Source organism: Bufo bufo, chromosome 4 (genome assembly GCF_905171765.1).
Source record: "Bufo bufo chromosome 4, aBufBuf1.1, whole genome shotgun sequence".
NCBI lineage: Eukaryota > Metazoa > Chordata > Amphibia > Anura > Bufonidae > Bufo > Bufo bufo.
The window spans coordinates 215,592,812-215,736,990 of NC_053392.1; positions in this window are offsets into that span (position 1 = coordinate 215,592,812).

A 144,179-nucleotide genomic window follows, 5' to 3' on the forward strand; every position below is an offset into this window, starting at 1 on the left:
GCTCCATTCAGACGTCCGCATGATTTTTACGGATCCACTGATAGATGGATCGGATCCGCAAAACGCATCCGGACGTCTGAATGAAGCCTTACAGGGGCATGATCAATGACTGTGGTGATCACCCCATATAGACTCCCTGATCACCCCCCTGTCATTGATTACCCCCCTGTCATTGATCACCCCCCTGTAAAGCTCCATTCAGACGTCCGCATGATTTTTACGGATCCACTGATAGATGGATCGGATCCGCAAAACGCATCCGGACGTCTGAATGAAGCCTTACACGGGCGTGATCAATGACTGTGGTTATCACCCCATATAGACTCCTTGATCACCCCCCTGTCATTGATCACCCCCCTGTCATTGATCACCCCCCTGTCATTGATCACCCCCCTGTCATTGATCACCCCCCTGTCATTGATCACCCCCCCTGTCATTGATCACCCCCCCTGTCATTGATCACCCCCCCTGTCATTGATCACCCCCCCGTCATTGATCACCCCCCCTGTCATTGATCACCCCCCTGTCATTGATCACCCCCCCTGTCATTGATCACCCCCCCTGTCATTGATCACCCCCCCTGTCATTGATCACCCCCCTGTCATTGATCACCCCCCTGTCATTGATCACCCCCCTGTAAGGCTCCATTCAGACATTTTTTTGGCCCAAGTTAGCAGAATTATTATTTTTTTTTCTTACAAAGTCTCATATTCCACTAACTTGTGACAAAAAATTAAATCTCACATGAACTCACCATAACCCTCACGGAATCCAAATGCGTAAAATTTTTTAGACATTTATATTCCAGACTTCTTCTCACGCTTTAGGGCCCCTAGAATGCCAGGGCAGTATAAATACCCCACATGTGACCCCATTTCGGAAAGAAGACACCCCCAGGTATTCCGTGAGGGGCATATTGAGTCCATGAAAGATTGAAATTTTTGTCCCAAGTTAGCGGAACGGGAGACTTTGTGAGAAAAAAATAAAAAATATCAATTTCCGCTAACTTGTGCCAAAAAAAAAAAATTTCTATGAACTCGCCATGCCCCTCATTGAATACCTTGGGGTGTCTTCTTTCCAAAATGGGGTCACATGTGGGGTATTTATACTGCCCTGGCATTCTAGGGGCCCCAAAGCGTGAGAAGAAGTCTGGTATCCAAATGTCTAAAAATGCCCTCCTAAAAGGAATTTGGGCCCCTTTGCGCATCTAGGCTGCAAAAAAGTGTCACACATCTGGTATCGCTGTACTCAGGAGAAGTTGGGGAATGTGTTTTGGGGTGTCATTTTACATATACCCATGCTGGGTGAGATAAATATCTTGGTCAAATGCCAACTTTGTATAAAAAAATGGGAAAAGTTGTCTTTTGCCAAGATATTTCTCTCACCCAGCATGGGTATATGTAAAAAGACACCCCAAAACACATTCCCCAACTTCTCCCGAGTACGGAGATACCAGATGTGTGACACTTTTTTGCAGCCTAGGTGGGCAAAGGGGCCCATATTCCAAAGAGCACCTTTCGGATTTCACTGGTCATTTACCTACTTACCACACATTAGGGCCCCTGGAAAATGCCAGGGCAGTATAACTACCCCACAAGTGACCCCATTTTGGAAAGAAGACACCCCAAGGTATTCCGTGAGGGGCATGGCGAGTTCCTAGAATTTTTTATTTTTTGTCACAAGTTAGTGGAAAATTATGATTTTTTTTTTTTTTTTTTCATACAAAGTCTCATATTCCACTAACTTGTGACAAAAAATAAAAACTTCCATGAACTCACTATGCCCATCAGCGAATACCTTGGGGTCTATTCTTTCCAAAATGGGGTCACTTGTGGGGTAGGTATAATGCCCTGGTATTTTAGGGGCCCAAATGTGTGGTAAGGAGTTTGAAATCAAATTCTGTAAAAAATGACGAGTGAAATCCGAAAGGTGCTCTTTGGAATATGGGCCCCTTTGCCCACCTAGGCTGCAAAAAAGTGTCACACATCTGGTATCTCCGTACTCAGGAGAAGGTGGGGAATGTGTTTTGGGGTGTCATTTTACATATACCCATGCTGGGTGAGATAAATATCTTGGTCAAATGCCAACTTTGTATAAAAAAATGGGAAAAGTTGTCTTTTGCCAAGATATTTCTCTCACCCAGCATGGGTATATGTAAAAAGACACCCCAAAACACATTCCCCAACTTCTCCTGAGTACGGAGATACCACATTTGTGGCACTTTTTTGCAGCCTAGGTGGGCAAAGGGGCCCATATTCCAAAGAGCACCTTTTGGATTTCACTGGTCATTTACCTACTTACCACACATTAGGGCCCCTGGAAAATGCCAGGGCAGTATAACTACCCCACAAGTGACCCCATTTTGGAAAGAAGACACCCCAAGGTATTCCGTGAGGGGCATGGCGAGTTCCTAGAATTTTTTATTTTTTGTCACAAGTTAGTGGAAAATGATGATTTTTATTTATTTATTTATTTTTTTTTTTCATACAAAGTCTCATATTCCACTAACTTGTGACAAAAAATAAAAACTTCCATGAACTCACTATGCCCATCAGCGAATACCTTTGGGTCTCTTCTTTCCAAAATGGGGTCACTTGTGGGGTAGTTATACTGCCCTGGCATTCTAGGGGCCCAAATGTGTGGTAAGGAGTTTGAAATCAAATTCTGTAAAAAATGACGAGTGAAATCCGAAAGGTGCTCTTTGGAATATGGGCCCCTTTGCCCACCTAGGCTGCAAAAAAGTGTCACACATCTGGTATCTCCGTATTCAGGAGAAGTTGGGGAATGTGTTTTGGGGTGTCTTTTTACATATACCCATGCTGGGTGAGAGAAATATCTTGGCAAAAGACAACTTTTCCCATTTTTTTATACAAAGTTGGCATTTGACCAAGATATTTATCTCACCCAGCATGGGTATATGTAAAATGACACCCCAAAACACATTCCCCAACTTCTACTGAATACGGAGATACCAGATGTGTGACACTTTTTTGCAGCCTAGGTGGGCAAAGGGGCCCATATTCCAAAGAGCACCTTTCGGATTTCACTGGTCAGTTTTTACAGAATTTGATTTCAAACTCCTTACCACACATTTGGGCCCCTAGAATGCCAGGGCAGTATAACTACCCCACAAGTGACCCCATTTTGGAAAGAAGAGACCCCAAGGTATTTCGTGATGGGCATAGTGAGTTCATGGAAGTTTTTATTTTTTGTCACAAGTTAGTGGAATATGAGACTTTGTAAGAAAAAAAAAAAAAAAAAAAATCATCATTTTCCGCTAACTTGTGACAAAAAATAAAAAGTTCTATGAACTCACTATGCCCATCAGCGAATACCTTAGGGTGTGTACTTTCCGAAATGGGGTCATTTGTGGGGTGTTTGTACTGTCTGGGCATTGTAGAACCTCAGGAAACATGACAGGTGCTCAGAAAGTCAGAGCTGCTTCAAAAAGCGGAAATTCACATTTTTGTACCATAGTTTGTAAACGCTATAACTTTTACCCAAACCATTTTTTTTTTACCCAAACATTTTTTTTTTATCAAAGACATGTAGAACAATAAATTTAGAGCAAAATTTATATATGGATGTCATTTTTTTTGCAAAATTTTACAACTGAAAGTGAAAAATGTCATTTTTTTGCAAAAAAATCGTTAAATTTCGATTAATAACAAAAAAAGTAAAAATGTCAGCAGCAATGAAATACCACCAAATGAAAGCTCTATTAGTGAGAAGAAAAGGAGGTAAAATTCATTTGGGTGGTAAGTTGCATGACCGAGCAATAAATGGTGAAAGTAGTGTAGGTCAGAAGTGTAAAAAGTGGTCTGGTCTTTCAGGGTGTTTAAGCACCGGGGGCTGAGGTGGTTAATTTTTCACCAAGATCTTGCATTGGTGATGGTAGAGTCTGACCGCTGCGCAAAGCCTTTTCCAGCACATCCCAAAGTTTCTCAGTGGGGTTAATGTCTGGACTCTATGGTGGCCAATCCATGTGTGAAAATTATGCCTTATGCTTCCTGAACCACTCTTTCACAATTTGAGCCCAATGAATCCTGGCATTGTCATCGTGGAATATGCCCGTGCCATCAGGGAAGAAAAAATCCCTTGATGGAATAACCTGGTCATTCAGTATGTTCAGGTAGTCAGCTGACCTCATTCTTGGAGCACATACTGTTGCTGAACCTAGACCTGACCAACTGCATCAACCCCAGATCATAGCACTGCCCCCACAGGCTTGTACAGTAGGCACTAGGCATGATGGGTGCATCACTTCATCTGCCTCTCTTCTTACCCTGATGCGACCATCTCTGGAACAGGGTAAATCTTGACTCATCAGACCACATGACCTTCTTCCATTGCTCCAGAATCCAATCTTTATGCTCCCTAGCAAATTGAAGCCTTTTTTTCTGGTTTGCCTTACTGATTAGTGGTTTTCTTACGGCTACACAGCTGTTCAGTCCCAATCCCTTGAGTTCCCTTCGCATTGTGTATGTGGAAATGCTCTTACTTTCACTATTAAAAATAGCCCTGAGTTCTACTGTTGTTTTTCTTCAATTTGATTTCACCAAACGTTTAAGTGATCGCCGATCATTCAGGATTTTTTTCCCGTCACATTTCTTCCTCGAATATGATGGGTCCCCACTATCCTTCCAGTTTTTAATAATGCTTTGGACAAATCTTAACCCAATTTTGGTAGTTTCTGCAATCTCCTTAGATGTTTTCTCAGATTGATGCATGCCAATGATTTGACCCTTCTCAAACAGACTAACATATTTTCCACAACCACGAGATATATCTTTCGACATGGTTGTTTAAGAAATAAGAAGCAACTCATTGCACCAGTTGGGATTAAATAACTTGTTGCCAGCTGAAACATAATTGATCATGCAGTAATTATCCAATAGGAGGCTCATAACTATTTGCTTAGTTAAATCCAGGTGGCGACTTTTTTTTTTGAAAAGGCAGTGTATGTCATTTGTCAATGGTCTATAGTTACAACTCATAAGTTTTCCCTCTAGATTAGTATACACTGCAAATACTTCACAGGCTTATTCACACGACCGTAGTGTTTTGCAGATCTGCAAATTGCGGATCCACTTAACACGAATGCTGGCCTGTGTGTGTTCCGCAATTTTGCAGACCGCACATGGCCGGCACTATCAAAGAAAATGACTATTCTTGTCCGCAATTGAGAAAAATAGGACATGCTCTATTATTTTTGAGGGGCCATGGAACGGAACTACGAATGCGGACACATGGTGAGCTGTCTGCATGTTTTGCGGCCCCTTTGAAATTAATGGGTCCACACCCGTTCCGCAAAAGTGCGGACCCGTTCATACGGATGTCTGAATGGGCCCTTAATTCGCCTCTCTTTCAACATTACATGCAGGATGTCTGTCTTCTAGCTCAGCCGAATGTAATGATACTCTACTTTACACTTAAAATATATATGCAAATGACACCAGGAACAGGCCCAAGCTACTCCGTGCACCCTTGCTCCTCCTTCTTACTCTGCCAGCTCCATCATCTTCTTGATTTGACATTGATATGTTCCTGAATATTCATGTCTCTTGGTACCGTCAATCAAGAAGGAGAGAGATGGAATGGCAAAGGAAGGAAGAGGAACAAGGGTGTACAGAGTGGCTTGGGCCAGTTCTCAGTGCACTTAACTGCTTATTTGCTTATGGATTAAAAGTGTCTGGCTTAATGGCGAACTTCCTGATGACAGATTCTTTTTATCTAGATTCTCTGTACTGTATAACCATGTAACTATTGTGGGGTTTCGCTCTGGTAGATAGGGTAAGCGGACGCAGTACAGAGGCAAAAGACAAGTTCTTAACGCAAAACTTCAGTTTTTATTCACACTTGAGGCAAATGCACAAAACAATGAGTTACTTTGCAGTCTTAGTGTTTTTTTCACACACAATAGAAAGTACATCTTGGTGTTACTTCACACAAATTGGAAAGTTCATATAAGACAAGTCACCTTGATGTCAGTTCTGCCTCCAGCTGTCCACGACAGGCTTTGGGGGGTCTGTTTCCTCGGCCCATGGATCTCAGCCCTCCATTCTGGCACCCAGCCTCAGATCCCAACACAGAGATCCTGCTGCTGAGCCCAGCTGCCTATTTAAGGACAGCCAAGTGCTGCCAAAAACCCGGACCGGCAATTAAAATCCAGTCCGGTATTTGACCCCATCTGGCTGCAAATCAGCCCAGCAGCACACTCTGGGAGGAAAATACCTGTTTTCCCAGCCCATTCCCCTCACTGTGTCACATACCCCCACCATCTCCTTTGTTCAACCCTGAGGGGGTGAACACTCGCCAGACAATGTATTCGGGACAGGGCATCCGCGTTTCCTTGCAACCGGCCTGCCCTGTGTTCCCCTGTAAATTTAGTTCTGTAGGGTAAAGAACCATCTGGTGACCCGGGCATCTCTGTCTTTGACCTGGCTCATTCACTTGAGAGGGGAGTGGTCGGTTAGCAGGCGGAATTTTCTCCCCAACAAATAATAACGGAGAGACTCGAGTGCCCACTAGATAGCTAGGCATGCTCTCTACACTATACTGTACCTGGTCTCGACTGGGGTGAGCTTATGGCTGGGGAAGACAACGGGATGCTCCTCCCTGTTGATTTCCTGAGACAGTACAGCACCGAGGCCTACTTCGGAGGCATCGGCCTGTACTATAAATTCCTTTTTAAAGTCGGGCGTCACCAAACCCGCGGAACCGCACAGTGCCAACTTCAAAAGCAGAGAGAGCCCCTTCTGCCTGATCATCCCAGCGAACCATCACTGACCTGTGTCCCTTCAAGAGCCCTGTCAATGGCATGGCCACCGTATCAAAGTGGGGGACAAACCTCATGTAATAGCCCACCATTCCCAAGAACAACTTTACTTGCCTAGTAGTGACAGGTCATGGCTAGAGTTAAGCGGGCACCTGGATGTTTGGGTTTGAAGGGTTCGGCCTAACTTCGCAAAAAAGTTCGCGTTCGGGACCCGAACTTTACCCCGAACCCAAACCCCATTGAAGTCAATGGGGACCCGAACTTTTGAGCACTAAAATGGCTCTAAAAATGTCATGGAAAGGGCTAGAGGGCTGCAAATGCCAGCAAAATGTGGTTAAGAGAATGGCAACTGCTCTGCAAACAAATGTGGATAGGGAAATTACTTTAAATAACATAAAATACGTAAACAAAAAAAAATATTATAATCTTATTTTAGGAGGATGATGTCCATATGGAGTAGGAGGTTGAGGAGGCAGTGGATGTCGCGTTGTAGGTGAAAGCGGCGGTGGAGGAGGTAGCCTACACTGCTTTTTGGTTTTAAATTTATTTTATTTTTGTAAATTAGGGTACACCCCAAAACCTTGGGAAATATAACCTTTGATAACCCCCTACAGTCGTTCTAAACACACGTTCAGACAATACACTGGCTGCAGGGCAGGCCAGCACCTCCAAGGCGTAAAGGGCAAGCTCAGGCCATGTGCCCAATTTGGAGACCCAGAAGTTGCAGGGGGCAGACCCAGTTCGTGTAGGCGTGTGCACACATACTGCTTGTTTTGGCCTCACCATTCATAAAGCCGCATTAGCCCCGACCAAATACCGCTGAAGGTTCTGTCGCCTACTTACACCTGAGGAAGGTGTTTCACTTGTGTGTGTAGCTGGCACAGATCAACCACATCCTCTCCCTGCAACATGAGCTCCACCAGCAGCACCACGACCGGGGCCACGTCCCTTATTTGATGCTCTCCTCATATTTCTCAAATTTAGCCCATCTTGCCCAAAATGCGTGGTTTTTTTTAATAACAGAATAATAACAGAATAGAACAACAGTATCTAAAGGGTGTATCTCAAGGGCTGTAAAAATTATAATTTTGCCCAAAAAGGGTGTTTTTTTAATAACAGAATATGACAGCGGTATATAACGCTTGAATTTCACACTGACAGATGCAGACAAGGCCGCAAATTAAGTATTTTGCCCAAAAAGGGTGTTTTTTTAATAACAGAATAGCACAGCAGTATCTAAAGCATGTATCTCGCACTGACAGATGCAGGCAAGGCCGCAAATTAAGTATTTTGCCCAAAACTGGTGTTTTTTTAATAAAAGAATAACACAGCAGTAGCTAAAGTGTGTATCTCACAATGACAGATTCTGCAAGTGCTGTAAAATTTATTATTTTGCCCAAAAAGGGTGTTTTTTTAATAATAGAATATGACAGCAGTTTTTAAAACCCAGAAAATTATTGAACTATTTCAAGCTTGTTTTTAACAATCACAGATGCAGCAAAGGCTGCAATATTAAGCACTTTGCCCAAAATGGGTGTTTTTTTTACTAACAGAATATGACAGCAGTATATAACGCTTGAATTTCACACTGACAGATGCAGCAAGAACTGTAAAATTGAGTATTTTGCCAAAAAAGGGTGTTTTTTTAAAACCCATAAAATTATTGCTGTATTTCTAGCTTAAAATTACACACTGAGTAATGCGGCAGATGCCCAAGATGGATTGTATTGCCAAAAATGGGTGTTTTTTAACCACTTCAGCCCCCCTAGCTAAAAAACACCCTTAATGACCAGGCCACTTTTTACACTTCTGACCTACCCTACTTTCACCGTTTATTGCTCGGTCATGCAACTTACCACCCAAATGAATTTTACCTCCTTTTCTTCTCACTAATAGAGCTTTCATTTGGTGGTATTTCATTGCTGCTGACATTTTTACTTTTTTTGTTATTAATCGAAATTTAACGATTTTTTGCAAAAAAATGACATTTTTCACTTTCAGTTGTAAAATTTTGCAAAAAAAACGAGATCCATATATAAATTTTTCTCTAAATTTATTGTTCTACATGTCTTTGATAAAAAAAAAATGTTTGGGTAGAAAAAATGGTTTGGGTAAAAGTTATAGCGTTTACAAACTATGGTACAAAAATGTGAATTTCCGCTTTTTGAAGCAGCTCTGACTTTCTGAGCACCTGTCATGTTTCCTGAGTTTCTACAATGGCCAGACAGTACAAACACCCCACAAATGACCCCATTTCGGAAAGTAGACACCCTAAGGTATTCGCTGATGGGCATAGTGAGTTCATAGAACTTTTTATTTTTTGTCACAAGTTAGCGGAAAATGATGATTTTTCTTCTTTTTTTTTCTTACAAAGTCTCATATTCCACTAACTAGTGACAAAAAATAAAAACTTCTATGAACTCACTATGCCCATCAGCGAATACCTTGGGGTGTCTTCTTTCCAAAATGGGGTCACTTGTGGGGTAGTTATACTGCCCTGGCATTCTAGGGGCCCTAATGTGTGGTAAGTAGCTTGAAATTAAAATCTGTAAAAAAAATGGCCGGTGAAATCCGAAAGGTGCTCTTTGGAATGTGGGCTCCTTTGCCCACCTTGGCTGCAAAAAAGTGTCACACATGTGGTATCTCCGTACTCAGGAGAAGTTGGGCAATGTGTTTTGGGGTGTCATTTTATATATACCCATGCTGGGTGAGATAAATATCTTGGTCAAATGCCAACTTTGTATAAAAAAATAGGAAAAGTTGTCTTTTGCCAAGATATTTCTCTCACCCAGCATGGGTATATGTAAAATGACACCCCAAAACACATTGCCCAACTTCTCCTGAGTACGGCGATACAATATGTGTGACACTTTTTGCAGCCTAGGTGGGCAAAGGGGCCCACATTCCAAAGAGCACCTTTCGGATTTCACCGGCCATTTTTTGCAGATTTTGATTTCAAACTACTTACCACACATTAGGGCCCCTAGAATGCCAGGGCAGTATAACTACCCCACAAGTGACCCCATTTTGGAAAGAAGACACCCCAAGGTATTCTGTGAGGGGCATGGCGAGTTCCTCAAATTTTTTATTTTTTGTCACAAGTTAGCGGAAAATGATATTTATAAAAACTTCCATGAACTCACTATGCCCATCACGAAATACCTGGGGGTGTCTTTCTTCCAAAATGAGGTCACTTGTGGGGTAGTTATACTGCCCTGGCATTTTAGGGGCCCGAATGCATGAGAAGTAGTTTGAAATCAAAATCTGTAAAAAATGGCCGGTGAAATCCGAAAGGTGCTCTTTGGAATGTGGGCCCCTTTGCCCACCTAGGCTGCAAAAAAGTGTCACACATGTGGTATCTCCGTACTCAGGAGAAGTTGGGCAATGTGTTTTGGGGTGTGATTTTACATATACCCATGCTGGGTGAGATAAATATCTCGGTCAAATGCCAACTTTGTATAAAAAAATGGGAAAAGTTGTCTTTTGCCAAGATATTTCTCTCACCCAGCATGGGTATATGTAAAAAGATACCCCAAAACACATTGCCCAACTTCTCTTGAGTACGGGGATACCAGATGTGTTACACTTTTTTGCAGCCTAGGTGGGCAAAGGGGCCCACATTCCAAAGAGCACCTTTCGGATTTCACCGGCCATTTTTTACAGATTTTGATTTCAAACCACTACTCACGCATTCGGCCCCTAAAATGCCAGGTCAGTATAACTACTTCACAAGTGACCCCATTTTGGAAAGAAGACACCCCAAGGTATTTCGTGATGGGCATAGTGAGTTCATGGAAGTTTTTATTTTTTGTCAAAAGTTAGTGGAATATGAGACTTTGTAAGGGAGAAAAAATAAATAAATCATCATTTTCCGCTAACTTGTGACAAAAAATAAAAAATTCTAGGAACTCGCCATGCCCCTCACGGAATACCTTGGGGTGTCTTCTTTCCAAAATGGGGTCACTTGTGGGGTAGTTATACTGCCCTGGCATTCTAGGGGCCCTAATGTGTGGTAAGTAGGTAAATGACCTGTGAAATCCGAAAGGTGCTCTTTGGAATGTGGGCCCCTTTGCCCACCTAGGCTGCAAAAAAGTGTCACACATGTGGTATCGCCGTATTCAGGAGAAGTTGGGAAATGTGTTTTGGGGTGTCTTTTTACATATACTCATGCTGGGTGAGAGAAATATCTCGGCAAAAGACAACTTTTCCCATTTTTTATGCAAAGTTGGCATTTGACCAAGATATTTATCTCACCCAGCATGGGTATATGTAAAATGACACCCCAAAACACATTGCCCAACTTCTCCTGAGTACGGCGATACCAGATGTGTGACACTTTTTTGCAGCCTAGGTGTGCAAAGGGGCCCACATTCCTTTTATGAGGGCATTTTTAGACATTTAGATCCCAGACTTCTTCTCACGCTTTAGGGCCCCTAAAAAGCCAGGGCAGTATAAATACCCCACATGTGACCCCATTTTGGAAAGAAGACACCCCAAGGTATTCAATGAGGGGCATGGCGAGTTCATAGAATTTTTTTTTTTTTGGCACAAGTTAGCGGAAATAGATTTTTAATTATTTTTTCTCACAAAGTCTCCCTTTCCGCTAACTTGGGACAAAAATTTCAATCTTTCATGGACTCAATATGCCCCTCAGCGAATACCTTGGGGTGTCTTATTTCCGAAATGGGGTCACATGTGGGGTATTTATACTGCCCTGGCATTCTAGGGGGGTGATCAATGACAGGGGGGTGATCAATGACAGGGGGGTGATCAGGGAGTCTATATGGGGTGATCACCCCCCTGTCATTGATCACCCCCCTGTAAGGCTCCATTCAGACGTCCGTATGTGTTTTGCGGATCCACTGATACATGGATCGGATCCGCAAAACACATACGGACGTCTGAATGGAGCCTTACAGGGGGGTGAAAATGACACGGGGGGGTTTTGCGGATCCGATCCATGTATCAGTGGATCCGTAAAAATCATACGGACGTCTGAATGGAGCCTTACAAGGGGGTGATCAATGACAGGGGGGTGATCAATGACAGGGGGGTGATCAGGGAGTCTGTATGGGGTGATCAGGGGTGATCAGGGGTTAATAAAGGGTTAATAAGTGACAGGGGGGGTGTAGTGTAGTGTGGTGCTTGGTGCTACTTATTACTGAGGTACCTGTGTCCTCTGGTGGTCGATCCAAACAAAAGGGACCACCAGAGGACCAGGTAGCAGGTATATTAGACGCTGTTATCATAACAGCGTCTAATATACCTGTTAGGGGTTAAAAAAAAATCACATCTCCAGCCTGCCAGCGAACGATAGCCGCCGGCAGGCTGGAGATCCACTCGCTTACCTTCCGATCCTGTGAACGCGCGCCTGTGTGCGCGCGTTCACAGGAAATCTTGCGTCTCGCGAGATGACACATATATGCGTGACTCTGCGCAGGGCTGCCGCCTCCGGAACGCGATCCTGCATTAGGCGGTCTGGAGGCGGTTATAACCCAGAAAATTATTGAACTATTTCAAGCTTGTTTTTAACAATCACAGATGCAGCAAATGCTGCAATATTAAGTACAGGGTGGGCCATTTATATGGATACACCTTAATAAAATGGGAATGGTTGGTGATATTAACTTCCTGTTTGTGGCACATTAGTATATGTGAGGGGGGAAACTTTTCAAGATGGGTGGTGACCATGGCGGCCATTTTGAAGTCGGCCATTTTGAATCCAACTTTTGTTTTTTCAATAGGAAGAGGGTCATGTGACACATCAAACTTATTGGGAATTTCACAAGAAAAACAACGGTGTGCTTGGTTTTAACGTAACTTTATTCTTTCATGAGTTATTTACAAGTTTCTGACCACTTATAAAATGTGTTCAATGTGTTGCCCATTGTGTTGGATTGTCAATGCAACCCTCTTCTCCCACTCTTCACACACTGATAGCAACACCGCAGGAGAAATGCTAGCACAGGCTTCCAGTATCTGTAGTTTCAGGTGCTGCACATCTCGTATCTTCACAGCATAGACGATTGCCTTCAGATGATACGAGATGTGCAGCACCTGAAACTACGGATACTGGAAGCCTGTGCTAGCATTTCTCCTGCGGTGTTGCTATCAGTGTGTGAAGAGTGGGAGAAGAGGGTTGCATTGACAATCCAACACAATGGGCAGCACATTGAACACATTTTATAAATGGTCAATAAGTCGTTGAAAAGTGGCAGGAGCGCCATGCAAACCAAAGGGTAACACCTTATATTGTTACAGCCCCTCAGGCGTGATAAAGGCAGTTTTCTCTTTGGCAGTCTCCGTTAAAGGCACCTGCCAGTATCCTTTTGTGAGGTCCAAAACAGAAAAATACCGGGCTCATCCTAACCTCTCAATGAGCTCATCCACCTGGGGCATGGATACGCATCGAATTTGGAAACCTTGCTAAGTTTTTGAAAGTCGTTACAAAACTGTAACGTCCCTTCCGGATTGGGTATCAATACTATAGGACTGGTCCACTCACTTTTTGACTCCTCAATGATGTCTAGCTGGGACATTAGCTGCACCTCCTCCAATATGGCTTGTCGCCAAGCCTCGGGTACCCATTATGGTTTTAATTGGATAATGTAATGTTGGATTATGGAAATGCGTCCAGGTAGGTCCGAGAACACATCCGTGTTCCGACTAACGAATTCCCTGGCCTCCTGAGTTTGTTTAGAGGAGAGGCTGTCTGCAATTTTTACTGTGGCAGCTGCCTCTCTTGCATCAGACAGAGGGGTCGGTACCTCTTCTCCTAGAAAACCCGGCCGCGGGCAGTCTTCTGTACAGGTTTCCCTATCTTTCCACGGTTTGAGTAAATTCACATGGTAAACATTCTCCGGCTTTCGCTGCCCTGGCTGGTGTACCTTGTAGTTTAGTTCTCCAATTTTCTCGAGTACCTCGTAGGGCCCCTGCCAACTACCCAGGAACTTACTGTCCACGGTCGGCACCAGAACCAAAACCCGATCACCCGGGTTAAAGATCCAGACCCGAGCCTGCCGATTATAGACCCGACTCTGGGCTCGCTGAGCTGCCTCCATATGCTCCCTAACAAGAGGGAACACTGTCTCTATCTGATCTTGCATCTGGGTAACGTACTGAATGACACTTTTATGTGGAGTGGTTTGTTGTTCCCACGCCTCTTTGGCCATGTCCAAGAGACTGCGAAGGTGTCTGCCATATAGCAGTTCGAAGGGCAAGAACCCAGTAGAGGCCTGGGATACCTCTCGCACTGCGAACATAAGATAAGGCAGAAGGAGGTCCCAGTCCTTCCCATCCTTAGACACCCCTCTTTTTAACATGTTTTTTAATGTTTGGTTAAACATTTCTACCAGGCCGTCAGTTTGCGGATAATAAATGGACTTCCGTAGCTGTTTGATGTGCAGCAATTTACAGAGTTCCTTGGACATAAAAGGGGTCCCCTGGTCAGTCAGAACCTCTAGGTAGCCCCACTCAGGAAAACCTATCCATTAACTCTTTAGCTAAAAGTTTGGCCGATGTATGTCGCAGTGGCACCGCCTCCGGATACCGAGTGGCGTAATCTAGGACGACCAAGATATGTTGGTGTCCCCTAGAGCACTTCGGTACTGGACCTATAAGGTCCATAGAGATTTTCTCAACTGGTACCTCGATGAGCAGGAGAGGTACTAGGGGACTGCGGAAAAGGTGCTGGGGGCTAGTTGTTTCGCAGGTCGCGCAAGACTTGCAAAACTTGTCCACCTCTCTAAACACACTGGGCCAGTAAAACCGTTGTAATATCTGGTCCTGTGTTTTCTGCATTCTCAGATGACCCCCGAAAACATTTTGGTGGGCTAACTCTAACACAAGTTTGCGATAAGCCTGGGGCACCACCAACTGTTCAATATGTTCACCCCGCAGCTGGTTTACCTGATACAGCATATTCTGATGAACCACAAAACGGGGAAACATCGACTCAGCCCCAGGTTGTTGTGGTTCACCATCAATTATTACCACATTCTCCCAGACTCGGGATAGCATTGGGTACCAGTGTTGTGCTGTACCAAAATTTTCCTGGAGACGTTGAAGTCTGCCAACTCAGTACCCGGTGGCAAGTCCTCCACGTCTCCCTCCATTACACTCAGCGGGGTTGGTGTTGTAACAGCAGCTGGTTTGTTTCTTGCTGCTGCCTGTTAGCCTCCCATTGTTGCAGGTTTGTTTCTAGCTGCTGCTGATTACCCTACACAAGAGCCTTCATTATGGCCTCCATTTTGTCGAGGGTCGCAGGTTGCAATTTAGCGGGTTTAATGCAAGACATACAACCGTGCCCGTTGCAAAAATGAAAAACAACAATACCTCGGAGATCACGCCTGCCTCACTGCGTTTCCCCGAGTCCACTACCAATAGTGGGGTTTCGCTCTGGTAGATAGGGTAAGCGGATGCAATACAGAGGCAAAAGACAAGTTCTTAACGCAAAACTTTAGCGTTTATTCATACTTGAGGCAAATGCACAAAACAATGAGTTACTTTGCAGTCTTGGCGTTTACTTCACACACAATGGAAAGTACATCTTGGTGTTACTTCACACAAATTGGAAGTTCATATAAGACAAGTCACCTTGATGTCAGTTCTGCCTCCAGCAGTCTACGGCAGACTTTAGGGGGCCTGTTTCCTCGGCCCATGGGTCTCAGCTCTCCAACCTGGCACCCAGCCTCAGATCCCAACACAGAGATCCTGCTGCTGAGCCCATCTGCCTATTTAAGGATAGCCAGGTGCTGCCAAAAACCCGGACCGGCAATTAAAATCCAGTCCGGTATTTGACCCCCACCTGGCTGCAAATAAGCCCAGCAGCACATACTGGGAGGAAAATACGTGTTTTCCCAGACCATCCCCCTCACTGTGTCACACTATGTAGAAATAAATACTGAATGAATATAATAAACCATAAACCAAATAAAAATAAACGAATTGTAAAAAAAATAAAAAATAAAAAGAGAGCAAGAGAGATTTGGTCTCCTTTAATGCATATGTGATCTATAAGTGATACTAGTTTCAAGCTTCTTCAGTTGTGGACACAAGTATGAACATGACATTCTCCCCTAGATGTAAAGAAATAAATAATGCTACAAAGCCTTTCTGTGAGTAATTGCTGTCATCAATTTGTATTGATTATGTTCTTTTGATGTTATTGAATAGGTTTTCTTTTTACTGCCTTACCATGCTTGGCAAGCTTTGGACCACACTAGCTTTCCTGTACCTGTATTTCAAGTAATGTCTGAAGATCTTGCTGAGAGTAATAGATTATGAAAAGCTGATGGACAATGCTTTTCATACTTCATATATTGTAACTGAAGAAGTAATAAAATACTGAATCCAGTGCAGATAATATAATTATAAGATATGTTTGGGAGGAGTATGTCCCAAGAGCAAAAACTTGTGGTTATAGAAGATACATGGGAAAATCATATTACTATTAGTAACATTTAGTTGAAAGTTACTATTTGTCCTATACCTTCTGCAAAAGTTTTTTGTCATGGTGGTATTAACTGTGTATTTGTAGAATTGTGCAATACTATATTATAGCCAGGTACTGTTTTAAACCCTTAATGCCCAGTGCCATACATGTACTATGCTAGCAGGGTATTTAAAGATGGCGTCCGCTCCTGAGCGCTGGGGGCGCCATAGCCGCGGGTGGCATTCTGCTTCTTATAGCAGACACCCGCTGCTCAAGTCCGCGACCGGCAGTAATGCCGATCGCGGATATTTAACCCCTCAGATGCCGCTGTCAATCCTGACCACAGCATCTGAGTGCGTGAAACACCAGAAGCGCATGCCTCCGGTGATGCTGCGGCTCCCCCGTCCAGCGATCGGAGGAGCCGAAGCATGTGTGCAGCAGCCCCTGTCTTTGTGAATGACAGGAGGCTGCTGCATTGTATTTCCTATGGAGCCCTTGCCTGTAATAGTGCTTTATAGGAAAGTAGTAAAATCATCATAGATTCCAATGCAAGTGCATTAGAGTCTATGATGATAGCAATCTAATGATGACATGTTATAGTTCCCTATGGGACTATAAAAAAGTGTTAAAAAAAACATAAAAATTTAAAATTAAGCATTAAAAAGAAAAAAACATAAAAATTCAAATCACCCCCCTTTTCCCGAAATAAAAATAAAAGAACTAAAAAAATAAAAAAAATACACATCATAGGTGTCGTGATGTGCGAAAACGCCCATAGTATAAAAATATAAAAATATATTCCCCATACGGCAAACAGCAAAACGGAAAAAGCGTCCAAATGGCCGATTCGCCGTTTTTGGTTGCATCATTTTCTACAAAAAAATGTAAGAAAAAGTGATCAAAAAGTCATATACATCCCAGAATGGTATCAATGAAAATTTCAGATCGCCCCGCAAAACATTGGCCCCCATACAGCGTTGTACACATAATTACACACAAAGTTATAGGGGTCAAAATATGGTGACAAAAAGAAAACGATTTTTTTCCCACTTAAATTTTTTTTGGCACTATCAAAACGCAAGAAAAACTAAACTTATAAGGTGTCGCCAGATTCATACTGACCTGTAGAATAAAAGTAACTGGTCAGTTTTATCATGCATCGAACGTCCTAAATAAAATAAAAATTAAAACTGTGGTGGAATTGCTTTTTTTTTTAAATTTCACCCCATTTGGAATTTTTTTCCAGCTTTCCACTACATAATATGCAATATTAAATGGTGGCGTTGGAAAGTACAACTTGTCTCGCAGAAATCAAGCCCTCATATGGCTATGTGAACAGAAAAATAAAATAAGTTATGGCTCTGGGAAGGCAGGGAGTGCAAAACGAAAAGGCAAAAAAAATAAACTCTGGGCCTGAAAGATTTAATAGCATTCCATTATTAGGTAATGCCATAATGCTATAATGTGTGTATCATATTATAACTGAGCTATTTATTTATGGCTCTATGTGGCACCATTTCCAAGAGTTTTACATTTTTATTAATATACAAATGAGCCCTGAGGCTGGCCTGAGCCTTGGGAGCACCACATTTTTACCACCCTGCATCTAGGTGGTATGTCTGGTTTAATAGGGTTGATTCTACCGATAGGTGCTCTTTGCTTATTCATGTTTAATACTATTTATGTCACAGCATATTTATTAGCATTGCATTTAAAGGGGCTGTCCAGGTTCTGAGCTGCACCCGGACAAATCCCCATTTTCACCCAGGCAGCTGCCCTGATATGAGTATCGGATCATTTCCTGCTCTGATACTCTCATTTGCGCAGGGAAAAGGCTATTTTGGAGATCTGGTGACATACCGGGCCATGGGTAAAGCTAGGCGGAGGCTTCCACCTAGCAGTGAGCCCAGTGAAGTCACTGGCACTAAAGGGCAGACTTTAGCGCTGCCTTAGCCTGTAAAATGGCTAGGGCAGCACTCAAGCCCACCCACCACTGCCGGTGACGTCACCAGGAACACTGCTAAGCAGAAGCCTCCACCTAGCTTTACCCAAGGAGACCCAAATCTCAAAAAAAAAAGCCTTTTCACTGCGCGATTCAGCGCAGGGCAAATGAGAGCATTGGAGCATGAAATACTCCAATGCTCATATCAGGGGGGCTGCCTGGGTCAAAATGGAGATATGTCTGGGTTCAGAGTACAGATTTTGCACTGATCAATGACAATTTCCTAGCTGTGCTGGTTCAGTGCAAATTATGTGCTGAAATGCAGTGTTTCTAATGGAATACATACTAATTTGGACACATCTATCCTATATAACTATTTACTTATCTAATATATTTCTCAGTCAAATGGGATAAGAATTTTTTTACAAGAACATTTTTTTTTCTGTATCAGATATTCGTTGGTATTGCTTAGCTTTAGAAAATTATATAAAACATGTTTTAATGACCATATACTTGTAATTTCTTCCTAAAGATGAGAGAAAATTAAAATCCAAGAAACAAAAGCTATTGATATCTCTGCATCGTTATACCACATTAACAAAGAAATGAGCAACAGAATTCTGGAGGAAAACCATTGAGGTTTAAAGAATTGTTCTGTCTCATGTCCATTAAAGCATTTAGTGTTGAGACTGGCAGCTATGGTTCCAATTAGTGCCAATTGTGATGTTGATTTTTCCTCGTGTGGACACCTGCCCACTTAAATTGAACTGAGACCACCAACTCATATTACATAGGCAACTTAATGGCTATCAAAAAGATTTTACTCGAACAATGGATTAATCAAGGGAAGTTTTGATAGGCAGTGGTTTCACACACTTTATGCAAAATTGTAAATCACTGAATGCTTTCTACAGCCCTGGGCATGTGGATTGATATCCCCCAATTCATAAACATGTTATAATTATCAGAGGACTCTCTGGAGGTACATGGGATAGGTATTACTGTTTTGGAGAAACAAAATAGAAAAATTATATTTGACATTTTATTATATGCAAGATTTTTCAAATGAGTGTATTTAATAAGCCACTTGTGTATTCAACAGTTAAATAGCCCAAAACATTATACCATTTTTCGAATTACGCATTTTCTTGTTGGCCAAAATAACTTTTGATTTTCTGTCTATTAATTGAGAAATTTTTGGATCTTTTCATCCCACACACATCATAAACTTGCTGGTCATCATGTCTGGTTGCTCTCCAAGCACTACTCCATTAAGCCATAGTTTCCATATCATACACTGAAGAGGGCTATAAAGCCTTGTATGCAGTGTTGAGTAAAGAGCTCTCCACACAGCTCTCCATAATTAGAAAAATGCAATTCATAACACTGGCTGAAATGGGAAATGGCATGCCTTGACTGCTGCCAAGCTGCTATTCCCATTTTTTGCTCTCCAAATACAGCCAACCCAGCTTTGAGTGAAACAGCAGTCATTTGAGACAGACTGGTCGATAGAGATATACTGCTTAAGAGCCACAGTCTTTTACATTGAGTTGCCAAGTAGAGCTCATAACAACCAAGCTTTCTCAGATTACTACAGTCTTTATCTCAAGGTTGAAAGGGCTGGTGAGCTAAGGGCTTAGTTAGAATTGGTAAAAAGGCCTGGCAATGCTCAAATGACAAATTCAAAATTTGAGGTTATCCAAGTTTAGGATAATAGGGTCTTTTGGGCGGTAGCTAGTATTGCAAGTTAGTAACCTTGAAAAGGGGTGAGCAACGGACAAGAGTGGGACTGAAGAAAATCTGCGTTTTCTAATCCTGGACAACTTCTTTGATTAGTTAATTAGTTATTAATAAGGATTTTTTATATATATATACATTTAGGTATAGAATCCCTGAAATGAACAGTGGGTGACACCATTCCACACTGGTCTTCTCATTCTGTTAGGAAACAGGAACCAAACGGAATTTTCATCCATTCGAGAGATATCTTTTTATTATATTATTGAATGGCACATGTATTATATTCATACCTCTCTCATGCAATGTTAATGTCCGTATGTTTCCTAATGTTACTGTCATGGGAGATGTAAGGAATGCAATAAAGTGCATCATACCTTAGAAGCACAGAAATTCAGCAGTGTACAGTATGTATATTTTAGTAATGGATGGCAAAGCTTAAAAGGTCTATAGATGTTAAGCCAAGTGTAACACTGCACTCTGTAATATGTATTAGCATTCGGACACTTTAAATTTTTTGACAAATTGATGTGACAACATTAACGTCTTGATTCTCAGTATTTCAAGGTCCAATAAATTTGAAAAGTGGCTTTAATGAAAGTACATATTTTTAGACATGTATGCCTATGGATTAAAGCAAAGCTTTGTAGTTTTCTAATAATAATAATGTGAACCACATAGGTTTGTATAGTTGGATTTATCGCTTTCTTGCAGTTATTTGCTGGGGACTAAGAAAATATGTTGTTTTTCTTCATTGATTTCCTGGTCCATTCTTGAAAATTTCAGTCAGAATTGTGACATATAATGCCAATGATACAGTGTATCTCTAAAATGTTGAGATGCTGGTGGACTTCTTTACTTCATCGTACTGTAAGGCCGAATGCACACGGCTGTGTTCCGCGGCCGTGAGTGGTCCGTGGTATGCCGGCCTGGATTCCTGCTGACAGCAGGAGCGTACGGCGTCATTGGTTGCTATGACGCCGTGCGCTTCATGCTGCCGCTGCACTACAGTAATACAGTCGTATAGATCATACGAGTGTATTACTGTAGTGCAGCGGCGGCATGAAGAGCACGGCGTCATAGCAAATGACGCTGTGCGCTCCTGCTGTCAGCAGGAATCCAGGCCGGCATACCATGGACCGCTCACCGCCGCAGAACACGGCCGTGTGCATTCGGCCTAATACTGAGGTTTTATAGGCAGAGATTCTAACCCATCAAAGACCACCAGTTTGCCTTTTTAGAGCAGTTGTTAAAGTGATGCAAAGAATCATTCAATGTCACCGCCCTCACTTATACTAGTTAACACATAATAACCAGACTCACCACAGCCCTGATTGTCATCTTAATGTCAGTAGCTGTCCATAACTGATAAAAGACTAATATCCAGATGCTAGCCATGATAAGTTAAAATTGGGTCAGGAGTGAAAGCTGCAGCTACTGTATATACAGCTTTCCCTGAGATCTCTGTGATCAATGCTCTGACTGATTTATCATGGCTAATGCAGTGATCCTGGTCTTGTTTTAAAGGTGTGCATGTCGGGTTTAAAACAAGACTTTGCTTGAATCTCCAGTTGTTACACAGCCTGAAATCCAAGAAGAGGAGAACAACTGCACTCTAAATAATATGCTTAGGAAGTTACTTTATTAATTCACATAAGTTCAAATGAGTCCTGAAGGCGCAACGTCCCTCATACATATAAGAACATTTTGGGCTGAATTGACCTTCCTCATCTGTTGTATTTGAGTCTGTAATAAATATAGGTAACATGTGGACATATGGACCACTGGACATCTTGGCTATATCTGTACCCTGCTGGTTTTGACTCTTGCTCGTTCTATTATCCTTTCTGCTTTTGTTTGATCATCTGGTTAGGTCTGCAGCCTGGGATCTCATACCTGTTTTCTGTCACCTTACACTGCACATGCAACCTGTGTCCCCAGCAACCAAGTCTATCCGACCTTGCAGCTGCCTCTGGTAAATACCTTGGGATAGCCTTAGTCTCTGCTAACCAGAGTGGTGTACTGTAGGATGAAAGGTAGCAGGTTTTTTTAAAACTCTTTTATTAACATCAGAGTAATGTCATAAAGATCAAAAATTCCAGTTACAATTCTTACTACAAAGTTAACATTTCTTTATATTCAATTTCTCCAATCACTCACTGCATTATTAGCAACATCTCATATCAGTGAATAGCGTGATATAATACATTACATTCAGGCGATCCCACTATGCCGACTGAGCCACGGAACATCGAGCTGCTGACAAATCATGTCGCAGTCTCGAGGTTGAGTACAAAGTGTGGGGCGATTCACACCATGGTCCCCAGACCCTATAACATTTTTGTGGTTTATTGCAATGTTTAAAAACCAACACTATATAAGGTAGTATCTGATTTATCTGCAGTTTCCACATGGACAAGTTCGGCGTATTGGGGTCATACCATCTCAAAGCAATACATTTACGTGCCATGAAAAGTGTTTCCCTTAGAAAAAATGTTGTATAACGGTCCCATATATCTTCCTTCATTATTCCCAGTAGGCAAACCTCAGGGGTGCAATCCACCTAAACCGGCAGCAGATTGGAGAGAAATGCAGTCACCTCTCCCCAGAATGTGGCAATCGGGCTGCATCTCCATATCATGTGCCAGAAGTCTGCCTCCAGTTCCCCACACCGAGGACATGCCGTGGATACAGCTCTACCCATTGTATGTAATAATATACCATTCTGGTTAATAATATATAGTTGGATTATTTTGTTATTGACTGCTGGTGATAATTGTAAATGAGATTCTAATAAAGCTGGTATGGATTCTTCTGTAAGTGTGGATGTCAATTTGTCGATTGCTGTGAGGGGATTGGTGCTAACCTTCGCCTGTACCAGGTGTGAGTAGATTACTGATACTAGGCCTCTGGGACGTTGAGTTTTGACGACTCCTATGAGTGGGTACCTAGAGATCGTTGGGCCGCCGTTTGGGAATTTACTCTGTATGGCAGATCTAAGTTGTATATATGAGAAGAAATGGGGGATATTGTATTTCTGTGATAGTGCCTCAAGTATCAAAAGGTAGCAGTTTTTACTTTGTTGGTTGAAGTTCTGGTCAGTGATCCCTGTAGTTATCATTACTAAATACATGTGGTCTATGAAAAGAACTGGCTCTTGATTTGTTTGTTTCAAGGATTTTACAAAGGACCAGTAGGTATTCATTATATGTAAAGAAAGGTGCTTTAGGCATCGATATAGGAAAGGGTTTAGAGTATCAGAGTATGGAATGTTCTACCACGAGTAATAGCAGACACAATGTCAGCATTTTAAAAAGAGCAAATGTTTATCTAATCACAAATGACATTGAGTAATATAATTAATCTAACAAATAATGTTGTATAATTGATATGTGAAAGGTTGAACTTGATGGACCTGTGTCTTTTTTCAACCTATGTAACTGTGTAACACACAAACTGTTGTACTATCAGTTTTTTTGTGGCGTATACTCAATAAATATACTCAGTGCAAAGATAAAAAGAGTGAACTCTTGAATTTAATAACCTGTACATCTGCCTTTAGCAGCACTAACCTTCACCAAACTTTCCTGTAACTGCAAATAAGATTTGCACAACATTGGAGAGATATTTTTACCATGCCTCCCTCCAAATGTGTTTCAGTTCAGTTCTAGGAAGCTTTGAATACACAGCCCTCTTCAGATTATGCCACAGCATCTTGATAGGGTTAAGGTGACTTAGCCATTTTAAAGCACAAATCTTTTTCAACTCTTTTTTAGTTAATCTATTTTCATGCTTTGGATCATTGTCTTTTGCATCACGCAACATCTCTTCAACTAGACTGCTACCTTTACATTCTCCTTTAAAACCATGATACTCACCCCACATGGTTCCTCACTAACCAGTCTTTCTTGAGATAAACACATTTGTCAGTGAACAGACTGCATGTGCTTTTATTTAATGGACAAAGTTCCTGTGAAAACCTCACTTCCAACCTCATCTTCTTAAATAAACCACTTTTTGCCATTTAGCTGTTTTTTCTTTTTTTCCTGCACTGTAGATGTTTACTGAATGTGCCCAATAAGACATGTATGGTATAACTTGGACTGTTATAGACCGTGTAGAATGTATTGTCTTTAGTGACAAATCCAGGTTCTGTTTGGAATCCAACAATGGTCGGATTCTAGTATGAAGGACATATCCTGCCTTTGCTATAGAGCAACATGCTGCCCCAACTGCTGGTGTGATAATCTGGGGAGCAATAATTTATGACATCCAGTCACCCCGAGTAGTCATACGAGGAACACTAACAGTTCAGCGATATGCGCAGGACATCCTGCAGCCACGTGTTGCCTCCCATGACAGGCATTTGTACTGGCATATTTTAGCAGGATAATGCTCACCCACTAAGCAATCTTTCTTGAGATAAACACATTTGTCAGTAACCATGCTTTGTGTGCTTTTAATTAATGGACACAGTGCCTGTGAATACCTCACATTCAACTTTATCTCCTTAAAGGGAACCTGTCACCAGTTTTATGGTGTCCTAACTAATGGCAACATAAATAAGTTACTTTCTTTAATTGACGCAGTCAATCTGCCAACATCTTGTATTGAAAAGCTCCAGCTCATAATGATGAGTCCTGAATATTCATGAGCTACTGACTCTTCCCGCCTACCTGCTGCTGATTGACAGTTATTTTCCATATGAATCAGCAGCAGGTGGGCAGGGGAGTGGCTATAGCTCTGAATTAAAAAAACGCTGGACTCAATGACATCACGCTGGACTCAAATCAGCTCATTAGCATGCGGCATGTGGCATCTTGGTGTGTATATTATGAGTTAACCATCTGTCACACCAGTAAGTGAATACATCTAAGGTACTTTTTAGTAGTTAATGATTGTATATAATTAGTTAGATTATAATCAAATATCCACATGACAGGTTCCCTTTAAATAAACCACTTTTTGCCAGTTAGCAAGGGTTTCCTGGGAATGTCTCTTCCAGAGTGCAGCACCTCCTTGGCCTACCAGTCAACAGATATATCACAAATCGGGAATTTATGGGATCAGCTGGGACACCAGCTTTGGCAAACTACAGTGCAGGTTCTACAAGCTCAGCTTCAACATCTATGGGCAAATGTGCCACTGGATACCATACAGAACCTGTATGTCTCCATGCCCAACCATATCTTATCTTGTATCCAGGCTAGAGGCGGCCCAACAGGGTGCTTGAGTCTGTCAGTTGTATAGTTTTCCCCAATAAACTTATCCTTTCCCACTAATATTATAATCACTTACATACTAATCATTACATTAAGCTATAGAAAGTTTAATTCTACTCCAACAACTTCCTGTGGATACGCCATAAATTTTGACACAAGTATATTAAATAGATGTTAAATGTGTAAAAAAAAACATAGGTGTAAATTCAACTTTAAAACAATATGTGCAAAAAATAGTAAGTCACTCATTAGTATGTGGAAATATATATATATATATTTTTATGTATTTAGTTTGTTTAAAAGCCTCATGCACACAACCGTTGTTGTGGTTCGCATCCGATCTGCGGATCCATTCACTTCGATAGGGCCGCAAAAGATGCGGACAGCACTCCATGTGCTGTCCGCATCCATTGCACCGTTCCGTGGCCCCGCAGAAAAAATATAGCATTTCCTATTCTTGTCCGTTTTGCAGACAAGAATAGGCATTTCTACAATGGGCTGCCCGTTCTGTTCCGCAAATTGCGGAAGGCACACGGGTGGCTTCCGTTTTTTGCAGATCCGCGGTTTGCGGACCGCAAAAAACGGCACGGTCATGTGCATGAGGCCTAAATTAAAGTACAGCAGTGTATGTCTATAGTCAGGCCTGGACTGGCCCACAGGGGAATAGATAAATCTGGCACAGCACGCAGACTGCATTACATATAGACGGGCAGCTTACAACATCTCAACTAGCCTATGTTCAAATAAAAAACTGGATAGATTATTTAACAAACTACCCAATTTATTATTATAGATGCACTGGGTGATCTAGGCACAGAGGCAAGCCAGCCAGTGTCCTCTTTTCACAGGGACCCAACTTATCAAAGTTGCTGCAAGGACCCCTGTAAGCAATCATCTTCTGTGTGATGCTGTGGCAGCTGCACAAGCAGGTAATATTTGCTTGTTGCTTTACAGTGGCCCCCACAATGGATTTTATTGGATAGCCCTAGGCACCCCACTCAAATATTGCCTATAGTTTTTACTTTAAAGAACACTAAAAATAGAACATAGCCCTAAAAATAAAAACTATCCCAGCAATTCCTTCTCGTGATCCTATTTTGTTTCATACTGCAACAAAAAATTATAAATATCTAAAGAACTCTTCTCTTTCCCCTTTCTCTCTATGCAATAGAACATAATTATCATAGCTATAATTCAGTCCCATCCCATTGGATAAGCCTCACCCCTTTAATTGTCTATCAGCTGAAAATGGAAGAGATCTGCGGAAAACTAACTCCGCACTATTTATACAAGGCTATTTCAGGAGCATGCAGAAAAACCTGCAGAACTGTGGTCAAGTTTATGTCTAGTTTATTGTATTATTAATTTCTAGGCTTAGTGTTCCTTGAAGAATCCAGCTCATTTTCTATGAGTGCCTTCAGCAATGTCCTCAGTCCAATAAAATACTTGATGAATGTCCTTGTGTATCCCATCAGATCTTATATTCCCTTGCCTACTAGGCTGCATGTATATGCCATTCCAACAATGCTTCACTGAAAACTAGAGCAATAAGGCTCTATACCATTTGACCTAGGTAGGTGATAAATTCTCTTACATGATACAGAGTTTAGTTGGTCTTCCTATCAGTATATTTCTGTTGTCTCCAGGTAGTAAGTGAACTCCGGAAAGTTGCTTTTTATTCTCCGTTCTCCTGTTGCTGTATTTATTCGTCCAGCGCCTGTTAATCGCAGCGAGTTTACAGTCCTATTCCACACCTGTCACAGGTGCTGATCATTAATCAGTTATTGCAGCAGTTTATTCTGCTGTTGACAACTTGCAATTTCTCTGTGATTCAGCCAGTTTGTCAGGTGGGAATTATGGCATGCCGCATGTGACAAAACACATCACTATTTTTTTCAGTTTTTTTTTTTTTTTTTGCAATTTCAGACACACTCGTCCTCTCTTCACATCTCTCCCTCCTCCTTTTAGACAAACAATATCTGGGAACTCAGAAGTAATAAGGCGGAATGCATAATTAATTACCCAGCTTGCTCTAATTAGGGATGAATAAGTTGTGTCCCTCTCATCATCGCAAATGTGGTGATGGGTAATACCAGTTTATGCTATATTAACTGCAAATATGCAATCCTTCTGAGTGCACTTTCCTTGATGAATTTGATGAATGTGACAATAATTAGCAGAGACAGATGAGAGCTAAATTACTACTGACAATGTAATGTTATCCTGCTCAAGGGCCTGGGAACATGGCAGGCTAACATGCCAGGGACCAAGGCCTCCTATTCTAATTAATATTCTCTCTTTTTTTTTTGCCAGTGGAGAAAAAGGAACGGTAATTGTTTTCGTCAAAGGCTGCAGGGAGTTATCAGGGTAATAAAGTTAATTAGCAGAACAAACATCCTTTCACTGCTCTACCAGATTGAGGAAAAGAGGGCAATTCAAACTGCAGAGAGACATAACTAGATGAGATGATAGGGGTGCACCATTTACACAGAAGGCCAGCCATGAAAGCTATTTCACGTATTCCTATCTCCTTAGGTTTATTGCTTAGGAATGAGTTGGTTTATTATTTATAAACATTTATTTAAATATTCAAAGTCATTTTTATGGGGAGAATATTTACTACTAGCGATTTTAGCAGCATCAACCATTCAAAGTGTCCTTTTAGCATGGAACAAAATTATGTAATCTAAGATTTAAAAAATCAAATAAAATGATACCTGCTTGTGTGAAGCCAAATTAGGGCGGGTTCACATCACCGTTATGCATTCCGTTATGGCTTCCCGTTATAACATGGTTATAATGGAAAATAATGGAGTCCAAGACGAAAGTCAAAATGGAAGACTTTAAGAGGAATTCCGTTTCGATCCGTCATAATAGAAGTCTTTGGGAATCATAACGGATCCGTTATCGTTATGCAAGACGGAAAACAAAGTCCTGTCGACAGGCTTTTTTTTTCTGTTCTGCATAACGGAAACCAGACGAATCCTTTATGCTTGCCCATAGACCTCTTCTATGATGGATCAAAATGGAATGCCTATAAAGGTTTCCGTTTTGACTTCCGTCTTATGGACTCCAATATTTTCAGTTATAACCATGTTATAACGGGAAGCCAAAATGGAATGCATAACGGTGATGTGAAACGGACTGGACTCCTGCATAATGGAAACCAGGACGGATCCATTATGCTGCCCATAAACTTGTATTATGAAGGATTAAAATGGAATGCCTCTTAAAGGCTTCTGTTGTGACTTCCATCTTATGGATTCCGTTATTTTCTGCTATAACCATGTTATAATGGAAAACAATAACGGAATCCATAACAGTGATGTGAACCCACCCTAAAATACACACAACACACTGTTGTAATACACTCATACGGGATGGCAAGAGCCCTGGTGCTATAATGGGGCAGATTGATCAATGGCTAATTATTCTATGAGATATAAGAATAAAGAAATGGCAGCACTCCAAAAGATGGAGTTGATCAAGTGGACTCTTTATGGACTCATATGGGTGGGTCCATTAGATTTTTCACAGTGCTGCCACATCTATTTTTTCTATTCATTATTTGCTCATCAGTTTTGACAGATAAGTTAATACCATCCTTTCTTTCACAGCTTACTGCTGTTTAAACTATGGGCAGTATGCCCGGCAATACGTAACTGAGTGTGGTCGACAAAAACTCATTTCCCGATGTTGAAGATCTGTCTTGTCAGTAGTACAATATACTTGTTAAACCCCTAGTCAATATTAGACAAAGGGTCTATGTGTCAAAAAATGGCTTCAAGCATGATGGCAAATGAGTCATGGTTATGTCAGCAAACTTAATATTGGTTACACTAATGTGGTTACTGGTCATTTGTCATGAGGCAACTAATTTCATAGTATGTGTTCTGTTCTCCTAAACACTTCTGTATTGTATTTATTCTCTTACTGACATGCAATGGTGTAGTGCTGTACTCAGTGATCTATATAATTTTCAAAGAGGTGAACAGAGTGTGGGGGTCCCAGTGATGGAGTCCCCAGTGATCAGATACTGATCAGTTATCGTGTGGATAGGTGATAAGCGTTGTTCCTGGTAAAAGCCCTGGAAAAAATGGACAATGTGTCTGACATCCATTACGCCCCGGGCCTTGCCTGCTGGTACACACACACAGTAGTCATTACAGCAGTGTATATGAACTACTGCCAGGTTCTGCTTCTGAATGTACCCAGGAGACGAAAGGTCACTGTGAAATGCTCTCTGCTTTTAGCTGCTGAATTTGGATGCGTAGTTGTATGCTACAGCTGTCACTCAAAGCAGATAGGAGGGGTTGTGAAGAGGCTCAATGCGGAGAGCAAAGAGCACTTCACAGTGAAGCTCCGCCTTCATGTCACTCAGAGCAGAGAGGAGGGGTTGTGAAGAGGCTCAATGCAGAGAGCAAAGAGCACTTCACAGTGAAGCTCCGCCTCCATGTCACTCAGAGCAGAGAGGAGGGGTTGTGAAGAGGCTCAATGCAGAGAGCAAAGAGCACTTCACAGTGAAGCTCCGCCTCCATGTCACTCAGAGCAGATAGGAGGGGTTGTGAAGAGGCTCAATGCAGAGAGCAAAGAGCACTTCACAGTGAAGCTCCGCCTCCATGTCACTCAGAGCAGATAGGAGGGGTTGTGAAGAGGCTCAATGCAGAGAGCAAAGAGCACTTCACAGTGAAGCTCCGCCTTCATGTCACTCAGAGCAGAGAGGAGGGGTTGTGAAGAGGCTCAAAGCGGAGAGCAAAGAGCACTTCACAGTGAAACTCCGCCTCCATGTCACTCAGAGCAGATAGGAGGGGTTGTGAAGAGGCTCAATGCGGAGAGAAAAGAGCACTTTACAGTGAAACTCCACCTCCATGTCACTCAGAGCAGAGAGGAGGGGTTGTGAAGAGGCTCAATGTGGAGTGCAAAGAGCACTTCACAGTGAAACTCCGCCTCCATGTCACTCAGAGCAGATAAGAGGGGTTGTGAAGAGGCTCAATACGGAGAGCAAAGAGCACTTCACAGTGAAGCTCCGCCTCCATGCCACTCAGAGCAGATAGGAGGGGTTGTGAAGAGGCTCAATGCGGAGAGCAAAGAGCACTTCACAGTGAAACTCCGCCTCCATGTCATTTAGAGCAGATAGGAGGGGTTGTGAAGAGGCTCAATGCGGAGAGCAAAGAGCACTTCACAGTGAAGCTCCGCCTCCAGGGCACTTGTACGGGGAAAATAAACTTTCATATTTTACATTACTCCTTATAATAAAAGCCTCATAAAAGGTATGTTTTCCTGCTCTTCCCAGACACTAGCCCATGCTGTGTCCAGTATAACATGATCAAAACAGCTGACAGACTCCCTTTAACCACTTCATTACCGGAGTGTTTATCCCCCTTCCTTACCAGGTCAGTTTTTCAGTTATAGCAATGGGTCTATCTAACTGCAAATAACTGATTAATTTCTGAGCCAGCCTACATGTATTTGATATTATTTTTCTTGGGACACCTTAGACCTTTCTTTTGTGCCATTAGATGATGGATATAATATTAAAGAAAATATATATTTAAGGAAAAACTGAAAATTATGAAAAAATATATATTTTTTCCTTTCTTATAATTTTTGTTTTCTAACTATTACAAAAGGTTTCTAGACAAAATATTTTTAAAACCATGCCCGTATGCTTGTACTCTGAAAATAGACACTATTTATGTAATTTATCTACTGGCTGGACAAGACTTCAAAAGACTGGAGCGTATTTTGGCGGCCTATTTTTCTATTGCAGGTTCTAGAGCACCGTACTGCCAGAAAAATCTTGTACAGCGCCAAAATGCTACAAAGCTACTTTTTTTTCCCTTATTCACCTGAGGCAGTGGTGGCGAACCTACGGCACGGATGCCAGAGGCTGCACTCAGAGCCCTCTGTGTGGGCACCAACACCGTGGAAAAAGTATATGGTGTACCAATATGCCTTAAACTTTTCCTGCCATTCATCAGCACAGGGTGCACCATGAACAGCACAGGCAGCTCATTGAATGTAGACAGGCTATTATAGCTAATGATAAAGTACCTGGAAGATATACTGTATTGTTATTCAGGTTAAATTACTGTGTTGGCACTCTGTGATAAATAAGTGGATTTTGGGTGGAGCTTGGACATTCGGCTTCTAAACGGTTCACTACCACTGGTCTAAGGTATTCATCTTGAGGAAATTTGGACATTTTAATGCTTTTTTTTTTACATTTTTGCATCCGTTTGTATATTTTACGCAGAAACCCCCCCCCCCCCCCCGCTATACAAAATATAGCTAAAACAAATATATAGATTTTTAAAATAAAGAAATGTTTGTATGTTTGTATATTTTACACATACAAATTCCACTAAAATATTGCTAAAACTAATAAATAAATACAAATATTTAAAAAATATATATTTTTCATTTTATTTTTATGAACAAAAAGGGGTGGGATGTTTGTATGATTGTGTACGTAGTCTAATTACTATTGCTAATACTAGTAACTATTGCTATATCTTTTTTTTAAAAAATCTTTTTTTTTTATTAATTTTTTAATAATTTTTTTTATCATTTATTTATTATTTATTTATTTTTTAAGTGAATTAACCGCTTTCAGCCACAGTCAAGGCAGAAAGAGGTTAATTCCCAGCCTGCAGGCTGACATTTCATTTTAAAGCCAGCAGGAGGTGCTCTTACATAAGAAAAAGCTCTCCCTGCCGGCTTTCTACTTCTTGAATGTTATACATACTTGTAGCAGGGTGCTGCAAGCGTGTATTACAACCACACCACTCCTGCTGGCCATGGTACATCTCCCTGTGACCGCAGCTGTCTAATGTCCAATGACAGCGTGGTCACAGCAATCTGCGGCGGCAGGGGCCACCGGCAGATTTTGATGTAACACAACGGTTTTATACGTCGGATTACAGATAAGAGCCTACAGCAGCAGTAGGCAAGTGGTTAAAGAAAAATGTTTTGTTTTGTTTTTGTTTTTTACAATGTACTAGATGAATGTTTTCCCTTAACCTATCTATTGAACCGTGTGTAACCGTTAAGAAACTCTCATTGAAACTCTACATCAACTATGAGGCATAAAGCTTGATGGCTCAGGAGCAGAGATGATATAAGAGGAGGACTGCCTCAGTTCTCCTACTAAACATAACTTCTAGTGAGTTTTGTGCTATTTTGCGCCAAAGTGTGATTGAGAGCAGCATTCTTATCTATTAGAGATGAGTGAGGTATTTAAAAATTAGATTCGGCTGCTTCACCGAATTTTTCAAAAATATTCTCTTTGTGACAGCATTTCTTTGTAAGTAGTGGGTGCAATGACAAGGAGCGGCGATTGTGCCGCCCCCGTCATTGTACCCCTCAGATGCCGTGTTCATACATGATAGCGGTATCTGATAGCTATAATCGGGTGTAAATTTAAAAAAAGAAATTAATTAAATCATATTAACTTCATCCATTTACTCGCTACAGGCCAGCCGCTGCCAACTTGATTGAAGATCTAGTGTGAAATCTCACACAGAATTTTGTGCAAGATCTTCAATCAAGATGGCAGCCAGGCCATCGCGAGCAAATAGATGAAACAAGTATGATTTTTTGTTTTTTTACACTATTTCATGGAAAATCGATTTGATACCACAAAAGAAATTCGGCTTTGCGGCAAATCGAATTTTCCCTGAGATTCGCTCAACACTATTTTCTATAGTTAACACTTTGCTTCTGTATCTGACAGTGATGTGGACAGGGAGTTCTGACTATCGGCTGCCACATCTCATGTCATATCTTATATAGAGGTTATTAGAACCTGGAAGTTTAACTTCTTCTTATGTACAGTGATATGGACCATGCTGGTTTACCCTAAGCATTTTCTGGCATATATTTTTCTTATGTGGAGCAATTTTCTTATATATGGTGACATGGATCATGCTGTTATACCCTGATTCATAAGATGCCTAGGGTGTAAAAGCATGAGCTGTGTCACCATATAGACTACTCATAAACAGTTAGAGATTTGGCTTTCGGGTGAAATTTAAGGAAAACCTAAAAAGTTCACGCTACAGTGATATCATATCATGAAAGTAGGACATTTAAAGGGGTTCTGTAGTTCTTTTAAACTAATGATCTATCCTCTGGATAGATCATCAGCATCTGATCGGCAGGGGTCCGACACCCGGGAACCCTGCCGATCAGCTGTTTGAGAAGTCAGCAGCGCTTGGTTTCCCTCAAGCCCAGTGACGTCACGACTAGTATCACTGGCCTGGGCGGGGCTAAACTCTGTTCACTTGAATGGAGCTTAGCCGCGCCCAGGCCAGTAATACTAGTGACGTCACTGGGCCTGCGGTAAACAGCGAGAAGGCTACTGCTCCCGGATGTCGGACCCCAGCCGGTCAGATGCTGATGATCTATCCAGAGGATAGATCATCAGTTTAAAAGAACTTCAGAAACCCTTTGAGTACAAGCATGCAGTGGTTATTCCCTCATCTCAAATAATTTATTGAAACAAAAGCCAACAGCAGTGGTGGGTATACCCTCACAAAAGTGTAAATTTCTCAATAACATGTTATGTGGCATTGAGCATCAATTACAGCTTGACAACGACATCTCATGCTGTTCACAAGTGCTCAGGCATGGCATCCCACTCTTCTTGAAGGGCGGCCCTAAGGGTTTCTAATGGGATTCAGGTCTGAAGAAAATGCAAGCCTCTCCATTTGAGGTACCCTAGTCTCCAGCAGCCGTTCCCTAATGATGTGACTAGAGATGAGCGAATTTCTAAAAAATTCAATTCAGCTGGTTCGCTTAATTTTCCGCAAAGATTTGATTCGATCCGAATTTAGTGGTGGCTAATCGCGTTAAAAAAATTGCTATTTCCTGGCTGCAGAGAGCCTTTATAGTGGTGTAGAACACTGTGCTTTGCAGTAATACGCATAGGGAGTCTGCTGTGGTAGTGAAACAATACTGTGAGTCAGTATGACACACACATGACAGGCGTCGCTCTTAGAATCACTGCACACTTCACTTATTTGGGCAGTTATGGGGCCAAAACTGACCAAATAACTCAAATGTCAACTCAGCCTTACAGGTTGATGTTAGCGCCAGGTATAAAAAAAAACATACAGAGGCCCAAGATCCTACTGTAGCGTGAAAGAGAGCACTCCTTTTACATCATCGTTAGCTGAATCCACATAGATGTCTACAGAACCTGTTTTATGAAATGCTTATACAAGTAGAGCCCCCCGAGAGGGTTTCAGCATGAAGTTTATGTTGATGTCACTGATTTTTTTGCCCTTACTCTGATCCGTCAGAACAATAACACCCCAAAAAATGGTTCCTGTCTATAGAGCATTCACCTTCACTTGGTCAGCATTTGGTCAGTAATCCATCAGTATTGCTGAAGCCCAAAAAAAAACAGGAGTGGATCCAAAACAAGGATGACACGTGAACGGAATATTTGCATGTCTCCGGTGTTTTGTACGCACTCCTGCTTTTGACTACCAAACCATAAGCCAATTCTGATGGGACCATACAGACCTTACATCTGCTACACAGACAGGATCTGTTGTGTGTCTCATTTTTCCTTCTTTCTGACAGATCAGAAAAAGGGTCAAATAAATGATGATGTCAACCAGGCCAAAAAGGCAATATAGTGGCCCAGTCATTGAGTGGGGAGGGTGGGAGAACAGCTTGAGAAGTCCACTGAGTGGCCCAATGACAGAGTTGTGAGTTGGCAGCAGCATGAGGAGACCTCAGAGTGGCACAATCACATAGTGTGGAGGTGGCAACAACAGCATGAGGAGACCTGAGTGGTGAGGTGGCAGCAGCATCAGGAGACCACAGAGTGACCCGGTGACAGAGTGGAGGAGTGAGTGGCAATAACAGTACCCGCTGACAATGGTGGGTGTAAGAAGGAGCACTTGGCATCAGATGTGTGGCATCAGGCGGGTGGCAGCATCAGAATAGTAGCTGAGGCAGGTAGCCAGAAGAAACCGGTCTCTTTTGTCAAGGTTTGGGTAAGGCAGCATGGATGATCTAATCTGATGCATCAGGTATTGGTGGGTGGAAATCGTGGCTGATCCACGCCTGATTTATCTTGAAAAAGATCAGTCTCTCCACATTTTGCGTGGACAGGCGAGTTCTCCTTGGGGTAACTATGGCCCCCACTGCACTAAACACCCGCTCTGATGCCACAATACCGGCCTGGCAGGACAGCTTTTCCAGGGCAAACTCTGCCAGTTGCGGCCACAAATCCAGTTTGGCTGCCCAGTAGTCCAGCGGATCTTCAATGTTGGGTGACAGGGTGCTGTCCAAGTATGCCACCACATGCTGGTTCAGGTTCTGCTCCAGGTATAGCTGCTGCTGCTGGTAAGTAGTTTCTTCACTAGGTGGGTGAAGGAAGCTGATCATCAGCGACTCTAGACTCAAGCTGCTGCTGATGGAGCTGGTACTGCTCCTACCTGCCTACTTGGCAGTGGAAAGAGAGTGCAGAGGGCCCCCCGGTCAAACCTGGGAGAGGATGGACGATGGTGCAGATAGGCAGCGGCCAACTGACTACATAGGATGTCTTTATAGTAGTTCAGTTTGTCCTCCCTCTCAGCGGGTGTAAAAAAGGCCCCCATTTTGGACTGGTAGCGAGGGTCCAACAAGGTGAAGAGCCAGTAGTCATCCCTCTGCTGAATGGTGACAATTCGCCTGTCCCTACCCAAGCAAGTGAGCATGCATCGGGCCATTTGCTAAAGTGACTTGGAGGGACTCGCTACCTCCATCTCCACTACACACTGCCATGGTGTGCCTGGGTAATCTGCCTCATCTCCCTCTTGTTCCTCCAGATGCTCCTCCTCTCCTGTCACCTGTGTGTAAAAACCACCCATTTCGCTACACATTGCTTGTGCTCCAATGTCCTCCTCTTCCTCCTCCAGTTCAGCCATCACAGGGCTCATGTGGCCATGAGATGTAGGCGCCACATCTCCAGTCTCTTGAGCAGCCAGGTGTACCAGCATCTGTTCGAGGATATAAAGCAGTGGAATGACGTTGTTCATCCCGTAGTCCTGGCGACACACAAATAACGTGGCATCAGGGGAGTACTCCTGTCCGCTTGGATCATCAAGAAATCGTTGATGGCCTTTCTCTGTTTGTATAGTCGGTCCAACATATGGAGGGTGGAATTTCAATGGGTGGAAACATTGCATATCAGCCTATGTTGGGGGACCCTGTTCTGCCGCTGCAGCTTAAGGAGGGTATGCTTGGCGGTGTATTAGTGGCTGAAGTGCATGCAAAGTTTCCTGGCCATTTTTAGGATGTCTTGCAGATGGGTGGAACTTCAGGAACCGCTTGGCAACCAGATTGAAAAAGTGTGCCATGCAGGGCACATGGCTCAGTTCTCCTTGGCGCAGCGCCGACACCATGTTCTCGTTGTCGGTCACCATGGTTCCGATTTTGAGTTGTCGTAGAGAAAGCCAGGATTCGATTTCTTGATGAAGGACACGGAGCAGTTCCTTCCCTGTGTGACTCCGTTCGCCCAGGCAAACGAAGTGTACAACAGCGTGACACCGTCGAGTCCTGCACATGTGGTATGCTGGAGGAGCACTGTGAATTGACCCTGCAGTGGAGGCTGAGGACACGTTGGCGCTGCCGTCCTCTTTGGCAGACACCGACAGGCTCAAGGACTGGCCCACCTTCTGTTCTACATATTTGTGCAGGGCTGGTACTGCCTTTTTGGCAAAGAAATGAGACTCTCCACTGGTTGGGACTCTCCACCTCAGCTTGGCACAAGCCATCAGATCTCTGAAAGGTGCAGAGTCCACCACTTGGAAAGGGAGGGACTGAAGCACCAGCAACTTGGCTAGGAGCACATTCATCTCTTGCACAGTTGGATGAGTGCACGCATACTGTTGTCTCTAGGCAATCGCTTCGGTGATCAATTCCTGACGGAATGACTGATGAGAGGAGGAGCAGGAGCATCAGGACCAGCAGATGATGGGAAGGACAGACAGCTCCCTTTGCCTGAGGTGGTGGAGCCTTGACTGCCTGAAATCAGGTGCATGCCACTGGGTGATGCCGTGGTTGCTGAGGCAGGCTGGACCACCACATTGGAGCCACGGTTCTCCCAGGCCACTTTATGGTGACGTTACATATGTTGGCGCAGGGCTGTGGTGCTAACATTGGCACCCTGGCCAAGCTTCACCTTCTTCCCACAGATTCGGCAAATGGCCATGTTCACCTTCTCCGGCGGCTTAACAAAAAACGGCCACACCGCCAAGTATATGATTTTTCCCCCAAAACTACTCACTGACTGACTGCTACTGCCGCTGCCTCCGTGAAACCCTGCAGAACTACTTTCCAGGCAGGTAGGCTCCTGCTAAGCGGGTGGTCTACCCCAGGCATGTTTGGCTCCCGACCTCCCACTGCTGCCGCCCTGCTGGCTCCCGGCTACGCTACCAACTTGCTGGCTCCGCCGCTGCCTCACATGCAATCTGCCACCCTCTTCTCCCGATGATGATGAAGCCACCCGGGTCCCAATTGCTATCGGCTACATCATCATCGAGTATTGTCTGCATGTCACTGATGGGCCATGCCAACTAAGGGTTGTATCTGACAAACTCACCGACTCTTGGCTGGGGGTGTCTGATGTCACTTGGGACAAAGTGGATGACCAAGTCAACCATTCAAGAACCACTGGGTTGCTGGTCAAGACACGACCGCTAGATGACATCGGGAGTTCAGGCCTCTCAAAGTGACTCCTGCTGTCACGCACCCTTACTCTGCTGCGACCTGTGCCTGCGCCAGAAACATTTAGGCCTCTGCCTCTCCCCTGTGCAGGGCCTGTTACTTCTCTGTCTGACATACTGTTAGATCAAAAAAATAAATAAAAAGGAAATTAATACACCCCAAAAAAGGCTGCAATTTTTTCACTTCACCACACAACGGCTAATAAGCCCCTTTTTTTCCACTAATACACCCCAAAAAAGGCTTCAGAACATATAAATGCACCACTGAACGGCAAATAAGCCCTTATTTTTTCCACTTACCACGCCACAAAAGGCTTTAGAACATATAACTGCACAGCTAAACGGCAAATAAGCCCTTATTTCTGTCCACTTATACACACCAAAAAAGGCTTTAGAACATATAACTGCACCGCACAATGACTAATAAGACGTATAAATATTTCCTAGTAATACACCCTGTTAATGGCTGTATCACACAGCACTTGCACCCCAATAACAAGAAAGGTTTGCTGGAATTACAGAGGTATCATCTATTGCAAACCTGAAAGCAGCAGTATAATGTCAATTTGGATGCCCAGTCAGTGCAGCAAGGTGTAATAGGATTGTCCCTATTACCCAGGCTGTACATTCCCCTATTGCAACCCAACAAAGGCTTCAGAACATATAAATACACCGCTGAACAGTGAACGTCTCCAAAATTGTTGGCGGCTATCATCTGTGCTCAGCATTTATCAACTTTCATCAGTGAACAGAACTGAGGCCAACTGGTTCCTTCTCCAACGTAAATGCTCTCTGACCCATCAAGACGATGACTCCTGTGTCTGGTGGTGTGTTCAGGTACCCTTGCCGGTCAACTAGCACGCAGACCATGCTGATGTAAATGGTTTCGAATGGTTTGAGGTGACCCTTGGGTGCCTCTCACCTCCCTTAAATGTGCCTGGAGTTGTGTGGCATTCATCATCTGGTTTTGCAGGGCATTGTTCACAATGAAGCGGTCATCAGTGTGGAATGTGTCCAAAGGATGTCCACTTCTATGCATTTCTGTGGCTCTTCCAGTCTCTCTGTATCTCTATTGTAACCTGCTAATGACACTCTGTTACACTCTAAGCTCAGTGCCCACTTCCATCTGAAAGCATCCTGGTTGAAGTCTCACAATGGCGAGGTACTGTTGATCAATTGTTAGGTGTGCTCTTGGTTAGAGCCTACAATAACCCAAAAACCGAACCTCACTCACCAACTTACTGCAACTTGTACAAAAAAAAGAGCAAGGATTTAACAAGGTAAAAAAAATCTCATTTTATTTGTTATAAATCACATGAACATTACAGGTGAGACTCAAAAGGGACAGAACATGGAGACTGGGCCACAAAAGGGCTCTGCAATGTGGAGAATCACAATGGGGGATAATGTGACCATATACAGCAGGTAACAGACAATTAACAGAAGCTGTGAATATTGGAGTAGTTGCGGGTGCAATTGCTGTCCCCTAGTGTTGAACAACTTACCTAGCTCTTATTCACAGCGTCCAAGCAATGGATGCTGTAGGGTATAATTGGACGGTGCAATACTACTCATAAAGATGGCATATAACAATAACTGTAAGTCACTAGTCCCACCCTAATACAGATACCATGTTACCTACCCATGTTGCTGCTGAAAAATGGTGACACAGTTCCCCCACTGCTTCGACCTCAACACGTGTTTCGCCACGTAGGCTTCGTCAGGAGGTACAAACACACTAAGACAGATTTGGGCATATAAAGGCTAAAGAGGAGGGATTAATTATCACTAACCATGATCATCTGTACCAAGGGTATTCATGTTGTGAGACAGCCTCCTTCAGTGCTTCCTGGTCATTAAAATGCAACCTGATTCCAGCACTTCCGGATGGCAATCACACAGCACATATGTCAGCCAATCACATAATCGCTACCTGGTCACATGGTCCTGATGTCATGGACATGTGACCATCTCCCAGGTCCTTCAACCATAGTTAAAAATACTCCCAGGTCCTGTATACAGCTAAAGCTACTTATCTATAACTCAAAACACCTCTCAATTATCTTCATATCAGCTCATAGATCAATTTATAAAATACAAATATAATAACAGAATCATCTCATAGAAGAATATATATTTTTGCATTACCATGGTTAAGTTATAGAGAGAAGGAGTCATATGATTGCTATCTGGTCACATGGTCCTGACGTCATGGACATGTGATCATCTCCCAGGTCTTTCAGCCAAAGCTGATGTGCTCCCAGGTCCTAAATACAACTACTATAAGCAACCACAAATCGGACTATAGCTAATTATCTATAACTCAACACACCCCTCAACTATCTTCATATCAGCTCATAGATCGATTTATAAAATACAGAAGACAAATATAATCTCAAAATCTCATGGAAAAATATATATTTACATCACCATAATTAAGTTATGGGGAGAGGGAAGGGAGAGGGAAGGGGGGGGGGGAGGGAGGGAGGGCATGCTCTCATCCATTCATACAGGGAAGGCACATTTTATTGTCTGTTACCTGCTGTATATGGTCACATTATCCCCCATTGTGATTCTCATCATTGCAGAGCCCTTTTGTGGCCCAGTCTCCATGTTCTGTCCCTTTTGAGTCTCACCTGTAATGTTCATGTGATTTATAACAAATAAAAGGAGATTTTTTTACCTTGTTAAATCCTTGCTCTTTTTTTGTACAAGGTGTGCTCTTGGTCTCGTGATGTCAAAATGTGAACAGCATGATGAGGAGGACTGTTTAATTACCAATTCTAATTAAACCAGAAAACGTATTGGGCTATTCATGAATCAAACTCCTGTTGTGAATTTTGCTGTTAAGCTCCTTGTTAGGGAACAGCAAGTTGTGCAAAAAGTACTGAAACATTAAACAGCATTTAACCTGTTGGGGACATATGACGTACAGGTACGTCATGATGTCCTGGTACTTAAGGACACATGACGTACCGGTACGTCATGTGTAGTTCCGTTCAATCAGCAGGCACCCTGGGACAATGCGCGGGGGGTCCTGTCAATTCAGACCTGCGGTTTACAGCGTTTACAGGGCGTTCCAGCGGGGATCGGCGGAGCCCCTGGATCTCACAGGCAGGAAGCTGTATGAGTAATACACACTTTATTACTCATTATTACTTTATTACTCATACAGCCAATGCATTCCAATACAGAAGTATTGGAATTCTTTGTGAAGGGGATCAGACCCCCAAAAGTTGAAGTCCCAAAGTGGGACAAAAAAGAAAGTTAAAAAAAAGTTGAAAAAAGAAAGTTTTCCCCGAAAAAATTAAGTGTCAAGTAAAAAAAAAAAAAAATGTCATTTCCCCCAAATAAATTTCCCCCAAATAAAGAAAAAAAAAGGTAAAAAATAGACATATTAGTTATCCCCGCTTCCGTATCGACCACCTCTATAAACATATCACGTAACCCCTCAGATGAGCACCGTAAAAAAAATAATAATAAAAACTGTGCTAAATAAACCATTCTTTTGTCACCTTACATCACTAAAAGTACAACAGCAAGCAATCAAAAAGGCATATGCCCACCAAAATAGTACCAATCTAACCATCACCTCATCCTGCAAAAAATGAGCACCTAACTAAGACAATTGCACAAAAAATAAAAAACTATGGCTCAGAATATGGAGACACTAAAACATGATTTTTTTTTGTTTAAAAAATGAAATCATTGTGTAAAACTTACATAAATTAAAAAAAAGTATACATATTATGTATTTCCGCATCCGTAATAACCTGCTCTATAAAAATATCACATGACCTAACCCCTCAGGTGAATACCATAATTTTTTAAAAATAGAAATGGTGTAAAAAAAAGCAATTTTTTGTCACCTTACATCACAAAAAGTGTAATAGCAAGCGATCAAGAAGTCATACGCACCCCAAAATAGTGCCAATAAAACCGTCATCTCATCTCGCAAAAATCATACCCTACCCAAGATAATTGCCCAAAAACTGAAAAAACTATGGCTCTCAGACGATGGAGACATTAAAACATGATTTTTTTTTGTTTAAAAAATGAAATCATTGTGTAAAACTTACATAAATTAAAAAAAAGTATACATATTATGTATTTCCGCATCCGTAATAACCTGCTCTATAAAAATATCACATGACCTAACCCCTCAGGTGAATACCATAATTTTTTTTAAATAGAAATGGTGTAAAAAAAAAGCCATTTTTTGTCACCTTACATCACAAAAAGTGTAATAGCAAGCGATCAAAAAGTCATACGCACGCCAAAATAGTGCCAATAAAACCGTCATCTCATCTCGCAAAAATCATACCCTACCCAGGATAATTGCCCAAAAACTGAAAAAACTATGGCTCTCAGACGATGGAGACATTAAAACAGGATTTTTTTTTGTTTAAAAAAGGAAATCATTGTGTAAAACTTACATAAATAAAAAAAGTATATATATTAGGTATTGCCGCGTCCGTAATAACCTGCTCTATAAAAATATCACATGACCTAACCCCTCAGGTGAATACCGTAAAAAAGTTAAATAAAAACGGTTTAAAAAAAGCCATTACACCTTACATCACAAAAAGTGTAATAGCAAGCGATCAAAAAGTCATACACACCCCAAAAAAATGCTTTGTTATGTAAAACTGAGACAAACAACCAAAGAAGTAGTCATATTTGGTATTGTCGCGTCCATGACAACCTGCTCTATAATAATACCACATGATCTAACCTGTCAGATGAATGTTGTAAATAACAAAAAATAAAAACAGTGCCAAAACAGCTATTTCTTGTTACCTTGCCTCACAAAAAGTGTAATATAGAGCAACCAAAAATCATATGTACCCTAAAATAGTACCAACAAAACTGCCACACTATCCTGTAGTTTCTAAAATGGGGTCACTTTTTGGGAGTTTCTACTCTAGGGGTGCATCAGGGGGGCTTCAAATGGGACATGGTGTCAAAAAACCAGTCCAGCAAAATCTGCCTTCCAAAAACCGTATAGCATTCCTTTTTTTCTGCGCCCTGCTGTGTGCCCGTACAGCAGTTTACGATCACATATGGGGTTTTTCTGTAAACGACAGAATCAGAGCCATAAATATTGAGTTTTATTTGGCTGTTAACCCTTGCTTTGTAACTGGAAAAAAAATATTAAAATGGAAAATCTGCCAAAAAAGTGAAATTTTATCTCTATTTTCCATCAATTCTTGTGGAACACCTAAAGGGTTAACAAAGTTTGTAAAATCAGTTTTGAATACCTTGAGGGGTGTCGTTTCTAAAATGGGGTCACTTTTTGGGTGTTTCTACTCTAGGGGTGCATCAGGGGGGCTTCAAATGGGACGTGGTGTAAAAAAAACAGTCCAGCAAAATCTGCCTTCCAAAAACCGTATGGCATTCCTTTCCTTCTGCGCCCTGCCGCGTGCACGTACAGCAGTTTACGACCACATATGGGGTGTTTCTGTAAACTACAGAATAAAATGTCATTCCCAAAATGATCCAAACATGAAGTAGACATATGGGGAATGTAAAGTAATAACAATTTTTATAGGTATTGCTATGTAGTAGAAGTAGAGAAATTGAAACTTGGAAATTTGCAAATTTTTCCAAATTTTTGGTAAATTTTTGGACGCCATTTTACCAGTGTCATGAAGTACAATATGTGACGAAAAAACAATCTCAGAATGGCCTGGATAAGTCAAAGCATTTTAGAGTTATCACCACATAAAGTGACACTGGTCAGATTTGCAAAAAATGGCCTGGTCCTTAAGGTGAAAATGAGCCCGGTCCCTAAGGGGTTAAACATTTAGAGAAGGTCACATTAAGTTCACCTGTAAAGGTTAGAGTGCATTTTAAGTTCATCCTGAAATTTCACCCACAAGCCAAATATCCCTAGCTTTTTGTGAGCAGTGTATAAGAAAATTGGTTCATTTATTACCTCTAACCATAATATGCTTAGAGCAAACCAGCATGGTCCATCTCATTATTTTCAAGAAGACATCTGTGCCTGAAATATGCCTAATATAGGCGGATTTCAGTATAATAAATTACCCAATAAATATCTGTGAAGTATAAGGTGATGCAGGAGACAGCCAAGTCTCCTCAAGGGATGAACAATGATCAACTGTGTCAAAAGCAGAGGACAGGTCAAGGAGGTGGAGGACAAAGTAACATCCTCCCCCTCCTTGACCTGTGGATGAGAAAGTTTGCAATAGAAAAGAGTGGCCAATTGTGTCAAAGGCAGAGGACAGGTCAAGGAGGAGGACAGAGTAACGGCATTTGGCTTTGGCAGATAGCAGATCGTTGGTGACTTTGCTTAGGGAAGTTTCAGTTGAGTAGTGGGGTCATAAGCCAGATTGTAGCTGGTCAGAGAGGGAATAGCAAGAGAGGTAGGTCTAATATACCAGCAGTTAACTACAGTATCACCCTTCACCATTGTCACAGTTAGGAGACCATGTGTCAGAATAATCTCTGAAGGCCAATGCTGCCGAAGTTGTCAAGTTCCTCCCTGTATTGGGGTCCAACCCTCAGGAGGTAGAAGTAAAATGGGATTCAGCATTTGAAAAGATTTCAAGTGTGCTGTTAGATAGACATCTTCTAGTGCAAAAACAACCTAGACATGTATATCCAGGTAAATCTTTTGGGCACATTTATTATGATCAGCATTTTAGATGTCAGTCTTAATAAATCCCTAAACTACCAGTGGATCTGCCATAGTTATGAAGATGTGCAGGCCTCTCCATAACTTTGGCACATCCTGCGCCAGTTCTAAATGTAAGACAGCTTCCGACCTTTTTCTGCGCCTGCAAGAGGCATAGAAAATGGTGAATGAGACGGGCCTGCCGGCTTGTACCCTCTCCCGCCCACGCTACGTCAACAATTTTAGACCTGCGTGACCAGGGCGAAGTCACATATAGTGGCGAAACTAACCCTTGAGCTGCTATCTACAGCTGAAATACGCCTAATTTAGGCGTATTTCATCATACTAGTAAATTGCCCCCTTTATTTTTAAAACAGCCTTATGACAACACGTTTCGGATTCTGGGTACTCCTTTTTTCAAGTCTAAAGCGATAATAACATTAACACAACATCAAGCTAAATGGACATACATCAAAGAGAAAAATTAAAATGAGAATAAGATTATGAAGAATAAAAACAGTATGAAACAAAGGTTTAAGATCAATAATAAAAAATTAAAAAATACATGGTAAAGATAAACCTTTATGATTGGTATTCATTTCCCAGTCAGTAAATTCCACAATGTTATCTGACTGGTAAAAATAATAATTAATGGTAAAATCTGACATAACTATTTTATCTAGGTGAAAAGTATTATGCAAAAATAAATAAACCATTTTATCTAGGTGAAACATATTATGCTGAAAATGGTAGCAGCTTGGAGTTTGGTGGTTTGATAAAAAAATTGAAAATAATCACTACACTATATTATAATCACTATAACTCCCATAGATGATACTAATCCACTGTCAGAATATATATATTTTTATTTGCTTTCATTGATTGTGATATTTCACTTAAGCTTGGTGTGCAACCATCTTTAGGCACTTGATCTACAGCTATCTTCAGTCACTTCATTTATGGTCATCTTTAGTTATCGGACCCAAGGGTGTCTTTTTGAAACACAAACCTCCGTTGAGCCCTATAAATAATTCTGCTGTAATTTGCTCTTGTATGTCTGTGGTAACAAAGTGATTGTTTTCTGAATGGAGCACATTTGTTCCATCGGACATGGAAATTTATTGGACATGCTTAGCACTGATCATTATCAATCAGTACCTTTGTAGCATTTGACAGTAATGAGTGGCATATTTCATGTAGGAGGCCATAAAAGTGTTAGTTTGTTATCATTTTTACCCTGAAAATGCATGTCGTTCTGCTATTGTGTGCAAATATTTATTAAAACATAAGCAACAGGATAACTAAAATAAATGTATAATACACATTATATACAAAAAGAATAAACAATAAAACAAATAATAGTAAAATAATCCTTAATGTAAAATGTATTACCTGTTACATAATATTTGGGTCAAATGCAGATATACTGTATATATGTACGGGCCTTACTATTGTGCTCATGAAAAATACTAGCTGAAAACTGTTTGATCTGTGCTGTACAACATCAAATGACTTTAAAAATTAAAAATCATGGTGGATATGTTACATGAACAGAACAGCAGCCATTTTGCGCTGACCATACGCCTTTAGTCTTTGCTTGCATTGAATATGTGCTGTATATTGTTATCCGTGTTGCTACTATGATGTTTATGAACGTGCATAGATTGGTTTTACTTTGCCTGTGTAGGAGGTGTTTCCCTGGTTCTAAATACTAGTGTTAAGCGAAGCAAAGAATTTAAAGCGGAATTTAGTCCAAAATTCAGGAAAACTTTGATTTCCAACAAATCCAAATTTCCTTGCGCTTTATGGTGATGAATCTATGAATGTCAGATAAGCAGTGGTACATTCAATAAGGACCCACTGGGAGACTTGGGCTATGATGCAGGCTTCTTAGGTGGTAGGTACCACTTCTTATCTATCATATAAGTCAGAGTCTGTACCTTGATACTCTGCCTAAGTAATTTATGTGATTTAATCCCCTGACGAAACAGTCTTATTGTAACTGGGGAAACACTGCGCCGGGATTTCTTTTTTGTACATATTTTTTTCTTATTTTTTTTATTTAAATTGCTTTTGTTTGGTACACTTATAGCAATCTTCTCAGCATTTGTTATCTGCCTGTCATATATTATTACTAAGGTTGTGAGTAGGTGACCTACAGATTAGGCATGAGGACATGGAACCACAACCATTAAGGGGTGTCCCTGGGCTGAGGAGTAGGAAGGGCTTAATAGGAAAAGAATAGGAACCTTTGTGTCCGTATATTCTGGTCTTTTTTCTCCCTAATAATGATATACCTCAGATCATCATCTACTATCCTCAGGAGCCAAACATCTCTACCAAAACGCTGAGATCTCTACAAACCGTGAGTAACATCAATAACATTATCAGTTTTTGCTGTTGGAGATAGCAAGTGTGCTATTTTGATGTACCATAAGACCTACTTGATCTGGGCTTGATTTGAGCTTAAATTTTAAAAGTTATTCATTAAAAGTTATATTTTATATGTGGGAAGGTGTTTAAAGTAAAGTTTTTGTTGATACTCCCCTCACACTGTAAACCTACCGTCTTGGCGGTTTTTGTTTTTGTTGAATACAGTCAGTGTGCCTCAGTATTAAAAGCAGGTGTAATATATCGTCCTGTGCATAACATTCTAGTCCACTGACATTCAGAGTTAATCGGTTATTTTAGTGATACAGTTACTGTATGGCCGATAGCAGCAAAAGAAGGGGAAGTGGTAGCAACCACAGCAACAGGCCAGAGCTGCCACTGTCATCCAGCGCTTGTGTTTTGAGCTGTACTTGAATGGTTGACTCGCTCTTCAACATCATCTAAACTGACAACAGATGCACACAACCAAGATTTGGTGGGTTCCTCTGACACCACGCTTAGGCTACTTTCACACTAGCGTTAATATTTTCCGGTATTGGGATCCGTCATAGGGTCTTAATACTGGAAAAAAAAAGCTTCTGTTTTGTCCCCATTCATTGTCAATGGGGACAAAACGTAACTAAACAGAACGTAATGCTCCAAAATGCATTCCATTCTCATACCGAAGAGCAAACCGAAGAGCAAACCGCAGTATGCTGCGGTTTGCGTTCCGTCCTGGAATGCGGAGCAAGACGTCATGACCCACAATGCAAGTCAATGGGGACGGATCCATTTTCTCTGACACAATCTGACACAATAGAAAACAGATCAGTCCCCCATTGACTTTCAATGGAGTTCATGACAGATCCGTCTTGTGTATGTTAAAGATAATACAACCAGATCCGTTCATAACGGATGCAGATGGTTGTATTATCAGTAACAGAAGCGTTTTGCTGAACCCTGCCGGATCCAGCAAAAATTCTAGTGTGAAAGTAGGCTTATTTGGCATGGCCCAGAAACTGACTCTATGCCCTCACCTCTTTTGAACCTGCCTCTTGCTTTTGCTGCTCCTTTTGGTAGCTAGTAATGATAGCCACCAGCTCTGATCCGCTTTTCAGCGAGGGTGAGCTTTGTTAGGACTGTCAACAGTTACAGGCCAGCCCAGACTTGGAGGAGAAGTCCACAGCGGACTCCTTTAGGCGTGAAACTACCGATGATGACAGTTGGGTAGGATCGCATGTTGCAAGAGGTCAGGGACGTGTGCAAGAGACAGGGAAGGATGACACAAGTGACAATCAAACACATGTAGATGATAATTCAGCCGAGTGGGAGCGGTGAAGACAGGTCATCATCATCATTAGGGGGTGAGGGTAGCAGTATGCCCATGAGACATCAGCGTGGAAGCAGTTCGACATCTGGATCCAAATGAAACATGGGAGCAGTACACTGTCTGCTACTCGGGCAAATACCTGTGAGAAACATATTAGCAGTAGTGTTGATCGAGCACCCAAGCACAATGGAAGTCAATGGGAGAACCCAAGCATTAAACCAGGCACCGCCTGCTCTGAAGAGGGGAGGGTGTCTGGTTCACAGGAAAAGGTCAGAAATTAATGGAAACACCACTGAAATGGTTCAGGAACAGCATGGAGAGGATGTCTGGATGCATTGTGGACTCCCAGGTCATTGCTGGGAACGATGTTGCCCGAGTAGTACGCCACTTTTACAGACTGACAATGATACACACAAAACCAAAGATAAAATCAATTTTAGAGGAAAAATTGTTAGGAAACATTCTTTCCTGTATATTTACTTGTATATAAAGTGCAAGTAATGCCAAAAATTACAAGGAAGAGGCACTTCGATACAACCTGTATATCACCTAAAAGAGGGCCTCATTCACATTGTGGTACAATTGTTCAGGTAGTGTGACTCACCCTGCAGGTGAGCTGACCCACAAAAAAAATTATATGCGAGGGCCTACAGGTGAGCTGACCCTGTAAAAGATTGTAGGTGAGGGCCTGCAGGTGAGCTGACCATTTAAAACATTATATGCGAAGGCCTGCAGGTGAACTGACCCTGTAAAACATTATATGCAAGGGCATGTAGGTGAGCTGACCCTGTAAAACATTATATGTGAGGGTCTGCAGGTGAGCTGACCCTGTAAAAGATTGTAGGGAAGGCCCTGCTGGTGAGTTGACCCTGTAAAAATGTATATGCGAGGGCCTGCAGGTGAGCTGACCGTCTACAAAATTATATGCGAGGGCCTGAAGGTGAGCTGACCCTGTAAAACATTGTAGGTGAGGGCATGCTGATGAGCTGACCCTGTAAAACATTATATGCGAGGGCCTGCAGGTGAGATGATCATCTAAAAAATGTATGCGAGGACTCGCAGGTGAGCTGACCTTGTAAAAGATTGTATGTGAGGGCCTGCTGGTGAGCTGACCCTTTAAAAAAATTATATGTGAGGGCCTGCAGGTGACCTGACCCTCTAAAAAATTATATGCGAGGGCCTATAGGTGAGCTGAACCTGTAAAAGATTGTAGGTGAGGGCCTACAGGTGAGCTGACCCTGTAAAACATTATATGCGAGGGTATGCAGGTCAGCTGACCCTGTAAAACATTATATGCGAGGGCATGCAGGTGAGCTGACCCTGTAAAACATTATATGCGAGAGTCTGCAGGTGAGCTGACCCTGTAAAATATTGTAGGGAAGGGCCTGCTGGTGAGTTGACCCTCTAAAAACTTATATGCGAGGGCCTGCAGGTGAGCTGACCGTCTACAAAATTATATGCGAGGGCCTGAAGGTGAGCTGGCCCTGTAAAAGATTGTAGGTGAGGGCCTGCAGGTGAGCTGACCCTGTAAAAGATTGTAGGTGAGGGCCTGCAGGTGAGCTCACCCTATAAAACATGATATGCACGGGCCTGCAGGTGAGATGACCCTGTAAAAGATTGTAGGTGAATTCCCGCAAATGTTCGCGAACGGGCGAACAGGACGAACCGCCATAAACTTCAATAGGCAGGCGAATTTTAAAACCCACAGGGACTCTTTCTGGCCACAATAGTGATGGAAAAGTTGTTTCAAGGGGACTAACACCTGGACTGTGGCATGCCGGAGGGGGATCCATGGCAAAACTCCCATGGAAAATTACGTAGTTGACGCAGAGTCGGGTTCTAATCCATAAAGGGCATAAATCACCTAACATTCCTAAATTGTTTGGAATAACGTGCTTTAAAACATCAGGTATGATGTTGTATCGATCAGGTAGTGTAAGGGTTGCGCCCGCTTCACAGTGACAGACCAAACTCTGACAGACCAAACTCCCCGTTTAACGCACCGCAAACAACCGCAAACAGTCCATTTGCACAACCGCAAACTCCCCATTTGCACAAGGTTGGATACCAAGCTCGCCATGTCCCGTTCCTTGTCCTCACTGACGTCATTGAAGGTCTCTTCCTCCACCTAGCCACGTACAACACCAAGGGTCCCCGAAAGGTGACAACAAGCCCCCTGGGACGCCTGCTGTGGTTGGTCTTCCACCTCCTCAAAGCCACCTTCCTCCTCTGACTCCTCTTCTTCAGACTCCTCTCTCTGCGTTGCCACAGGTCCAGCAATCGACGACGACAAGGCTGCTTCTGGTGGTGATGGTGACCACAACTCTTCCTCTTCATGCTCATCTACGGCCTGATCCAGCACTCTTTGCAGGGAATGCTCCATAAAAAACGCATACAGGATGAGGTCGATGATGTTGCCTTGGGTTTGACTGACCAGGTTTGTCACCTCCGCAAAAGGACGCATGAGCCTACAGCCATTGTGCATGAGCGTTCAGTAACGCGGCCAAAAAATACCCAGCTCCGTTTAATCTCTGTTTTGTCTCCTATCAGGGGCCGGTGTATGGAATAGATTTTAGGAACCGGGAGATGGAAAAAGATGCTTGGTCGGTCCTCTTACTTCCAATTTGGGGCACTGCGCGTGCGCCATGCAATGTACTATGCTACCCGATATGAGTGGTATGTTAAGTAGTACTATTCCTATCAGTTTAATCCCTGTTACGTCCCCTATCAGGGGATGTGTATGGAATAGATTTTAGGAACCGGGAGATGGAAAAAGATGCTTGGTTGGTCCTCTTACTTCCAAATTGGGGCACTGCGCGTGCGCCGTGCAATGTACTGTGCCACCCGATATGAGTGGTATGTTAAGTAGTACTATTCCTATCAGTTTAATCCCTGTCACGTCCCCTATCAGGGGACGTGTATCGAATAGAGTTTAGACAAACGCAAAGAGTTGTTAATAGTTGACACACTCATGACATAAATTTTATTCCTCTATGCGTCAATCTTGGTGTAGTGATGACTGTGCTCGTGCGCACATTTGGGAGATTACAGGCGATGGCGGTTGTTCAAAGCCTATGGTCGTGCTGAGGTAGTTCAGTGACAGTTAAGTGACCCAGAAAACAATGATTCTGCAGTGTGGGCCCAGTAGGCTTTAATGATCACCTTAGATGATCACAAAGAAAATTAATGTTTTTTCTATGCAAAATTATCCAGCTGATCGCTTTTGGTCTGTTCACAATGAAGCAACGACCTTATCATCTGGGGTGTGCTAACATTGCCATTGCCAACACACTCATAGAGGTGATCGCTTCATTGTGATACGCAAGCCCCTTCACCACAACAAGGTAACGATCACGAAGGGGAATTGACACATGTATGTGCCTTTTTTATTTGTTTTGTTTTTGCAGCCACAGTGCAGCACCAGAGGCCAGAAAAATTAGGCATGTACACATGCCTGAAAAATTCGGTATTGTTGCAGCCGCTGATGTTTTCCAGGCAGAAAGTGCACTAAAACATTGCGGCTTGAACCCTAGTTGGTGGCGGAGAAGTCACGCAAGTCATCCGGCATGCAGAGATTAAATACAGCAGCGTGTAGACCATTTTTAGCCCAAGACATCTCATCAGGTCTTTTTTAGTCAAATGCATCCCCCACTGTCAGTCCCTTCGGGATCCATGCCTCATTCATCTTAATAAAGGTGAGGTAATCTAGACTTTTTTGACCTAGGCGACGTCTCTTCTCAGTGACAATACCTCCTGCTGTGCTGAAGGTCCTTTCTGACAGGACACTTGAAGCGGGGCAGGCCAGAAGTTCTATCGCAAATTGGGATAGCTCAGGCCACAGGTCAAGCCTGCACACCCAGTAGTCAAGGGGTTCATCGCTCCTCAGAGTGTCGATATCTGCAGTTAAGGCGAGGTAGTCTGCTACCTGTCGGTCGAGTCGTTCTCTGAGGGTGGACCCCGAAGGGCTGTGACGATGCGTAGGACTTCAAAAGCTCTGCATGTCCTCCATCAACAACACGTCTGTAAAGCGTCCTGTCCTTGCCGGGGAGGTTGTGGTAGGAGGCGGATTACTTTCACCTCTTCCCCTGTTAGATTCCCGTTGTGCTGTGACATTACCCTTATACGCTGTGTAAAGCATACTTTTTAACTTGTTTTGGAACTGCTGCATCCTTTCTGACTTCTGGTAATTCTGTAACATTTCAGCCACTTTCTGCTTATACCGGGGGTCTAGTAGCGTGGCCACCCAGTACAGGTCGTTCTCCTTCAGCCTTTTTATACGAGGGTCCCTCAACAGGCATGACAGCATAAAAGACCCCATTTGCACAAGGTTGGATGCCCGAGCTACTCATGTCCCGTTCCTCATCCTCACTGATCTCATTGAAGGTCTGTTCTTCCCCCCAGCCACGTACAACACCACAGGTACCAGATAGGTGACAACGAGCACCCTGGAATGCCTGCTCTGGTTGTTCTTCCTCCTCCTCAAAGCCACATTCCTCCTCTAACTCCTCTTCCTCATACTCCTCTTCCAGCGTTGCCGCAGGTCCATCAAGCGATGCTGATAAGGCTGTTTCTGGTGGTGATGGTGACCACAACTCTTCCTCTTCACGCTCATCTATGGCCTGATCCAGCACTCTTCGCAGGGCACGCTCCAGGAAGAAAACAAATGGGATGATGTCGCTGATGGTGCCTTCGGTGCGACTGACTAGGTTTGTCACCTCCTCAAAAGGACGCATGAGCCTACAGGCATTGCTCATGAGCGTCCAGGAACGCGGCAAAAAAATACCCAGCTCTGAAGAGGCTGTCCTAGCACCCCGGTCATACAAATATTGATTGACGGCTTTTTCTTGTTGGAGCAGGCGGTCAAACATTAGGAGTGTTGAATTCCAACGTGTCGGGCTGTCGCAAATCAAGCGCCTCACTGTCATGTTGTTTTGCCGCTGAATATCGGAAAAGTGTGCCATGGCCGTGTAGGAACACCTGAAATGGCCACACACCTTCCTGGCCTGCTTGAGGACGTCCTGTAAGCCTGGGTACTTATGCACAAAGCGTTGTATGATCAGATTCAACACATGTGCCATGCACGGCACATGTGTCAACTTGCCCAAATTCAATGCCGCCAACAAATTGCTTCCGTTGTCACACACCACTTTGCCGATCTCCAGTTGGTGCGAAGTCAGCCACTGATCCACCTGTGCGTTCAGGGCGGACAGGAGTGCTGGTCCGGTGTGACTCTCTGCTTTCAGGCAAGTCAACCCCAAGACGGCGTGACACTGTCGTATCCCGGATGTGGAATAGCCCCTGGGGAGCTGGGCGGGTGCAGTTGATATGGAGCAAGACGCAGCAGCAGAAGAGGACTCAGCCGAGGAGGTTAGCGAAGATGATGGAGTAGGAGGAGTAGAGGAGGTGGCAGCAGGCCTGCCTGCAAGTCCTCTGCAGAGCCACGCATTCCATGCTTGGCAGCCATCAGCAGGTTTCCCCAATGCACAGTGTATGTGATATACCTGCCCTGACCGTGCTTTGCAGACCAGGTATCAGTGGTCAGATGGACCCTTGCCCCAAAACTGTGTGCCAGACATGCCATGACTTCTTTTTCCACAATAGAGTACAGGTTGGGGATTGCCTTTTGTGAAAAAAAAATTCGGCCGGGTACCTTCCACTGCGGTGTCCCAATTGCTACAAATTTTTTGAAGGCCTCAGACTCCACCAGCTTGTATGGTAAAAGCTGGCGGGCTAAGAGTTCCGACAAGCCAGCTGTCAGACGCCGGGCAAGGGTGACTCTGTGACATTGGCTTCTTACGCTCAAACATTTCCTTGACAGACACCTGACTGTGGGCAGATGAGCAGGAACTGCTGAAGGTGAGAGGCGGAGTGACGGATGGTTGAGAGAGGGCAAGGAGGACAGCAGTGGTTGACGTGGCTGAAGATGCTGGACCAGGAGGAGGATGGTGGCTTTGAGTTTGTGTGCTGCTTGTACTCATCATGTGTTGATCCCATAGGCGTTTGTGATGTGAGATCATGTGCCTTCGCAAAGCAGTTGTACCTAGGTGGGTGTTGGACTTCCCACGACTCAGTTTCTTTTGGCATAAGTTGCAAATGGCATCGCTATTATCAGAGGCAGACACACACAATAAATGCCACACTGCTGAGCTTTGCAATGACGGCATTCTGGTGGTGGCAACAGCATGCGTTGATTGGTGTGCTGTCTTGCTGACCCCGGGTGCCAATACATGCTGTCTGACTGTGCCACTAGCTCCTTGCGACGACCTCCCCCTGCTTCCAACTCGTCTCCTCCTCCTCTCTGTCTCCCCATCTGAACTTTCCCCCTGTTCTTCTTCTCTTCGAGCAGGCACCCACGTGACATCCACGGACACATTGTCATCATCAACCGCTTCACTTGTATCTGACAACTCAGCAAAGGAAGCAGCAGCGGGTACAACATCATCATTATCACACCGTACGTCCATGTGTGTAATGCTGCCTGACTGAGACATATCCCTGTTATCTACATCCTCTGGCAATAATGGTTGCGCATCACTCATTTCTTCCAACTGATGTGTAAATAACTCCTCTGACAGATCAAGTGAAGCAGCTGTGGTGCTAGTGTTGGTGGTGGCGGCAGGCGGGCGAGTGGTAACTTGAGAGGTGCCCGAAGCTGAGCTGGAGGAGGATTGTGCATCAAGGTTCCGAGCGGAAGCTGTAGAAGATTGGGTGTCCTGTGTTAGCCAGTCAACTATGTCCTCAGAACTTTTCGAGTTCAGGGTACGTTGTCTCTGAACACTGGGCATTATTCTAGGGCCAAAGGAAATCACAGCACCACGACCACGACGGCCCCGTCAGGATGGCCTGCCACTGCCTGTCATTTTTTTTTCAATTAGTGGTTCTATGCGTGCAAGCTACTGTGACACCAGATATGAGTGGTGGGCACTGGCAGTAGTGGGCACAGTACACGCTGTGGGCCTGACACACACGCTGGCAGGCAACTGCAATTATATTACAGTGAATTTTTTTTTTTACTGTTTTAAATGCAAGCTACTGTGATACCAGATATAAGTAGTGGGCACAGTACACGCTGTGGGCCTGACACACACGCTGGCAGGCAAATGCAATTATATTACAGTGCAAAATTTTTTTACTGTTTTAAATGCAAGCTACTGTGACACCAGATATGAGTCGTGGCACTGGGCACTGGCAGTAGTGGGCACAGTACACGCTGTGGGCCTAACACACACGCTGGCAGGCAACTGCAATTATATTACAGTGAAAAAATTGTTTTACTGTTTTAAATGCAAGCTACTGTGACACCAGATATGAGTGGTGGCATTGGGCACTGGCAGTAGTGGGCACAGTACACGCTGTGGGCCTGACACACACGCTGGCAGGCAACTGCAATTATATTACAGTAAAAAAATAGTTTTACTGTTTCAAATGCAAGCTACTGTGACACCAGATATGAGTGGTGGCACTGGGCACTGGCAGTAGTGGGCACAGTACACGCTGTGGGCCTGACACACACGCTGGCAGGCAACTGCAATTATATTACAGTGAAAAAAATGTTTTACTGTTTTAAATGCAAGCTACTGTGACACCAGATATGAGTAGTGGGCACAGTACACTCTGTAAGCCTGACACACACGCTGGCAGACAACTGCAATTATATTACAGTGAAAAAATTGTTTTACTGTTTCAAATGCAAGCTACTGTGACGCCAGATATGAGTGGTGGCACTGGGCACTGGCAGTAGTGGGCACAGTACACGCTGTGGGCCTGACACACATGCTTGCAGGCAACTGCAATTATATTACAGTGAAAAAATTGTTTTACTGCTTTAAATGCAAGCTACTGTGACACCAGATATGAGTAGTAGGCACAGTACACGCTGTGGGCCTGACAAACACGCTGGCAGGCAACTGCAATTATATTACAGTGAAAAAATTGTTTTACTGTTTTAAATGCAAGCTCCTGTGACACCAGATATGAGTGGTGACACTGGGCACTGGCAGTAGTGGGCACAGTACACGCTATGGGCCTGACACATACACTTGCAGGCAACTGCAATTATATTACAGTGAAATTTATTTTTTACTGTTTTAAATTCAAGCTACTGTGACACCAGATATAAGTAGTGGGCAAAGTACACGCTGTGGTAGATTGGGTGTCCTGTGTTAGCCAGTCAACTATGTCCTCAGAACTTTTCGAGTTCAGGGTACGTGGTCTCTGAACACTGGGCATTATTCTAGGGCCAAAGGAAATCACAGCACCACGACCACGACGGCCCCGGCGGGATGGCCTGCCACTGCCTGTCATTTTTTTTTCAATTAGTGGTTCTATGCGTGCAAGCTACTGTGACACCAGATATGAGTGGTGGGCACTGGCAGTAGTGGGCACAGTACACGCTGTGGGCCTGACACACACGCTGGCAGGCAACTGCAATTATATTACAGTGAATTTTTTTTTTTACTGTTTTAAATGCAAGCTACTGTGATACCAGATATAAGTAGTGGGCACAGTACACGCTGTGGGCCTGACACACACGCTGGCAGGCAACTGCAATTATATTACAGTAAAAAAATAGTTTTACTGTTTCAAATGCAAGCTACTGTGACACCAGATATGAGTGGTGGCACTGGGCACTGGCAGTAGTGGGCACAGTACACGCTGTGGGCCTGACACACACGCTGGCAGGCAACTGCAATTATATTACAGTGATTTTTTTTTTTACTGTTTTAAATGCAAGCTACTGTGACACCAGATATGAGTAGTAGGCACAGTACACGCTATGGGCCTGACAAACACACTGGCAGGCAACTGCAATTATATTACCATGAAAAAATTGTTTTACTGTTTTAAATGCAAGCTCCTGTGACACCAGATATGAGTGGTGACACTGGGCACTGGCAGTAGTGGGCACAGTACATGCTATGGGCCTGACACATACACTTGCAGGCAACTGCAATTATATTACAGTGAATTTTTTTTTTTACTGTTTGAAATTCAAGCTACTGTGACACCAGATATGAGTAGTGGGCAAAGTACACGCTGTGGGCCTGACACACATGCTGGCAGGCAACTGCAATTATATTACGGTGAAAAAATTGTTTTACTGATTTAAATGCAAGCTACTGTGACACCAGATATGAGAAGTGTACACAGTACACGCTGTGGGCCTGACACACACGCTGGCAGGCAACTGCAATTATATTACAGTGAAAAAATTGTTCTACTGTTTTAAATGCAAGCTCCTGTGACACCAGATATGAGTGGTGGCACTGGGCACTGGGCACTGGCACTAGTGGGCACAGTACACGCTGTGGGCCTGACACATACACTTGCAGGCAACTGCAATTATATTTTTTTACTGTTTTAAATGCAAGCTACTGTGATACCAGATATAAGTAGTGGGCACAGTACCCGCTGTGGGCCTGACACACACGCTGGCAGGCAACTGCAATTATATTACAGTGAAAAAATTGTTTTACTGTTTTAAATGCAAGCTACTGTGACACCAGATATGAGTAGTGGCACTGGGCACTGGCAGTAGTGAGCACAGTACACGCTGTGGGCCTGACACACACGCTGGCAGGCAACTGCAATTATATTACAGTAAAAAAATAGTTTTACTGTTTCAAATGCAAGCTACTGTGACACCAGATATGAGTGGTGGCACTGGGCACTGGCAGTAGTGGGCACAGTACACGCTGTGGGCCTGACACACACGCTGGCAGGCAACTGCAATTATATTACAGTGATTTTTTTTTTACTGTTTTAAATGCAAGCTACTGTGACACCAGATATGAGTAGTAGGCACAGTACACGCTGTGGGCCTGACAAACACGCTGGCAGGCAACTGCAATTATATTACCGTGAAAAAATTGTTTTACTGTTTTAAATGCAAGCTCCTGTGACACCAGATATGAGTGGTGACACTGGGCACTGGCAGTAGTGGGCACAGTACACGCTATGGGCCTGACACATACACTTGCAGGCAACTGCAATTATATTACAGTGAATTTTTTTTTTTACTGTTTGAAATTCAAGCTACTGTGACACCAGATATGAGTAGTGGGCAAAGTACACGCTGTGGGCCTGACACACACGCTGGCAGGCAACTGCAATTATATTACGGTGAAAAAATTGTTTTACTGATTTAAATGCAAGCTACTGTGACACCAGATATGAGAAGTGTACACAGTACACGCTGTGGGCCTGACACACACGCTGGAAGGCAACTGCAATTATATTACAGTGAAAAAATTGTTTTACTGTTTTAAATGCAAGCTCCTGTGACACCAGATATGAGTAGTGGGCACAGTACACGCTGTGGGCCTGACACACACACTGGCAGGCAACTGCAATTATATTACAGTGATTTTTTTTTTTACTGTTTTAAATGAAAGCTACTATGACACCAGATATGAGTGGTGGCACTGGGCACTGGCAGTAGTGGGCATAGTACACGCTGTGGGCCTGACACACACGCTTGAACGCAGCTGCAATTATATTACGGTGAAAAAATTGTTTTACTGTTTTAAATTCAAGCTACTGTGACACCAGATATGAGTAGTGGGCACAGTACACGCTGTGGGCCTGACACACACGCTGGCAGGCAACTGCAATTATATTACAGTGAAAAAATTGTTTTCCTGATTTAAATGCAAGCTACTGTGACACCAGATATGAGAAGTGTGCACAGTACACGCTGTGGGCCTGACACACACGCTGGCAGGCAACTGCAATTATATTACAGTGAAAAAATTGTTTTACTGTTTTAAATGCAAGCTACTGTGACACCAGATTTGAGTAGTGGCCACAGTACACGCTGTGGGCCTGACACACACACTTGCAGGCAACTGCAATTATATTACAGTGAAAAAATTGTTTTACTGATTTAAATTCAAGCTACTGTGACACCAGATATGAGTAGTGGGCACAGTACACGCTGTGGGCCTGACACACACGCTGGCAGGCAACTGCAATTATATTACAGTGAATTTTTTTTTTACTGATTTAAATGCAAGCTACTGTGACACAAGATATGAGAAGTGTGCACAGTACACGCTGTGGGCCTGACACACAAGCTTGCAGGCAACTGCAATTATATTACAGTGAAAAAATAGTTTTACTGTTTTAAATGCAAGCTACTGTGACACCAGATATGCGTGGTGGCCCTGGGCACTGGCAGTAGTGGTCATAGTACACGCTGTGGGCCTGACACACACGCTTGCAGGCAACTGCAATTATATTACAGTGAATTTTTTTTTTACTGATTTAAATGCAAGCTACTGTGACACAAGATATGAGAAGTGTGCACAGTACACGCTGTGGGCCTGACACACAAGCTTGCAGGCAACTGCAATTATATTACAGTGAAAAAATTGTTTTACTGATTTAAATTCAAGCTACTGTGACACCAGATATGAGTAGTGGGCACAGTACACGCTGTGGGCCTGACACACACGCTGGCAGGCAACTGCAATTATATTACAGTGAATTTTTTTTTTATTGATTTAAATGTAAGCTACTGTGACACCAGATATGAGAAGTGTGCACAGTACACGCTGTGGGCGTGACACACATGCTGGCAGGCAACTGCAATTATATTACAGTGAAAAAATTGTTTTACTGTTTTAAATGCAAGCTACTGTGACACCAGATTTGAGTAGTGGGCACAGTACACGCTGTGGGCCTGACACACACGCTTGCAGGCAACTGCAATTATATTACAGTGAAAAAATTGTTTTACTGTTTTAAATTCAAGCTACTTTGACACCAGATATGAGTAGTGGGCACAGTACACACTGAGGGCCTGACACACACACTGGCAGGCAACTGCAATTATATTACAGTGAAAAAATTGTTTTACTGTTTTAAATGCAAGCTACTGTGACGCCAGATATGCTTGGTGGCCCTGGGCACTGGCAGTAGTGGTCACAGTACACGCTGTGGGCCTGACACACACGCTTGCAGGCAACTGCAATTATATTACAGTGAAAAAATTGTTTTACTGTTTTAAATGCAAGCTACTGTGACACCAGATATGAGTAGTGGGCACAGTACACACTGTGGGCCTGACACACACGCTGGCAGGCAACTGCAATTATATTACAGTGAAAAAATTGTTTTACTGATTTAAATGCAAGCTACTGTGACACCAGATATGAGAAGTGTGCACAGTACACGCTGTGGGCCTGACACACACGCTGGCAGGCAACTGCAATTATATTACAGTGAAAAAATTGTTTTACTGTTTTAAATGCAAGCTACCTTGACACCAGATATGAGTAGTGGGCACAGTACACGCTGTGGGCCTGACACACACGCTTGCAGGCAACTGCAATTATATTACAGTGAAAAAATTGTTTTACTGTTTTAAATGCAAGCTACTGTGACACCAGATATGAGTGGTTGCACTGGGCACTGGCAGTATTGGGCACAGTACACGCTATGGGCCTGACACACACACGCTGGTAGCCAACTGCAATTATATTACAGTGAAAAAATTGTTTTACTGTTTTAAATTCAAGCTACTGTGACACCAGATATGAGTAGTGGGCACAGTACACACTGTGGGCCTGACACACACGCTGACAGGCAACTGCAATTATATTACAGTGAAAAAATTGTTTTACTGATTTAAATGCAAGCTACTGTGACACCAGATATGAGAAGTCTGCACAGTACACGCTGTGGGCCTGACACACACGCTGGCAGGCAACTGCAATTATATTACAGTGAAAAAATTATTTTACTGTTTTAAATGCAAGCTACTGTGACACCAGATTTGAGTAGTGGGCACAGTACACGCTGTGGGCCTGACACACACGCTTGCAGGCAACTGCAATTATATTACAGTGAAAAAATTGTTTTACTGTTTTAAATTCAAGCTACTTTGACACCAGATATGAGTAGTGGGCACAGTACACACTGAGGACCTGACACACACGCTGGCAGGCAACTGCAATTATATTACAGTGAAAAAATTGTTTTACTGTTCTAAATGCAAGCTACTGTGACACCAGATATGCGTGGTGGCACTGGGCACTGGCAGTAGTGGTCACAGTACACGCTGTGGGCCTGACACACAAGCTTGCAGGCAACTGCAATTATATTACAGTGAAAAAATTGTTTTACTGATTTAAATGCAAGCTACTGTGACACCAGATATGAGTAGTGGGCACAGTACACACTGTGGGCCTGACACACACGCTTGCAGGCAACTGCAATTATATTACAGTGAAAAAATTGTTTTACTGTTTTAAATGCAAGCTACTGTGACACCAGATATGAGTGGTTGCACTGGGCACTGGCAGTAGTGGGCACAGTACACGCTATGGGCCTGACACACACAGGCTGGTAGCCAAATGCAATTATATTACAGTGAAAAAATTGTTTTACTGATTTAAATGCAAGCTACTGTGACACCAGATATGAGAAGTGTGCACAGTACACGCTGTGGGCCTGACACACATGCTGGCAGGCAACTGCAATTATATTACAGTGAAAAAATTGTTTTACTGTTTTAAATGCAAGCTGCTGTGACACCAGATTTGAGTAGTGGGCACAGTACACGCTGTGGGCCTGACACACAAGCTTGCAGGCAACTGCAATTATATTACAGTGAAAAAATTGTTTTACTGTTTTAAATGCAAGCTACTGTGACACCAGATATGAGTAGTGGGCACAGTACACGCTGTGGGCCTGACACACACGCTTGCAGGCAACTGCAATTATATTACAGTGAAAAAATTGTTTTACTGTTTTAAATTCAAGCTACTGTGACACCAGATATGAGTGGTTGCACTGGGCACTGGCAGTAGTGGGCACAGTACACGCTATGGGCCTGACACACACAGGCTGGTAGCCAAATGCAATTATATTACAGTGAAAAAATTGTTTTACTGTTTTAAATTCAAGCTACTTTGACACCAGATATGAGTAGTGGGCACAGTACACACTGAGGGCCTGACACACACGCTGGCAGGCAACTGCAATTATATTACAGTGAAAAAATTGTTTTACTGTTTTAAATGCAAGCTACTGTGACGCCAGATATGCTTGGTGGCCCTGGGCACTGGCAGTAGTGGTCACAGTACACGCTGTGGGCCTGACACACACGCTTGCAGGCAACTGCAATTATATTACAGTGAAAAAATTGTTTTACTGTTTTAAATGCAAGCTACTGTGACACCAGATATGAGCAGTGGGCACAGTACACGCTGTGGGCATGACACACACGCTTGCAGGCAACTGCAATTATATTACATTGAAAAAATTGTTTTACTGTTTTAAATGCAAGCTACTGTGACACCAGATATGAGTGGTTGCACTGGGCACTGGCAGTAGTGGGCACAGTACACGCTATGGGCCTGACACACACAGGCTGGTAGCCAACTGCAATTATATTACAGTGAAAAATTTGTTTTACTGTTTTAAATGGAAGCTACTGTGACACCAGATATGAGTGGTGGGCACAGTACACGCTGTGGGCCTGACACACACGCTGACAGGCAACCGCAATTATATTACAGTGAAAAAATTGTTTTACTGTTTTAAATGCAAGCTACTGTGACACCAGATATGAGTGGTGGCACTGGGCACTGGCAGTAGTGTTCACAGTACACGCTGTGGGCCTGACACACACGCTGGCAGGCAACTGCAATTATATTACAGTGATTTTTTTTTTGCTGTTTTAAATGCAAGCTACTGTGACACCAGATATGAGTGGTGGCACTGGGCACTGGCAGTAGTGGGCACAGTACTCGCTGTGGGCCTGACACACACGCTGGAAGGGAACTGCAATTATATTACAGAGAAGAAGAAAAAACAGACTCGTACTAGCCCTAAAAAGGGCTTTTTGGGGTGCTGTCAGGACGCTCTCCTTACAGCAGATGAGCTGAGTCTTTGAGGACTGAAGTGGACACAGAACACTGGCCTAGCTAACGATTTCCCTATTAAATCAGCAGCAGCAGCACTCTCACTAACACTGCAGCTTCAGATTGAATCTAAGATGGATGCTGTCCTTGCTTTTTGATTGGAGGTGGGAGGGTCTGGGAGGGAGGTTATGCTGCTGATTCGCTGGAATGTGTCTGCTGACTGTGAGGTACAGGGTCAAAGTTTGCTCAATGATGATGTATAGGTGGCGGACCGAATATCGCATATGTTCGCCTGCTGCGGCGAACGCGAACAAGCGATGTTCGCCGGGAACTGTTCGCCGGCGAATAGTTCGGGACATCTCTAATCTGGACTTCTCCAAAGCATTTGACTCTGTACCACATAAAAGGTTAGTATATATAAAATGAGAATGCTTGGACTGGGGGAAAATGTCTGTATGTGGGTAAGTAACTGGCTCAGTGATAGAAAACAGAGGGTGGTTATTAATGGTACACACTCAGATTGGGTCACTGTCACTAGTGGGGTACAACAGGGGTCAGTATTGGGACTTATTCTCTTCAATATATTTATTAATGATCTTGTAGAAGGCTTGCATAGTAAAATATAATTTTTTGCAGATGACACTAAACTGCGTAAAGTAATTAACACGGAAGAGGAAGGTATACTGCTACAGATGGATCTGGATATATTGGAGGCTTGGGTAGAGAAGTGGCAGATGAGGTTTCACACTGACAAATGTAAGGTTAAACACATGGAAAGGAACAATGCAAGTCACCAGTACATACTAAATGGTAAAACACTTTGTAACACTGACATGGAAAAGGACCTAGGAATTTTAGTGAACAGCAAACTATGCTGTAGAAACCAGCGTCAGGTAGCTGCTGCCAAGGCCAATAGGATAATGGGTTGCATCAAAAGAGGCATAGATGCCCGTGATGAAAACATAGTCCTACCACTTTACAAATCACTAGTCAGACCACACATGGAGTACTGTGTACAGTTCTGGGCTCCTGTGAACAAGGCACATATGGCAGAGCTGGAGAGGGTTCAGAGGAGGGCAACTAAAGTAATAACTGGAATGGGTGGACTACAGTACCTAGAAAGATTATCAAAATTAGGGTTATTCACTTTAGAAAAAGACGACTCAGGGGAGATCTAATAACTTTGTATAAATATATCAGGGGTCAGTACAGAGATCTCTCCCATCATCTAATTATACCCAGGACTGAGACGAGGGGACATCCTCTGCGTCTGGAGGAAAGAAGGTTTCTACACAAACATAGAAGAGGATTCTTTACAGTAAGAGCAGTGAGAGTATGGAACTCTCTGCCTGAGGAGGTGGTGAGTTCACTAAAAGAGTTCAAGAGGGGCCTGGATGTATTTCTGGAGTGTAATAATATTACAAGCTATAGCTACTAGAGATCCAGGGAGTTATTCTGATTGCCTGATTGGAGTCGGAAAGGAATTTTTTTCCCCTAAAGTGGAGAAAATTGGCTTCTACCTCACAGGGTTTTTTTTTGTTTGTTTTTTGCCTTCCTCTCGATCAACTTTCAAGATAACAGGCTGAACTAGATGGACAGATGTCTTTTTTCAGCCCTATAAACTATGTTACAATGTTACTATGTAAAGTGTCTGAGGTGTAGCCCCTCGTGTTGCAGCAGTGTCTGTAAGGCCGTATTTTGCAGATGACTCTGCTGTCTTGTCGCACTGATGCTTTCTAGAAGCAATACTATTGTTTCTGAAGATCTCTCTGGAATGTTGGTCTCACATGGGACTTTGATATGGTTCCTAGGAGTAGAAGTTCTGACATGTGATGTCTCACTCCCCCACTACAGTATCTGAACAGGAACTCTCCTCTCCTCTCTCTAGCTATACTCGAATCCCCCCTTCTCACAGGATGTAGGACCAGCCTACTCCTACCAACATGGGAGGAACAGAGTGGTTAGCCCTGTTCCTATCAACCATTACCAACCATACCTTCCTTTAGCTGGAACACTTGGCCAATACTTGAACAATACATAACATTAAACTTAAAACATGACAATTGCAAATACCCTCTTGGAAGTATAGACAGGTAAACAGATCATCAGCTCTAGGTCCAATATAGTAGTCAACTACAACTTCCACATGTTTGCTGTGTTGTGACTGCATTGTATACCACCAATTTATGATAGATGCAAAGAAAAATATTCTGCAGGAAAATCGTAACCGAGATGGTGATAGCGAAACAGATATAACCATCCATCCTTCAGTAATCATGGAGTTTCAGTTTGAATCTATATTCACCACCCTGCTGTATCTTTACAGTTCTGATTTTGCACTCAGTTTGCTAATATGTAGCTGTTCACTTGACGATGAAGTCTCACATTCAATAAGCAAAGAGCAAGAAAAAAGCCTCGACTGAACAGGGATAATAAATAATGACAACAGATGTTTGTAAACCTTGTGGTCCCATGTTCACTGTTTTTATGTGTTGTCTTGTCTTGATGTGCTGTCAGCCTCCCTTCACCTGGGACTAGTGATATCTTATCAAAGCCTAAACAGCTCCCCTTCACAACAGGCAGATAATAGTGCCTTTCAGTTTATCATAGTGAAAGCCTGGGAGAAGCATGGGAACGATTGGTCAGGTGACAGCATGATAGACAGTTTGACAGCACTAAAAGCATCATGGGAAATGGCTGTCAGCTGATTTCAAGAGCAACCAGGGAGATAACCTTCAGCGTGACAGGAAAAACAAAAATCCGAATATTTGTGTAGAGGTTTATAGCTTATTCAAAGCTCTCACAAATGACTCTGTGCCCATTTAAGGGTCTCCCGGAATAAATCATCAAGATATCAGTGGACCAGCAAGTTTGTAATGTTTTCTAATCCTTGCTTATATATAAAAATGACAGCTCAGTATAAATTTTATTGTAGTGTGCTTTTCATCATGTAAAACTGCAGTGAATATATGGATTTCTGCCCCACTTGTGATTTAGTGCAATCCTACAGTAATTATAATAAAAGTTTCTACTATATGTAATCGTAGAATATAAACAGAAAATCAGAATAATCAAATATTTTTCTAAGGGCATTGTTTTTGCAGGGCCTTGTTTCAGGTGTGCACTGTTGCTTTCTTCATGCCTTCATGTCATGAACGTACAGACATACTATACATAGTGGTTACAGCAGAGTGGAGGAGCACTCTATATCCAGTACATATACATACACCATATTTTTGGGACTATAAAACTAATTTTTCCCCCAAAAGTGAGGAGATAAGTGGCAGTTCGTCTTATAGTCCTAATGCTAATAACTGCTTCCGTTATGGAAGCCGGCATCAGCGTGTGGGAGGCGCTGGGAACAGTGAGGGAAGCTCTGTGCTGGCTCTACTCACCCTTCCTGGTCTTCTTCCAAGTCTTACTCTTTAGTGTGTCCTGACTGTGTGTGTAGCAGCGTCATCCAGAGCAAGTGAGGTAAGTTTATTTATTTATATTTTCAATGTCTGATCTGAGGTCTGATGGGAATCTGATCTGAGATTGATGGAGTCTGATCTGAGGCTGATGGGTGTCTGATCTGAGGCTGATGGAGGTTGGGGGTCTGATCTGAGGCTGATGGAGCTTGGGCATCTGAGGGTCTGATGTGAGGTTGATGGAGCTTGGGGGTCTGAAGAGGGTCTGATCTGAGGTCTAATGGAGCTTGGGGGTCTGATCTAAGGCTGATGAAGCTTGGGAATCTGATGAGGGTCTGATCTGAGGTCTGATGGAGCTTAGGGGTCTGAGGGTCTGATCTAAGGTCTGATTAAGAATATCTCTGTAATTTGCTCCATTCAGCTTTCCCTCACCTCTAACCAGTTTCTCTGTTCCAGCTGCTGAAAAACACCTCCACAGTATGATGTTGCCACCACAAGGCATCACTGGGCAGTATTGGGCAGTGCCTGGTTTCTTCCAAACATAACGCTTAGAATTTAGGCCAAAAAGTTTAATCTTGGTTTAATAAGAAAGACAATCTTGTCTCTCACAGTCTGAGAGTGTTAGGTGCTTTTTTGCAAACTTTAATGTGTAATTTACTGAGTAGAGGCTTCTTTTTGGCCACTCTGCCATAAAGCCTGAGATTGGGATCTTTGGAACTCAGCCAGAGTGACCAACAGATGCTTATTCACCTCTCTTACAAAAGCGCTTTTCCTCCAATTATTTAGTTTGGAATGGCAGCCAGTGTAGTAGTCCTGGTTGTTCACATCTTCATCCATTTAAGAATTATGGAGGCCACTGTGCATAAAAGAAAATAAATTATAATAAACATGATTCTTTGTCACGGTGCAGTTCACTGTGACAGTTGTGGCCATGTAGGCTGGCTGCAGGCTCTCTCGCGTACTGGCTGCAGGTTGACATCTATATTTGCTGGTTGCTTGAGGCTGTGTGCTGGCTGTGGTGTTGTGTGAATTGTTGCCTGTGTTTGTGTCTCCCCACGTCCATATATCTGTGGCTCCTTTCACCGGTACTAAGCAGGCTGGCTGCATGCACTTTGTGTACTGGCTGTAGGTGTTCTCATGTATGCTGGTTCTGCGATGTGTGCTGGCCTTGTGTGTGAACAGGGTCTGTGCATGGATGCATTTCTGTTTGTATCACAGTGCGGTTCTGTCACTCCTTGTTGCTGTATAGGCTGGCTGCCTGTAACCTACCTCATACTGTTTACAGTTATCTTGTATATGCTGGTTGTCATTTGGGGTGTGTTGGCTGCAGCATTCTGTGACTGGTGTAAACTGACACATGTGCAACGGGCCCACTGGCCACGCCTGGTGTGTCCTTTGCCCCGTAGGAGTTTTCTAGGAAATATGTTCCTCTTATAGAGCAAGTAAACGTGACTCCAGTTGCAGTTAAGCAACGAGGACATGGAGTCCCCTTTGTAGATGGTAAGGTTGGTACCCAGGGTAGGATTGTCAGAGTGGTGCAGAGATGGCCTACGGTCTCTGTAGATGTTATATACACATGTCACGGTGTTCCTACCTGAATATCTTTAGATTCCAGACGTGATGTGGTCTGAAGCAGTGCAAAAAGGGGTAGGTGAACTTGGATGATGAATAAGTAAAATAAAGTCCAGACTTTTAGTAACGTTGAACAGTTGCTTTTACCTGGCATAAATGGTAATCCAAACAGTTTCCAAACGGTATCTTGGTCATCAGCAGGTATTGGCTTAACTTTGGCAGGCAAATACTTCTCTGCAACAATCTCAGCTCTGCTATGCTAGCTGGAGTAAATAGGAACTTTCCTCTTCTGCTGGAACTTAGTTTAGCTGTCTGTAGTCTGTCTCTTACTTGAATCCTAGGAACTTCTTGTCCTCGCTTTGGAGTACCTCAAGCTCACTTATGCTTGGGTGTGCACAACCTCCAGTGATAAGGCTGTTGTAGGACTAACAGAACCTGTCAAGACAGGACCAGGCCTGCTGCCTTCATATAGCGGGGTAAGTCAGACAAACTCCTCACACAACCTCTCCCCACAAGGGGGAGGGTAGACTGACCTACTCACTTAACTAAACTCCTCCCTCTCTAGAAAGGGCTGGAATGGAACTAGGAGGTTCCTCTCCAGGGAAACTAACCTTACTAATGTTGCCGCCAGCTGCTGGTAGATCAGGCAATTACATGAACATAGCCAGTTTCATGAAGATAAATATGCACATTATGAGAAGATGACATGAGTTGTAGAAATGGAGTTGCAATGGCACTCCGGGACATTACATTCCCCCTTGCTTAAGAGGAAAGCAGCCCTCGGCTTGTGCTCGGGGTATTAAAAAGATAAGTGTCATGGGGTTGCATCACGGGTATAAAGATGGAGCGGAGGTGCACCCCCTGAGCTGCCACCCGGTCCCCTGTCCCTGCCTACTTGCACCACCCGCCCTAGGTGACAGGGCGCAACTGGGCAACAGTCCCTGACCTGAGTAAGTGCAAGCAGAGAAATAGAGACAGCAGGGAAGCGGACAGCCAATGAGAGGTAGCACTTGAGCGGACAGAGAGGTGGAACAAGCAAGGTACCACCAAAAATGGAAGGGCGAGGCGGGTCAACTAGCCGGGGTCAGTCCAGGAGGTCACGTCAGTACGAGGGAGGAGACAGAGACAGATCCGAGAGCGGGCTGAGGTCAAAATCCGGGAGGTCACATCAGTACAAGAGAAGAAGCAAAGACAAAATCCAAAAGCAAGTCGAGGTCAAAATCCAAGAGGTAGCGTCAAGGTTCAGGGAGCAGGCAGAAGAGGTGTCAGGAAGCATATCAAGGGTCAAATCCAAAGGTAAGCTAAATAACAATAATAATACACAGCCTAAGGGACCAAAATCACAGGCAACCTGTAGCCAGCAGGTTGCCTGTATTTATAGTGAGGAGTGAGGGTCATGTGACGTGGCCAGTGACAGACAGACAAGTCGAGCACCGAGTGATCAGCTCGGCGCTCAAGGCAGTCCTAGGAGCAGGGAGCCTCCCAGCTAGCAAAGCCACCCTGGGAACGAGGCCAAACACAGATCCTTGCTCCCGAAGCTAAGCAGCAGGTCTGCAGCTGATGGGAGACAGAGTGCGCCTTCGGCGCCCCGTTCCAGTAAGTACCAACATATATATATATATATATACTCTCAGGGTATCGCATAAATATAAAGTGCTGCAATATAAGACTTGTGTTACCATCCAATCTATCAACGGCAACGGCTACCAACAGGGTCTCTGCCCGAATGAGTAGGGTGTCCGAGAACAGTTTCCCTCTCAGGTATAACCAGAGAGCCAAAATAGTGTGCATTAAGCGATCATTACTGACTAACTTTGTAGTGTCCTGGCCATGAACACCAAAGGAAGCGCAGGGGTGCTTTTACTCTGTTATCCCACCGCTATGCAATGAAAACGCCCGCAAACAGAAGGGTGGCTTTATCCTGTATTCCCTTCCAGCAATAAGGTCTAATTATGATTTATGCTTTGTCACCTTGATGATTGAAACAGGTAGCAAAATATTTTTCTTAAGCCTGGTGCACAAGGCCTTAGGACTAGCAGGATTGGTCATACTTAAAACACTCCAATAATTCAGTAATTTAGGAGGAGGAACATTTTTCTCCTACAACTCCATACAGACATAATAGCAGCAGGTTACCCTTAACGGTGTTAAATTTGCTTGGAACATAATCACTTGGCTTAAGACCATTAGTTCTACATGTACTTACTTAGCTTAGCACAGTACCATTTGGTTTAAGGCCATTAGTTTGAGTTGTACTCAGAGGCAAACAATTGCGAGCAATCAAAGATAGGACGTACTTGGAACGTACCAGACGTATTAAGATGCAGTCCATTGCGAGCAATGAAGTAAGGTGCTGACCACATGGCTAATAATATAAATGCATAAGTTGTGCCATAAGTGCATAATAAAACATATTGTGGCACCTGTAAAAGGCAATAGGCACATTTCTTGAATGTTGCTGATAAGATAAAACGTGCTTATATATGAATCACATTTTTAATAATGCAGATAGATAGTGCAATAAATAAATAGTCCAATAAGTCTCTTTCTTCGGTTCTTGAAGACAAAGCGCATTACACTGTCACTTTAAGTGCAATAAAAGTTCTTGTAATCCAAGGGAAATAATGGTAATCCATGGGAACAATGTCATCAGTCGGTTTCTATAGTGAGTATGGCACGATTTTACTTAATTTATTATTTGTGTTTGCAGGGTGCTATTGTGTTTGTTTTTGTGCTTTCAGCCATGGTGACATGCACCTGCGCTTTGGGATGTGCTGACTAACCCCATCTTTTTCTTTATAGTTTTTATTTTATTTTTTTACAACTTTTACCTGAGGGGGTAGATCATGTGATATTTTTATAGACGCAGCAATGCCTAATATGTCTAATTTTTATTATTTTTTAAGTTTTACACAATACAAGCATTTTTGAAAACCCAAAAATCTTTTTTTTGTGTTGCCATTTTTTGAAAGCCATATTTTTTTATTTTTTGGGTGATTGTCTTATGTAGTGGCTCATTTTTCGAGGGATGAGGTGTCGGTTTAGTACTACACTGTTTGTGAGGCAAGGTGATCAAAAAATTTATATTTTGGCACAGTTTTTATTTTATTTTTTTACAGCGTTCACCTAACACTGTGGATCATGTGATATTTTTATATACCTAATCTGTCTGTTTTTCCTTTTTTTTCTATTTTGTGCAATTTTATATGACATTATTATTATGGGAAAGGGGCTTTTTTACTTGAAACTTTAATTTTTTTCATTATGTAAAACACTTTTTTTTAACTTATTTTTTACTTTTTATTTTTGTACTTCAACTTTTGAGGGTCTGATCCCCTCTACAATGCATAACAATATATCCTGTATTGTAATGCATTGACTGTCAGTCATACACTGACAGCCTGCCTATGAGAGCCAGTCATGGGGATTGGATCTCATAGGATTCCTTAAAAGGCAAGCCCTGTGTAAGATATCAGGCTGCCGTTTCAGCCATGGGGTCCCCGTCACTGCATCGTTGAGACCCGATGGGGTGGAGGATGGTGCCAGTACCCTCCGCAAACCCCATGTATGCCGCGGTCAGTGCATTTCTTTATAGGTAGTGGGTGTAATCTCAGAGAGCAGCGATTGCGCTGCCCCACATCCTTACTCTTGCCACCCAGCGTGGTGAAGTCAAACGTCACCCCGCACAAGATTTCGGCAGAGATCTTCAAGCATGATGGCAGAGGCCATCCCATCGTGAGCAAATGGAACAAGTAAGTATAAAATTTTTTATTTTTTTGCACTATTTCAGGTCAATTCGCTACCACAAAGCACGAGTAAATTCAACTAAGTGGCAAATTGAATTTAAACTAAAATTCAAATTGAAGTCCACTTCATTCGGTATGATTCACTCAACACTAGCATTCACCGCACAGAGCAAATATTTTTATGTTTTAATAGTGCAAACATTTTGGGATTCCTATTATGTTATTTTTATTATTTATTTATTTATATATGTAAAATTGGGAAATGCGGGAGTGATTTGAGTTTTAAATATTGTTAATGTGTTATTGTTAAAGAGGTTGTACGCTTTTTATATTAATGACCTATCCTTATATTAACCACCTCCGGACCGCCTAACGCAGGATCGCGTTCCGGAGGTGGCAGCCCTGCGCAGAGTCACGCATATATGCGTCATCTCGCGATGGCCGAGATTTCCTGTGAACGCCCGCACACAGGCGCGCGCGCTCACAGGAACGGAAGGTAAGAGAGTTGATCTCCAGCCTGCCAGCGGCGATCGTTCGCTGGCAGGCTGGAGATGTGTTTTTTTTAACCCCTAACAGGTATATTAGACGCTGTTTTGATAACAGCGTCTAATATACCTGCTACCTGGTCCTCTGGTGGTCCCATTTGTTTGGATCGACCACCAGAGGACACAGGTAGCTCAGTAAAGTCCCACCAAGCACCACTACACTACACTACACTACACCCCCCCCCCCGTCACTTATTAACCCCTTATTAGCCCCTGATCACCCCTGATCACCCCATATAGACTCCCTGATCACCCCCCTGTCATTGATCACCCCCCTGTCATTGATTACCCCCCTGTAAAGCTCCATTCAGATGTCCGCATGATTTTTACGGATCCACTGATAGATGGATCGGATCCGCAAAACGCATCCGGACGTCTGAATGAAGCCTTACAGGGGCGTGATCAATGACTGTGGTTATCACCCCATATAGACTCCCTGATCACCCCCCCTGTCATTGATTACACCCCTGTCATTGATCAACCCCCTGTAAAGCTCCATTCAGACGTCCGCATGATTTTTACGGATCCACTGATAGATGGATCGGATCCGCAAAACGCATCCGGACGTCTGAATGAAGCCTTACAGGGGCGTGATCAATGACTGTGGTGATCACCCCATATAGACTCCATGATCACCCCCCTGTAAAGCTCCATTCAGATGTCCGCATGATTTTTACGGATGCACTGATAGATGGATCCGATCCGCAAAACGCATCCGGACGTCTGAATGAAGCCTTACAGGGGCATGATCAATGACTGTGGTGATCACCCCATATAGACTCCCTGATCACCCCCCTGTAAAGCTCCATTCAGATGTACGCATGATTTTTACGGATGCACTGATAGATGGATCCGATCCGCAAAACGCATCCGGACGTCTGAATGAAGCCTTACAGGGGCATGATCAATGACTGTGGTGATCACCCCATATAGACTCCCTGATCACCCCCCTGTAAAGCTCCATTCAGATGTCCGCATGATTTTTACGGATGCACTGATAGATGGATCCGATCCGCAAAACGCATCCGGACGTCTGAATGAAGCCTTACAGGGGCATGATCAATGACTGTGGTGATCACCCCATATAGACTCCCTGATCACCCCCCTGTAAAGCTCCATTCAGATGTCCGCATGATTTTTACGGATGCACTGATAGATGGATCCGATCCGCAAAACGCATCCGGACGTCTGAATGAAGCCTTACAGGGGCGTGATCAATGACTGTGGTGATCACCCCATATAGACTCCCTGATCACCCCCCTGTAAAGCTCCATTCAGATGTCCGCATGATTTTTACGGATGCACTGATAGATGGATCGGATCCGCAAAACGCATCCGGACGTCTGAATGAAGCCTTACAGGGGCGTGATCAATGACTGTGGTGATCACCCCATATACAGGGAGTGCAGAATTATTAGGCAAGTTGTATTTTTGAGGATTAATTTTATTATTGAACAACAACCATGTTCTCAATGAATCCAAAAAACTCATTAATATCAAAGCTGAATATTTTTGGAAGTAGTTTTTAGTTTGTTTTTAGTTTTAGCTATTTTAGGGGGATATATGTGTGTGCAGGTGACTATTACTGTGCATAATTATTAGGCAACTTAACAAAAAACAAATATATACCCATTTCAATTATTTATTTTTACCAGTGAAACCAATATAACATCTCAACATTCACAAATATACATTTCTGACATTCAAAAACAAAACAAAAACAAATCAGTGACCAATATAGCCACCTTTCTTTGCAAGGACACTCAAAAGCCTGCCATCCATGGATTCTGTCAGTGTTTTGATCTGTTCACCATCAACATTGCGTGCAGCAGCAACCACAGCCTCCCAGACACTGTTCAGAGAGGTGTACTGTTTTCCCTCCTTGTAAATCTCACATTTGATGATGGACCACAGGTTCTCAATGGGGTTCAGATCAGGTGAACAAGGAGGCCATGTCATTAGATTTTCTTCTTTTATACCCTTTCTTGCCAGCCACGCTGTGGAGTACTTGGACGCGTGTGATGGAGCATTGTCCTGCATGAAAATCATGTTTTTCTTGAAGGATGCAGACTTCTTCCTGTACCACTGCTTGAAGAAGGTGTCTTCCAGAAACTGGCAGTAGGACTGGGAGTTGAGCTTGACTCCATCCTCAACCCGAAAAGGCCCCACAAGCTCATCTTTGATGATACCAGCCCAAACCAGTACTCCACCTCCACCTTGCTGGCGTCTGAGTCGGACTGGAGCTCTCTGCCCTTTACCAATCCAGCCACGGGCCCATCCATCTGGCCCATCAAGACTCACTCTCATTTCATCAGTCCATAAAACCTTAGAAAAATCAGTCTTGAGATATTTCTTGGCCCAGTCTTGACGTTTCAGCTTGCGTGTCTTGTTCAGTGGTGGTCGTCTTTCAGCCTTTCTTACCTTGGCCATGTCTCTGAGTATTGCACACCTTGTGCTTTTGGGCACTCCAGTGATGTTGCAGCTCTGAAATATGGCCAAACTGGTGGCAAGTGGCATCTTGGCAGCTGCACGCTTGACTTTTCTAAGTTCATGGGCAGTTATTTTGCGCCTTGGTTTTTCCACACGCTTCTTGATACCCTGTTGACTATTTTGAATGAAACGCTTGATTGTTCGATGATCACGCTTCAGAAGCTTTGCAATTTTAAGAGTGCTGCATCCCTCTGCAAGATATCTCACTATTTTTGACTTTTCTGAGCCTGTCAAGTCCTTCTTTTGACCCATTTTGCCAAAGGAAAGGAAGTTGCCTAATAATTATGCACACCTGATATAGGGTGTTGATGTCATTAGACCACACCCCTTCTCATTACAGAGATGCACATCACCTAATATGCTTAATTGGTAGTAGGCTTTCGAGCCTATACAGCTTGGAGTAAGACAACATGCATAAAGAGGATGATGTGGTCAAAATACTCATTTGCCTAATAATTCTGCACGCAGTGTAGACTCCCTGATCACCCCCCTGTAAAGCTCCATTCAGATGTCCGCATGATTTTTACGGATGCACTGATAGATGGATACGATCCGCAAAACGCATCCGGACGTCTGAATGAAGCCTTACAGGGGCATGATCAATGACTGTGGTGATCACCCCATATAGACTCCCTGATCACCCCCCTGTCATTGATTACCCCCCTGTAAAGCTCCATTCAGATGTCCGCATGATTTTAACGGATGCACTGATAGATGGATCGGATCCGCAAAATGCATCCGGACGTCTGAATGAAGCCTTACAGGGGCGTGATCAATGACTGTGGTGATCACCCCATATAGACTCCCTGATCACCCCCCTGTCATTGATTACCCCCCTGTCATTGATTACCCCCCTGTAAAGCTCCATTCAGACGTCCGCATGATTTTTACGGATCCACTGATAGATGGATCGGATCCGCAAAACGCATCCGGACGTCTGAATGAAGCCTTACAGGGGCGTGATCAATGACTGTGGTGATCACCCCATATAGACTCCCTGATCACCCCCCTGTCATTGATCAACCCCCTGTCATTGATCACCCCCCCTGTCATTGATCACCCCCCTGTCATTGATCACCCCCCTGTAAGGCTCCATTCAGACATTTTTTTGGCCCAAGTTAGCGGAATTATTATTTTTTTTTCTTACAAAGTCTCATATTCCACTAACTTGTGTCAAAAAATAAAATCTCACATGAACTCACCATACCCCTCACGGAAACCAAATGCGTAAAATTTTTTAGACATTTATATTCCAGACTTCTTCTCACGCTTTAGGGCCCCTAGAATGCCAGGGCAGTATAAATACCCCACATGTGACCCCATTTCGGAAAGAAGACACCCCCAGGTATTCCGTGAGGGGCATATTGAGTCCATGAAAGATTGAAATTTTTGTCCCAAGTTAGCGGAACGGGAGACTTTGTGAGAAAAAAATTAAAAATATCAATTTCCGCTAACTTGTGCCAAAAAAAAAAAAATTCTATGAACTCGCCATGCCCCTCATTGAATACCTTGGGGTGTCTTCTTTCCAAAATGGGGTCACATGTGGGGTATTTATACTGCCCTGGCATTCTAGGGGCCCCAAAGCGTGAGAAGAAGTCTGGTATCCAAATATCTAAAAATGCCCTCCTAAAAGGAATTTGGGCACCTTTGCGCATCTAGGCTGCAAAAAAGTGTCACACATCTGGTATCGCCGTACTCAGGAGAAGTTGGGGAATGTGTTTTGGGGTGTCATTTTACATATACCCATGCTGGGTGAGATAAATATCTTGGTCAAATGCCAACTTTGTATAAAAAAATGGGAAAAGTTGTCTTTTGCCAAGATATTTCTCTCACCCAGCAAGGGTATATGTAAAATGACACCCCAAAACACATTCCCCAACTTCTCCTGAATACGGCGATACCACATGTGTGACACTTTTTTGCAGCCTAGGTGGGCAAAGGGGCCCATATTCCAAAGAGCACCTTTAGGATTTCACAGGTCATTTACCTACTTACCACACATTAGGGCCCCTGGAAAATGCCAGGGCAGTATAACTACCCCACAAGTGACCCCATTTTGGAAAGAAGACACCCCAAGGTATTCCGTGAGGGGCATGGCGAGTTCCTAGAATTTTTTATTTTTTGTCACAAGTTAGTGGAAAATGCAGATTTTTTTTTTTTTTTTTTTTTCATACAAAGTCTCATATTCCACTAACTTGTGACAAAAAATAAAAACTTCCATGAACTCACTATGCCCATCAGCGAATACCTTGGGGTCTCTTCTTTCCAAAATGGGGTCACTTGTGGGGTAGTTATACTGCCCTGGCATTCTAGGGGCCCAAATGTGTGGTAAGGAGTTTGAAATCAAATTCTGTAAAAAATGACCTGTGAAATCCGAAAGGTGCTCTTTGGAATATGGGCCCCTTTGCCCACCTAGGCTGCAAAAAAGTGTCACACATCTGGTATCTCCGTACTCAGGAGAAGGTGGGGAATGTGTTTTGGGGTGTCATTTTACATATACCCCTGCTGGGTGAGAGAAATATCTTGGCAAAAGACAACTTTTCCCATTTTTTTATACAAAGTTGGCATTTGACCAAGATATTTATGTCACCCAGCATGGGTATATGTAAAAAGACACCCCAAAACACATTCCCCACCTTCTCCTGAGTACGGAGATACCAGATGTGTGACACTTTTTTGCAGCCTAGGTGGGCAAAGGGGCCCATATTCCAAAGAGCACCTTTCGGATTTCACAGGTCATTTTTTACAGAATTTGATTTCAAACTCCTTACCACACATTTGGGCCCCTAGAATGCCAGGGCAGTATAACTACCCCACAAGTGACCCCATTTTGGAAAGAAGAGCCCCCAAGGTATTCGCTGATGGGCATAGTGAGTTCATAGAACTTTTTATTTTTTGTCACAAGTTAGTGGAATATGAGACTTTGTAAGAAAAAAAAAAAAAAAAAATCATCATTTTCCGCTAACTTGTGACAAAAAATAAAAAGTTCTATGAACTCACTATGCCCATCAGCGAATACCTTAGGGTGTGTACTTTCCGAAATGGGGTCATTTGTGGGGTGTTTGTACTGTCTGGGCATTGTAGAACCTCAGGAAACAGGACAGGTGCTCAGAAAGTCAGAGCTGCTTCAAAAAGCGGAAATTCACATTTTTGTACCATAGTTTGTAAACGCTATAACTTTTACCCAAACCATTTTTTTTTTACCCAAACATTTTTTTTTTATCAAAGACATGTAGAACAATAAATTTAGAGCAAAATTTATATATGGATGTAGTTTTTTTTGCAAAATTTGACAACTGAAAGTGAAAAATGTCATTTTTTTGCAAAAAAATCGTTAAATTTCGATTAATAACAAAAAAAGTAAAAATGTCAGCAGCAATGAAATACCACCAAATGAAAGCTCTATTAGTGAGAAGAAAAGGAGGTAAAATTCATTTGGGTGGTAAGTTGCATGACCGAGCAATAAATGGTGAAAGTAGTGTAGGTCAGAAGTGTAAAAAGTGGCCTGGTCTTTCAGGGTGTTTAAGCACTGGGGGCTGAAGTGGTTAATGCCGGCACCGCCACCGATCAGCTGTTTAAAGAGAACACAGTGGTCGTACGAGCACTGCCTCCTCTTCTCTGTTTACCTACTAGCTCGCACAATTGCAGCAGCGAGCAGGTATATTTACAACTCTGCTGTCTCCCATTCACATCAATAGGACAATTTCTTCCTATTCAAATGAATAGTATAGAGCAGTCCCATTGAATTTGGTGGGATAGCGAAGTTGTGATTACACTTGCTCGTTGCTGCAATTGCGACGGCGCACAGTGAATGAGCGATGTGTTCTCTTCAAACAGCTGATCGGCAGGAGTGCCAGCAGTCAGCCCCCTGCTGATCTGATATTGATGACCAATCCTGAGGATAGGTCATCAATATAAAAAAAGTGGACAATCCCTAATGTTTTTTTACTTTTTTCACAGTAACTTTTAGTCCCCTTAGGGGACTGGAACCTGCGACCTTTTCATTGTTTGTTCCATAGACCGGAATAATAGAATATTATTGCAGTCTGTGGCATTCTGAGACACTGCCTGCTGCGCTTTACCTTGCACACAGCTTTATAGGCAGTTAATAGTGACAGCCCTAAAATCTTCCATAAGGCCCAGGGCTGTCATGGTAACCAATCTGAGCCTTGTGATTTCACTGCGGGAGCTCCAATCAGAAGGCAGAGGGAGCCCCCTCCCTCTGTCTAACCCCACAGATGCCACAATCGCTACTGACCAGGGTATCTGAGGGGTTACATGACTGGGTTCGGTGTCATTGCTGATCCTGACCATTGCAGCCAGGTGTCAGCTGTATTATACAGCTGGCATCTGCTATGTATGGAACAGGCTTAGAGAGTTTTTCATGCTGAATTATATTAAAATAACATTTAGTTGAAACAAAACCCCTTGAAATACATGTTAATGTCACATAATGTTCTTTATCCCATATTCTAAACAAGATATTCATTGAATAGCATTGTACTTATGCTATGTCATACAGATAGGCTATTTGACTAATTATGCGACATAGAAAAGTCATTGTATGTGCAAAAACAAGCATAATTCACAAGACACCAATTAGTTATTCCTTTTATTGCAATCATGACTGTAGACTTCAAGATAAAGAGCCTTCAAAGGCGAATGCCTAGAAAGTACCCTTACGTTTATATAAAAAGTCCATGCATGCTACACATATAAATCACACTCTGCTTTACTTATCCCCTCAAGTACTTTTCTTTGTAAAATAAAAAAATGTGTCCTTTTCTCTAGTGGGTTTTCTGGAGCATGACTCAGGTGATTAAAGATTATTTACCACTTTCTATTGTGCCATTTGGATCATCTCTACTACCACATCTGTGCCCAATGATAGGGGCTAATGCCGAATCGGATTTTCTATTTTCCATCAGTCATATCATTGTAAACTCTTCAGTTCTGTAAAGAATCTCCTCTAAACAAATAAATGTATCCAGGGTAATCCTCTTTGAATAAGTAGAAAGAATTTAATCCCATGATTCTGTAAATCTAGAAGAGCTATCAAATTACTTGCTTATTTTTGGCATTATCTAAATCTGTTTGTACCAGGTTTGTGGTTGACATTCTTCCTTATGAAGATCTTATTTGTGAACATGGGATGGACAGACATGGTTTCAATTGAAAGATTGATCTTTCCAAATCATGAGGATGAATGATGATAAATAGTGGTTTAGTGGGCCTAATCATTTATTAAATTGTTTTACATCTGCAATGGGTCCAGAATGTGTCACAGATGGTGTTGCAGAAAGCTGGAACTTATGAATAAACATCTGACTGGTTTGATCTCAAACTAAGGAGCATATGGGTGAGCCCTATAAAACCCCTAGAGCTCTCCCTGACTGCTATGCCCATGCAAAGATCTTTATGGTAGATGATTGCATGCCCTCGTACCTTATACTATTTGACACCTGAAAACCCTATAATAGTGAGGGGACACGACCACCGGCTCCCTGCACTTAATACGGATGGAGTCAGGGTCACCTACAATCAAGCCAGCAAGAAACACAAATAAAGGAAACAGACATATCTGAGGAATCAGGAGAAGCAGCATCCAGCAGTGAACACAATCGAGGAAGTAGTATAAACCGCAAAGTGAGGCAGTATGGGAGGGAATATAAAGGGAGACAATCAGTGCAAATAGATGACAGCTGGGAGAAGGAAAGGAGATGAGAAAGTGAAACCAAAACAAAGAACATCATACAACAGGTAGAGAAGAACGTCTGCCAGATCTTCTCACAGAGCTGGCGGTGACAGTACCCCTCCCTCTACGGGTGGACTCCGGACACTCAGAGCCCACCTTCTCAGGATGAGACCTATGAAAATCCCTGATGAGACGAGTGGCCTTAATGTCCGCCACTGGGACCCACATCCTCTCCTCAGGACCATAACCCTCCCAATGAACGAGCTACTAGAGAGAACCGCGGATAATGCGAGAATCCACAATCCTAGAGACCTGAAATTCAAGATTACCATCAACAACAATCGGAGAAGAAGGCAAAGAGGAGGGTACAGTGGGTTGGACATAAGGTTTTAATAGGGACCTGTGAAAAACATTATGGATCTTCCAAGTCTGAGGAAGATCAAGACGGAAGGCAATGGGATTGATGACGGACAAGATCTTGTAAGGCCCAATAAACCTAGGACCCAACTTCCAGGAGGGAACCTTCAGTTTGATATTCTTAGTAGACAACCACACCAGATCCCCCACATTCAGGTCCGGACCAGGCACACGTCTCTTATCCGCCACACGCTTATATCTCTCACTCATCCTCTTCAGATTACCCTGAATCTTTTGCCAAATAAATGACAAAGACGAGGAAAATCTCTCCTCATCAGGTAAACCAGAAGACCCCTCTCCAGAGAATGTCCCAAACTGCAGATGAAACCCATATGCACCAAAAAATGGTGACTTATCAGAGGACTCCTGGCGACGGTTATTTAAAGCAAACTCAGCAAGGGACAAAAAAGAACAGCAATCCTCCTAATTCTCCGCCACAAAACAGCGCAGATATGTCTCCAGATTCTGATTGACGCGTTCGGTCTGACCATTCGACTGCGGGTGAAAAGCAGAAGAGAACGACAACCGAACCCCCAAGCGAGAACAGAAGGCCTTCCAGAATCTGGAAACAAATTGCGTGTCCCTATCAGAAACGATGTCTTAAGGAATGCCATACAATTTAACAATGTGATCAACAAACGCTTGCGCCAGCATCTTAGCATTGGGTAACCCAGGAAAGGGAAGGAAATGCGCCATTTTGCTAAAACGGTCCACTACTACCAGAATCACAGTCTTCCCCGAGGAACGAGGCAGGTCCGTAATGAAGTCCATGGACAGATGCGTCCAAGGACGGGAAGGAATGGGTAACGGGAGGAGAGAACCCAATGGCCGTGAATGAGGGACCTTGGCACGAGCACAGGTCTCGCAGGCTGCCATAAAACCCTCCACCGTCTTATGAAGAGCCGGTCACCAGAATCTCCAAGCAATGAGATCCACTGTGGCTCTGCTCCCCGGGTGCCCAGCAAGGACAGTATCGTGGTGGTCCTTAAAAACCTTGTGTAAAGCGAGAGGCACAAACAACCTCCCAGGGGGACAAAGATCAGGAGCCTCTGCCTGGGCTGCCTAAACCTCTGCCTCCAAATCAGGATAAAGAGCAGAGACGACCACCCCTTCAGCCAAAATGGGACCCGGGTCTTCAAAGTTCCCCCCTCCCGGAAAACAACGTGACAGGGCATCTGCCTTCACATTTTTAACCCCAGGACGGAACGTAACAACAAAATTAAACCTAGAAAAGAACAAAGACCATCTGGCCTGTCTCGGGTTCAGACGCTTGGCCGATTCCAAGTAGGCCAGATTCTTATGGTCTGTAAACACGGTAATAGGGAGTCTGGCTCCCTCTAACCAATGGCGCCAACAACTCCCTATCTCCCACATCATAATTTCTCTCTGCAGAGGAGAGTTTCCTTGAGAAAAAGGTACACAGTCGCCATTTGGCAGGAGAGGGACCCTGAGATAAGACCGCACCCACACCCACCTCAGAAGCGTCCACCTCAACAATAAAAGGTAGAGAGACATCAGGTTGTACCAAAATGGGAGTGGAAGCAAAACTCTCTTTGATACTAGAAAAGGCTTTAAGCGCATCTACCGACCACAAAGAAAAATCTACCCCCTTTTTAGTCATATCAGTGAGTGGATTAACAACAGAGGAATAATTCAAAATTAACTTTCTGTAATAATTGGCAAAACCCAAAAACCGCATCAGCGCCTTCTGATTCTCAGAAAGCTCCCAATCAAGCACAGCGCGGACCTTCTCAGGGTCCATGCGAAAACCAGAAGCGGAGAGAAGAAAACCAAGAAATTGAATCTCCGGAGCCGCAAACACACATTTTTCCAGTTTAACGTACAATTTATTATCCCGCAGAATCAGCAAGACCTGACGTAGGTGGTCTCGATGAGTCTTGAAATCAGGAGAAAAAATCAAAATGTCATCCAGATACACCAGTACAAATTTCCCCATTAAATGATGAAAAATGCTGTTCACAAAATGTTGGAAGACGGCCGGAGCATTCATCAAACCAAAGGGCATAACCAAATTCTCGAAATGACCCTCAGGGGTATTGAAGGCCGTCTTCCATTCGTCCCCTATCCTGACCCTGACTAGGTTGTATGCCCCTCTTAAATCCAACTTAGAAAAAACTTTAGCCCCAACAATCTAGTTAAATAGGTCCGGGATCAGAGGAAGCGGATATCCAGACAAGGTCTTAAAGAACCATCTTTTTTCTTAAAAAAAAAAAACCTAGCGGCAACAGGTGACTTCGAGGGTCGGATATGTCCCTTTCTCAGGCTCTCAGAGATATAAGTACGCATAGCGACTCTTTCAGGTTGGGAGAGATTGTATAAACGTGATTTTGGCAGTTTGGTGCCTGGGATGAGATTAATAGGGCAGTCGTACTCCCGGTGCGGGGGCAACTCCTGGACACCACTCTCGGAAAACACATCCGAAAATCCAGAGAGAAAAGATGGCACAGTCTTGGTAGAAATCTCTGAAAGAGACGCCGTGAGGCAATTCTCTCTGCAAAACTCACTCCAACCATTTATTTGCCTTGCTTGCCAATCAATGGTGGGGTTAGGTTTAGTGAGCCAGAGGAGTAGGTAATCAGTTTAAGACGAAACATGACATATCCTCAACATGAGCGTCACCCACAGTCAAACGGATATTGTGAACTATGCCTTTTAACGATCTTTGAGAAAGTGGAGCGGAATCGATAGCAAAAACAGGTATATCCTTTTCCAAAGTGCATACCTGGAAACCATGCGTTATTGCAAAAAGATTATCAATGAGATTGACAGCTGCTCCACTATCTACAAAAATCTCACAAACAATGTTCTTGCTGTCTAGCGCCACCCTGGCAGGTAGGAGAAAACGGGAACTACAAGTAAATGGCAAACCTTCAATTTCCAACCTTGCCAATAGTAGCAAATGGAAAGTTTTTAGAGGGTTTTTTTCTTTTTGTTTTTCTTTTATTACCCTCAGAAAACTCCCTGAATCTCCTAGAGGGGCAAACATTAGCCAAATGATTTATACCCCCACAACAGAAACAAACCCTCCTCTGAGAGCTGAATCCTCTACTATCAGAGGCAAGCAAACCCAGCTGCATGGCCTCCTCCTCAGAGGGGATTGAGAGAGACTGAGACCCCTGTGCACTGAATGAGACAGCCCCACTGTCCTTGGGCTGAATATGACAGAAAGGAGTAGTCTCCTCTCTCTCTCTAAGACGCCTGTCAATGCGAACAGCTAGAGACATGGCTGACTCTAACGATGCTGGTCTCTCATGAAAAGCAAATGCATCTTTCAATCTTCCCGAAAGACCATGTCAAAATTGACTTCGGAGTGCAGCATCATTCCAACCAGTATCAGCTGCCCATCTTCGAAATTCTGAACAATATATCTCTGCGGACTGTTTACCCTGGCATAAAAGACACAGCTTAGATTCAGCCAGAGCAATACGATCCAGGTCATCATATATCTGTCCCAGGGCTACAAAAAATTCATCCACCGATCGGAGGGGCCGTGCCCCGACCGGCAGCGAAAAGGCCCAAGACTGAGCGTTATCCCTGAGCAGCGAGATGATGATCCCCACCCTCTGCTCCTCATCACCAGAGGAATGGGGAAGTAGGCGAAAATGGAGTTTGCAAGCCTCTCTAAAGCGAACAAAATTCTCACTACCCCCGGAGAACGTATCCGGAAGCGAGATCTTATGCTCAGAACAAACTCCATGAACGCAAGCAGAACCGGTCACCTGAAACTGAGACACAGTTTTACGAAGATCTGCTACCTCCAGTGAAAGACCTTGCATGCGGTCAATCAAGGCTGAAACCGGATCCATGCTTAAGACTGTTATGGCGGTTTATAATGTCACAGATGGTGTTGCAGAAAGCTGGAACTTAAAAAAATAAACATCCGACTGGCTTGATCCCAAACTAAGGAGCATATGGGTGAGCCCTATAAAACCCCTAGAGCTCTCCCTGACTGCTATGCCCATGCAAAGATCTTTATGGTAGATGATTGCATGCCCTTGTACCTTATACTATGTGACACCTGAAAACCCTATAATAGTGAGGGGACAGGACCACCGGCTCCCTGCACTTAATACGGACGGAGTCAGGGTCACCTACAATCAAGCCAGCAAGAAACACAAATAAAGGAAACAGACTTATCTGAGGAATCAGGAGAAGCAGCATCCAGCAGTGAACACAATCGAGGAAGTAGTATAAACCGCAAAGTGAGGCAGTATGGGAGGGAATATAAAGGGAGACAATCAGTGCAAATAGATGACAGCTGGGAGAAGGAAAGGAGATGAGAAAGTGAAACCAAAACAAAGAACATCATACAACAGGTAGAGAAGAACGTCTGCCAGATCTTCTCACAGAGCTGGCGGTGACAGAATGATTTTATCCAATAGGCTTCATAAATATCCACAGATGTCTAAGGTTTTTACTGTGGGATTCATACTGTACAAATTAAATGATTTTGGTATAAAAAAAATCAGTATACTCTATTCACTATGAACATGGCCATATACATTAGAATTAGATCAGATGATGGTAACATATCTGTCATAACTGGCTGACCCCAGTTTTCATTGGAAACATTTAAAATGATTATTGGCTGAAATGGCTGAATAGGTCATTTTGTAATGGGTATGACAAGCTTTAGACACTGTGACCCTCATGTTTTAATGGGGTTGTTTTTAGAGGTTTTCCCTGGATTTTAAAATCTTTGGTTACAAGACAGGGGCATAGCTAAAACTGATTGGGCCTCACAGCAATTTTTTTAGCCCCCTCACTTATTTAAAATAAAACTTTTGAAAAAAACAATTTGTTTTTTTTTAGGCAGGGGCCAGGGAACATACCTGCCAAATTTGAATGAAAGAAGTAGTGGCATGGCTAAGGTGTTTGGCACCTGGGGTAGGTCTTTTCTCTGGCACTCCCCCCATACTTTAAAACATTGTGCCCCTCACAGTACTACTTATGCCCACATTTTGCCCCTCAGTTATGTCTTATGTCCTCATTGAACCCTTTCACAGTAGTAATGCCCTCTTTATACTCTCTTCACAGTAGTAATTTCCCCTCCTGTACCCCTTCACAGTAGTAATTCCCTCTCTGTGTCCCTTCATAGCAGTAATTTCCTTCTCTGTGCCCCCCTCACAGTAGAATTTCTCTGTGCCCCCGAACAGTACTAATGCGCTCACTGTGCCCCCTCAATGTTAATATAATTTTAAAATAGTAACTACTCACCTGCTGCAGCACTGTGTGGGAGGATTCCCGGGGTACTCTTACACAGTCTGGCAGCACGATCTGTGTCTGCAGAGTTGAATGGTGAAGCAGTTGGCCTTGAGGAGGGAAGAAGTGAGGAGAGCTGAGCGGTCAGTAAGTGAAAGGACCGTCAGCTCCCCTGCGCTCTAGCAATGAGCACTTCCATCTGTATTGATGGAAGCTCTCATTGCATCCAGCACCCCCTGACAGCTGGCACCCAGGGCGGACTGCCCCCCCACCCCCTCCTTTTTCCTGTAAGCACTGCACTTAGCCTTTCTGTTACCTGAGGTGAAAACTGAAATGGCGACCACCCATCCTCAGGATAGTTAATCAATATCTGATTGGTTTATCAGCTGTTTGGTAGTGCTCAATGCAAGCACCGTTTCCTCTTCATTACCTTGCTGTCACGGTACCTTCTGTGACAGAGGTTAGAAGATCAGAGAGACTGACTGCACGTGAGGTTAACTGACAGTCTCTTGATTCTCAGTGTTGTTGTTTGGTAATGACCACACCTCTTGTCAGGCGCAGCTGGCGGTCATTACTGCTTCCCTATTTAGTTTGGTTTCACACTTCATACCATGCAGTTGATATTCTCTGTTTGGATTTGAGGGAATTGGTGTGTGGACCTTGCTTGTGTTCCTACTCATCCATTTTCTATAAGATAAGTTGTACCGCTCTTGTATTTAGTTGTTCCCTAGTGCTTGTTGTTACTAGGCCTCAGGGAGAGACGCTGTTTTTTTCACCTGTGAAGGAACCAGTAGTCTCATTTCCTTTCACTACATTTAGGGCATCTCAGGGCTCCTAGGGTTTAGGTTCCGGCATATGTATTTTCCCACCTTCAGGGTCTATACATACTAGCCTTGTGGCCTAGTTCTTTGTCCTCTCCCTTCTGTTGTCTTTCTGGTGTCCCTCCTCTCCCCACTATTTGTGACATCAACCACCAAATAACCGCCATTTTGTTTGTATCAGTGCGGCAATGGATCCTGGTTATGCACTGGTCGGACAACTCCAGGGGTTGTCTCTGGAGGTAGCTGACCTCCGCACGACCGTCTCACAGATCCAGAGACCACACGCGGCTGGTTCCGAAAGCGGGAACTAGGTCTGCCCTAAACCCATGGTGGCTCTTCCGGGCAGATTTTCCGGGGGAAGTGACAATTTTAGTTGGTTCAGGCAGTCGTGCAAATGATATTTTAAACTGCGTCCACGCTCTTCTGGAGACGAGAGTCAAAGAGTGGGTGTAATAATTTCTTTGCTAAAAGTTGACGCTCAGTCTTGGGCTTTTTCGTTGGACGACCTGATCACAGTCCCTCCGGTAGGTAGATTAATTTTTTAGAGCTCTAGGGCTTATCTATGATGACCCAGATCGGATCTCCCTGGCCGAGACAAAGTTGCATGGCTTACAGCAGGGAGGACGTTCTGCGGAGAACTATTGCTCTGAATTTGGGAGATGGGCTACGGATACTGAGTGGAATAATCCTGCTCTTCGTAGTCAATTCTGCCAAGGGGTATCCGAGGGCCTGAAGGACGCATTGGCATTTCACGAATATCCCAAGTCATTGGAGGCGGCTATGCCCTTGCTGTACATATTGATAGACGCTTGAGGGAGAGATCTAAGGTTCCTCACACTCAGGACGTACTATCATATAAGGTGGCGGCCTCTTCCGACACTTTGGGTAAAGAGACACTTGAGCACATGTCTGGTGATGAGCCAATGCAGCTGGTGGGAGCTACCCCTGGATCTGGTAATAAGAACTTTAGGCTTAAGATAAGACTCTACTTTTTCAGTGGAAAAGGGGGACATTTTGTTAACGTATGTCCTTATTTTAAACATATTTTAAACATCAAGGTGAAAAATATAAAATAAATGTGTTTAGTCCTCATCTCACTCTTAGTGGTGTGGGTGGGGAATCTGAAAAATTACTTTTGTCTTTTGCCGGTAGTACCCGATTTCTCCTGCCTGCCCACGTGGCGCTAGACTCCAAAACTGTGGGAATTTGAGTATTTATTGAAAGTGGGGCAGGGGTTAACCTAGTTAATGGTCAGTTCATTCGTATGCATGAGTTGACAACAAGTGCATTGGGCAAAAATATTTCAGTGTTTGCTATTGATTCTGCTCCTCTCACACAAAAATGTTTATCACAAATGGTGACATTCGTTTAATGGTGGCCAGCGTCACATGACCCGCAGCAGGAAGTACAGCTGAGCACCGAGTGCCCAGCTCGGCGCTCAGATCCTGCCTGGTAGCTGGGGAAACTGGGGATGCCGGCCGTGCGGAGGAGACATGCGCGGCCGGTCCGTCCCGCCCCTTATCACCAAGGAGACGAGGACGCTGTGCGCGTCCTCGCTCCTCCACTGAAACGGGAGGCCAGCGGTGCTGAGGAGAATGAGCGCCCCGGCGTCTCGTGACAGTACCCCCCCTTTTATGACCCAAGACTTCTGGCAATGGCTTTTCAGGGTGTTCTAAATGAAATTTTCAAACAAGTCTAGGAGCATAAAGTTCCCTGGCTGGTACCCAAGATCTTTCTTCAGGTCCATACCCCTTCCAGTGAATCAGGTACTGCAAGGAGATACGCACCTTCCTGACGTCCACTATTTTAGACACCACATACTCGACAGAATCATTAACAAAAACCGGCAGAGGCGAGGCTTTTGATGGTGCTACTGGTTCAACATATTTTTTAAGTAGAGATTTATGGAATGACTCGGGCAGCTCCAACCTAAACGAAACCGAGTTAATCACCTCCATGATCTTATATGGTCCAATAAAACGAGGAGCAAATTTTTTAGAATCTACCTTGAGAGAGAGATTCTTGGAGGATAACCATACCTTATCCCCAACCAGAAAATTCACCCCCCTTGAACGTTTCCTATCGGCTTTGAGTTTTTGAGAACCTTGATCCTTTTCTAGGTTCATTTGAACCCGGGCCCAAACTGTGCACAGTTCAGAGGAGAGCCTATCTGCCTCAGGGTTAGAGGAGGAGATGGATGACCCAGAATGAAAGCGGGGATGGAAACCATGGTTACTAAAAAAAGGTGAAACCCCAGCAGAAGAATTAACATGCTTATTCAAAGCAAATTCAGCCAACGGAAGGAATTTGACTCATAATTGCTGGTCATCAGCAACATACAACCTCAAGAAATGTTCCACAGACTGATTAAGGCGTTCAGTCTGCCCATTATTCTCGGGATGGTAGATGGAAGAAAAAAACAATGAAATTTTACATCTTTGACAGAAGGCCCTCCAGAATTTGGACACAAACTGTACACCCCTGTCAGAAACAATATTTTCCGGGATACCGTGTAAACGAACAATCTCTCTCACAAAAATAGACGCTAGAGTTTTGGCATTCAAAAGTATAGACAGGGGAATAAAATTAACCATCTTGCTAAACCTATCGACCACTACCCAAACCACAGTCTTACCCTCCGCCGGCGGTAGATCAGTTATAAAGTCCATCGAGATATGGGACCAGGGTCTATTGCGAATGGGTAGGGGTCGTAGGTTACCAGCAGGGCGAGTCCTAGGTGTCTTGGACCTGACACAAACCTCACAGGCTGACACGTAGGACTTGACATCCCTGGCTAGAGTGGGCCACCAATAAGATCTAGAAACCAGATCCTTAGTGACCTCAAAACCCAGATGTCCACAAAAGGCAGAATCGTGACCCAACAGCTGGAGACGATATTGTACAGGATCAAATAACATATCTGTTGGGGTGGATGTCGGCGCCAGATGTTGTTCAGCCTTAATGCGAGCCGAGATATCCGGGGTAGAGTTGAGCGAACACCTGGATGTTCGGGTTCGAGAAGTTCGGCCGAACTTCCCGGAAATGTTCGGCTTCGGGATCCGAACCCGATCCGAACTTCTTCCCGAACCCGAACCCCATTGAAGTCAATGGGGACCCGAACTTTTGGGCATTAAAAAGGCTGTAGAACAGCCCAGAAAAGAGCTAGAGGGCTGCAAAAGGCAGTAACATGTAGGTAAATCCCCTGCAAACAAACGTGGATAGGGAAATGAATTAAAATAAAAATAAAAAAAATAAAAATGAACCAATATCAATTGGACAGAGGTCCCATAGCAGAGAATATGGCTTCACGTCAGCAGAGAATCAGTCTCTTCATGCCATAGCAAAGAATCTGGCTTCATGTCAGCAGAGAATCAGTCTCTTCATGCCATATCAGAGAATCTGGCTTCATGTCAGCGCAGAATCAGTCTTCATGTCATAGCAGAGAATCAGGCTTCACGTCACCCACCACTGGAACAGGCCACTGTCACACATTTAGGCCCAGGCACCCAGGCAGAGGAGAGATGTCCCGTAACAGAGAATCTGGCCTTATGTCAGCACAGAATCTGTCTTCATGTCATAGCAGAGAATCAAGCTTCACGTCACCCACCACTGGAACAGGCCACTGTCACACATTTAGGCCCAGGCACCCAGGCAGAGGAGAGAGGTCCCGTAACAGAGAATCTGGCCTTATGTCAGCACAGAATCTGTCTTCATGTCATAGCAGAGAATCAGGCTTCACGTCACCCACCACTGGAACAGGCCACTGTCACACATTTAGGCCCAGGCACCCAGGCAGAGGAGAGAGGTCCCGTAACAGAGAATCTGGCCTTATGTCAGCACAAAATCTGTCTTCATGTGATAGCAGAGAATCAGGCTTCACGTCACCCACCACTGGAACAGGCCACTGTCACACATTTAGGCCCAGGCACCCAGGCAGAGGAGAGAGGTCCCGTAACAGAGAATCTGGCCTTATGTCAGCACAGAATCTGTCTTCATGTCATAGCAGAGAATCAGGCTTCACGTCACCCACCACTGGAACAGGCCACTGTCACACATTTAGGCCCAGGCAGAGTAGAGAGGTCCCGTAACAGAGAATTAGGCCTTATATCAGCGCAGAATCAGTCTTCATGTCATAGCAGAGAATAAGGCTTCACGTCACCCACCACTGGAACAGGCCACTGTCACACATTTAGGCCCAGGCACCCAGGCAGAGGAGAGAGGTCCCGTAACAGAGAATCTGGCCTTATGTCAGCGCAGAATCAGTCTTCATGTCATAGCAGAGAATCAGGCTTCACGTCACCCACCACTGGAACAGGCCACTGTCACACATTTAGGCCCCGGCACCCAGACAGAGGAGAGAGGTCCCGTAACAGAGAATCTGACCTTATGTCAGCACAATATCTGTCTTCATGTCATAGCAGAGAATCAGGCTTCACGTCACCCACCACTGGAACAGGCCACTGTCACACATTTAGGCCCAGGCACCCAGGCAGAGGAGAGATGTCCCGTAACAGAGAATCTGGCCTTATGTCAGCACAGAATCTGTCTTCATGTCATAGCAGAGAATCAAGCTTCACGTCACCCACCACTGGAACAGGCCACTGTCACACATTTAGGCCCAGGCACCCAGGCAGAGGAGAGAGGTCCCGTAACAGAGAATCTGGCCTTATGTCAGCACAGAATCTGTCTTCATGTCATAGCAGAGAATCAGGCTTCACGTCACCCACCACTGGAACAGGCCACTGTCACACATTTAGGCCCAGGCACCCAGGCAGAGGAGAGAGGTCCCGTAACAGAGAATCTGGCCTTATGTCAGCACAAAATCTGTCTTCATGTGATAGCAGAGAATCAGGCTTCACGTCACCCACCACTGGAACAGGCCACTGTCACACATTTAGGCCCAGGCACCCAGGCAGAGGAGAGAGGTCCCGTAACAGAGAATCTGGCCTTATGTCAGCACAGAATCTGTCTTCATGTCATAGCAGAGAATCAAGCTTCACGTCACCCACCACTGGAACAGGCCACTGTCACACATTTAGGCCCAGGCACCCAGGCAGAGGAGAGAGGTCCCGTAACAGAGAATCTGGCCTTATGTCAGCACAGAATCTGTCTTCATGTCATAGCAGAGAATCAGGCTTCACGTCACCCACCACTGGAACAGGCCACTGTCACACATTTAGGCCCAGGCACCCAGGCAGAGGAGAGAGGTCCCGTAACAGAGAATCTGGCCTTATGTCAGCACAAAATCTGTCTTCATGTGATAGCAGAGAATCAGGCTTCACGTCACCCACCACTGGAACAGGCCACTGTCACACATTTAGGCCCAGGCACCCAGGCAGAGGAGAGAGGTCCCGTAACAGAGAATCTGGCCTTATGTCAGCACAGAATCTGTCTTCATGTCATAGCAGAGAATCAGGCTTCACGTCACCCACCACTGGAACAGGCCACTGTCACACATTTAGGCCCAGGCAGAGTAGAGAGGTCCCGTAACAGAGAATTAGGCCTTATATCAGCGCAGAATCAGTCTTCATGTCATAGCAGAGAATAAGGCTTCACGTCACCCACCACTGGAACAGGCCACTGTCACACATTTAGGCCCAGGCACCCAGGCAGAGGAGAGAGGTCCCGTAACAGAGAATCTGGCCTTATGTCAGCACAGAATCTGTCTTCATGTCATAGCAGAGAATCAGGCTTCACGTCACCCACCACTGGAACAGGCCAGTGTCACACATTTAGGCCCAGGCACCCAGGCAGAGGAGAGAGGTCCCGTAACAGAGAATCTGGCCTTATGTCAGCACAGAATCTGTCTTCATGTCATAGCAGAGAATCAGGCTTCACGTCACCCACCACTGGAACAGGCCACTGTCACACATTTAGGCCCAGGCACCCAGGCAGAGGAGAGAGGTCCCGTAACAGAGAATCTGGCCTTATGTCAGCGCAGAATCAGTCTTCATGTCATAGCAGAGAATCAGGCTTCACGTCACCCACCACTGGAACAGGCCACTGTCACACATTTAGGCACCGGCACCCAGACAGAGGAGAGAGGTCCCATAACAGAGAATCTGGCCTTATGTCAGCACAGAATCTGTCTTCATGTCATAGCAGAGAATCAGGCTTCACGTCACCCACCACTGGAACAGGCCACTGTCACACATTTAGGCCCAGGCACCCAGGCAGAGGAGAAAGGTCCCGTAACAAAAATCTGGCCTTATGTCAGCACAGAATCTGTCTTCATGTCATAGCAGAGAATCAGGCTTCACGTCATCCACCACTGGAACAGGCCACTGTCACACATTTAGGCCCAGGCACCCAGGCAGAGGAGAGAGGTCCCGTAACAGAGAATCTGGCCTTATGTCAGCACAGAATCTGTCTTCATGTCATAGCAGAGAATCAGGCTTCACGTCACCCACCACTGGAACAGGCCACTGTCACACATTTAGGCCCAGGCACCCAGGCAGAGAAGAGAGGTCCCGTAACAGAGAATTTGGCCTTATGTCAGCGCAGAATCAGTCTTCATGTCATAGCAGAGAATCAGGCTTCACGTCACCCACCACTGGAAATGGCCACTGTCACACATTTAGGCCCAGGCACCCAGGCAGAGGAGAGAGGTCCCGTAACAGAGAATCTGGCCTTATGTCAGCACAGAATCTGTCTTCATGTCATAGCAGAGAATCAGGCTTCACGTCACCCACCACTGGAACAGGCCACTGTCACACATTTAGGCCCAGGCACCCAGGCAGAGGAGAGAGGTCCCGTAACAGAGAATCTGGCCTTATGTCAGCGCAGAATCAGTCTTCATGTCATAGCAGAGAATCAGGCTTCACGTCACCCACCACTGGAACAGGCCACTGTCACACATTTAGGCCCCGGCACCCAGACAGAGGAGAGGTTCATTCAACTTTGGGTTGCCCCGCAATATAATGGTAAAATGAAATTAAAAATAGTATTGAATGAGGAAGTGCCCTGGAGTAGAATAATATATTCTAAGGGGAGGTAGTTAATATCTAATCTGCACAAGGGATGGACAGGTCCTGTGGGATCCATGCCTGGTTCATTTTTATGAACGTCAGCTTGTCCACATTGGCTGTAGACAGGCGGCTGCGTTTGTCTGTAATGACGCCCCCTGCCGTGCTGAATACACGTTCAGACAAAACGCTGGCCGCCGGGCAGGCCAGCACCTCCAAGACATAAAAGGCTAGCTCTGGCCACGTGGACAATTTGGAGACCCAGAAGTTGAATGGGGCCGAACCATCAGTCAGTACGTGGAGGGGTGTGCACAGGTACTGTTCCACCATGTTAGTGAAATGTTGCCTCCTGCTAACACGTTCCGTATCAGGTGGTGGTGCAGTTAGCTGTGGCTTGGTGACAAAACTTTTCCACATCTCTGCCATGCTAACCCTGCCCTCAGAGGAGCTGGCCGTGACACAGCTGCATTGGCGACCTCTTGCTCCTCCTCTGTCTTCGCCTTGGGCTTCCTCTGGTTCCCCTGTGACATTTGGGAATGCTCTCAGTAGCGCGTCTACCAACGTGCGCTTGTACTCGCGCATCTTCCTATCACGCTCCAGTGTAGGAAGTAAGGTGGGCACATTGTCTTTGTACCGGGGATCCAGCAGGGTGGCAACCCAGTAGTCCTCACACGTTAAAATGTGGGCAACTCTGCTATCGTTGCGCAGGCACTGCAGCATGTAGTCGCTCATGTGTGCCAGGCTGCCCATATGAAAGGACAAGCTGTCCTCTGTGGGAGGCATATCGTCTTCGTCCTGTGTTTCCCCCCAGCCACGCACCAGTGATGGGCCCGAGCTGCTTTAGGTGCCACCCCGCTGTGAACATGCTTCATCCTCATCCTCCTCCACCTCCTCATCATCCTCGTCCTCCTCGTCCTCCAGTAGTGGGCCCTGTCTGGCCACATTTGTACCTGGCCTCTGGTGTTGCAAAAAAACTCCCTCTGAGTCACTTCGAAGAGACTGGCCTGAAAGTGCTAAAAATGCCCCTTCTTCCTCCTCTTCCTCCTGGGCCACCTCCTCTTCCATCATCGCCCTAAGTGTTTTCTCAAGGAGACCTAGAAGTGGTATTGTAACGCTGATAACGGCGTCATCGCCACTGGCCATGTTGGTGGAGTACTCGAAACAACGCAACAAGGCACACAGGTCTCGCATGGAGGCCCAGTCATTGGTGGTGAAGTGTGTTTGATCCGCAGTGCGACTGACCCGTGCGTGCTGCAACTGAAACTCCACTATGGCCTGCTGCTGCTCGCACAGTCTGTACAGCATATGCAAGGTGGAGTTCCACCTGGTGGGTACGTCGCATATGAGGCGGTGAGCGGGAAGGCCGAAGTTACGCTGTAGCGCAGACAGGCGAGCAGCGGCAGGGTGTGAACGCCGGAAGCGCGAACAGACGGCCCGCACTTTATGCAGCAGCTCTGACATGTCGGGGTAGTTGCGAATGAACTTCTGCACCACCAAATTCAGCAAATGCGCCAGGCAAGGGATGTGCGTCAAACCGGCTAGTCCCAGAGCTGCAACGAGATTTCGCCCATTATCGCACACCACCAGGCCGGGCTTGAGGCTCACAGGCAGCAACCACTCGTCGGTCTGTTGTTCTATACCCCGCCACAACTCCTGTGCGGTGTGGGGCCTGTCCCCCAAACATATGAGTTTCAGAATGGCCTGCTGACGTTTACCCCGGGCTGTGCTGAAGTTGGTGGTGAAGGTGTGTGGCTGACTGGAAGAGCAGGTGGAAGAAGAGGAGGAGGAAGCTGAGTAGGAGGAGGAGGAGACAGGAGGCAAAGAATGTTGCCCTGCGATCCTTGGCGGCGGAAGGACGTGCACCAAACAGCTCTCCGCCTGGGGCCCAGCTGCCACTACATTTACCCAGTGTGCAGTTAGGGAGATATAGCGTCCCTGGCCGAGCTTACTGGTCCACGTATCTGTGGTTAGGTGAACCTTGCCACAGATGGCGTTGCGCAGTGCACACTTGATTTTATCGGACACTTGTTTGTGCAGGGAAGGCACGGCTCTCTTGGAGAAGTAGTGGCGGCTGGGAACAACATACTGTGGGACAGCAAGTGACATGAGCTGTTTGAAGCTGTGTGTGTCCACCAGCCTAAATGACAGCATTTCATAGGCCAGTAGTTTAGAAATGCTGGCATTCAGGGCCAGGGATCGAGGGTGGCTAGGTGGGAATTTACGCTTTCTCTTAAATGTTTGTGAGATGGAGAGCTGAACGCTGCCGTGTGACATGGTTGAGATGCTTGGTGACGCCGGTGGTGGTGTTGGTGGTACATCCCATGTTTGCTGGGCGGCAGGTGCCAACGTTCCTCCAGAGGCAGAGGAAGAGGCCGAGGCGGCGGCAGCAGCAGCAGAAGAGGCCGAGGCGGCGGCAGCAGCAGAAGAAGCCGAGGCGGCAGCAGCAGAAGAGGTAGCAGGGGGAGCCTGAGTGACTTCCTTGTTTTTAAGGTGTTTACTCCACTGCAGTTCATGCTTTGCATGCAGGTGCCTGGTCATGCAGGTTGTGCTAAGGTTCAGAACGTTAATGCCTCGCTTCAGGCTCTGATGGCACAGCGTGCAAACCACTCGGGTCTTGTCGTCAGCACATTGTTTGAAGAAGTGCCATGCCAGGGAACTCCTTGAAGCTGCCTTTGGGGTGCTTGGTCCCAGATGGCGGCGGTCAGTAGCAGGCGGAGTCTCTTGGCGGCGGGTGTTCTGATTTTGCCCACTGCTCCCTCTTTTGCTACGCTGTTGGCTCGGTCTCACCACTGCCTCTTCCTCCGAACTCTGAAAGTCAGTGGCACGACCTTCATTCCATGTGGGGTCTAGGACCTCATCGTCCCCTGCATCGTCTTCCACCCAGTCTTGATCCCTGACCTCCTGTTCAGTCTGCACACTGCAGAAAGACGCAGCAGTTGGCACCTGTGTTTCGTCATCATCAGAGACGTGCTGAGGTGGTATTCCCATGTCCTCATCATCAGGAAAAATAAGTGGTTGTGCGTTAGTGCATTCTATCTCTTCCACCCCTGGGAAAGGGCTAGGTGGATGCCCTTGGGAAACCCTGGCAGCAGAGTCTTTAAACAGCATAAGAGACTGCTGCATAACTTGAGGCTCAGACAGTTTCCCTGATATGCATGGGGGTGATGTGACAGACCGATGGGCTTGGTTTTCATGTGCCATCTGTGCGCTTTCTGCAGAAGACTGGGTGGGAGATAATGTGAACGTGCTGGATCCACTGTCGGCCACCCAATTGACTAATGCCTGTACCTGCTCAGGCCTTACCATCCTTAGAACGGCATTGGGCCCCACCAAATATCGCTGTAAATTCTGCTGGCTACTGGGACCTGAGGTAGTTGGTTCACTAGGACGTGTGGCTGTGGCAGAACAGCCACGTCCTCTCCCAGCACCAGAGGGTCCACTAACACCACCACGACCATGTCCACGTCCGCGTCCCTTATTAGATGTTTTCCTCATTGTTCCCGTTCACCACAATTTTGAGAATGGCAAATTTGGGAATATTTTTTCAACCCAGAACAAAAAGTGTGCTTTTACGGTCACTACAAATAACTTGACCAGCTAAAACAGTACAGATTTGGTTGAATAGAAATGTGAGGCCTGTTTTTTTTTTTGCGCTGTGTGACAGGTATAGGTTTAATCACAGAATTAGACTTCTATCTGCATGGTAGCGTGTGTCTTAGGTTTTTCTGAATGACACTATTAGCACCTTCAATGTAAGATATCCTTTTTGGGATAGATTTCAAGTAGGCCTCATATTGTCACGGATGGTGTACAGGAAACAAGACAATACCATATAAACAATGTCTCTCTGGATCCACAACTAAGGAACAAAGGGAGACCCCTGCAATAGAGCTGCCGCTCTCCCTCACTGCTCAGCCTATGCGAACACCCCAAAGGTGGATGGCCGCATATCCACGTTCCTCGGCTATCTATTACCTGAAGACCCTACAATAGTGAAGGGACACGACCACCGGCTCCCTACACTGACACGGAGGGAGTCAGGGTCACCTGGATCCAGAAAAGACAAAAACATAAATACATAAACAGCACTTATCTGCAGACGACTGAGGACTGGGAACTGGGAACAGCATGCACACACACTCCAGGAAGTTGTATCAGCCGCACACTACTGCATTATGGGGAGGAACTTAAAGGGTAGCGATCAGTCTGACTGCATGACAGCTGAGATAGACTAACGAGATGAGAAACTAAACCAAAACAAAGAAATTCAAGGAGGAGGATCTGAGAAGCTCCTGTGAGCGCTTCTCAGCTGTCTGGCTGTGACACATATAGCAGAAACTAGTTATTTTGAGAATGGCAAATTTGGGAATAGTTTTTCAACCCAGAACAAAAACTGTGCTTTTACGGTCACTACAAATAACTTGACCAGCTAAAACAGTACAGATTTGGTTGAATAGAAATGTGAGGCCTGTTTTTTTTTGCGCTGTGTGACAGGTATAGGTTTAATCACAGAATTAGACTTCTATCTGCACGGTAGCGTGTGTCTTAGGTTTTTCTGAATGACACTATCAGCACCTTCAATGTAAGATATCCTTTTTGGGATAGATTTCAAGTAGGCCTCATATAGCAGAAACTAGTTATTTTGAGAATGGCAAATTTGGGAATAGTTTTTCAACCCAGAACAAAAAGTGTGCTTTTACGGTCACTACAAATAACTTGACCAGCTAAAACAGTACAGATTTGGTTGAATAGAAATGTGAGGCCTGTTTTCTTTTGCGCTGTGTGACAGGTATAGGTTTAATCACAGAATTAGACTTCTATCTGCACGGTAGCGTGTGTCTTAGGTTTTTCTGAATGACACTATCAGCACCTTCAATGTAAGATATCCTTTTTGGGATAGATTTCAAGTAGGCCTCATATAGCAGAAACTAGGTATTTTGAGAATGGCAAATTTGGGAATAGTTTTTAAACCCAGAACAAAAAGTGTGCTTTTACGGTCACTACAAATAACTTGACCAGCTAAAACAGTACAGATTTGGTTGAATAGAAATGTGAGGCCTGTTTTTTTTTGCGCTGTGTGACAGGTATAGGTTTAATCACAGAATTAGACTTCTATCTGCACGGTACCGTGTGTCTTAGGTTTTTCTGAATGACACTATCAGCACCTTCAATGTAAGATATCCTTTTTGGGATAGATTTCAAGTAGGCCTCATATAGCAGAAACTAGTTATTTTGAGAATGGCAAATTTGGGAATAGTTTTTCAACCCAGAACAAAAACTGTGCTTTTACGGTCACTACAAATAACTTAACCAGCTAAAACAGTACAGATTTGGTTGAATAGAAATGTGAGGCCTGTTTTCTTTTTGCGCTGTGTGACAGGTATAGGTTTAATCACAGAATTAGACTTCTATCTGCACGGTAGCGTGTGTCTTAGGTTTTTCTGAATGACACTATCAGCACCTTCAATGTAAGATATCCTTTTTGGGATAGATTTCAAGTAGGCCTCATAGAGCAGAAACTAGTTATTTTGAGAATGGCAAATTTGGGAATAGTTTTTCAACCCAGAACAAAAACTGTGCTTTTACGGTCACTACAAATAACTTGGCGCTGGGTGACAGGCTCAACTTGCCCCTGATGTAATATATGGCCAAAAAATAACCACACTGTTGATGGTTAAATACACTTGGGTGACACAGGCTCAGCCTGCACCAGATGTAGTATATGGCCAAAAAATAACCAGACTGTTGATGGTTAAATGCACTTCGGTGACACAGGCTCAGCCTGCAGCTGATGTAGTATATGGCCAAAAAATAACCAGACTGTTGATGGTTAAATGCACTTCGGTGACACAGGCTCAGCCTGCAGCTGATGTAGGATATAGCACAAAATAACCACACTATTGATGGTTAAATACACTTGGTGATAGCTTGTGCTGGCGCACCACAAGTCACAAAATGGCCGCCGATCACCCCAGAAAAAAGTGATCTAAAAACGCTCTGGGCAGTCTCAAAAAAGTGAGCAAGTCGATATTAGCACTTCAATGATCCACAGCTGCAGATCGATCACAGAATGAAGTCTTCTGGAGGAGTTAATCTGCCTAATCTCGCCCTAACGTCGCAGCTGCAACCTCTCCCTATGCTTGAATCAGCAGAGTGACGTGCAGCGCTACGTGACCCAAGCTTATATAGAGGCTGGGTCACATGCTGCACTGGCCAATCACAGCCATGCCAATAGTAGGCAAGGCTGTGATGGCCTCTTGGGGCAAGTAGTATGACGCTTGTTGATTGGCTGCTTTGCAGCCTTTCAAAAAGCGCCAAGAAAGCGCCGAACACCGAACCCGAACCCAGACTTTTACGAAAATGTACTATACAGTTCGGGTTCGCTCATCCCTAATCCTGGGTTATAGCTGCTAAGATGTTTGCTGGTAGGATGGATTCAGGCGGTACCTCAGTGGGTTGAAAAGCATGGAAGCTCCGAGATAGTGCGTCTGCATTCACATTTTTACTTCCCGGCCTGAACATAATGGAGAAATCAAAACAGGTATAAAACAGAGCCTATCTGGCTTGATGGGGATTCAACCTCTTAGCAGACTCAAGAAACATTAGGTTTTTATGGTCAGTGACAACAGTTACCCGATGCCTTGCCCCCTCCCAAAAATGTCTCCACTCTTCAAATGCCCATTTAATAGCCAGCAGCTCCCTATTCCCTATGTAGTAGTTTCTCTCCGTGGGAGAGAATTTCCTGGAAAAGAAGGCACACAGTCTCAGGTTAGTGAGGCTAGCAGGGCCTTGTGAAAGGACTGCTCCTGCGCCGTCCTCGGACGCATCCACTTCCACAATAAAGAGTCTCTCCTGATCAGGCTGGATCAGAATGGGAGCGCTACTAAATGCCTTTTTTTAATGTTTCAAATGAAGAGATGGCCTCAGTAGACCAGTTCTCTAAATCCACCCCTTTCTTAGTAAGGTCGGTCAACGGTTTAGCTATTACAGAAAAATTCATAATAAATTTACGATAGTAATTAGCGAAACCCAAAAACCGTTGTAAGGCCTTTAAGGATGAAGGCCTTACCCATTCCTTAATTGCTAGTACCTTACCAGGATCCATCTTAAAGGCGTGAGGAGTCAGAACATGCCCTAGAAACAGTATCTCCTGTACACCAAAGACACATTTCTCCTGTTTAGCGGATAGCTGATTCTCCCTCAACACCTCTAAAACTTGTTTGACATGAGACACATGAGATTCGAAATCCGGAGAGAATATCAAAATTTCGTCAATATAGACAATAATAAATTTACCTAGGAACTCCCTAAGAATATCGTTCATAAAGTTTTGGAACACAGCAGGGGCATTGCTGAGTCCAAAAGGCATCACCTGATATTCAAAATGTCCTGCCGGAGCATTGAACGCTGTCTTCCATTCGTCTCCCTCCTTGATTCGGATTAGATTGTATGCCCCTTTCAGGTCAATCTTGGAAAACCAGGTTGCCCCCAGCACCTGGTTAAATAAATCTGGAATCAATGGGAGGGAGTATCTATTCTGGACAGTGATTTTATTTAATCTCCGGTAATCAATACAAGGCCTAAGACCACCGTCCTTCTTCTTAACAAAGAAAAACCCTGCTCCCATGGGAGAGACTGAAGGTCTAATATGCCCTTTACCAAGGCTCTCCTTAATATAATCTTCCATGGCCTTGCGTTCGGGCTTAGAAAGATTATAAATTCGCCCTTTAGGAAATTTGGCACCCTCAATTAGCTCTATGGCACAATCATAAGGTCTATGGGGAGGTAGAACCTCTGGAGTAGGGGATGAGAATACATCAGAATATTCCTTAATGACTGAGGATAATGTATTAGATTTTACTGAAACCCCAGCCTGTACCACAGATAAGCATGAGTCACACTCCCCTTTGGACCAATCTATAGTGGGGTTATGTAAACGGAGCCAAGGCAACCCTAGTCCCACCTCAACCGGTAGGTTCTCCAGGACTAAAAGAGAACATCTCTCAGAGTGGCACACACCCACGGTTAGAGAAATCTCAGAGGTGCATGACCTCACCGTACCACCACTCAGGGGAGTAGCATCAATGGCCATGACATGGATAGGAGTAGGTAAAGCAAACATTGGAATACCAAATTTACCAGCATATTCAAAGTCAATAAAGCTGGCCGCTGAGCCAGAATCAATAAAGGCCTTACCCGGCCACTTATTAACCCCCAGAGAAATAGTTATGTGTACCAAAAGCTTACATTTAGAAAAATCAGGGTGTACCTGGTCCTTAGGTTGTCTTGCCTTAAGAGACTTGTCAGAGAGGACCTTCTTAGGACACTTGTTGATCCAATGGTCGGGATCACCACAGTAGAAGTACTCTCCACGTCTGCGGCAAAGATTACCCCGGGTCATGCCAACCTGCATGGGTTCCTCGGTGGAGACCTCAGTGTTGTCCCTGGAAAAGGCCTCTGGCTGTACCACCATCTGAGAACAGAACTGTCGCTCTTGTCGTCTCTCTCTTACTCGTCGGTCAAGTCGGACTACTAGGTTCATCATCTCCTCTAAGGTCTGTGGAATTTGATAACTAACTAACAGATCCTTCAAATTATCAGACAGACCGGACCTTGCAGCCCGATTCGGCCAGGAACTGTAGGAGATAGATTGAGCAGGACAGACATTCCTGAAAGCTTGAAGCACAAAGGAGGAGGTCATCCACGTATAGTAGGAGTTCAACCTCCTGGTTGTCTGCCTGCCATGGTTGGAGCACAGAGGACATGGCTTTGCTAAAGCATGAGGGGCTATTCTGTGCTCCCTGAGGCATCACAGTCAAAGTGTATTGCTTGCCTGCATGTGTAAATGTGACAATCTTCTTTTAATTTTCTCTTTGGCCTTAACCACCTCCGGACCGCCTAACGCAGGATCGCGTTCCGGAGGTGGCAGCCCTGCGCACAGTCACGCATATACGCGTCATCTCGCGAGACGCGAGATTTCCTGTGAACGCGCGCACACAGGCGCGCGCGCTCACAGGAACGGAAGGTAAGAGAGTTGATCTCCAGCCTGCCAGCGGCGATCGTTCGCTGGCAGGCTGGAGATGTGTTTTTTTTAACCCCTAACAGGTATATTAGACGCTGTTTTTATAACAGCGTCTAATATACCTGCTACCTGGTCCTCTGGTGGTCCCCTTTGTTTGGATCGACCACCAGAGGACACAGGTAGCTCAGTAAAGTAGCACCAAGCACCACTACACTACACTACACCCCCCCCCCGTCACTTATTAACCCCTTATTAGCCCCTGATCACCCCTAATCACCCCTGATCACCCCATATAGACTCCCTGATCACCCCCCTGTCATTGATTACCCCCCTGTCATTGATCAACCCCCTGTAAAGCTCCATTCAGACGTCCGCATGATTTTTACGGATCCACTGATAGATGGATCGGATCCGCAAAACGCATCCGGACGTCTGAATGAAGCCTTACAGGGGCGTGATCAATGACTGTGGTGATCACCCCATATAGACTCCCTGATCACCCCCCTGTCATTGATTACCCCCCTGTCATTGATTACCCCCCTGTAAAGCTCCATTCAGACGTCCGCATGATTTTTACGGATCCACTGATAGATGGATCGGATCCGCAAAACGCATCCGGACGTCTGAATGAAGCCTTACAGGGGCATGATCAATGACTGTGGTGATCACCCCATATAGACTCCCTGATCACCCCCCTGTAAAGCTCCATTCAGATGTCCGCATGATTTTTACGGATGCACTGATACATGGATCGGATCCGCAAAACGCATCCGGTCGTCTGAATGAAGCCTTACAGGGGCATGATCAATGACTGTGGTGATCACCCCCCTGTCATTGATTACCCCCCTGTAAAGCTCCATTCAGATGTCCGCATGATTTTTACGGATGCACTGATAGATGGATCGGATCCGCAAAACGCATCCGGACGTCTGAATGAAGCCTTACAGGGGCATGATCAATGACTGTGGTGATCACCCCATATAGACTCCCTGATCACCCCCCTGTCATTGATTACCCCCCTGTCATTGATTACCCCCCTGTAAAGCTCCATTCAGACGTCCGCATGATTTTTACGGATGCACTGATAGATGGATCGGATCCGCAAAACGCATCCGGACGTCTGAATGAAGCCTTACAGGGGCGTGATCAATGACTGTGGTGATCACCCCATATAGACTCCCTGATCACCCCCCTGTCATTGATTACCCCCCTGTAAAGCTCCATTCAGACGTCCGCATGATTTTTACGGATGCACTGATAGATGGATCGGATCCGCAAAACGCATCCGGACGTCTGAATGAAGCCTTACAGGGGCGTGATCAATGACTGTGGTGATCACCCCATATAGACTCCCTGATCACCCCCCTGTCATTGATTACCCCCCTGTCATTGATTACCCCCCTGTAAAGCTCCATTCAGATGTCCGCATGATTTTTACGGATGCACTGATAGATGGATCGGATCCGCAAAACGCATCCGGACGTCTGAATGAAGCCTTACACGGGCGTGATCAATGACTGTGGTTATCACCCCATATAGACTCCCTGATCACCCCCCTGTCATTGATCACCCCCCTGTCATTGATCACCCCCCTGTCATTGATCAACCCCCCTGTCATTGATCAACCCCCCTGTCATTGATCACCCCTCTGTAAGGCTCCATTCAGATATTTTTTTGGCCCAAGTTAGCGGAATTTTTTTTTTTTTTTTTCTTACAAAGTCTCATATTCCACTAACTTGTGTCAAAAAATAAAATCTCACATGAACTCACCATACCCCTCACGGAATCCAAATGCGTAAAATTTTTTAGACATTTATATTCCAGACTTCTTCTCACGCTTTAGGGCCCCTAGAATGCCAGGGCAGTATAAATACCCCACATGTGACCCCATTTCGGAAAGAAGACACCCCCAGGTATTCCGTGAGGGGCATATTGAGTCCATGAAAGATTGAAATTTTTGTCCCAAGTTAGCGGAACGGGAGACTTTGTGAGAAAAAAATAAAAAATATCAATTTCCGCTAACTTGTGCCAAAAAAAAAAAATTTCTATGAACTCGCCATGCCCCTCATTGAATACCTTGGGGTGTCTTCTTTCCAAAATGGGGTCACATGTGGGGTATTTATACTGCCCTGGCATTCTAGGGGCCCCAAAGCGTGAGAAGAAGTCTGGTATCCAAATGTCTAAAAATGCCCTCCTAAAAGGAATTTGGGCACCTTTGCCCACCTAGGCTGCAAAAAAGTGTCACACATGTGGTATCTCCGTATTCAGGAGACGTTGGGGAATGTGTTTTGGGGTGTCATTTTACATATACCCATGCTGGGTGAGAGAAATATCTTGGTCAAATGCCAACTTTGTATAAAAAAATGGGAAAAGTTGTCTTTTGCCAAGATATTTCTCTCACCCAGCATGGGTATATGTAAAATGACACCCCAAAACACATTCCCCAACTTCTCCTGAATACGGCGATACCACATGTGTGACACTTTTTTGCAGCCTAGGTGGGCAAAGGGGCCCATATTCCAAAGAGCACCTTTAGGATTTCACAGGTCATTTACCTACTTACCACACATTAGGGCCCCTGGAAAATGCCAGGGCAGTATAACTACCCCACAAGTGACCCCATTTTGGAAAGAAGACACCCCAAGGTATTCCGTGAGGGGCATGGCGAGTTCCTAGAATTTTTTATTTTTTGTCACAAGTTAGTGGAAAATGCTTATTTTTTTTTTTTTTTTTTTTTCATACAAAGTCTCATATTCCACTAACTTGTGACAAAAAATAAAAAGTTCCATGAACTCACTATGCCCATCAGCGAATACCTTGGGGTCTCTTCTTTCCAAAATGGGGTCACTTGTGGGGTAGTTATACTGCCCTGGCATTCTAGGGGCCCAAATGTGTGGTAAGGAGTTTGAAATCAAATTCTGTAAAAAATGACCTTTGAAATCCGAAAGGTGCTCTTTTGAATATGGGCCCCTTTGCCCACCTAGGCTGCAAAAAAGTGTCACACATCTGGTATCTCCGTAATCGGGAGAAGTTGGGGAATGTGTTTTGGGGTGTCATTTTACATATACCCATGCTGGGTGAGAGAAATATCTTGGCAAAAGACAACTTTTCCCATTTTTTTATACAAAGTTGGCATTTGACCAAGATATTTATCTCACCCAGCATGGGTATATGTAAAAAGACACCCCAAAACACATTCCTCAACTTCTCCTGAGTACGGAGATACCAGATGTGTGACACTTTTTTGCAGCCTAGGGGGGCAAAGGGGCCCACATTCCAAAGAGCACCTTTCGGATTTCACAGGTCATTTACCTACTTACCACACATTTGGGCCCCTAGAATGCCAGGGCAGTATAACTACCCCACAAGTGACCCCATTTTGGAAAGAAGAGACCCCAAGGTATTCGCTGATGGGCATAGTGAGTTCATGGAAGTTTTTATTTTTTGTCACAAGTTTGTGGAATATGAGACTTTGTATGAAAAAAAAAAAAAAAAAAAAAATCATCATTTTCCACTAACTTGTGACAAAAAATAAAAAATTCTAGGAACTCGCCATGCCCCTCACGGAATACCTTGGGGTGTCTTCTTTCCAAAATGGGGTCACTTGTGGGGTAGTTATACTGCCCTGGTATTCTAGGGGCCCAAATGTGTGGTAAGGAGTTTGAAATCAAATTCAGGAAAAAATGAGGAGTGAAATCCGAAAGGTGCTCTTTGGAATATGGGCCCCTTTGCCCACCTAGGCTGCAAAAAAGCGTCACACATCTGGTATCCCCGTACTCAGGAGAAGTTGAGGAATGTGTTTTGGGGTGTCTTTTTACATATACCCATACTGGGTGAGATAAATATCTTGGTCAAATGACAACTTTGTATAAAAAAATGGGAAAAGTTGTCTTTTGCCAAGATATTTCTCTCACCCAGCATGGGTATATATAAAATGACACCCCAAAACACATTCCCCACCTTCTCCTGAGTACGGAGATACCAGATGTGTGACACTTTTTTGCAGCCTAGGTGGGCAAAGGGGCCCATATTCCAAAGAGCACCTTTCGGATTTCACAGGTCATTTTTTACTGAATTTGATTTCATACTCCTTACCACACATTTGGGCCCCTAGAATGCCAGGGCAGTATAACTACCCCACAAGTGACCCCATTTTGGAAAGAAGAGACCCCAAGGTATTCGCTGATGGGCATAGTGAGTTCATAGAACTTTTTATTTTTTGTCACAAGTTAGTGGAATATGAGACTTTGTAAGAAAAAAAAAAAAAAAAAAAAAAATCATCATTTTCCGCTAACTTGTGACAAAAAATAAAAAGTTCTATGAACTCACTATGCCCATCAGCGAATACCTTAGGGTGTGTACTTTCAGAAATGGGGTCATTTGTGGGGTGTTTGTACTGTCTGGGCATTGTAGAACCTCAGGAAACATGACAGGTGCTCAGAAAGTCAGAGCGGCTTCAAAAAGCGGAAATTCACATTTTTGTACCATAGTTTGTAAACGCTATAACTTTTACCCAAACCATTTTTTTTTTACCCAAACATTTTTTTTTTATCAAAGACATGTAGAACTATAAATTTAGAGCAAAATTTCTATATGGATCTCGTTTTTTTTGCAAAATTTTACAACTGAAAGTGAAAAATGTCATTTTTTTGCAAAAAAATCGTTAAATTTCGATTAATAACAAAAAAAGTAAAAATGTCAGCAGCAATGAAATACCACCAAATGAAAGCTCTATTAGTGAGAAGAAAAGGAGGTAAAATTCATTTGGGTGGTAAGTTGCATGACCGAGCAATAAACGGTGAAAGTAGTGTAGGTCAGAAGTGTAAAAAGTGGCCTGGTCTTTCAGGGTGTTTAAGCACTGGGGGCTGAGGTGGTTAAAGACAGTGTTTTCGCTTATCACACATGCCAATGTCATGACGTCACTCCCCTCTTCCAGCTATGGCTTGTATATTTGATCTAATTTACGGTAAAACGGCATGGGGTGGGTCTCGGGGTCCGGCAACTGACTGACAATTGAATACAGCTGATTTGGTGTGAATAACACATATCTAGCTGACCCCCTGGATATTGCTTTAGTTAAAATGGTCTAATTAGCATATCTCAAAAATACTGACTGTTCTCCTGACACATTCGTCATCTGTTCTTTTATCTCATGTAACTCATACTGTAACCTCGGTCAAGTCAGACCGCCGTTTTGGGGTACTAATATCTGCAGGAGAGGGGAAAGTTGTATGCACGGGGGGGTGGTTCTGCTAGGTTCTCATCCCCACCGTCCTCCTCCTCCTTCTTCCTGGCTATCAGGATTTATCATGGGATAGAGTGCTTGAACTTATGGGCTTACAGGCAGGACAGAGGGATCTGGGTTACTGGGGGTTAACAGTCCAGCCGTGGGCATCGGCTGGGAATATGACGGTGTCTCATGAAGAGCTGTGGGTAGGAGGTGCCGGGGAGCTACAGGAATGTGGCTATGTGGGCGTGAAGAAACACATACGAGGCACGTAACACTGGAGGGAGGATTCTGTTGCCCACATACGGCACAGGTCTACCCCCCTTCTTCTTGATCACACCATAATTATAAGGTGGCTGCTGCCTGGGCATACAGTAATATCTTCTTGTCTTTTCATTATATTTCTGTTCTCCCCCTGTCCGTTCAAATTCCTTGCTGCAGTCAAGCCACACTTCCGCTGCATCTACTATCTTTTCATCAGCAAGCTTGCCTTTTTTTCCATTTAAGAGTGCTCTCCAACACAAAGAGTGCCACCTTTACACATCTCATAATGTTTCTCCAACCTGGATAAACACTTTACGAAGCGTTTTCCTCTCTTGTCCGCCACGTACTGCTCCGGTGAGCAGCATCCCTTTGGGACACTTTCAACATTTCCCATAATGTAATATCTCCTGGAGCCATCTAGTCCTTAACCTGGGCTTGCACCCTGTGTTCCTGAACTACCTGAGTTCTTCTTTGAGTCAGACATGTAGTACACCTTTGGATCGGTTCTGACCGCCTCCTCCCCTTCTACTATCCGGACAGACGCCTCTGGCTATACCGCGATGTAGGCTAATGAGGTAGGCTTCCTTGTAACTCGGTAGTTTATACACAGGTGCTCATAACGACATCAGAACAACACAACACATAAAGCACAGTGTATCAAAATCTCAGCAATTACTGTGGGGTTCTTACTTGCGTGCCCTCAAAGGCGCCCCAACTGCTGCCGCACCCCTTCCTCAGACAGATGACAAGAGGCTACACCAGGGAACACAGTATAGGGAAGATTACTCTGTTTTCTTACCTCATATCACGGGTTGCGATCCAGGTGTCCGTTGGTGCGCCCCTCCTATGTCTGATCTCCGGGGGTATGGGAACAGGGGGATCCAACCTTCGAGCCCCACACGTCAGGCGCCAAAAATTTTCTGGTTCTGATCAATGGTCAGGTAGGTTGATACACTGCTCCAAATTATATAGATAGATAGATATGTGCATGCACAGCGAGAGAAATAACACTGACACTAGATAAGGTCAAAGCATAACTCTAATTTATTAGGTGGGGCTTCACATTATATACCCTCCATATTAGTGGGAGGAGTGGGCTCACATGATTGGTCTTTTAGCAAGAAGGAATGTAAACAGGAAATAAGTTTAAGGCATATGTATGATAGACTCAGCGGAATTCCTGATAGTTTCAAGTCTTTGCTGCAAATAGTTTCAATCATGGAATGCATACTGGGGGTTGTCTCTTGGACAGACACCATTTTGTTAGTTACAAGCAAGTGTCCATTATATTCCATAACAAGCATACACCTGCCATCATTTAAAGTGCCTCTGATTTACCCCAAATAAAGTTCAGCTGCTCTAGTTGGTCTTTCCTGAAATTTTCTTAGTCACATCCCACAGCAAAAGCCATGGTCCACATAGAGCTTCCAAAGCATCAGAGGGATCTCATTGTTAAAAGGTATCAGTCAGAAGAAGGATACAAAAGAATTTCCAAGGCATTAGATTTACCATGGAACACAGTGAAGACAGTCATCATCAAGTGGAGAAAATATGGCACAACAGTGACATTACCAAGAACTGGACGTCCCTCCAAAATTGATGAAAAGACGAGAAGAAAACTGGTCTGGGAGGCTACCAAGAGGCCTACAGCAACATTAAAGGAGCTGCAGGAATATCTGGCAAGTACTGGTTGTGTGGTACATGTGTCAACAATCTCCCGCATTCTTCATATGTCTGGGCTATGGGGTAGAGTGGCAAGACGAAAGCCTTTTCTTATGAAGAAAAACATCCAAGCCAGGCTACATTTTGCAAACACACCTGAAGTCTCCCAAAAGCATGTGGGAAACGGTGCTATGGTCTGATGAATCCAAGGTTGAACTTTTTGGCCATAATTCCAAAAGATATGTTTGGAGCAAAAACAACACTGCACAACACCAAAAGAACACGATACCCACAGTGAAGCATGGTGGTAGCAGCATCATGCCTTGGGGCTGTTTTTCTTCAGCTGGAACTGGGGCCTTAGTTAAGCTAAAGAGAGTTATGAACAGTTCCAAATACCAGTCAATATTGACACAAAACCTTCAGGCTTCTGCTAGAAAACTGAACATGAAGAGGAACTTCATCTTTCAGCATGAGAACTACCCAAAGCATACATCCAAATCAACAAAGGAATGGCTTCACCAGAAGAAGATTCAAGTTTTGGAATGGCCCAGCCAGAATCCAATTGAAAATCTGTGGGGTGATCTGAAGAGGGCTGTACACAGGAGATGCCCTCGCAATCTGACAGATTTGGAGTGTTTTTGCAAAGAAGAGTGGGCAAATCTTGCCAAGTCAAAATGTGCCATGCTGATAGACTCATACCCAAAAAGACTGAGTGCTGTAATAAAATCAAAAGATGCTTCAACAAAGTATTAGTTTAAGGGTCTGCACACTTATGCAACCATATTATTTTATTTTTATATATTTTTCTTCCCTCTACTTAAAAGATTTCAGTTTGTTTTTCAATTGAGTTGTACAGTTTATAGGTCACATTAAAGGTGGAAATTTTTATTTATTTATCCTTGTCTCATTTTTTTACATCACAGATATCTGACATTTTAACAGGGGTGTGTAGATTTTTTTATATCCACTGTATATCATAAACATCATACTTGGTAATGCTTGTCTTTTATTAATGTATACAACTTGTTATGAATAAGATCATGTATATATGATACTGATAGGGAGACAATGCCTCTTCTGCTAGTCCCTATCTAGCAATATATAAGATTAGAAAGTTTAAAACAAGCTACAATGTCTAATAATCCAGTGCTGAATACCAGAAGATCAGTGCTGGTTATGTGTATCGGTGCATGCTGCCAGTACTTCTGTTCTAATGTTTGATATGACTGGAGATCCAATGGTGTTATATCCACTGTGGGTTGTGTGCTTTTATCAAAAACATATTAAATTGTTCACTAGGGAGTCTGATGGAGTCCCAGTGAAAGACTCAATGCTTTACTGGCATTCAATTTTATGCCAGTACACAGAAGCACAGTACACAGTACACATAAGTGAATGTAATTTTTTTTTATTTTCAAGCTTAACTTGACTTATTAACTACACACATGTTCTATGTACTGTTCTATGAAGGGCCAGGTGTTCCGTTGCACAAAATACGGAATGCACATGCATGTCATCCGTATTTTTTGCGGATTCGTTTTTTGTGGACCGCAAAATACACACGGTCGTGTGCAAGAGGCCTACCAGAACTGCCTCTGGACTCAGCTAAGCCTACAATAGTCAGGGCAGTGTAAGAACCAGCTACATTTATACTCTGCTGAGAAGCTCCAGGCAGATGGGCGTTGCTCAGTCTAAAAGAGTCCGCTACCCTAAATATATACTACAAGAAATTTAGACTAGCACATTCATGGTCACAGATGCATATCAATAAAGCTAGCATACAGAAAGCTAATAAAAGTATGGCAGCACAACATTTAACATACAAACAACAGAACTGAGAAATGGGGATAATTCTAAATAAAAAAATAGTTATTTATTCTTTAAATTTGCAAATTTTCAAAATAAATGTTAAATCCATTAGAGCCTCAGTTACAGGAGAAATCAGCGGCTATGACTCAGCAGCTGTACAAGTAGAACAACCAGCAATCATGTGATTGCCCAGTTCCAATAAAGGCATTAGTGATGGCCTTGCGGTTCACCCGGCTATCGGTTCGCGGTGAACTTTGCTCGTTCGTGATTCGCCGAACATGCGAACATATGGCGATATTCTCACCCGCCATATTCTTTTACATTGTGAAGAACTTTGACCCATGACACATCCATCAGGTGGTACAGGACAGCCAATTGAGACGTTTCAGCCCATAGACATACCCCCTACCTTATAAATAGACCCGATCTGGCCGCCATTTTACATTCAGTCTTTTGTCAGTGTAGGGAAAGGTTGCTGTGTGGAGCAGGGACAGACTGTTAGGGACAAAAACGCTATCAAATAGGTCCACAAAAGTCCTTTTAAGGACTGGTATAGGTGTACTATTGATAGGTGTTCAGTACAGAGGGGTGTAATACACTTATAATATACTTTCTAACATAGAAAGCATATTATAGTGGATTTGTATTGTGCAGCAGTTGTGAGCGGTTCTGCTGTGATACTGCAGCTACACAGAGTGACAAACGCAATTAGAAAAAATCATTATAACTGGTGTGATATACCAGTCGCCCCCCAAAAAAATCTGATAGAAACAGGGTGTTATATACCAATAATATACTTTCTTTATAGTGCATTTGGGTACAGCAGCATTTGTTTGCGGTTTTGCTGCATTCCCTCTGCTACACACAGTGACAAACGGTATTGGAAAAAACAATTATAACTGGTGTGCACATGCACATACGTGAAAATTATATTGCCAATATTTTGCATTAAAAAAGATTGCAAATTCGAATAATACATCTGGTATGTCACTGTCCATGTTGTGGGACTATTTGTGCACTTCTAGTAATTATTTCTTGGCTGCAAATATGAGCTGAAGGTTTTTCAGGTTCGCCTGCCATTAAAATGAATGGGACGTGCCGTGAACTTGCGGTTCTCGAACATTTGATCGCGTTCGCGGACCGTCCCGGCAGATGTTCGTCCATCATTAAAAGTCATATCTGCTTCCTCTATCATCACAATGAGCACTACGTAGTCTGTAAAAGATAAGCCAGAATCGGTTATAGAAGGCTTCCGTATTCTCCTCTGGGTCACAGGCAGGTACTAACTCGACATACTCCTGATAGACTGCAGGAGCATTTTCTGCAGCAACTCCTAAAGACTCTGCTGCAGATTCACTCCGGGCACTGCCTGCCATTAAAAGATGGTGAGTGGTTATTAAGGGGTTAAAGAAAACAATATAAAATATCTAGACTTGGCAAGACTTTTGTAATAGTCAGCCTGATTTTGATGACTAAAACAATAATTATATATTTGAGTAGAGTAGAAAAATGAGTTTAAAAGCTACACTTTTCTCCCGTGTATGACATCAGTATTTATTTGTATTACTATAGTAGAAGGTATTATGTTTCATGTATATCACAACAGTGTGTTTTTATCTACCCGGCTACAAGGGTTTGGAGTTTTTTGTATCTAATAGCATGGTTTCACATAAATCCTGCCCATAAATGAACTCGTATTTTCTTTCCCCAAGCAATTCTTGTACTTTCAAATACATGAGAGACTTGTCTTTGTTAGCGGCCTCCCTGTATAATACTAATGCACTGCATTAGAAGACGCCAAGGCAATGAACAATGTCCCCTGGAGGCTGGACCGCTTGTAAAGAGAGGATCTGAGTATCAGCTGGACTCCTTTTACCTACACAGAAACATACATTCACAAGAGCTTGTTCAGAAATGGATTAACAGCGCTCCGTTCCCTAACGCTTGTATTGCACTGCTCTTCTTGATGGGATTTAAAGGCCTGACTGTGCCATATAAAGAATAAACAGCAATGCTCAATACCCTGTGTAATTTATTGAAACCATTTTGTTTAGCAGCCAAGAAATGTTTATTTCTTGACCTTTAGTACGATATCACAAAGTATGCAATCTAAAAGGATTCACTTTCATATATCTGATACATTGGATTTCTTATCTTCAAGCACAAATCTCTGCGTGGATGTGAAGCACCTTAATAATATAAATCACATAACAAGTGTATGTGTTGGCGATGACATTTTCTATATGTCCTAAACTTGCCAGTAGGAATCAATAGCTTATTCTGTCTTGCAGTAACTATACAAAATGTGACCACCCTGGTAACTAACAGTGAAAGAAATATTCAAGATGAGCAGTAATTCTAAAGACGTTTGACCTATTATAATAAAGCAGAGCTCTTTACCATGTCTAAAGTTTAACTGTCTACATCTGTACAATATGAAGAAATGCATTATAACTTAGTCAAATGTGCATGTAACTTTACAAATCACTAGTGAGGCCACATGTGGAATACTGAAGTAGGGTTATCAAAGTGGGTGCAAAGGGAAACTGGCCTAGTTGTCCATAGCAGTCAATCAGATCCCACCTTTCATTTTATAGAGCTCCTTTGAAAAATGAAAGGATCAATCTGATTGGTTTCTAGGGCTGACTATCAGTTTTCCTTTCCACCAATTTTGATAAATCCTCCCTACTATGTATCATTTTGGGAATCAATGTACAAGAAAAACATAGTGGAGCTCAAGCTGGTTCAAAGGTGGGGAACCAAAGAAATAATAGAATGGGTGGGCCATGAATGCCCTGAAAGATTGTAAAATAAATTATTTAGTCTAAAAAGTAGAAAAAAGGCAACTGAGGGGTGGCCTAAAAACTTTGTATAAATACAGAGACCTCTCTCACAATCTCTTTATTCCCAGGACTGTGACTGTGACGAGGGGACATCGTCTGCAGCTATAGGAAAGAAGGTTTCTACACAAACATAGAAAAGGATTCTTTACTGTAAGAGCAGTGAGACTTTGAAACTCTCTGCCTGAGGAGGTGGTGGTGATGGTGAACTCACTAAAAGAGTTTAAGGGAGGCCTGTATGTATTTTTGGGATGTAATAATGGTACAATTTATAGAAGAATGGTTGTTGATCCAAGGAGTTCGGCCACATTCACACGACCATGGTGCCGCCGTACTCGTGTTGCGGACCGCAAACCCAAATCTGCAATATGGGGTCCTACTAAATTTTACCCCAATCGAAAGTGCTTCAATAGGCCTGAAACTTCATGTATAATACTCTGATGTCTCTCTAGTCTCTCTTACTTTTTTATTTTTATTTTATCTTTCTCTCCATCAGAAAATCAGATCTCCAACAATTTGGATGCAACCCGAACTTATTTGGTTAAAATAAATTTGCTCATGTGTAGTGTAGAAAGGACCACATTATCTATAACAGTAAAGATGGCCTTTCTTTTTAACTATGTGTAGGACGTTATAAGAGTTTATGAGTCTGTAACGTCATCACATAGAAACAACCCATTCGACAGCAAGTTATCCACCAATTCTCTACTTTGGCATCAGTGTAAGGGCTTGTTCACACAACCGTTGCCCCTCCGTGCCACGGGCACCGACCGTGGGCCAACCGCATGCGGATCGCGGACCCATTCATTTAATTTTCAAAAGATTTTTTTTTTTTTTAGATTTGGGAATAACCCTTTACTGTGTAGGATGGCAGGAATAAAAAATCAATAAAATATACTCTTCAAATGTTTTCATTATTGCAGCATTCTGCATAAGTTTTTTTTTTTTTCCCTGAAATCCACCATATCCCTTTTAACTCACAGTTAATGACTTTGTAAACAGAGCAATAATTTATTAACTAATTTGAGAGGTATGGAGAACAAAGCCAATGATTTTAATTTTAATGTTAAAGAATTCGGCGCTCTGGAATATAACTTCTATATAAATTAAATTAATTTAACCCTTATTGTCCAACATTATGGCCTTAGCTTTCAGTTTAAAAGCGTATTAATCTTGATTTTTTTTTTTACAAGATACAGGTTGTTTCAAGTTTATTTGATTCAATTAGCTAGATCTTCCGATATTGGCCCAATATTACTGCATTATCCTTAGCTTTATTAAATCTATACAAAAATGTTATAGAAACAATTAGTTAAAAATAGATAAGAAAAGCAACAAGAGATATGCATAATGCTACCACTTCCAATACTGAAACAAACCAGACCACAGGAGGGGAAATAATGGATGTATAAAAATAAATTAACAGAAAAAAAATGGTAAGATAATACCAGTTATAACTAGGGATGAGCAAATCGACTTCGGATGTAACATCCAAAGTCGATTTGCATAAAACGTAGTTCTAATACCGTACGGAGCAGAAGCTCCGTACAGTATTAGAATTTATTGGCTCTGATGAGCGAAGTTATTGCAATAACTTCATAAATTAATTTGTACTGTAAAAAAAACATTTCCCAAACTCGGTTCGGTTCCTAGCAATAACTTCGACTCATCTGAGCCAATACATTCTAATACTGTACGGAGCTCCTGCTCCGTACAGTATTAGAACAAAGTTTTATGCGATTCGCTCATCCCTAGTTATACGGCTGAACGGCCAAAAGTAACAAAGGGGCATGGTAAAATCACCTCAATATATAGCAAAATAAGGGACATAAATGATGCATCCCATCTATCATGGTTATAGAGCAACTTACCCTCAAACAGGGTGCACAATAAAGTGGTAGTTTAAAACTAAGTTCATAGAACTGTCCAAACAATATAGGGAAAGATGCAAAAACTGTGTCATATCTGACCAGCAGTAAATGAATATATATCCAATATAAGGAATAGACCCAATATAACAAACAGTCAAGGGCATGGTATGTAATGGCAATAAATAAGTAAATATTGGTACATAAATCGAGGGATGACGTAGTTCTGAATAAATAATAAGCATGAAATTAAAAAAAGTAAAAGGCAGAGACTAATCACCAGAATATGTAGCAAAAGCAATAAATAGAATGCTATATCAAGCTACAATATGATATTTATGCAAAAAGATATTGAGGAGTAAAACCCCTTATGCATGTTTCACCCTATGGCTTTAATAATTACAAACTGAGGGATTATATAGAAATGTGTGATTAATGAACAGAACTTCACCTGATATAGACAAATCAGTGCAAATACGACATTATCCTTCATATCGTTCTTAGAACGCCCGCCTGAAATGCCGCAGGTAATGTCGCTGTGGTCAGAATTGACATCAGACTTTCTTCATCTAGCAGCAAACCAAGCCATCGGCATCCCCACCTGACGCAAATCCATGGCTAGATTGTGTGTGTGTCAATTATAGGGAATCAAATACCATAGAGAGCCGCAAGAGGGTTTCAAGTGAGAAGGAATTAAATAAATATATTGTGCATAATTGTGAGAGGTAAAAACATATAAAACATGAAAAAACACATAGTGAATAAGAAGAATTAAATGACATTTCAATTAAGTGTATTAATCATGATTACAATAACATATAACAACAAAAAACATATAGAGTACTGTGATAAAATTGCATTGCATAATAAAAGATGCACAATACATGACAATGTGTGTAAAAATATGCATAAAATATAATATTACATAGAAAAAATGTATAAGTGTGCAAATAAATGGTGAGCACCCAAAAAAATGTATAAAAAGAATCGTGTAACACCAATAAATCTGTGACGATGAAAAAGTTCACTAGTAGATCTTGAAACAAAAATCTATCCCACATACGTAAGTAATAGTCCCTTAATAACCTAAAAAAAATACAAGAAAACAGATCCCCACCTCGGAACCTCAATATAACCAGATTAATGTCCCTCATCATAGATCCTGAAAATCCTGGAAATGACGGGGAATAGTTTGCAATTTTTCAACAGCTTCTCCCCAGCTTGGGCCTCATAATTGATCAACATGGACTTGATGTCAATATAAATAAGCTCACAGGGACGTGGGGGGGGGAATCACAGATTCAGTATTATAAGTGTTATTGGATAGAATTTTCCCAGGCCATGTATTAGCAAGCTGAGCAATTATCACAGGAAAAATAACCCAACTTGGGGCCTTTGCTGTCACATATATTGACCTCCTACTGTGGAACATAGTGAATAGATGTTAATATATCACCCAAATTACGTGACCATCTCAAAGTAATAGATGGATATGGAGTGAAGTAGGATGTCAAATCCATATCAGTGAGTAACATACTGTAGGCCAATGGAGTTGAGAAATCGCCCTTATATCTCCCCAACAGGAGTTAAAGGTCATGTTAGAACAAGTTTTTTCTTGAGCAATGGATCCCAAGAGTCGCAACAAATATTTTGTTCGACTATATCCTTGCTTGATAGTCCACAAACCATATCCTCTCTCATGGTTTTTAAAGTCTATATCATTGAAGCAGATGCGTCGAAGGCAGATGCGTCGAAGGCATAGAAACTGACCCACTCGAAAGGCTTTCTTGATTTTCGGATAGTGTGAGGATGAGGCATGCAGAAGTGAATTGGATGCTGTTGATTTCCTGTAAATATCAGTGGAAATAAATGCATTAATCTTTCTTAATTAAAATATCCAGAAAATCCAGCCGAGAGTGGGTGAACTTCCAGGTAAGCTTGACATTCCATTCATTAGAATTTAAACTCTCACTAAATGCAACATGGAGCCTGCCAGATGAACAAAATGTAATCCATATATCCAGACTACTGATGTGCGTTATGAAAAAGTTATGAAAAATTTGATTTGCCTGCTTCATCGAATTTCACAAAGAATTTCGATATGTGAAGAATTACTTTGTCACGAAGAGCATTCCTTTGTATGTAGCTGGCACAATGATGGGGAATGCTTCCCTTCCCCCCCCCCCCCCCCCGTCATTGAACCCCTCAGATGCCACGATCATCCCTGATTGTGGCATCTGAGATAAAAATTAAGGCCTTTCATGGGTTAATCCGGTTTAAAAAAAAAACATACTCACCTCATCCATTTGTTCGCAGAGAGGCCATCATGACCATCTTGACTGAAGACATCCCCTGAAATTTCGCGCAATGATGTCATCACGCTGGCCGTGCATGGTGACAACATATTGTGCAGTATCTTCAATCAAGATGGCCACGACAGTCTCTCTGCGAACAAATAGATGAGGTGAGTATGTTTTTTTTTATTTTTTGCTGCCATTTCAGGAAAAATAGATTCATTACCACGAAGCGTGAGGAAATTCAGCTTTGCGGCGAATTAAATTCCTGAAATTTGGATCAAGGTCAATTTGTTTGGCTTGGATTCTCTCAACATTAATCCAGGCCATGAGAACACTGAGTCAAGACCGACATTTTTTTGAACTACCTTCCTCTCCCACACCCCAGGTAAAGGTTGGCATATGTTGGCGCACAAGTCACCCCCATTGCTAACACCCTCCTAACCCCCCTGTCCCTGAAGCTGCATGAAGAGACAGTGCTTAAAAATAAAAAAAGTTGTGTAAATTTCAAAAGAACCTAGATAATTAGATTTTTATACAGGGAGTGCAGAATTATTAGGCAAATTAGTATTTTGACCACATCATCCTCTTTATGCATGTTGTCTTACTCCAAGCTGTATAGGCTCGAAAGCCTACTACCAATTAAGCATATTAGGTGATGAGCATCTCTGTAATGAGAAGGGGTGTGGTCTAATGACATCAACACCCTATATTAGGTGTGCATAATTATTAGGCAACTTCCTTTCCTTTGGCAAAATGGGTCAAAAGAAGGACTTGACAGGCTCAGAAAAGTCAAAAATAGTGAGATATCTTGCAGAGGGATGCAGCACTCTTAAAATTGCAAAGCTTCTGAAGCGTGATCATCGAACAATCAAGCGTTTCATTCAAAATAGTCAACAGGGTCGCAAGAAGCGTGTGGAAAAACCAAGGCGCAAAATAACTGCCCATGAACTGAGAAAAGTCAAGCGTGCAGCTGCTAAGATGCCACTTGCCACCAGTTTGGCCATATTTCAGAGCTGCAACATCACTGGAGTGCCCAAAAGCACAAGGTGTGCAATACTCAGAGACATGGCCAAGGTAAGAAAGGCTGAAAGACGACCACCACTGAACAAGACACACAAGCTGAAACGTCAAGACTGGGCCAAGAAATATCTCAAGACTGATTTTTCTAAGGTTTTATGGACTGATGAAATGAGAGTGAGTCTTGATGGGCCAGATGGATGGGCCCGTGGCTGGATTGGTAAAGGGCAGAGAGCTCCAGTCCGACTCAGACGCCAGCAAGGTGGAGGTGGAGTACTGGTTTGGGCTGGTATCATCAAAGATGAGCTTGTGGGGCCTTTTCGGGTTGAGGATGGAGTCAAGCTCAACTCCCAGTCCTACTGCCAGTTTCTGGAAGACACCTTCTTCAAGCAGTGGTACAGGAAGAAGTCTGCATCCTTCAAGAAAAACATGATTTTCATGCAGGACAATGCTCAATCACACGCATCCAAGTACTCCACAGCGTGGCTGGCAAGAAAGGGTATAAAAGAAGAAAATCTAATGACATGGCCTCCTTGTTCACCTGATCTGAACCCCATTGAGAACCTGTGGTCCATCATCAAATGTGAGATTTACAAGGAGGGAAAACAGTACACCTCTCTGAACAGTGTCTGGGAGGCTGTGGTTGCTGCTGCACGCAATGTTGATGGTGAACAGATCAAAACACTGACAGAATCCATGGATGGCAGGCTTTTGAGTGTCCTTGCAAAGAAAGGTGGCTATATTGGTCACTGATTTGTTTTTGTTTTGTTTTTAAATGTCAGAAATGTATATTTGTGAATGTTGAGATGTTATATTGGTTTCACTGGTAAAAATAAATAATTGAAATGGGTATATATTTGTTTTTTGTTAAGTTGCCTAATAATTATGCACAGTAATAGTCACCTGCACACACAGATATCCCCCTAAAATAGCTAAAACTAAAAACAAACTAAAAACTACTTCCAAAAATATTTAGCTTTGATATTAATGAGTTTTTTGGGTTCATTGAGAACATGGTTGTTGTTCAATAATAAAATTAATCCTCAAAAATACAACTTGCCTAATAATTCTGCACTCCCTGTATATCCATTACTTCCCCTTATATGTTTAGTCAGGTGTGTTTCAGTACTATAAGTGGTGACATTATGCATATTTTATTAAACCCATATTATTTTTTGTATGGATTTAATAAAACTATGGATTTTTGTTGTAATATTGGATCAATGTTTTCCTTTTCATTGGAGGATCTAGTTCTGTGCAGTGGAATGGTTCGTATTATATCATTTAGGCCTTTATAGGTGTTGTTATTTTTCTCAGTTAACCTGAAAAAGTTCTAATCACTCAAGTGTCGAAAGCATTCAATAAATATCAACAGTCAGTTCCGTCAGTATATACCAGAGCTCAGCGGGACACACAGTAATGCTCAGCCTAATAAATTCTTATCTATTCATATACTTAGACATAGGAGAGAAATAACAATTTAGCTGCTGAAGCAAGTATGGTTAACCTCATTAGTCTTGTATCTCCACAAGGATGGCTTTTTAATGGCTGAGTGTTGACATGACAACATTTTCATAGACATGTCTTATATGTTGAGCGAGTTTTGTGTAAAGAGGTGTGACTAATTAAATTTCTCCTTTCAGAACCAGTATGTTCAGAAATTCCTCTGGCAACATTCTTTTCTCTTTTTTTATAACACATACCGAATAAGATAATTATACAGAAATTGCAATTACCAAAAACATACTACAGACTAAAGAAATTAGCATAAAATCAAACGCTCTTCCAAAATAAAGGTATTTCTATTGATGCATAATATTATGAAGAACAATTACACTTTCATCCCAGAAGTATGTTGAGTTTTAATGATCCAACAATTCTTGAAACAAAGTTAAGCAGTAATATATATATATATATATATATATATATATAGAGAGAGAGAGAGAGAGAGAGAGAATCGCTCAAAATTCAATTCTTCTTAGATTCAGCCAAATCAGTCGACCAATTCGATTCAGGTCCAAAACAATTCAACCCAATCGAAAGTGCTCAAAATGGCATGAAAATTTGTGTATGAGACTCAGAAGTCTCCTGTGACTCTTATTTTTCTCTCTCGTTTCTCACTTTTTTATTTCTCTCCCACTCTGTCTTTTTGAACTTCTAAGCCTGGTCTGCAGCTGCACAGAGATTGTGCAGCAGCAGGAGTGAGGAGCTGGTTGTCAGTGACAGCTGAAGTCCCCATAGAGATGGCAGAGATGGTTTATTATCATCCTTGTCTTTCTGATTGCTGTGCACAATGAACTCTGTATATACAGTTTCTGCTCCTGTCCCAGCGATCACGTGATCGACAGGTGCCAGGTAACTACAGAAGCTGTACAGTCCTAGCAGACCTAGATCAGCTGTATTTCTCTTCTAACTGGGGCTTATATGTCAGCCCCAGACACAGTATAAATAATTTAAAAAAAATATATACAGTTGCAAGAAAAAGTATGTGAACCCTTTGGAATGATATGGATTTCTGCACAAATTGGTCATAAAATGTGATCTGATCTTCACCTATGTCACAACAATAGACAATCACCGTCTGCTTAAACTAATAACACACAAAGAATTAAATGTTACCATGTTTTTATTATTGTGACTTAGATGAAGATCAGATCACATTTTATGACCAATTTGTGCAGAAATCCATATCATTCCAAAGGGTTCACATACTTTTTCTTGCAACTGTATATATATATATATATATATATATATATTGATAAATGTCCAACAACAGACATTGGCTTACAATTGCTTGTAAATACAGCAATCACCTCGACCGATGACCACGCAATTATGTGGAACATTTAGTCCAGTTACAATAATTTCCTGTTAAATCATCTAGTGTAAAAAGAGCTTAAGAGTCCATTCACACGACCGTATGAATGGGCCTGCATCTGTTCCGCAATTTTGCCGAACACTCGCAAACCCATTCATTTCAATGGGGCCGAAAAAGATGCAGACAGCACACCATGCATTCGCGAACATGAATATAGGCATTTTAACCACCTCCGGACCGCCTAACGCAGGATCGCGTTCCGGAGGTGGCAGCGCTGCGCACAATCACGCATCTACGCGTCATCTCGCGAGACGCGAGATTTCCTGTGAACGCGCGCACACAGGCGCGCGCGCTCACAGGAACGGAAGGTAAGAGAGTTGATCTCCAGCCTGCCAGCGGCGATCGTTCGCTGGCAGGCTGGAGATGTGTTTTTTTTAACCCCTAACAGGTATATTAGACGCTGTTTTGATAACAGCGTCTAATATACCTGCTACCTGGTCCTCTGGTGGTCCCCTTTGTTTGGATCGACCACCAGAGGACACAGGTAGCTCAGTAAAGTAGCACCAAGCACCACTACACTACACCCCCCCCCGTCACTTATTAACCCCTTATTAGCCCCTGATCACCCCTGATCACCCCATATAGACTCCCTGATCACCCCCCTGTCATTGATTACCCCCTGTCATTGACCAACCCCCTGTAAAGCTCCATTCAGATGTCCGCATGATTTTTACGGATCCACTGATAGATGGATCGGATCCGCAAAACGCATACGGACGTCTGAATAAAGCCTTACAGGGGCGTGATCAATGACTGTGGTTATCACCCCATATAGACTCCCTGATCACCCCCCTGTCATTGTTTACACCCCTGTCATTGATCAACCCCCTGTAAAGCTCCATTCAGATGTCCGCATGATTTTTACGGATCCACTGATAGATGGATCGGATCCGCAAAACGCATACGGACGTCTGAATGAAGCCTTACAGGGGCGTGATCAATGACTGTGGTGATCACCCCATATAGACTCCCTGATCACCCCCCTGTCATTGATTACACCCCTGTCATTGATCAACCCCCTGTAAAGCTCCATTCAGATGTCCGCATGATTTTTACGGATCCACTGATAGATGGATCGGATCCGCGAAACGCATACGGACGTCTGAATGAAGCCTTACAGGGGCGTGATCAATGACTGTGGTTATCACCCCATATAGACTCCCTGATCACCCCCCTGTCATTGATTACACCCCTGTCATTGATCAACCCCCTGTAAAGCTCCATTCAGATGTCTGCATGATTTTTACGGATCCACTGATAGATGGATCGGATCCGCAAAACGCATACGGACGTCTGAATGAAGCCTTACAGGGGCATGATCAATGACTGTGGTGATCACCCCATTTAGACTCCCTGATCACCCCCCTGTCATTGATTACACCCCTGTCATTGATCAACCCCCTGTAAAGCTCCATTCAGATGTCCGCATGATTTTTACGGATCCACTGATAGATGGATCGGATCCGCAAAACGCATACGGACGTCTGAATGAAGCCTTACAGGGGCGTGATCAATGACTGTGGTGATCACCCCATATAGACTCCCTGATCACCCCCCTGTCATTGATTACACCCCTGTCATTGATCAACCCCCTGTAAAGCTCCATTCAGATGTCCGCATGATTTTTACGGATCCACTGATAGATGGATCGGATCCGCAAAACACATACAGGTGTCTCCCTGGAGCCTTCCAGGGGGGGTGATCACCCCATATAGACTCCCTGATCACCCCCCTGTCATTGATCACCCCCCCCTGTCATTGATCACCCCCCCCCTGTCATGCTGCATTCAGATGTCCGTATGATTTTTACGGATCCACGGATACATGGATCGGATCCACAAAACACATACGGACATCTGAATGGAGCCTTACAAGGGGGTGATCAATGACAGGGGGGTGATCACCCCATATAGACTCTCTGATCACCCCCCTGTCATTGATCACCACCCCTGTCATTGATCACCCCCCCTGTCATTGATCACCCCCCCTGTCATTGATCACCCCCCTGTCATTGATCACCCCTCTGTAAGGCTCCATTCAGACATTTTTTTGGCCCAAGTTAGCGGAATTATTTTTTTTTTTTCTTACAAAGTCTCATATTCCACTAACTTGTGTCAAAAACTAAAATCTCACATGAACTCACCATACCCCTCACGGAATCCAAATGCGTAAAATTTTTTAGACATTTATATTCCAGACTTCTTCTCACGCTTTAGGGCCCCTAGAATGCCAGGGCAGTATAAATACCCCACATGTGACCCCATTTCGGAAAGAAGACACCCCCAGGTATTCCGTGAGGGGCATATTGAGTCCATGAAAGATTGAAATGTTTGTCCCAAGTTAGCGGAAAGGGAGACTTTGTGAGAAAAAAATAAAAAATATCAATTTCCGCTAACTTGTGCCAAAAAAAAAATAATTCTATGAACTCGCCATGCCCCTCATTGAATACCTTGGGGTGTCTTCTTTCCAAAATGGGGTCACATGTGGGGTATTTATACTGCCCTGACATTCTAGGGGCCCCAAAGCGTGACAAGAAGTCTGGTATCCAAATGTCTAAAAATGCCCTCCTAAAAGGAATTTGGGCACCTTTGCCCACCTAGGCTGCAAAAAAGTGTCACACATCTGGTATCGCCGTACTCAGGAGAAGTTGGGGAATGTGTTTTGGGGTGTCATTTTACATATACCCATGCTGGGTGAGATAAATATCTTGGTCAAATGCCAACTTTGTATAAAAAAAATGGGAAAAGTTGTCTTTTGCCAAGATATTTCTCTCACCCAGCATGGGTATATGTAAAATGACACCCCAAAACACATTCCCCAACTTCTCCTGAGTACGGAGATACCAGATGTGTTACACTTTTTTGCAGCCTAGGTGGGCAAAGGGGCCCATATTCCAAAGAGCACCTTTCGGATTTCACAGGTCATTTACCTACTTACCACACATTAGGGCCCCTGGAAAATGCCAGGGCAGTATAACTACCCCACAAGTGACCCCATTTTGGAAAGAAGACACCCCAAGGTATTCCGTGAGGGGCATGGCGAGTTGCTAGAATTTTTTATTTTTTGTCACAAGTTAATGGAAAATGATGATTTTTTTTTATTTTATTTTTTTTCATACAAAGTCTCATATTCCACTAATTTGTGACAAAAAATAAAAACTTCCATGAACTCACTATGCCCATCAGCGAATACCTTGGGGTCTCTTCTTTCCAAAATGGGGTCACTTGTGGGGTAGTTATACTGCCCTGGCATTCTAGGGGCCCAAATGTGTGGTAAGGAGTTTGAAATCAAATTCTGTAAAAAATGACCAGTGAAATCCGAAAGGTGCTCTTTGGAATATGGGCCCCTTTGCCCACCTAGGCTGAAAAAAAGTGTCACACATCTGGTATCTCCGTACTCAGGAGATGTTGGGGAATGTGTTTTGGGGTGTCATTTTACATATACCCATGCTGGGTGAGAGAAATATCTTGGCAAAAGACAACTTTTCCCATTTTTTTATACAAAGTTGGCATTTAACCAAGATATTTATCTCACCCAGCATGGGTATATGTAAAAAGACACCCCAAAACACATTCCTCAACTTCTCCTGAATACGGAGATACCACATCTGTGACACTTTTTTGCAGCCTAGGTGGGCAAAGGGGCCCATATTCCAAAGAGCACCTTTCGGATTTCACTCGTCATTTTTTACAGAATTTGATTTCAAACTCCTTACCACACATTTGGGCCCCTAGAATGCCAGGGCAGTATAACTACCCCACAAGTGACCCCATTTTGGAAAAAAGAGACCCCAAGGTATTCGCTGATGGGCATAGTGAGTTCATGGAAGTTTTTATTTTTTGTCACAAGTTAGTGGAATATGAGACTTTGTATGAAAAAAAAAAAAAATCATCATTTTCCACTAACTTGTGACAAAAAATAAAAAATTCTAGGAACTCGCCATGCCCCTCACGGAATACCTTGGGGTGTCTTCTTTCCAAAATGGGGTCACTTGTGGGGTAGTTATACTGCCCTGGCATTTTCCAGGGGCCCTAATGTGTGGTAAGTAGGTAAATGACCTGTGAAATCCGAAAGGTGCTCTTTGGAATATGGGCCCCTTTGCACACCTAGGCTGCAAAAAAGTGTCACACATCTGGTATCTCCGTACTCAGGAGAAGTTGGGGAATGTGTTTTGTGGTGTCATTTTACATATACCCATGCTGGGTGAGAGAAATATCTTGGCAAAAGACAACTTTTCCCATTTTTTTATACAAAGTTGGCATTTGACCAAGATATTTCTCTCACCCAGCATGGGTATATGTAAAAAGACACCCCAAAACACATTCCTTAACTTCTCCTGAATACAGAGATACCAGATGTGTGACACTTTTTTGCAGCCTAGGTGGGCAAAGGGGCCCATATTCCAAAGAGCACCTTTCGGATTTCACTGGTCATTTTTTACAGAATTTGATTTCAAACTCCTTACCACACATTTGGGCCCCTAGAATGCCAGGGCAGTATAACTACCCCACAAGTGACCCCATTTTGGAAAGAAGAGACCCCAAGGTATTTCGTGATGTGCATAGTGAGTTCATAAAACTTTTTATTTTTTGTCACAAGTTAGTGGAATATGAGACTTTGTAAGAAAAAAAAATCATCATTTTCCGCTAACTTGTGACAAAAAATAAAAAGTTCTATGAACTCACTATGCCCATCAGCGAATACCTTAGGGTGTGTACTTTCCGAAATGGGGTCATTTGTGGGGTGTTTGTACTATCTGGCCATTGTAGAACCTCAGGAAACATGACAGGTGCTCAGAAAGTCAGAGCTGCTTCAAAAAGCGGAAATTCACATTTTTGGACCATAGTTTGTAAACGCTATAACTTTTACCCAAACCATTTTTTTTTTACCCAAACATTTTTTTTTTATCAAAGACATGTAGAACAATAAATTTAGAGCAAAATTTATATATGGATCTCGTTTTTTTTGCAAAATTTTACAACTGAAAGTGAAAAATTTCATTTTTTTGCAAAAAAATCGTTAAATTTCGATTAATAACAAAAAAAGTAAAAATGTCAGCAGCAATGAAATACCACCAAATGAAAGCTCTATTAGTGAGAAGAAAAGGAGGTAAAATTCATTTGGGTGGTAAGTTGCATGACCGAGCAATAAACGGTGAAAGTAGTGTAGGTCAGAAGTGTAAAAAGTGGCCTGGTCTTTCAGGGTGTTTAAGCACTGGGGGCTGAGGTGGTTAAATAGAGTGCCTGCCATGTGCGGTCCACAAAATGCGGAAAGCCCACGGCCGGTATCTGTGTTTCGTGGATCCGCAATTTTCAAACCGCAAAACACTTACACTCATGTGAATGTAGCCTTAGTATGATATTTAGTGGCTCCAGAATGACATATTTTTTTCCTGTTTTACTGCAAAAAGGGAATTTATTTGATGTTATAACTTCATGTGTGTGGTTATATCTGGTACTGTAGATCAGTCCCATTTACTTAAAGGGATTTTCCAGGAGTAGAATATTAATGACCTATTCTCAGGATAGTTCATCAGTATCTGATTAACCAGGTCCGACTCCCAGCACCTCTGCCAATCAACTGTCTAAAGAGACTGCAGTGTCCCAGTCAGCACTTCAGCCTCTTCTTAGGCCAGGGATGTCAAGCTAAATCACATAGTCACATGGCCTAGGCACAGCTCAGTTCTATTCATGTGAATGAGCCAGGGGTGCAATACGAACCACCGCCACTATACAATGTACAGCACTGTTCTTAATTAATGTTGGGCGTAAATATTCAAATAGCAAATATTAATCGCGAATATCGGCACTTCGAGAATTTGGTAATATATAGAATATAGTGATATATATTCATAATTTTGAATATTCTAGATCTTTTTTTTTTCATCAGTAACCTCCCTTCTTGCTTGTGGGCCAATGAGAAGGCTGCAATGTCTTTGTCTGAGCATAGCAACATGCCTAGCAACCAATAGGAAAGGTGCCTACCCCTTACTACATCAGAACCTCCCCAGCAGACCTTGTATGCAGTATTTTGCAGATCTGAGAGAGACAGCAGTGTTATTGCTGTGCTCTCTGCTTTCCTGTGTCATTACATTAGATAGTTAGTTAGTTAGTTAGTTAGTTAGTTAGCTTAAATATACAGGGTGGGCCATTATATATGGATACAGCTTAATAAAATGGAAATGGTTGGTGATATTAACTTCCTGTTTGTGGCAGATTAGTATATGTGAGGGGGGAAACTTTTCAAGATGGGTGGTGACCATGGCGGCCATTTTGAAGTTGGCCATTTTGAATCCAACTTTTGTTTTTTCAATAGGAAGAGGGTCATTTGACACATCAAACTTATTGGGAATTTCACAAGAAAAACAATGGTGTTCTTGGTTTTAACGTAACTTTATTCTTTCATGAGTTATTTACAAGTTTCTGACCACTTACAAAATGTGTTCAATGTGCTGCCCATTGTGTTGGATTGTCAATGCAACCCTTTTCCCCCACTCTTTACACACTGATAGCAACACCGCAGGAGAAATGCTAGCACAGGCTTCCAGTATCCTTAGTTTCAGGTACTGCACATCTCGTATCATCTGAAGGCAATCGTCTATGCTGTGAAGATACGAGATGTGCAGCACCTGAAACTACGGATACTGGAAGCCTGTGCTAGCATTTCTCCTGCGGTGTTGGTATCAGTGTGTGAAGAGTGGGAGAAGAGGGTTGCATTGGCAATCCAACACAATGGGCAGCACATTGAACAGATTTTGTAAGTGGTCAGAAACTTGTAAATAACTCATGAAAGAATAAAGTTACGTTAAAACCAAGAACACCATTGTTTTTCTTGTGAAATTCCCAATAAGTTTGATGTGTCAAATGACCCTCTTCCTATTGAAAAAACTAAAGTTGGATTCAAAATGGCCAACTTCAAAATGGCCGCCATGGTCACCACCCATCTTTTTCTTTATTTTTTTTTATTTATATTTTTATTGTAAATTTTCAAATACAAACACAAACAGGGGGTAACAGGGTACCAAGGTATAGGCACGCAGGCCTTGCAATAGTAGTTAAGAGTACAGATTGAGTACATCACAGCAGTTATGAGAAAACAGCAGCGACAATTTAGTAGGTGGACCAAAAACTGACAGAATTGAATGAGATGTGCAGGAGAGAGATGCGGGAGTGAGAGCTGAGATCTACCAATATCACTAGAAAAAGCGAAAATTGACTGTGCAACAGATTTGGAAAGGTCATATCATGGATGATGTGCTGTGCAATGTAATACAGAACTGTAAGTCATTTTGAAATGACTCAATGTACACGAGAGCTGTTTGAATTCCCTAAGATTTTTGGAGCTCTGTAAATAGTCCAAGGGGACCACTTCTTGAGGAAGGTCATATGAGTACGTTTTTCCCAAGAGGATAACTCCTCAAACCTATAAAGTTGATCTATTTTATGGATCCACTGTTCCATAGTGGGAACTGCGGGTTGTAGCCAGAGTTTAGGGAGCAAAAGACGGGCCGCTATCAATAATTGTGTGAAGATAAAGGGTATTTTTAAGTGTTCCTTTCCTTGGGAGAGGGATAGAAGTGCAGTCTGCGGGGATGGTTGGAGCAAGGTACCACAAATTTTGTTAGCAACTGTGAAGATCTCGCTCCACCATTTATGGATGAGTGGACATGTCCACCAAATATGGAGAAAGGTCCCTTTCGCCCCAAGGCACCTCCAGCACATGTCCGAAGCAGATGCAGAGTATTTTGAGGTCTTGTCTGGCGTGTTGTACCATCTGGTGAGGATCTTATAGCTATTTTCCTGAATTCGGACACAGCGGGAGGCCCGATGGGGAGAATCCAGCAGTTTGGGTAGGAGTTCAAAGGATATACTGATATTCAAGTCTGATTCCCATTGTTTCACAAATGATGGCTTGACTATCAGAGGTTGTAGCCGTAGTTTATTATACATCTGTGAGGTAAGCTTTCTGGGTGCAGGGTGAAGGGATATCAATGCTTCAAACCATACTAGAGGGTGCATTAAATCACCCAGTTTAATATGTTGATTTAGGTAAGCTCTGAGATAAGCAACAGAAAGAAAGTCCCGCGGATGAGGGTTAAGCAAAGCATTTGTGGCTTCTAAGTCCATCCACTCTCCCGTGGGTAGTGCCAGTGAGACTATAGAGGTTGAGGAGGCCATCAGCCTTTGGGAAGTCGAAGTTCTCAAAGTAGCTGGGGCCGTATTTAAGACATCCTTTACTGATAGTAGAGGAGATGGGAATGGGATGGAGCAATGGGAGCAGGAGAGCCACTTCTATGCCTCAATAGTAGCTTTAATAATTGGGTAGTGAGACAATGAACCTGGGAGGACCTGTTTACGACCTAGAAGGAGTGCTCTGGCTGGGCTATTCAAGATGTCTAGTTCTATTTCCACTGCTGGTGAAGATAAGAGAGGGTGTAGCCAGGTTACTGCACGAGAGAGAAGAACAGCCTTGCCATAAAGTTCTGGGTTTGGCAAGCCTATTCCCCCTGCGGGTTTAGCCTTGGTGAGGAGATCCAAAGAGAGTCTCGCTTTCTTGTTATTCCATATGAAGGATCTGAACTTCTTAATGATTGCGTTATAGTAGTGTTTGGGGACGGGTATGGGTAGAACTTGTTGTAGATAGGTAAGACGGGGGAGTATTGAAGATGAGAGGAGGTTTTTGCGGCCAAACCAAGACAAAGTTGGGTTAGAACGGGCCAAGTTGTCAATGGCTTCAAGTAGTGAGTTTTTTAAGGGGATATAGTGAAGGGCAAAGAGGTCAGTTATTTCGGGGCTAATCTTGACCTCTAAATAAGTTATGGTGGGAGAGGACCAATTAAAAGGGGAGTCTACCATCAATTGTTGTTTAGTTATGTGAGGGATGCCTACACAGAGGACTAGCGACTTATTGGCGTTGATTTTGAAGTCAGAGATGTTGCTATACGTCTCAAGATGAGACTGAATAATAGGTAAAGAGATCTTTGGATTAACCGTCATCATAAGGACGTCATCTGCGAATGCAGCAATTTTTTGTTCCCTGCCTCCCAAACATAGACCTACAATCTCCTGGTCCAATCTTATGTTGGAAAGGAGCGGCTCTAAAGCTAGGATAAATAGGAGGGGTGATAAGGGGCATCCCTGGCGAGTCCCATTTCTAATAGGAAAGGGGGGGGATAAATTCCCATTAACTACCGGTAGGACCGAGGCCGTTGCTTGTTCATACATGGAAAAGGTGGCTTGGACAAAGGAGTCAGGAAGGCCAAATCTCAACAGAGCGAGTTTTAAATACAACCAGTTCACCCTATCGAATGCTTTCTCAGCATTCGTGCTGAGGAGAAGCAGAGGAGAAGATATCCGTTTGGCGTGACATAGGGTGTTTATAACCCTAGTGGTATTGTCTTTGCCTTCTCTGTTGCGGATAAAGCCCGCCTGATCTCCATGGACAAGTTGGGGTAGAAGGATAGCTAGCCTGTTGGCTAACATTTTGGCCAGGAGTTTGAGGTCCATGTTCAGGAGGGATATGGGCCTATAATTAGAGCACTGTTTGGTATCTTTTCCCTCTTTAGGTATGAGGGTGATGTGGGCCGTAGTCATGTCTCTTGATAAAGGGATTCCTATAAGTGTCTGATTACAAACTTCTAGAAGATGTGGGAGAAGAGGCTCATGGAAAGTTTTATAGTAAGATATCGGAAAGCCGTCCGGGCCTGGACATTTTCCGGAAGGGATTTGATGCATAGCTTTTTTAAGATCATTTAAAGTAAAAGGAGCTTCTAGTTTTAATTTCTGCCTGGATGAGATGGTTGGGATGTTGGACGCCTCCAAGAAAGCTAGAATGGCAGAGGTATGTGTTTCTGAGGCATTTTTTGAGGGAAGGTTATAAAGGTCGTTGTAAAAGGATCTAAATTGGGCAGCGATCTGACTGGCAGAGAAGATAGGTTTCCCTTCATGAGAGGATAGCTGATGGACAAAATTTGAGGATCTTCTCCCTTTGATCCTATTCATTAAAAATTTTGTGGCTTTGTCTCCATGTGCTTAGAATTTATGTTGGGAATTCATGTAAAATTTGTCCGCTCTAGATAATAATAAGGATCTAAGTTTAGCTCTAAGTTCTGATAAGTCTTGTAGTTGGGAATCAGAGGAGTCTTTTTTATGGCTAGATTCAATTCTCTGTATGTTCTTTAGGATTTCATCTATTTCTTTTTCTCTCAGTTTTTTCTGGTGGGAGCCAATATAAACAAATTGTCCTCTGATTACAGGTTTGTGTGCATCCCGTAAGGTGTTTACAGAAATATCTGAGCTTTTGTTCAAAGCAAAGTATTCAGTGATGTGTTTGGAAATTAGGTCTACAGACTCCTGGTAACCCAAAAGGGATTCATTCAGGCGCCAATTGAAGCATGATGGAGTTTCATTTGGGGCTGATATTGAGATGAATATGGGAGAGTGGTCTGAGATATGTATGGAGCCTATAGATGAGTCCTTGCAGAGATGCAAGTGTTCTTTAGAAATGAACAGATAATCAAGTCGGTGATAAGTGCCATGCATTGGGGAGTAGAAAGTAAAGTCTAAGGTATTAGGGTGGTGAGAGCGCCAAACGTCTATCAGATGAAGATTCCAAAATGTGTTTCTAATGGTTTTAAGAGACTTGTTAGAAAGGGAGGATTTGTGTGAAGAAATGTCTGTTTGCGGATTCATAGCCACGTTTAGATCTCCCCCAATCTGCCCACCAATGTTTATATATTTATTATACTAGGGAGGGGGGGGCGCACTGCCCACCAATGTTTATATGTTTATTATACTGGGGTGTTGGGGGGGCGCACTGCGCCACCAATGTTTATATGTTTATTATACTAGGGAAGGGGGGCGCACTGCGCCACCAATGTGTATTATGTTGGGGGGGGGCCCCCCATGCGCCACCAATGTTTATTATACTGGGGTGTTGGGGGGGGCGCACTGCGCCACCAATGTTTATATGTTTATTATACTAGGGAGGGGGGGCGCACTGCGCCACCAATGTGTATTATGTTGGGGGGGCGCACTGCGCCACCAATGTTTATATGTTTATTATACTAGGGAGGGGGGGGCGCACTGCGCCACCAATGTTTATTATATTGACCTTCTACTACTCATTCTGCATTAAAGAATGCTATTATTTTCCCTTATAACCATGTTGTTATAAGGGAAAGTAATACAGTGAATAGACTTTCATCCTAGCAACCATGCGTGAAAATCGCACGGTTCAACCGGAAGGATGGATCCGGCATTCAGGCAAATCTTCAGTTTTTTTCGCCAGAGATAAAACCGTAGCATGCTGCGGTTTTATCTTTTGCCTGATCAGTCAAAAAGACTGACCTGAAGACATATTTTTCGGTATAGAGCCCCTGTGACGGAACTCTATGCCGGAAATGAAAAACGCTAGTGTGAAAGTACCCTAAAATATTAAGTTTAAATCCCCCCCTTTCCCAATTTTACATATAAAATATATAAACAATAAATAAACATATTACATAGCTCTGCGTCCGAAAAGTCCAAACTATTAAATTATTAAAAAATATCTCCTATGCGGTGAGCATTCGCCATTTTTAGTCACCCCAAAAAATAGGATAGGACTGTTCTATTATGGGCCGAACGTTTCATAAAATGCGAAATGCACGCAGCTTTTTTTGGTGTTTTTTTTTTGCACGGTATTGAGTATCGCAATACTTTGTTATGGTGACGAAAGCGAATCAAAACTTTGGTATCTAAACAACCCTACGCCAATCTGATCGGCGTAGCGTTGTCACGATACCAAAATTTTGATTCAGTTTTGATTTGGCGACTAAAAATGTAATTTGGCTCCTAAATTTTTCAGTTCAGGAGCCAATGGCTACTAGGTATTTTTTTTAGTCTGGAGCACTGTGCCCAGCACCCCGATTCCGAATGTTATGCTGGCCTGGTAATGGCAGCGGGGCCCGGTGCAGTCACTGTATTCTATTACACCGGGCCCTGCTCACTGTAATACTAATATTCATATGTGAACAACTTTAAATCCTCTGCGATCCTCTCCCTCTCTGTACTCACAGACTCAGTAGCAGGCCGGGCGGCAGCGCAACTCACTGACGTCACGCGCCTGCTCCTCCCACTTTATGAATGAAGCAGGCGGAGCAGGCGCGTGACGTCAGTGAGTTGCACTGCCGCCCGGCCTGCTACTGAGTTTGTGAGTACAGAGAGGGAGAGGATCGCAGAGGATTTCAAGTTGTTTACATATGAAAATTAGTATTACAGTGAGCGGGGCCCGGTGTAATAGAATACAGTGACTGCACCGGGCCCCGCTGCCATTACAGCACCAGATGCCGGCCCCCAGACCCTGTATTGGGGGTCATTCACTCACAGGGACACTGTTATGGGGGGATCTGTGGATGACACATATATAGCATAAGGTGCTATATATGTGTCACCCACAGATCCCCCTCCACAACAGTGCCACCCACAGAGCCCCCACAACAGTGCCACCCACAGAGCCCCCACAACAGTGCCACCCACAGAGCCCCCACAACAGTGCCACCCACAGAGCCCCCACAACAGTGCCACCCACAGAGCCCCCACAACAGTGCCACCCACAGAGCCCCCATAACAGTGCCATCCACAGAGCCCCCATAGCAGTGCCATCCACAGAGCCCCCGTAACACCTTTTGGTTCAAAATATTTTTTAATTTGGCTATTCCCCACCCCTCTTGTAATTGTTCCGCTACTTGTGGGCTGCGTGGGAATGAGTTCAGTCACTTCGGTGCGCAATCCCGTCCTGCAGCGCGTGATCCCGCGAGACCTGCCGCTGTAGGTCACGGGTCTCGTGGGATCACGCGCCGCAGGATGGGATTGCGCACCGAAGTGACTGACATTGAATCAATGCTTTCCTATGGGGAAAAATCTGACCCTGGAGGTCATCATGCAGAGTGTGAGGACGTCCAGCTTCAGATACCGGACCAAAGGTCTGTTTTACTCCAGGAAGCCCTCGGATGGCTGCCAGCGACTAGAGGCCGACTTATTGCTGGAACGTAAACAATGCAGTTTCTCTAGAACATTGCAGCTCGATTTGCAAAAGGGACACTGTACCCAGACCACTTCAATGAGCTGAAGTGGTCTGGGTGCCTTTTGTGTCGCTTTAACTTTGAAATCTTATTAAAGATTGTGTAGGGTGTGGCTGGAGGCGGGGCATGGAGGCGGGACAAGGGTGGGGCTTGCAGCAGAACATGGGTGGGGCCTGTAAGGGGGGCCCTTGATTTATTTTGCCCGGGGGCCCTGAGGGTTCTCAGTCCGCCCCTGTATAAGAGTCATATGGAGGAGGGACTCATACTGTACTAGAGGAAGAGGCAGGTACCTTGGGAAGGAAAAGGGGTAAGAAAACAGCACAAAACAAATTAAATCATCAAATAAAAAGAAAACAGACATCATAAAATATGTCATATGCAATTAGGGGGTAACTGGTCTATTGACCGATATAGAGAACGTATAACGCCCAGTAACGGGCTGAAAGGAGGCAAGAATGGGTATTGCCTACTGAAATTTTATACAATATATGTTATGAAGCCGTAGTAGAAGACAAGCTAGATTATATCTATCAAATGACAGCATAACTAAGCAGGTAGAAGAGAGGAAACACTTGACCGATTATTGCTCTTGACAAAGGCTTCTAGGGGTGAGTTGAAGGTTTCTTTTCTTAGAGCGAGACGATTTCGGGGTACGCATCACTTCGAATGGAACCGCTTTAGGGAGGTCTGGCAGGTCATGCAAATCTTGAAAGAGTTCCCAGTTTTCTATGGGTAGCGGTGAAATATTCAGAAGGTCAAAGGCTGACGTGAGATCCGAGAAAGAGGAAATATTGACTCTTTTGCCAGCAAATGAAAAGGTAATTCCGAAAGGAAAGGACCAACGATATAGGACCTTATTGGACCGGAGCCAATCTGTCAGCGGCTTGAGGGCCCTGCGCTTTTTCAGTGTTGAGGGAGCCAAGTCCTGATAAACTTCCAGCTTTGAATCCTCAAAAGCAAGGTCAGGGTGATTTTGTGCAGCTTCTAAGATGGCGGTCTTTACTTGAAAATTCTGAAACTTACAAATGATGTCTCTGGGCGGTTCTGTTGGCTTAGGTTTGGATCTCAGGGCTCTATGCGCTCTTTCTATGATAACCTCTAGTGGGAAATCCGGGCCCAGCAGTGATCCGCTTATTGTGATTATGGTTGCTGTAATGTCCCCAGAGAGGACCGATTCAGGGATTCCTCTAAATCTCAAATTATTTCGGCGCCCCCTATTCTCTTGATCCTCTAGTGCGCTGTGGAGATCATTAAGGTAGGTAGAACACCGGTGAAGAGAGGCCGATACCGCGGACTGGTGGTTCAGAGATGCCACTTGGTATGATTCCAGGGTCTCCACCCGCTCCCCGATATGTCTCACCTCCTGCCTGCAAGCTGCGAGCTCCGTCAGGATCGGCTCCATTACCCTGTTGAGAGCGCGGTCTAGATATCTTTTTGTAATCGGTAGGTCGGAGCAGGCCTGGGTGTCTTCAGATTCACTTTCTCCCTCCGATTGTACAGGAGCGCGCTTCAGGGCTTTGGGCTGCGGGGTCGGCGCCATCTTGGGTTCCCTGGCAGCGACCGTTGCTGCAGCTTTTTTCAGGAATTTCTCCATGTCTTCTCCAGATATCTGGCTTTTGGAAGTAGCAGGAGGGTCCCCTAATCTGGGGTTTCCGATTTTGACCATTCTCGCCTCTGTGTGCTAAAAATAGTTGGCGTTAGGGACGTATCTCCTAGCAGAGCAAAGAACTATGCGACCATCACTATCCGGCGCAAGCTCCGCCCCCCGTCACCACCCATCTTGAAAAGTTTCCCCCCTCACATATACTAATGTGCCACAAACAGGAAGTTAATATCACCAACCATTCCCATTTTATTAAGGTGTATCTATATAAATGGCCCACCCTGTATAATACAGATAGTTAGTGGGATATAGTCAGTGTAGGTTAGATAGTGATATAGTGTAGCTGATGTTCTTCTGTCCATACATACATGCTACATACATAGTGCTGTATGTATGTATGTATGTACTGTATTTATGTATGCTACATACATACATAAATACATAGTGCTGTGATGTCACAATTTCACAACAATACTTAGTGCACCAATCACTAATAAATAGTCAGACCTGTTAAAATGTGAAGTTGCACGTATTGCGCCGAATTAGTGACGATTTCGCAATCGCAAATACACTGCGTGCAGAATTATTAGGCAAATGAGTATTTTGACCACATCATCCTCTTTATGCATGTTGTCTTACTCCAAGCTGTATAGGCTCGAAAGCCTACTACCAATTAAGCATATTAGGTGATGTGCATCTCTGTAATGAGAAGGGGTGTGGTCTAATGACATCAACACCCTATATTAGGTGTGCATAATTATTAGGCAACTTCCTTTCCTTTGGCAAAATGGGTCAAAAGAAGGACTTGACAGGCTCAGAAAAGTCAAAAATAGTGAGATATCTTGCAGAGGGATGCAGCACTCTTAAAATTGCAAAGCTTCTGAAGCGTGATCATCGAACAATCAAGCGTTTCATTCAAAATAGTCAACAGGGTCGCAAGAAGCGTGTGGAAAAACCAAGGCGCAAAATAACTGCCCATGAACTGAGAAAAGTCAAGCGTGCAGCTGCCAAGATGCCACTTGCTACCAGTTTGGCCATATTTCAGAGCTGCAACATCACTGGAGTGCCCAAAAGCACAAGGTGTGCAATACTCAGAGACATGGCAAAGGTAAGAAAGGCTGAAAGACGACCACCACTGAACAAGACACACAAGCTGAAACGTCAAGACTGGGCCAAGAAATATCTCAAGACTGATTTTTCGAAGGTTTAATGGACTGATGAAATGAGAGTGAGTCTTGATGGGCCAGATGGATGGGCCCGTGGCTGGATTGGTAAAGGGCAGAGAGCTCCAGTCCGACTCAGACGCCAGCAAGGTGGAGGTGGAGTACTGGTTTGGGCTGGTATAGAAACATAGAAACATAGAATGTGTCGGCAGATAAGAACCATTTGGCCCATCTAGTCTGCCCAATATACTAAATACTATGGATAGCCCCCGGCCCTATCTTATATGAAGGATGGCCTTATGCCTATCCCATGCATGCTTAAACCCCTTCACTGTATTTGCAGCTACCACTTCTGCAGGAAGGCTATTCCATGCATCCACTACTCTCTCAGTAAAGTAATACTTCCTTATATTACTTTTAAACCTTTGCCCCTCTAATTTAAAACTGTGTCCTCTTGTGGTAGTTTTTCTTCTTTTAAATATGCTCTCTTCCTTTACCGAGTTGATTCCCTTTATGTATTTAAAAGTTTCTATCATATCCCCTCTGTCTCTTCTTTCTTCCAAGCTATACATATTAAGGTCCTTTAACCTTTCCTGGTAAGTTTTATCCTGCAATCCATGTACTAGTTTAGTAGCTCTTCTCTGAACTCTCTCTAGAGTATCTATATCCTTCTGGAGATATGGCCTCCAGTACTGCGCACAATACTCCAAGTGAGGTCTCACCAGTGTTCTGTACAGCGGCATAAGCACTTCACTCTTTCTACTGCTTATACCTCTCCCTATACATCCAAGCATTCTGCTGGCATTTCGTGCTGCTCTATTACATTGTCTTCCCACCTTTAAGTCTTCTGAAATAATTACTCCTAAATCCCTTTCCTCAGATACTGAGGTCAGGACTGTGTCAAATATTCTATATTCTGCCGTTGGGTTTTTACGCCCCAGGTGCATTATCTTGCACTTATCCACATTAAATTTCAGTTTCCAGAGTTCTGACCATTCTTCTAGTTTTCCTAAATCCTTTTCCATTTGGCGTTTCCCTCCAGGAACATCAACCCTGTTACATATCTTTGTGTCATCAGCAAAAAGACAAACCTTACCAGCGAGGCCTTTTGCAATATCACTTATGAAGATATTAAACAAAATCGGTCCCAGTACAGATCCCTGTGGAACCCCACTGGTAACATTACCTTGTTTTGAATGTTCTCCATTGACTACAACCCTCTGTTGTCTGTCACTCAGCCACTGCCTAATCCACTCAACAATATGGGAGTCCATGCTCAATGACTGCAGTTTATTGATAAGTCTTCTATGTGGGACATTGTCAAAAGCCTTACTAAAATCTAGATATGCGATGTCTACTGCACCTCCACCGTCTATTATTTTATTCACCCAGTCAAAAAAATCTATAAGATTTGTTTGACATGATCTCCCTGAAGTAAACCCATGTTGTTTTTCATCTTGCAATCCATGGGATTTTAGATGTTCCACAATCCTATCCTTTAATAGGGTTTCTATTAATTTGCCTACTATTGATGTCAGACTCACTGGTCTATAGTTGCTCGATTCCTCCCTACTACCTTTCTTGTGAATGGGCACGACATTTGCCAATTTCCAATCTTCCGGGACGACTCCTGTTACTAATGATTGGTTAAATAAATCTGTTAACGGTTTTGCCAGCTCACCACTAAGCTCTTTTAATAATTTTGGGTGTATCTCATCAGGCCCCTGTGACTTATCTGTCTTCACCTTAGACAGCAAACTTAGAACATCTTCCTCTGTAAAGATACATGCATCAAACGATTTAATAGTCATTCTTTCTAGTGGAGGTCCTTCTCCTTTTTCTTCTGTAAAAACTGAACAGAAGTATTCATTAAGGCAGTCGGCTAGCCCTTTATTCTCTTCTACATACCTTCCGTCCTTTGTTTTTAATTTAGTTATTCCTTGTTTTAATTTCCTTTTTTCATTTATATATCTGAAGAATGTCTTATCCCCTTTTTTCATAGACTGAGCTAGTTTTTCTTCTGCCTGCGCTTTAGAAGTTCTTATAACTTGCTTGGCCTCTCTCTGCCTAATCTTGTAGATTTCCTTATCTTCATTGCTCTGGGTTTTTTTATAATTACAAAATGCTAGCTTTTTATTTTTAATGATTTGGGCCACTTCTGCTGAGTACCACATTGGTCTCCTCCTTTTTTTGCTTTTACTGACAAGTCTAATGCAATTTTCTGTTGCCTTCAATAATGCACCTTTTAAGTAGTCCCATTTCTCCTGGACTCCATGTAATCCGTTCCAGTCTGATAAGGACTCATTTATGACTAATTTCATTTTTGAAAAGTCTGTTTTTCTAAAATCTAAAACTTTTGTTTTTGTGTGGTGGGACTCTTTCACAGTTCTTATATTAAACCACACTGACTGGTGATCACTAGATCCCAAGGTTTCGCCTACAATGACATCATATACCGAATCCCCGTTTGTGAATACCAAATCCAAAATGGCCTCCCTCCGGGTTGGCTCCTCAACCACTTGTTGTAGAGATAACCCCAGTAGGGAATTTAGAATATCTGTACTCCTGGTAGAACTTGCTATTTTGGTTTTCCAGTTTATATCTGGAAGATTGAAATCTCCCATAATGATAACTTCTCCTTTCATTGTCATTTTAGCTATTTCTTCAACTAGTAGATCATCTAGTTCTTTAACTTGACCAGGTGGTCTATATATCACACCTACACGAGTTACTGCATGGTTAGCAAACTGCAACGTAACCCAAACTGACTCTATGTTGGCCTCACCAACTTGTATTAGGTTAGATTTAATGCTATCTTTCACATACAGGGCCACTCCTCCTCCTTTCTTGCCTTCTCTGTCTCTTCTGTATAAAGAGTACCCTGGTATGGTTATGTCCCAGTCATTTCTTTCATTAAACCATGTCTCCGTAACAGCCACTAAATCTACATTCTCAGATGCCATTATTGACCCAAGTTCATTGATTTTTTTACCTAAACTGCGAGCATTTGTAGACAGGACTCTGAGCTTATCATTTCTTAACCTCAGTGCTTCTGGCCTGTTCTGGCATTGTTTCGGGGGGCAATTGGACTCTTTTATTTTCACTCTTTTGCCCCCCCTTCCTAGTTTAAATACTCTTTCGCAAATTCTTGGAGTTGTTCACTAAGTACATTTGTTCCTTTGAGAGAAAGATGCAAACCATCTTTTTTGTACAGTTCCTTTCTATTCCAAGTAGAGCTATCATGAGAAACAAAGCCAAATCCTTGCTCTTGACACCATTTACCAAGCCATATGTTGAACTCCTTTATGCGCCTCTGCCTATCATTCTGAACATTATGCACAGGCAGAACTTCAGAAAATGAAATGGTGGATGCAAAATCCTGTACGTCATTACCAAGTGTGATAAAAGATTTTTTCACCTCTGACACTTCATTGCAAGCCAGGTCATTTGTCCCTAGATGGACAAGAACATCCACGTCCCCTTCCTGCTTTGCTTGCTTAACAATATTAATAATACGTCTTCTATCTCTTCTAGCAGTAGCCCCAGGGAGACATCTCACAAAACCATTTTCTTTAAGCTCCACACTTCTTATGATTGAATCACCCAGCAACAGCTGCATCCTTTGAGACTTCACTTTATCTTTTTTGTTGCATACATTAGACATAGGAGTCGATGGTTTCTCACCCTCTGTGCTTGAGTCCATATCCATGTTGTCCTTACATTCTGAGAGTGCTGCAAATGAATTATGGAGAACCACCGACTGTGGGACATGTCTTCTATCCACCACTCTAAGACTTCCAGAACCTACATTAACCCATCTGCCATTTCTGGGGGTCCTCTGTGGCAGTGGCATTGCAGCAGTCCTAGCTGGAGTTTGTTTAACAGATAATTTAAATATTTCAGCTTTCAAAAATGCAATTTCCTGCTGCAGTAAGGAGAACTGTCTACAGATCTGACAGCATCCGAATCTCCAAAGAGTGGAACATGAAATAAATGCACAACAATAAATGGTATCATCAAAGATGAGCTTGTGGGGCCTTTTCGGGTTGAGGATGGAGTCAAGCTCAACTCCCAGTCCTACTGCCAGTTTCTGGAAGACACCTTCTTCAAGCAGTGGTACAGGAAGAAATCTGCATCCTTCAAGAAAAACATGATTTTCATGCAGGACAATGCTCCATCACACGCGTCCAAGTACTCCACAGCGTGGCTGGCAAGAAAGGGTATAAAAGAAGAAAATCTTATGACATGGCCTCCTTGTTCACCTGATCTGAACCCCATTGAGAACCTGTGGTCCATCATCAAATGTGAGATTTACAAGGAGGGAAAACAGTACACCTCTCTGAACAGTGTCTGGGAGGCTGTGGTTGCTGCTGCACGCAATGTTGATGGTGAACAGATCAAAACACTGACAGAATCCATGGATGGCAGGCTTTTGAGTGTCCTTGCAAAGAAAGGTGGCTATATTGGTCACTGATTTGTTTTTGTTTTGTTTTTGAATGTCAGAAATGTATATTTGTGAATGTTGAGATGTTATATTGGTTTCACTGGTAAAAATAAATAATTGAAATGGGTATATATTTGTTTTTTGTTAAGTTGCCTAATAATTATGCACAGTAATAGTCACCTGCACACACAGATATCCCCCTAAAATAGCTAAAACTAAAAACAAACTAAAAACTACTTCCAAAAATATTCAGCTTTGATATTAAAGAGTTTTTTGGGTTCATTGAGAACATGGTTGTTGTTCAATAATAAAATTAATCCTCAAAAATACAACTTGCCTAATAATTCTGCACTCCCTGTATATTTTAGCACTCTATCTGCATATAAAGCTATTGTAATGTTCTGCCGTGCCAACCATTTTCTCCAGTCTCAGGAAACTTCTAGCAGCTTGAAAAATGGAGCTATAGTGACCCATGCCTGTATTTTACACACATTACTCGAGTATTATTTTCGAATTCATGTGTATATGACGACTATTGTACCAAATATTCCTGAAATACGTGAATTCGAATATTGCCCCTGCCGCTCATCACTATTCTTAATATACTGTCAGATGGCTACAGCGCTTACGGGGTGCTGAGAGTTTGACCCCCACGGATCCAGTATTGATGACCTATCCTGAGGATATGTCATGAATATTCTACTCCCCCCAAAATAACTTTTATTTTCACTTAACTCTGATGATAGGTTGCGATTCTGAGGGTTGTACTCGCACTGTCCACTGATTAACAAGTCATAATTTTTTTTTATTTCTAGAATGCTCCTTTCTATGTAGCCACAGTGCATTTAGTTGCCACATATGTTGCACACAAATATATCCTATACAGGCAGCAGCTATGGAGCTTGAAGTGAGGTGTCCCAATCTCATTTCCCTGTGGGTGCACAATTTCTCCCTACAGGCTTGCAAATACATCTTCCTATATCTACATCTTTATCTCCTACAGAGAATGCCCCTGAATGAGTGGGGAGACTTTATTTGGATTTTTGCTAGTGGGTTCCCTCCCGTCTACACACCAGAAAGACATTCAACAT